The sequence below is a fragment of the Nyctereutes procyonoides genome, unplaced genomic scaffold (genome assembly GCF_905146905.1).
Source record: "Nyctereutes procyonoides isolate TBG_1078 unplaced genomic scaffold, NYPRO_anot_genome, whole genome shotgun sequence".
NCBI lineage: Eukaryota > Metazoa > Chordata > Mammalia > Carnivora > Canidae > Nyctereutes > Nyctereutes procyonoides.
The window spans coordinates 7,298,517-7,410,949 of record NW_026575049.1 but is presented as its reverse complement, the minus strand read 5'-3'; the positions used below and the strand labels follow the sequence as shown (position 1 = coordinate 7,410,949).

The window sequence follows — 112,433 nt, the reverse complement described above, 5'->3', positions numbered from 1 at the left end:
ACTGCCTTCCAGCTCGGGGCGTGATCCTGGAGACCCAGGATCGAGTCCCACGTCGAGCTCCCTGCATGGAGCCTGCTTCTCCCTCTGCCTGTGTCTCCGCCTCTCTCATGAATGAATAAATAAAATCTTTAAAAAAAAAAAAATAGGAAGAGCATAGGTACAATAAGGGATACACAAGATAAAATATGTAAAATGTGACATCAAAACCATTAAAAGGTGGGGGAATAGTAAAGATGTGTTCAACTTACCAACATAGACTGGTATAAATATATGTTCTCTGTAAGCCTTGTAGTAAACATCAAGCAAAAAAACACTAGTAGCTGTAGAAACCACCACAGAAAAGTCACCAAACCACAAAGCAAGAAGAAATAGCTATAAAACAGCCAGAAAATAACAATTGGCAGGAAAAATAAAATTTTTGAAATGGCAGTAAGCACATACCCATCCATAATTACTTAAAATGTAAATGAACTGAGGCTCTTGGGTGGCTCAGTCAGTTGAACATCCCGACTCATGATCTCAACTCAGGTCTTGATCTCAGGATCTCGAGTTCAACACCCATGTTGAACCCCTATACCCAGCATGGAGCCTGCTTAAAAAAAAGTAAAAGAACTAAATTCTCCAATCAAAAAACACATGACCAGGAATCCCTGGGTGGCTCAGTGGTTTAGCACCTGCCTTGGGCCCAGGGAGTGACCCCGGGGTCCCCGCAGGGAGCCTGCTTCTCCCTCTGCCTGTGTCTCTGCCTCTGTGTGTGTCTCATGAATAAATAAAATCTTAAAAAAAAAAAAAAAAAAAAAAAACTACTCAGCTGAGGGTGCCCGAGAGGGCCATGCTGTCCAGGGCCGAGGCTCGCCTGGTGTCCGAGGTGGGCGAGAACCATGTGTCACATACGGGAGGCTCCCGGCTGTTGCTTCCTGCTGCCACGGTCGCCTGCGGGCTCGGCACATGTCAGGCCGGCGGGCTCCGGTGGGGGTGGGGGGGTACAGTGCTGCGCAGCCCCGTCGTCCAGGCCCGTCCCAGATCAGGGGAGCGGCAAGCGGTCAGCGGGACACCCGGGACTCGCCACCACCCGTCAGGTGGCCTTGGGCCTCTGCGACTTCGTGGATGCTCCCCCGGCAGAGGAGGCGGGGGTCCCGAGCGTGCCTGGGGAGCACGGCTGGGGCCCGCGCGGAGCCCCGAGCCCGGCCAGGTGCAGAGGACACCTGTTCCCAGGCAGGAGCGTGCGGGCCGAGCCCCGCAGCCGGGACAGCTGCCAAGTGGCTGCAGGCCCGGAGCCGTCGGGCGGGGGGCGGGGGGGCCCACGGGGGCTCCCACCGGGGCAGTGCTCGCACCCACACCCGCTAGAAAGCAGGCTGAAGGCCCCGGGGGCGCCCACGCGGCCCGTGCTCTGCGTCCCGGCATCACTGGCCTCGGGCGAGGGGCCGGCCCCGGTCTCCCGGTCCCGGTCCCGCGGCTCGAACGCGGTGCCGGGCAGCGCCGGCGGCTGGGGACAGCCCAGGCTCCCGACCGCCCTGGAATCTCAGTGTTTTGCTCCGTCTTGCTTTAGCTGCGGCCTGTCCAAAGCGGGAGTTTAGAAAACAAAAAGGGTTTCTGTCCGGGGAAACCCCCTGAGCGGTGAGGTCGCTGCTCTCGCTCTCCTCGGGGACGCTTCTGGACGCATTCTAGTGGCCACACGACAGGTAAGCATCTGAGCCCGGTGGTGGGGCAGCCACGAACCCCGCGCTGGAACCAGACCTTGGGCGGTATTGGCCCGACGCGAGATGGGCTTTACGGTGGACAGAGTGCCTTCCCGTTCATCACTGTCCCCACATGAGCCCTGGGAGGTGAGCACACAGGGGACGCTCTCTCCGCTTTACAGGAAGGGAAAAATGGTTTGCTCCAAAGCAACTGCCGCTGTAAATTTCACCTCTGCCCTTGACAGAGAGGATGAACCCTAAACTTCGACACAATTAGCCCTAAAGCTCTTTCTCGTAATGGAGGAAAAACAGCAAGAGTGATGCTCATCTCACGTGCTGCCCAAGGCCGGACTTCAGAAACCGGTCCCCGCTGTGTCGAGCATGTTCACCTACGGCGTGGGACCTGCTAGGCAACGCCTACTCCTCCTCAAGATCTCAGCTCTAAATCGCTTGCGGAAGGCAGGCCTCTCCCACCCGTAAGTGCTCATAAGGCTCTGTACGTCCCCATGACCGCACTCACCAGTTTGTATCTCACATGGTTTCCGTGAAGCAAGGGGCCGTCAGGTTCTTTCCCACCATAATCCACCCAGTACCCAACATCTCCAGGGCGATCTATAGGTAGATGGCAAATGAAAGAAGTTAAAACACTCCGCGTGCTGCTCTAATTTCTTTTTCTGCAAAGAACAGAACAAAGCAGTAGAAAGTAAAAGTTCAAAAAAAATAACAGGTGGTTAAAGGATATAGATGTGGCAGAACCCAATGGGAAGTCAGATCGACTCCTTTTTCTCTTTGTGTTATGTAAGCTCTTACACCCAACAGTGGGCTTGGACTTCCAATCCCAAGGGCAAGACCCACGTGTCCTGCTGGGTGAGTGAGCCAGCCAGGTGCCCCAGACTGACTCACTTTTCAAATATAATTAATTCCAAGCAGTTGACTGGGAAAGGAAAAAAGGGGGAAGAGAGGGGAAGGAGGACTGAGGGAGGGAAGGAGCCATAATCAGAATTCTCATTTTGATAAGCCTAAACCGCCCTGTAATTCCAATCATACGAAAGGCAAAGAATGTAAGAATATCACTGATCAAAAAAGGGGGGGGGGATCCCTGGGTGGCTCAGCGGTTTAGCGCCTGCCCTCGGCTCAGGGCGTGACCCCTGGGGTCCCAGGAGCGAGTCCCACTTCGGGCTCCCTACATGGAGCCTGCTTCTCCCTCTGCCTGTGTCTCTGCCTCTCTGCACCTCTCATGAATAAATGAATAAAATCTTTTTTAAAAAAATTTTTTTTCAAAAAATTCCAGTTGATCAACAGCCTGTACCAGCCAAGGACCCAGGTAGCCACCAGGCCGTACTGCGCATACAGCTCCCCTCCAGGGCCAAGGGCCTGGGGTCACGGAGCCTGTGTGCAGCCAGCCCACTACCCTCAATTTAAAATTTGTTGAAACAGGTGCCATGTGATTTCACGTGTATGTGGAATCTAAAAAAAAAAAAAAAAAAAAAAACAAAGCAAAAAGAGACCCATAAACACAGAGAACTGGTGGCCGCAGGAGGCAGGGGAGGTGGCTTGTGCAAAACAGGCGAAGGGGAGACATGGGCTTCCAGGTAGGGGATGAACAGGTCTGGGGACAAACAGGTCTGGGGACAAAGAGCCCGCAGGGGGTGCAGTGTGTGGTATTCTAACTGCCTGCGGCCCAGGCCATGACCCCGGGTCCCGGGATTGAGTCCCACATCGGGCTCCCCGCAGGGAGCCTGCCTCTCCCTCTGCCTATGTCTCTGCCTCTCTCTCTGTGTCTCATAATGATCTTAAAAAAAATAAATAACCGTGTTCTGTGGGGACACACGGTAGCTGCACCCGGGGGGGACACTGCAGGTGTGACTTGTGGGCTCACTGTGCTGTGCACCTGAAACTAACCTAACCTTGTGTCAACTGCAGTAAGAAAGGGGGGTTTTATAAAAAGCATCCAGAGGGATGTCCGTGCCCACGGATGTGTCCCTCCAGCCTCTGGATCCCTCGGAAGGCCCGTGGTCAGTGTACGAACAGTTTGGGGCACTGGTGAGGGCGGCAGATCCTCAGAACCCCGTGCTGGGGACACAGATCCAGCACTGAGGGAGACGCAGAACAATCGACTAACAGCAGCGCCTCTGGGAGGTGTGGGGACGGTCCATGAAGGGCACGGGAAGCTCATTTTGCCCTGAAAGCCCTTCCTACAGGTCCCAGGCCACCCTTCCCAAGCGCCAGCTTCCTCCGAGTGCATGTCCCTCCGAGACCGACTGTGCCTCCGCTGCCTTAGGTACAAACGAACTAACCTGCACCAGTGAGCTGGGGGTGGTGGGCACAGGGCCCCCCAGGAGCAGAAACGGTGTTCCTGGCCGCACCACACCCCTCCAGGTCATCGTCCTTGGCGCTCACGCCCCTCCCGGCACAAACTCCATCTGCAGGAAGGCAACGGCAGGTGGACTCCTCTGAAGGCCCACACCTGGGCGGCCCGGTCACCAGGTGTTCTCCAGCGTCTTTCACGGAGGAGGCGTCAGATGCTACCCCGACTGCACCTGAAAATCACCAACTCTGACCATTTTCCTTGAGAGATGACACGTGCAAGACAAGACTTGAGGCATCTGCCCTTCTGAAAAGGATCTGAAGACCCACTGGGCTCAGTGCAAACCACTTGAGTTCTAAGATGTTGCCTTGTGATCAGCAGCAGCAGTAATTCAAGAATGCAAGTTTGTACCTCCAGGGTTCCTAAAATTTAAGTAAATCTTCTTGCACCTGAAAACCAGAAAGCCCTCGGGGTGCCCAGGTGGCTCGGTCAGTTAAGCTTCCAACTCTTGGTTTCAGCTCAGGTCATGGGGGGGGGCGGCGGGCGGGGCGGGACTGACCCCTGCATCAGGCTCTGTGCTCAGCGGGGAGTCCACTGCTTGACATTCTCTGTCTCTCTCTAAAGGCGCGGGTGTGAGAGAAGAAAATCAGAGAGCAGGAGAGCAAAGTGGAGCTGGGGCTCCACTTCAGAGAAGGAACTACACAGGATTTCATTAATCCCTCCTGCTAATAAAGGCTGCCAGAAACAAGGGGGGCCCCCAGACACCCGCTACCGAAGACCCAGATGCATTAAAAAACTAAGACTCACGTAGAAAGATGTAAAGGAACTACTCTGGTTGCAGTAACGCCCTTCCAAAAGCAAAGCCAAAAACCCCAACTTCCTTTGAAGTATACAAAGAGCCCCAGCGCTCTGCTGTTTGTGTATAAACATTTAAAAATTCCAATATTCACATTTCCAAGAGGGGAAGGAGAGAGGCGCTTCTGGGTCCAGCTGCTGCCAAGTCCTACGTGAGCCTCACATGAGTCACAAGTGTCCTTGGAGACTGCTATTTGAGATCAAAAGGGTCTGTCCTCCACCCTGCCACCCTCACCTTGCAGAACTCCAGGGCAAGGGCTGCCCCAAACCAAAATGAAACCAAAAGGCACCAACCAAAAAACGCAAGCAAAACCAAAACAACCCTACCGATGACGCTTCACCTGGAAGTGATTTAATGCAGCCCACTCCTGTCCCCGTCCCCAACCCCGCTCCTAATCTGTGCACAAGGCTGCTCTTCTGCACACCCAGTTAGGCATGTGGTCAGTCACACCAGACAAGTGTGCACTTTGAGGACCCTGAGTACTTGGTTTCCTGTGCTCCTCTGGAGAGGCTCGTCCTGCACCGGGGAGTGGAGCTCCCGCCTCCGCTGTGGGAACCCTGTGCCGTGGGAACCCTGCACCCCGCCAGCCAGGCTTCTAGTGCTTCGGGGTACGGAGTGCACCGGGGGGGGGGGAGGCCCACACTGGCCTGGCTCCCTGCCCCGTCGGCCCGTCCCACACAACAGAACCTGTGGAATGAAAACACACATGGATGGTTCAATACCGTGTGACCTGTAATCCCTTGGACAGGATGCTAAATGCACAACCACGAGGGAGGACGGTTGTCCTTTCATGTCCCCAAATCCCCACTGCACCAACCAAGAGGCTGGCTTCCAGATGAACTGCTTGTTTGGGCTTTTAATTGGCAGGTGAACTGGAAAACTGGATCAGACCGCCAGGATGGGGGAGCAGCGGGGCAGGACCAGGCAGGTAGCCGGGCACAAGTGGCCAGGCACAGGCTGTGGGACCTCACTTCCTCATCTGTGAAGTGGGGGTGCTGACCACACCTACCTCACGGGGGAGAAAATTAATGAATACGTGTTATTAAGATTCTTAGACTAATGCCCGGCACACCATCAACACTTGGTTTGAATTCGTGCCACAGTAAAGGGACCTTCCCCTTCCCTTCACACGCACGCACAGGATTGCCATTCACAAGGATTCTGCAAAACAAGGAAATTTAAACAAGTTACCAACTGGTGACAAATTCCGGCAAAAAGCCTAGAGCAAGAAGTTAACCAAACTCCTTTAAAAGATAAAAATTCCTAAAAACCAAACAAACAAAAAAACCCACCCTGTCCTTGGGTAGTAACCCAGGCCCAACTCCCAAACTAGGTTCCCTTGGCTAATTCACCAGAGACCTATACCAAGCCGTCCTTGCTAGCCTGATATTTCCACTTCTAAAACAGCTTTGGAGGACGCCCCGGTGGCTCAGCGGTGTAGCACCTGCCTTCGGCCCAAGGTGTGATCCTGGGGTCCCGGGATCGAGTCCCGCATCGGGCTCCCTGCGTGGAGCCTGCTTCTCCCTCTGCCTGTGTCTCTGCCTCTCTCTGTGTCTCTCAAGAATAAATAAAATCTTTTAAAAGATAAATTTAAAAATAAAATAAATAAAACAGCTTTGGGGGGCACACCTGGGTGGCACAGTCACTTAAGCATCTGCCTTCAGCTCTGGTGGTGATCCCAGGGTCCTGGGATCGAGCCCTGAATCGGGCTCCCCACTGGGGGTCGGGGTCTGCTTCTCCCTCCCCCTCTGCTCATGCTCTGGCTCGCTCTCAAATAAATAATAAATAAAAATCTTTATAAATACATCAATAAAGCAGCTACGGACCCGAAATGCTTTCCCCCTGCCCAGGGCCGCAGCCTTGCTCCTGCCCCCCACGCCCCGCCTCCGGGGCCGTGCAGCCGGACACACGCCGGCCTGGAGCTGGTGCCCAGGTCACCCCCCCATGTCAGCACCTTGCTGACCACCACATGCCGCCCCTGCCACCACCAGGGACACTCACGCGGACACACACAGGGTGAACCCAGGTGGCTGTGCATCAAGGACGGGAGGCCTGAAGGCGGGAATGGAGGGCGCAGGGCGAGGCCTTCTCAGGAACCCGCAGGTGCCCTCCCGCCACCGATTCTTGGTTCACCCCAACAGACAGAGACCTCACAAGGCAACTGTTCAGGCCGCGTCTGGGGGCAGAGCCGCCGCCAGGGATCCCCCTGAGGGGTAAGAAAACAGGAGAGGCAGCACCTGGAGGACGCGCGGGCCCCCAAGCCCAGGACACCCTCCTGCAGCTCGTCCCACTCCCGTGGCCTCCGTTTACCCGGCACGTTATTATCGTAAATAAAAACACACAAACATCAACGAACAACTTCGACTTTTAATAAATGGAAACAATTTGCCATTCCAGGAACAACTGTAGGGAAGAAAACTCTTCCCTATAAAAATAAACTCATCAAAATTATAAATATACTTTTTTTTTTTTTTTTTTTTTTTTACTTCTGCGATTTAGATTGCTCCCCTGCAATACTACCCCCCCTTCACTTAGACAACATTCCGGTACCATCACTTATTGAAGAGAAAACAGTATTACAGCAAAGCTTAGTTTAATTTAACATAACAATTTGTACAATGATTTTTTTTTTTTTAAATCTCTGGCCATCATGGCCTTTCTTCTTTTATGCATGAAAAATGCTGCTGCAGGAACCAGTGTTTGGCAGAGAACATCAGTATCGAACTATGCACTGACAGACTTTTCAATACGGCAAGTTCTCCAAACTGCAACTTGTAGTGCACACGGCAACAAGCGAGGTTCTGGATACTACGGAGGAGGATGCCTATTTTAGACAATCTATTTCAAGTAAAAAAAAAAAAAATTCACAGATAACCATCAGCTACTACTTTAGGTTCTAACAGTGTCTTAATCTGAGAAACAAATGCTTCACAAAATATAAGCTTACTGGGTGGGCAACCGAAAGACCAGCTGGCTGATAACAGTATACGCAAACCCAAGCCACAGTCTGAACAGTAAAACCAGTATAAAAATCATGAAGGCGTTCCCTGAACAATAACGGTAAAGTGTCGGATGACGATGTCACTAAAACCTCATCGATGCACTAAAAAGAAGTTCCATGCAAAATTAAACAAGATGTGCCATACATATTTTATAGCTAGTTCTACTTTATTTTTTTTTTCCAACTCTCCTTAAAATGCTTAGGAAGATATGATTGTCTCAGTAACTCATGTGGCGCCGCAGAACCATGGCTTACACCTGCCTCCACCGGGACGGGCGGTCTCTGAAAAGTCAGAAGCGCCACCAAGAGGGGAACAGAAATGCAATAAAAGGCACAGTTCACTTAAGAGGCAAAGAAATGAAGCACCTTGGAATTTCAAAAAGAATCCATTAGGTGTCACCAGAGTGTTGACAATTCCTTGGGAATTTATAAAACAAAATATATCTAGACTGAAAAGTAGATTATAAGGCCCCTTTAGAACCACAGCACATCTTTCCTGTTGTCTTCAGATTGCTGCAAAGAAAATGAGGTTATTTACTGTGCTTTAAAGGAAGGCTTCTATTGCACACGCCTTTCTTTGGTGGGTAGGAACATGCATTTTTGTTAAAGCATTTCCACAAAGAACCCCTCTTGTGTGCTCGGCTTTTGGGGGCGGGGGAGTCCGGCTTTTGGGGGCGGGGGAGTCCTCCGTCCCTGGCCGCCACCCTCCTTACAGACCAGGACTCCTGGCAGGAGGATCTAAAGGCCCTGAGTCTGTAACTACATCCTCAGGTAAGCAAAGGGCAGTCGCTGAGGAAGGGGAGGGGGAAAGAGGTGGGAGTGGAGCAGGAAGAGGGGAAAGTGCGAGGAAGAAGGGAAAACAGGGAAAGGAAGGGAGTGACTGTCACACATGGATGCTGTGAGCTCTCTACCTCCATCTCCCAGCTAGCAAGAAAACCGCCACCACCCCTGCCCCCGGACCCAGAATCCTCTTCAACTCAGAAAACAGCTGGGGGGGGGGGTGTGTGTCACAGGACAGAAGTTAGCAGGTGATCACTGCACACCCCCCCCCCCGTCCCTCAGGGGGCGGCCCGGCTGCAAGGCTCCCCCTCCATCTGGGCCCACGAGCTCCACCTGCCAGAAGGTTCGAGTCTCCGGTCAGCTGCAGACTTCCCGTTCCTCCTCTGGGTCCAGCTCCTACTTTCTTTGGCTCTGCTTCCACATTTCACTTACCAGCAAATCCAGCTATACTACAGCGAGCTTAACCTCAAAACCGTAAGCCTTCACGCCACCTACGCGCACCTGCCCTGCGCACCTGCCCTGCCGAGGCCGCCGCCTCCACACTTGCTCGGCACATTCTCGGTCGAGCTCCTAGTCTCCCTTCACAACCTCCTCAGGGTCCCTGGTCCTGGCCTCTCCACTCCCACGGATCGCATCCCCTGACATTTAAAAACAAGAAGAAAAACGTCACCCGGACAGGTAGCTTCAAGATGGGACAAGTATTCAGATAGATTCCTTGTGAAGCCTGGAAAAAAATCACCTGCCATGTCCTGAACCTGCTTAACGTCCTCATCACAGAATTAACTAAAACAGAGTAAGGAAATAAAACCCAAAAACAAAAACCCCAGAGTCCCTGCTTCCAAGCAGCCTGGGCAGCTCCGGGCCACACGAGCAGATTCACAGCTTGCCGGGGGGTCGGCACCGCAGAACCGCGGAGAAGCTGCCCGGCAGCTGCCCAGGCGACAGCCAAGACGACAGCCCCGATGACAGCCCCGCAGCGGCTGCTTCGGGCACAGGTCCCGCGTCCTAGTCCGGCTTCCACACCTCGCCCAGGGCTTCCTCCAGCTTGTGTCTGTAGGCCGCGTAGCGCCGCCGCACACTCTGCAGCTGCTCGGCTTCCTCCTTGTCCAGGATGCGCAAGAAATTCTGCAGCTCCGGGAGGCTGAAGGCTTCCCACTGCGGGGACACAAGGTGGGGACGGAGGGGGTGGCCTGAGCACGTGGGGGGGCGGCCACCCCTCCCGCTCCGGCCGTGCCCCAGGGAGGGCACCCAGGCCCAGCCCCCAGGAAGGGCACCCAGGATGGCCCCCGGGGAGAGCATGTAGGCCCAGCCCCAGCCCCCAGGAGGGCACCCACACAGCCCCGGCCCCCAGGAGGGCACCCACCCAGCCCCAGCCCCCAAGAGGGCACCCAGGCCAACTCAGGCCACCCACAGCTCTCCACACCAGCTCTCACTGGGGCCGAGGACAGGCCTCGGGGGCCCCAGGTACACTAGACACTTTGGCCGCTGACCTGGTCCCCCTCCACCTGAGCCCAGAAGCAACAGGAGCCACTCCCCACCACCCTCTCCCTGCAGCCCCCACAGTCACTGCTGCCTCCCCACCCCCCCCATCTCACCAGCTCCTAAGTGGCTCTCCAACTGGCCTGCTTTTCTCTGCTACCTCTGCTGCCCCCTCGATCACCGCCCTCTTCTCCAGGCCCCGGAAGAACCCGCCCCATGACCCCGACTCCACTCTTCCATTCCCCAATCTGTTCCTCCAACAGCCAGCCGGACTACTCTCTGGAACACGCAAATCTAGGCATGCCCAGCCACTGCTACAGTTGTTTGATGGCTTCCCCTGGTTGTTCTTGCTAAGTCTGCAAGACCCTAACCCCTCCGCTCCCCTCTCTCTCACGCTGTCCTACTCACATGTCCTTCAGTAGCTCTGCCCACGCTCTCCACGCTGCCTGGTGAACTCCTACTCAATCTTCACGTCTCAGCTTAGATGCCACTTCCTCAAAGAAGTCTTCCATGATTTCCTTCCCCCCTCCCTTCCCACCCAGGACGTGGTCTACTAGAAGCCTGCACTGAGCAATGACGGCCCTGATCACAAGAGATTTAAAAATTATGACAATTATTTGCTTAGTATCTCCCTCACCTACACTTTACCCACACTGCAGCTGTGGTGCCTCTCACTATCCGGGCTGAGCCTCTTGCCCGAGTCTCTCACTTGTTTCCCCAATAGCACCGGGTACCCAGAAGGCACAAAATAAACACTGTGGAGTTTAAAAATTTTCTTGATTGGGATCCCTGGGTGGCTCAGTGGTTTAGCGCCTGCCTTTGGCCCAGGGTGCAATCCTGGAGTCCCAGGACGGAGTCCCACGTCAGGCTCCCTGCATGGAGCCTGCTGCTCCCTCTGCCTGTGTCTCTGCCTCTCTCTCTCAATCATAAATAAATCAATAAAAATAAAAAATAAAAATTAAATAAAAATTTTCTTGATTGATAGTGAAGGTCAAGAAAAGTGCTTGCCATTACTAGGGAAGATTTTGGTTTTTTGTTTGTTTTCCAAACACCACATCCTCCCTGGGACCTCCGCTGAGAATCACTGCCTTAACCAGGAACAATTTTCCTCTCTCTCCTTTTTTAAGATTTATTTATTTATTTGAGAGAGAGATTGAGTGAGTATACGCACATGAACAGGGGGAGGGGCAGGGGGCAAGAATCCCAAGCCGACTACCGCTGAGCAGAGAGCACAGACCCCATCCCATGCTAGGCTCGATCTCACAACCCCAAAACCATGACCCAAGCTGAAACCAAGGGTTGGATGCTCAACTGACTGAGTCACCCAGGCGCCCCGGGAACAACTTCTGATGGGAACTCCCAAGGGCGTGGGGAGGGAAAAGACAGGAGACAGTCTAATACAAATGGGACAGATGCAATAGAAAGAATGAAACCACCAAGTAGGCACAATGGCAGAAGGCTTCCTGGAGAAGAATTCTGACCTGGTTATCAAAGAAACATGGAGTAGGAGGAGAGAACTTTCTACTTTCTATTAATTAAAGTAGCAGTCTTCCCAAAACTCCCCAAATCAGGTTGCAACTTACAGATCTAGGACCATAATTTACAAGGCATGTTCACATATATTTTTAATTTGTGACTCAAAACCACCTTTTAAAGTCTTTAGTACCACTTCACAGATTTCAAACCTGAGGACTGAAAAGATGAGAAATTCTACCCGAGGTCATGCTCCTCAACTAACAAGAGGAACAGTAAGAAGCAGAGGCCCGGTTTCCTAGCTTTTACCCTGGAAACTATTCTCACTGCATCACACAATGTTGCACACGGACAATTCATACCATTTCCTGTTCAGACAGAAGACAGACACCCAGGGCTTACAAGATTGACTCAAGTGTCGTCTTAAAGCTGGCATTTGATCTAGAGAAGGACTGTACGAAGTGCTTTTCTTCCTCCAACTGAACTGGCCTAAATTCAATCCTCCCTGGAGAGAAAATGGCAAATGATGCACATACAAACGTAATTTATAAATCCCTTTGGCAAAAAAATAAAAATTATGTTGGCAAGAGAAAAAAAAAGATTCTACAAAGTTTTATGTCCTTCGCGGTTAAAAAAAAAAAAAAAAGGCTGCATTTCCTTTTTGTGCCTAGGACATTGTACTTTTTGATTACATTTCCTTTCATTTCCCTTCAAACGAAGGAGCCTGGAGAGGTCTGTTAGCAGCAAACATATGGAGAGTATCAACTTTCGTGGTTTAGCTGGATTAGGCTAATTTGGAGGTAGAAGGAGTAAAAAGGGCTCTTCGGGTGGGAGGAAAGTTTCTTACTCACTCTCTTCCCACTTCTGAGAATTACAAACGAAGACAATAGATACTGTAAAAACGTACAGACCTAGATATCTGTATTTTGTAGATATATTGTAGGCTAACTTTGGGTTCATTTCTGGCAATTCAAAAACACACAGAAAATGGTCCTCTGCAGACCAGCTCTCCCCATCCCAAGAGATACAGACGGCCAGACGTGTGTGCACATTCTCTCTCCTCCTGTTCCCCCTCATCCCCACCCCCCACTGGGAATACAGCAGTAAAACAGAGCCAGCTGCTCTATGTGGTTTAAAGGAAGAACGAACAATCACTTACCTCTCCGATTTCATGTTCACGAAGAACGAAACTCAGTGTGTCTGTCCTGGGCCCAGCTACCAAACGCAGGTAGAGCGGATGTTCCCGGTCTGAGAGCTTGCAGGCATAGACTGCGTAAGGAAGCAAGCAGCCCGTTACACAGCATCGCGCCCTTCCCTGGACCCCACACCCCGCTCTCCATCCCCTCCTCCCGACCCAGGCCACAGCCCACAACACCCAGCCCCCAGGTCGCCGTCCTCCTCATCTTATCCCCTTGAACGGCCGGCAGTGGAATGAAATCTATGCTATTTCCGTTCCAGCTGCACAGTATATGCTGTGCCTTGATTAGAAAGGAAATGATTCTCAGGAGTGAATTCAAACAGATATTAGTTAGTCCCAAGATGGGCTCAGAACGCATTCTGCTGCTCCGTTTAGAAAGCAATACACTTTAACTCAAGCACCTGCAACCCCTTTAAGAAACAGTAATCAATAAATAGATAAATAAATAGATAGATAGATAGATAGATAAATAAATAAATAATAAATAAGACAGTAAAAATATACCGTCCAAAGAACACAAAATCAGAGCAACTCTCTCTGTAGATTAATTTAGAATTATTAGCAGCTGCAAACAAATCAAGCAGTCAGAACACAAGCTCTGATGGCTTTAGGCACAGCTGTGCGTGTCTCCTGTGAGAGAGAGACAGAGACAGACACACACACACACACACACACACACACACACACACACACACACGAGGGACCCAGCACTGCCTGCACTGCTGAAAGAAGCTGCCGCCCAGGAGGGTAGTATTTCCACAGGATGCTCCTGCTGTCCGTCTGAGCAGCTCAAGTCCAGGCGGGCAGGCAGTGCAGCCGGCAGGACGCGATGCCACCCGAGCTCGTGCACGTTAGTCCGGCGCTCCTGGAGGGAAGGGCCTCAGAGCTGCGGGCTTCCCTGCAGGTGTAAATCCCCTCGCTCGGAGCCTGGGCCTGCGGCTCTTTGCGCGCTGCAGGGCCCGGGCCGCGGCTGGGGCGAGGGCATGCTCGGCATCCAGCTGCGCTCGTCCCTGGGCAAACGGAGGACACCTCGAGCATGTCACCCCAGCAGCTCTTCCTCCCGCAACAGCCCAGGTAGCTGACCGCCACACACACGGACACACTCCAAGGAGCCCCTGGTGACCAGCGGACCAGGCCTCCACCGCGGGTGACAGCCACCGCTCAGCGCCTCTTCCAGTGTCAGTTCGCTTAACTGTCTCGGCCTGCCCGCTGAGCACGGGTATGAGGTCAGAGGCCGACGGCAGCCGAGCGTCCTGCATCCCCCGGACGTGCCCCCGGGGAGCCCAATGCCGCTGCCCAGCCAGAGACAACGCAGCTGCCTCTGGGCAGCAAGTCTAAGGCCTGCGGGGACGCGCTTGCGCCTCCCCATCCTGGAGGCCCCTGGGGCAAGGCCCCAAGCCATTCGTGTGCAGACGCGCATCAAGTGTGGAATGCGCTCATGCAACCTCCAAGCACGGAGGCATTCTTTTTTTTGTCCTGAAGGGCATTAAAGTTAAGGCTTAAAAAGACTCTAAGCTATGCCCCCCCACCCCGTGCACACGTCACAAAACCCGTCGCAAATGCCCATCATGTGTGGACGCCTCGGAGCTCCCCGGAGCCACAACTGCCCGGCTCAAGACTATGGAAGGCCGGGAAACACTGCCAGGGTACGCCCCGGTCACCATGGCTTCCCGAATCTGTCCCTGGGCTCTGGGATCCACACACCCAGCCCTGTTCCCTCTGCTGAGGAGGACAAAGACCTGAAAGCAGAGGCCACTTCATCCCAGGCCTGGCGGCGTACCTTGGTCTTCCCGATGACAACGCTTATAAAGTGCAAACTTGGCAGGGCTCTCGGTCACGAGAAACTTCTTGAGCAGGGCCTCGATCACTTCCCCGACGGTGTTCGTGCTGCTGATGTGAAGCGTGTTCATGCAGCCGTTGCTGCTGGGAGCGAGCTTTCCGGAAGTCTGGGGGGGGCTGCAGAGTTCCATCTGGACTTTAATGAAGCCAGTGTAAATCCCATTTGAATTCTGAAGCAGGAAGAAAAAGCGCATGTCGGTTGGGCCGCCCGTGGCCTTCTAGGGAAGGAGCCTAGCAGGACGGAAGACTAGGAGACCCCCTTCCTCTTGATCTGAGCTTCACTAAAGATTGCCCCTAAGGGCAGGATCTGGGAGGCAGGTCAACGCCACCGGCAGTGGGCAGTGCTTCCAGGGACGGACGGGGTCTGCAGGGCAGATGCGGGGACAGACGCCTCCTGGTGCTGCGGGGGCCACAGCAGAGACTGATGCCTCTGCGGCCACCGGTGGAAGGTGGGGGCGGCTGGAGGGGTTCCCATTCCCTGGAGCAGGGGCCTGGAGCAGGGGCCAGCAACTCCCAAGGGGCACTCGTGCGTGGGGGACACGTCGGGGCAAGCTGCTTAGAGCAAACATCTGCAGCTGGGGGCCAGCTATCACCCAGAAAAGGAAGGTCGCGGGGTGCCTGGCTGGCTCGGTCAGCTAAGCACCTGCCTTAGGCTCAGGTCCCGATCCCGGGGTCCTGGATGGAGCCCCTCATGTCTGGGGGCGGGGGTGTCCTTGCTCAGTGGGGAGCCTGCTTCTCTCTCTCCCCCTGCTCAGCTCTCTAGAAAAGGAAAAAGAAAAGAAGGGGAAAGGGAAAAGAGAAAGAAGAGAAGGTCGCTAGGGTACCTGGAAACAGCCAAGCAAAGCTGGAGGGGACAATATGAAAACAAGCTAGCTCATCCCCCCACCTTTTTTAAGATTTTATTTATTTATTCATGAGAGATACAGAGAGACAGAGACAGAGACACAGGCAGAGGGAGAAGCAGGCTCCCTTGGGGAGCCGGATGCGGGACTCGATCCCGGGCCCCCAGGATCACGCCCTGAGCTGAAGGCAGGCGCTAAACCACTGAGCCCCCCAGGCACCGCACGCGGTGTCATTCCTGGTGGCGATAATGGGGTGTCCTAAATCAATTTCACTGAAATGTCCCGGCACAGCATTTGTCCCCTACAGCGTGGGGCACAGGACGATGCATCTTGGGTGCCTCCAGCAACAAGTGTAAAACAAGTAGAAGCTAGTGTGACCTGTGAATATTCTAAGCCCTAGTCCTTTTTGTCTTGCCCTGGTATTTATACCTCCCTTCTGGATACTATTTTCTGTTTTACTGAGGGATGCTTTTTATACAGGAAAAGTGCACATTTTTAATATACGCGACTTGCTGAGTTTATTAGTATTTGTCCTAAATGATGGTAGACTTACGGTCTCTTAGTTGCCAAAAATAATAACAATGGCCTGGTCTTCACTTTTTCTAAAACTATTTCTAAATACACATCCAGTGTATTTAGGGGGGAAAAAAGTATTCTAATGTTTTATTTTTTTTTATTAAAACAAATCATCAGGTGTCATATAGAAATGGGACAAACTAAAACATTAAAAACCTCCTTTTAAGCCCATTTATTTTTCTTCCTTTCCACAAGATCAATTTACAACACTGATTCACTTGCTCGTTCTTGTGCAAAGTATCACACAACACTTAAAACTTCTAGGTTTGGGGATCCCTGGGTGGCTCAGTGGTTTAGCACCTGCCTTTGGCCCAGGGTGCGATCCTGGGGTCCTGGGATCAAGTCCCGCTTCAGGCTCCCTGCAGGGAGCCTGCTTCTCCCTCTCCCGGTGTCTCTGCCTGTCTCTTTCATGAATACATAAATAAAATCTAAAAAAACCCAGTCTACTAGGTTTGTAATGAGATGGGACCTTGCGTGTTTTAATCTCCACGGGGGAGGGAACAAGAACCCGTGGCAAGCAGAACAGGTCTCCTTCGATGCAAAATGCATTTGAAACCAGAGAAGCGTCACTGCTGGAGTAATGAAAACTAATCTTGGGATCGTGTGTCCGGCTCCCCGCTTTCGGGGGAGTCCCCTTGGGGAGGGATGCTTTCTCACGAGGCTTTATATGTCATGCTCCTCCCCAAAGCCTGTCTAAGCGAGTCGCCCGGTCCTCTGCTGAACAGTCAGTTCACAGTCAATGGCCTGAGAGGCAGGAGCCCATGGGTCCCGGAGACGCACCGAGGGCTGGCAGGTGCAGCCAGAGGCTGAGGCACAGAAGCCAGGCCAGTGGGAGGCCCGCGATACTCCGGCCTTGCTGCGGGCTCTCTGTCCAGGGCACTAAGGCCTGGGCCTTCTTCCCCCGCACCCTCACTCCCCACGGGCCTTGGAACAACAGTGGGTAGCAGCTGAGGGTTACCTCTGCCATCTTCCAGGACAACCAGCCCCGAGGAGTCTTAGCTCAACTGTATTCTAATCCACGGCCATGAAGTCCTCTTGCCGCCACTTGCAAATGTATTTGCCCAAGATAAAACTTATCTAAGCCTTACCAGAAGGCGTTACCTCCTGTATGGTCAACGGGCAACGGCTATACTCAACACCAAAAATCCTCTGGAGGGGTCACACAACTTTTACAATAAATCTTCCCAGTGTTAACTGATGTAGAGAGAAAGATACTTCGAGAAACAGCTTTAATCTGAGCGCTGCAGAAATACTCCCACGTTACTGTCCTGCGTGCCTTGACCATTAAACTTCTGCAGATGCTGTTCATAGATTTTTTAAGATTTTATTTATTCATGAGAGACAGAGACAAAGAGACAGAGAGAGAGAAAGAGAGAGGCACAGAGATACAGGCAGAGGGAGAAGCAGGCTCCACCCAAGGAGCCGGACGCGGGACTCGATCCCGAGACCCCAGGATCACGCCCTGGGCCAAAGGCGGCGCTAAACCACTTAGCCACCCGGGCTGCCCCGTTCAGGCCCCGTTCAGAAATTTTTAAAACATACAGAAGGGAACACCGACAACTGAGGTTTGTCTTTTGACATGTGTCAGCGTTAAGAATACTATGGGCGCTTACCAAGGTCATCTTCAACTTGTCTGTGACTGCTAGGTTGTATTTGTGAACTTTCTCTTGGATTTCCTCTTTGCTGAGGTAATTGTGCGTCTCCTTCTCTTTCTCCACATCCTAGAAGAAAAACAGGCCATGCTGCACATGAACAGGCACAGAAAGAGATGCAGATAAGCCGGGATTCTTTTCACATCCCACACAAGGGCTCGGAGCACTTGACCTTGAAATCCACAGACACTAACGCACACGCCCCCCCCCCTCAACTCTCAGGGTCACGCACCAAATACGGCTTTCATTCCTCAGGCCAAGTCTCCCCGAGGGCCGTAGAGCCAATAAAACTAATCTGTCAGCAGCTAAAAGCAACACTTCCCTCAACGTGGTCCTTTGGTCAGACCGTCTTTGCTGAATTTCCCTTCTGCACAAGCACCATTCGCTGCGAGCACCTGCAAGACTGGCTATTTTCATTTGAAACGACATTTAAGGACACCTACCAAAAGCTTCTCTAGCACATTCTACCAACTTTATGGTCATCACAGCTTCATCCCATTTACAAAGCAAAACAAAGCACAAGTCCCATTACAAAGCAAAAGGGGACCTACCGTCCCCCAGTATGGGACTTAATGACGTGACACGAAGCAAGGACCTGGTTAAGGACACCCACCAGAGGGTCACTTCCCTTCCAAACAAATCCTTGTATCCAGATTTCCCCTAACCGCCCACTCTCACCAGCCCCAACCTCTCTCTACACTGCGGGCGGGACGGTATTGGTTGAACCCTCTTACCACTGAAGGATTCCCCAGTGGTGTACGGTCTCAAGAGCTCAACTGGTGTGGGACGTTGTGCAATGGCTAATATGCAGTCACAGGGCCCAAGCTTGTGTGCTGCGACCCCCCCGGAGCCAGCTGGACAAGACACCCGGCGTGTACTGCATTTAAGTCTCCCACCAACCTAACCAAGACAACATCGTTCCAGTTTCCAAAGGAGATCAAGTCCTAAGTGAATTCACCTGCTAAGAGAAACTTAGCTGTTCTCTGGCAGTGATGGAATTTACCTGAAGCCTGGTCCCGAAGCCCACCAACCCTCGGTCACTCTCGTTCCTGAGGCTACATGGCTTGCTGAGGGCCAACCCCACTAGTTAACACACCAAATGCAATTTTAATCTGGGTCCTCTAGGCTGTTTCCACGAACACGAATAGGTCCCCACTGTTCCCCTGTGCGTGTCTGAAAACCTGCAGAAAGGCTATGTGATCATACTCAACCCTGAGTAGCACCCAAAGGACGAAGCGTCCTAACAACCTTCAAGGCAAGAAGAGGAAGAGTAACTAATATGGACTGATGTATCGCCCACAATAAAACCCCCGCATCGGTGTCTTTTTTTGGATCATCCTCGCAGGCGGAAGCTACCCACGCCAGTCTGTGCCCACCGTCCCCAGGAGCTGGTGCCACAGGCTCCACGGAGTGGCTACCAAGGAACCTGTAGGAACACGTTACAAAAGAACCTAAAATGACTCCAGGGGCGCCAGGGGGGCTCCGTGGGTTAGCTGTCCGCTCTGGATCTCAGCTCAGGTCATGATCTCACGTCATGGGACGGAGCTCTTCGTCCCTCTCGCTCTGCCCATGCCCCCTGCTTGCACGTGCACATGCTCACTCTCAAATACATACAATCTTTAAAAGGAAAAAAGAAAAAAAAAAAGGATCCCTGGGTGGCTCAGGGGTTGAGTGCCTGCCTTGGGCCCATGGCGTGATCCTGGGGTCCCAGGATCGAGTCCCACATTGGACTCCCTGCATGAAGCCTGCTTCTCCCTCTGCCTGTGTCTCTGCCTCTCTCTGTCTCATAAATAAATAAAATCTTTAAAAAATAAAAGAGAAAAAAGAACATAAAATGGCTCTTGACCATTCAGGTCGTGAGTTTCTTGAATTCACACCCTGAACTAGCTGAGGTGTGCGGACCATAGAGTATGTCGGTAACTCTCAAGTTCAGTGGCATCCAAGTCCAGGTGTCCCAGGGTCAGTGGTGACAATGCTGGGGAAATAGCACGAGACACCTGCACGTTCCCTAGCATGAGGAATGAGCCCCAAATCCCTTGGGGACCATTCTGTCTGCCAACATAAAACCCCAAAGCAATCCAATTTTTGGTGTCAAGAGTTATTAGGAAAGGAAAAAAAAGAGCTATAGATTGAATTTTTCAGAAGCTTCAATTTTTTTTTTAAGATTTTATTTATTTATTCCTGAGAGAGACAGGGAGAGAAGCAGAGACACAGAGGGAAAAGCGGGCTCCCTGCAGGGAGCCCAATGCGGGACTCAATCCGGGACCCCGGGGTCACGTCCTGGGCCGAAGGCAGGAACTCAACCACTGAACCACTTAGGTGTCCCTTCAATGACTATTTCTAAAGAAATTCAAAAATATTGCACCTTTCTGCTTGTCTGGCTCTTTCCAATCCACAATTAGCAGGCTACGAGCCATAGCTGAAAAAAATGAGGTTTTGTTCCGACATTTATTTTTCAGTCCAGACAGTCCAAAGACTCTTCAAAGCCAATACTAAAAAGTAGACCGTGAGGGATGCCTGGGTGGCTCAGCGGTTAAGCCTCTGCCTTCAGCTCAGAGCATGATCCCAGAGCCCTGGGATCAAGTCCCACATCAGGATCTCTGCATGGAGCCTGCTTCTCCCTCTGCCTATGTCTCTGTCTTTCTCTCTGTGTGTTTCTCATGAATAAATAAAATCTTAAAAAAAAAAAAAGTAGACAGTGAGATGGGGCACGAGGATGTTATGAAAAGTATGCTCAATACCAGCAAGGCCAGGGCTCCGATCCCGAGTCTGTCGCCAACTAATCCCATGCCCTCAGCTCAGTGACCTGAGTCCACTCCCTCATTTCCGTTCAAATAAAGGTACCAGAGTGAATCATCTCGAAAGTGCTTCCTGGCCTAACAGGAGAATTTTGCAGAGATCTGAGGCCGCTCTCACTCGTGTGTGACCTGTAGAGCAGGATGGTGCCATTTAAGGAATCAAGGCAACCAAAGGCCCATCATTAAAGATGTATAAAAAAATTTTTTTTAATGTACGAAAATAGGGACGCCTGGGTGGCTTGGCGGTTTAGCATCTGCCCTCCCTCCGCCCAGGGCATGATCCTGGGGTCCTGGATCGAGTCCCACATCGGGCTCCCTGCAGGGAGCCTGCTTCTCCCTCCTCCTGTGTCTCTGCTTCTCTCTGTGCCTCTCTCATAAATAAATAAATAAATAAAATCTTTTTTAAAAAGTATGAAAATAAGGGCACCTGGGTGGCTCAGTTAAACATCCGACTCCTGGTATCTGCTCAGGTCATGATCTCAGGGTCATGGGATCGAGCATGGAGCCTGCTTGTGATTCTCTCTCACCCTTCTCCCTTCACTCCACCTCCCCCCACAAAAAAAAGTTTTAAACAAATAAATAAAAATGAACAAAATAGCTAACTGCACAAATACTGGAGCATATGTCCAGTCTCGAGGCTTCCTGCCTAAATAAGAGATAATCCTAAAAATGAAAAGGAAGGGGGGAATCTCTGGGTGGCTCAGGGGTTTAGCACCTGCCTTCCGTGCAGGGCGTGATCCTGGAGACCCGGATCAAGTCCCACAGCAGGCTCCCTGCGTGGAGCCTGCTTCTCCTTCTGCCTGTGTCTCTGTCTCTCTGTGTCTCTCATGAATAAACAAACTCAAAAAAAAAAAAAAAAGAATGAAGAGGAGGGAGAAGAGTGGTTAAGAGTGAAGAGGCAGGGTCAAGACAATTCAGTAAATTGTTTCTTTGTTTTGTTTTTAAGACTTTTTTTTCTAAAGCAATTTCTACACCCAGTGTGGGCTCAAACTCACAACCCCAAGATCAAGGGCAGTGTGCTCTACTGGCCGAGGAGCCAGCCAGGTGTCCCTGGGGAGTTCTTAACTGCAGGTGCTGAGCTCAGCACCCAGGCCTCCCAGGAGCCTGAGGAAGACTGAAGGAGCGAGCTGGCTGGGAAAGAGAAACTCCCCCTGGATCACCCACGCACGCGAGAATGAGACAGGCTGGTGCCCCAACTCTCCTTCCCTCTCAGAGATCAAAAGGCCAGGAAAGAGGTGACCCAAGGACCTCCTAGAGCCTTTCAAGGCAGACCCCTCTCATTAAAGGGTCAGCTGGAAAGCAGATCCCAGAGAAGCAGTTGACACCTAAAAGGCTGCGACCCTGATTTTTTTTTTTTTTTATTACGGAGACAGAACTGACATAGGACACTGCACGTGTTGTAGGTGCCCTGCGAAAGGACCGGACGGGCGTACGCACTGCAGCGACTGCCACAAGTAACAAGCATCCTCGCCTCACGTGATTACAATTCTTTATCCCTGCCATGAGAATGTTCAAGATCCACTGTCTGCTGGGACACTGCACTGATGTCGCCCAGCACAGCCACAGAGCAAGGCCTGCTGCCCTGAGCAAATATTTGCTGAGCTTCTGCTGGGCGCCAGGCCCTCGCCCGAGCGTGGGGACGTCAGGCACGGCACGTCCACCTGCACGGTGCTTACCGTCCAGCACAGTGGAGTACGAGGGGAGGGAGGAAAGGTGGGGCGGAAGCTTCTGGAAGCAGGGGACAGGCACACGAGTCCCAAGCTCAGGCCCTGGAGTGGAGAACACTGGTTTCTTTCAGTGTCAGGACTGAAGGAAGTCTCCAGAGCTGGAGAACTTCCAAATCTTTACCCCTTTAAAAGAGACCGCACCCCCCCAACACCGGGAAGAAGCCTCCTGACCCTCCTCCTGCGGGCACAAAAGGCCTTGGGAAGCGGCATGCAGCAGCCCAGGAGGCCAGAGCTGGGCACAAGGGTGCAAAGGTGCAAAGAAGGAGGGGTCTTTAAAACCCCGCAAGGCGAGAGCAGAAGAGATAAAAGAGTACAGGCGCTGACCTTGACCTGGGAGGGCAGGAAACGCCCGGGGCAGCGTCCCTATTGTTGTCCCGGCCACGCCCAGGTGCTCTGGCAGCCACGGGTCCTTTTTTATTCATGAGAGACAGTTAGAGAGGCAGAGACACAGGCAGAGGGAGAAGCAGGCTCCCTGCAGGGAACCCAACGTGGGACTCGATCCCGGGTCTCCAGGATCACGCCCTGGGCCGAAGGCGGCGCCAAACCGCTGAGCCACTGGGGCTGCACGGGCTGCCCGGGTCCTCTCCTTTCCCAGCTGCTTTGCTTTCCTGGTCTCCCCACTATACCCTCTGGTACACCCATTCTCCCCCCCTACCCGGCGGCAGAGGGGGGCGCGGGGCATAAACCCCAGCCTCACTAGTGTTTGCCTCCAGCAAGCCCGGGGACTGCTCTGGGGTTTGCTGGCTCCTGGGGGTCACAGAGCTGGGCTCCCCCGTGGACTTCCCCAGGGCCGCGCCCTGCCTGCGTCCCTATCCCCGGGTTAGAGCCACACACCGCCCCAGAACCTACCGCTCCTACAGCTCTGGGCCGAGGGTCTGAGGGCTGTTAATGCCCTTCCTGCTAACTCTCTGTAACTCGAAATTTTAGCTCAACTTACAGGTTTGAGCTAAAGAGCTAACAACAACCAGAAGCTAAAGCACCCGGAGGACCCGCTGCACTGCCGCCACCTGGGACGAGCTAGGTCCTATCACCTCTCGGCCCCGTCCTCACTGTGTGACCGAAGGCAGGCCTCTCAACCCCTCTGTTCCACACACACACCCCCACCACCACCACGACGTGCAGGCCAGAGCTGCTACAGCACAGAGAACACCAGGACGCCCGGGGGCTCAGGGGTTTGGCACCTGCCTTTGGCCCAGGGTGCGATCCAGGAGCCCCGGGATCGAGTCCTGCATCGGCCCCCCTCTGCCTACATCTCTGCCTTCTCTTGATTTCTCATGAATAAATAAATAAAATCATTTAAAAAAAAGAAAAAATAAAGAAAAAGAAAATATAACTCAACTCATTATTCAACAATTCTACTGAGTGCCCCTGGCGCCCAGCTCTGGGCCAAGGGCCGCGGCCTCTCCCTCCTTTCTGGACTGACAGCCTGATGCAGCTGGTCTTACTCCTGCCCCACCCCCTTGTTTTCTTTAAAATAAAAAAATAAAAAAACCACTGACCCTTTAAAAACCACCACTAGCATAGTGTCTCTGGGTGGGGGACAACAGAGGCACAGCACCTGACAACGGACGGACAGACACCAGGTAAACCGTGTCACCACCTCTCTGTTGCTGGTCCTACAGCTCCGTGTGGGGTCGCTCGGACTCCTGGCCGGGCTGCGGCTCAGTCCGTGCCAGTGGAAAAGTGTGTATTTACCTGGCCAACAGGTGCTCACTCCAAGTGAGGCGAGATTCCAAATTCACAAATCCCTACTTTGAATGTCACCCTCCAGATGTGGAAACAGGGCAGTCACCTACTGTGGTCCCAAACGGACTGGGATACCCAGGGGCACCAGCCACGGAACAGGTGCCAGTCTTGGGTACAGAATAGAAATCAGGCACCCGGCATCCGACCCGTGCCTGGTCTCGGAGCAATGGGCCCCTGCTGCAAACGGGATGCACAGACAGCTAGAGTGGAATGGAGTCTTAATTAATGACTTTTTTTTTTAAATTCATGAGAGACACAGAGACAGAGACACAGGCAGAGGGAGAAGCAGGCTCCATGCAGGGAGCCCGACGTGGGACTCGATCCCGGGACTTCAGGATCACGCCCTGGGCTGAAGGCAGCGCTAAACTGTGGAGCACGAAACCCCATGCGGGGCTCAATCCATCCCCAGACTCCGCGACCGTGACCTGAGCTGAAGGCAGATGCTTACCCCACAGAGTCCCCCAGAACCCCTCTCCCATTTTTATTATTTTTAAATAATCTAAATGTAAATACCAATGTGTGCCTTGTGGGACTCGACTGGACAATGTGAATCTGGACTATAACGTGCACGGCTGCCAACGAAGAGCAAGACGGGGAAACCCTAAAATACAGCAATGTAAAATAATAGGTCAACGTAAAAAAGACAAGTGTTCTGGAGCAAACGGAATTCTATTCCTGAAATAAAGAATAGGAACACTTGTTTCTGGGGTGCTCGGTGCTGCTGTTCTTGACCTTAAAAGTACAGGGTGCTGCTTGCTGCCACGGTCTCAGGGCACCAGCGTGGACAGTTGGCCGGGTGCCACGTCCAGAGGCTCACGCTTATCTTGGGGCACGGCCATGGCACACGGATTCACTCTGGCCAGTCCAGTTGCTCCCCCTGCCAGTTGGGAAGATCTTTTATAAATATTGGCTATAGGGCTGGGGCTGAGGGCTCAGGAACCCATCCTGCCCGACTTCAGCTTGTAGCCTCTGTGCAGCCAGGAAGGATGTAGGCCGTTCACGCCTCCAACAGCAAGAAAGAGGAAGGGAACGATTCTCCCCCCACCTCGGCCTCCAGGTCGGGAGACCTGCATCACTGCTAGCTCAGGGCAGGGAAAGGCAGAGGGAAGAGGAGGGGGGTGGCTGAGGGGACACTGCTCCCCAGGCCAGAAGGGCGCCTTCCTCCTCCTCTGCCTCCGCCCTCAGAGGCCCCAAAGCATATAGGATGCTATAGGATCCGGGAAGACCAGCAGGTTAAAACCAACCGGTATCAGCACCCGACAGGAAACTAAGAAAACAGACCTGTGCCACTGTTAGAGGTGTGAGCTCATTAATTATGAGCAGATGGAACATTACATAACAACGGACATTTCTCTTATCAATTATTCACCTCGTGAGCGGACTCTGTATCTGTTCGGGGATATTAACGCACCCGACCCGCACCTGTTGAACTTGACCGCTTTAAACCACCTTTGTCTCAAGGCTACTTGTGAAACAAAGAGAACAGCAGAAGGGAGTCTAGATGGGTGTTTTACAGGACTTTTGTTTTTTTTTCTTTCAAAGGGACTTTGAAAATAGAAGCAGGCAGCAACCTTATAAGGATGGAACAGTGTAGTAGGCTTCTCTTGCACGCACGTGTGCCATCTACTGCCTTTCAAGTCTCCCAGCCGCCCCCCTCTCTCTCCCAGCCTTGCCCCTACCACTCGCCCAAGAGCACTGCGTGCTCGCACCACCCCGCACCTCCCCCTGGGACCCCCCTTCTCGAGGCCCACCCTACTAGGAAGCCGTCCTACCCACAGGAGTCCCCACTGCTCTATCCCAGGAGCCCCCAGGCGACCCCATCCATGCATCCCGGGCCCTCCACGGTGGGTGGGCTGCTTGCGGTGCTCCCTCCTGCCTCCAAGGAACCCGACAGCATCTTTGAATCTTGCACTCGGGGATCCTGTCCTGGGACAGGCTCGATGCCCCAAGGCGGCTGCCACACATTCCTTTTCAACCGGAGTCCACCGGGTCCGGAGCCCACATCTACAAGACTGCATTTGCAATCCATCCCCGCTTGTGTACATTCTTATCAATCTGCATGAGGTTTTTTGTTGGCTTCTCAAAACTAAACGGATCTGCAAGGGCACACAAAAGGCCTTTATGACACCAGACAGAAAGTCTTCTATGCTTCTGTTCCCCGTCTGTGCCACCGAAGGGGGAGCCCCTGGCCGCCCCCACACGCGAGGGGCAGGAGAGCAAGCACGGGCCCAGGGTGTTAATAAGATTAACTGCAGTTGTGAGCCACCCGAAGCGTCCCATCTGGGCCTCCCATGACCTCACTTCTTAAACCCCCCTGGTTACCAGTCCGCAATACCCTATATGGTTGTACTTTCAAAACCGGGTCGCGTGCCAATCGTCAAACAGCCACTCGTTTGTCTGGAGCCAGAAAACAAACTTGGAGGTGGACCAGTCTCCTCGGAGTGCCCCAGCTGGAGAGCCCAACCTCTAGGCGTGCCCGATCGCACTGACTCAGAAACCCCAGGCTCGGAGGGGATACACTTTCACAACTGGTTTTAGGGTTCTCAAATTCTGGGTGAGCTCGGTGACAGAGAGAGAGTATTAGCGGCCTCAGAGATAAGCACATCCAAACCCAGCCACTCAGCTGTGATCATTAGAAGAAGAATGCGGCCCCTGGGGAGTCAGCACCCCCCTGAGGTTTGGGGCAGAATGAGAGATGCAGTGGACTCTTGGGGGTTTCCAAAGAAAGGTGCATCCTCCTCGAAGGACGGCTTCCCTGATTATTAAGACACCATTGGACTATGGTCCCTGTCCTTTTCCGCACTGAGTTCTCTAATATTCTTTTTTTTTTAATTTATTTAAGAAATCTGCACACCTACTGTGGGGCTCGAACTCATGACCCCAAGACCAAGACCCACACATGCTCTTCTGACTGAGCCAGACCGGCACCCCAGTTTTCTCATGTTCTATATTATGTACACCACTGCCCTAATCAAGTACCTACAAAGTAAGCCCACTGGGTATTAGGAAAATTAACTGGAAAAGTAATATAAGGAATCACTGAGAAGCCAGGAAGGAAGTGAGAAAGGCAAAGGCACCACATTGGTAACCACGGTGTCAACCCTAAGTTCTAGATTAAAACAGCTCACTGGGGCAGCCCCAGTGGCGCAGCGATTTGGCGCCGCCTGCAGCCCGGGGCGTGATCTTGGAGACCCGGGATCGAGTCCCACGTCGGGCTCCCTGCATGGAGCCTGCTCCTCCTCTGCCTGTGTCTCTGTGTTGCTCATGAATAAATAAATTAATTAATTAATTTTTTAAAAATAAAATAAAATAAAACAGCTCACTGCTCAAGGCTCCGAGGATCATCCGGGCACTGCCTTTACCTAAGAGCAATTAAAACTGTAGCTCCGGAGAAGCCTGGGTGGTTCAGTGGTTGAGCGCCTGCCTTCGGCTCAGGGCCTGATCCCAAGGTCCTGGGATCGAGTCCCGCTCGGCCTCCTGCATGGAGCCTGCTTCTCCCTCTGCCTGTGTCTCTGCCTCTCTCTGTGTGTCTCTCATGAATAAATAAATAAAACCTTAAAAAAAAAAAAAACTAGCTCCAGAGCCACAGTCCTAGTTCAGCTTAGCCCAGGGACACTAGAGGTTCTTACAAAGGTCAGAGTTTGCCAGTCAGGTCTGTGACCTTCACATCCTTTGACTGGTTATGGAACCTTTGAACCTTGGCTACAAGGGGAGAGAGGTTCCAGAGAAAGGAAATGGGCAGGCTCATTTGGAGGGGAGCCAGACAGGAAGCGTGAGGGAATGAAGGCTGCAACAACCAGGGGGAGGCAGGTGGAGCCCATCTGGGAAGCTGCGCAGGCTCCGGGTTGCTCCAGCTCCACCAACAGCAGGAATCTGAAAATCCAGGGCAGAGGCTTCCCAGCAAATAGGAGCCATCACCTAATTTGGACGGAGAATGGAATGTCTCCAGTAAACCTGAAATGTGGGCGCCTGGGTGGCTCAGCTGGTTAAATGTCTGCCTTTGGCTCAGGTCATGATCCCAGGGTCCTGGGATCCAGCCCCAGGTCACTCTCCCTGGCCAACTGGGGAGCCTGCTTCCCCATCTCCCTCTGCCTGCCCCTCCCACTGCTTGTGCTCTCAAATAAATAAAGTCTTTTTTTTAATTATGTAATTAAAAAAATTATAAATGTCTATAGGTCAGCACTCCAAGAAAAATTATCAGCAGCAAGTTTCTCCAAAAGATACCTGGCGATCTTCCTTGCCAATTATAGTCTGGAGTCTAGGTTAACACCCCATAAAAAAGATGTGAAAGCAACTGGCACCACGAGAGAAAGGGAGAGAATTGTCAGTCCTTTCACACCAGATGTCCGGATGAAGAAAGATTTTAATTAGACAAACTTCAAAGTCCGAAGGGGGCCGCAAGGGTTAAAGCTGCTTTCTATCCCTCCAGTTCCCGTCCACTCCCTCTCCCAGCAGCCTCCCCACCACTCCAGGCTGCTCTTTTGAGTAAGTCTGTTCAGAGCTCTTAAAAGGCTCCACTGAAGTGTTTGAGGACTGGTTCTTCTACACCACAGGCAACTGGGGATGAAGGACAAAGAGAGATCCCCCCACTTTTACAAACGTTGCCCCCGGTGAGGAGTCACCTTTTGTCTTGCGACCAAGGAGTTAGAAGTACTCTGGAGTCACTAAAAGGTTAGATCAATTCAAATAACGAATCAGGCGAATTATCACCTTAAAAGCATTTGACATAAGCAATCGGTAGAGATACTTTTTTCTACAGAAATCCTCCCCTGCCCTCCTGCTTAGTCGCAGAGCGGGTGAGAAATACAAAAGTCACCAGAAGAGGGGCTGTGATCCTGGGATCCAGTCCCCGCAGGGAGCCTGCTTCTCCCTCTGCCTAGGTAGGTCTTTCTTTGCCTCTCTCCCTGGGTCTCTCGTGAATAAATAAAATCTTAAAAAAAAATTTTTTTTTTTTAAGTCACCAGCAGTGTGTCAGGGATACAAGGCTGGCCACAGTCAGAGGCTTGGGTGAATTAGGTGACACCCAAGATGATCAGAAGGAGAGAGAAGCCCCTGCCAGAAGGATGCCCAAGGGCCTGGTGCACGGCGCCCACCGCACCCGCCCACCCCCAGCCCAGACCTACTGCCTCCCCTCTGAGAGCTGCCCTTAGTGAATCTGATTGCCAAACTCCAGACTCTGTGCCACCCCCTTCACAACCAGACTCTGAAGTCTTCTAATAACCCTATAACTGGGTATGCCACTATTAGCCCTATTTTGCAGATAAGCAAACGGAGGCTTACGAGGACGTGCAGTTAGTGCAGAAACTAGCAAGTAAGGTTCATAGTGGGTCCGTCCGATTCAAAGCCCATGAAGCCAAGAAAGCAGGAGGAGGAAAGAACCAACCATGAACTTCAGATGATGAAAATAAGAGGAGAAACCCTCGGGTCTATGCACTGCTGGCTTCCAAAGGCTGTTCTGATAACACTGTGTCCAACCTAATATTTGGAAGAGTGAAAACCTAATACAACTAGCAGTTTATTAGAGAGTCATATGGGAGCACCTGGGTAGCTTGGTCAGGTCACCATCAGACTCTTGACCTCAGCTCAACTCTTTTTTTTTTTTTTTTTTTGCCAGCTCAACTCTTGATCTCAGGGTCATTAGTTCAAGCCCCTGTGTTGGAAAGAGGAAGAGAGAGAGAGAGACTTAGTAATCTGGCCAGGACCACAGAGAATTAAAAATCAGAAACTGAAAAAAGAAAAAAATCAAACTGTTTCCCCGCATTAAGGAAATAGCTAAATAATACTTCCAAATCTCAAGAGGGGCCATTAATGGGAATCCTACAGAAGACTTTTTAATGGGAGGAGAAAAAAAAATTGGAAGAAAAACCGTAAGACAAACTATGTGCCTAGCTGGACACCAAGCCCAAAGTGGAGTCATCTGTGCTAAGCCCAAGTGCCCAAACTAAGATCAAATACCGAACTTACAGTTGCAGCCTCCCCCCAAGGAGTGAAACCTTACAGCAGTCGATTTGGAATTACCGGGTCAGCACTAGTAAGGTCATCAGCCTGAGAGATCCCTGCTGTCCCCTAAAGGAAGGTGACCTTGCCACAAACTGCCCCTTTTGCTTTTTCTCTCTCATCAGTTCCATGTGGCCCTCCCTGCAAGTGCCACCGCCACTGCTGCCCCCCACCCCAAAATCTTTCCTCTTGTTACAGCTCTTCAGAGTTCCGATGGGCCAGATGGAATGCAGCCCAATTCCTGAATCACAGACCAGAGCCAGTGAGATCATGGAAGATCGACTCGGCTGAATTTTGTCTTTTAATGTGTCAATGTGCCCACGGACAAGAGAGAAACACGCCAAGATGTTAGAACCGTGCTTACGCCAGACTGCTGAGATTGGAGGTGGGTTTTCTTTCTACACAAAACTTCCCACAAAATTTTCAAGAGCTTCTCCGGAAGTCTGTACAACTGTTGATCGGGAAAATAAAAAGATTTCCACGTATTAAAAAATTAGATCCTTAAAAACCAGAGTAAAAACACCAAGCAATTCAGCACGTTTGTCAGCATAAATGGACACTCTGCTCCTCGGCGGAGGGGCCACCTCGAGATATTCGGGGGCCCCTGCGGGGCTCAGGGCGTGATCCCGGGGTCCAGGATCGAGGCCCCCATCAGCCCCTGCAGGGAGCCTGCTTCTCCCTCCACCTGTGTCCCGGCCTCACTGTGTGTCTCTCATGAACAAGTGAATAAATTACTTTAAAGAGAGAGAGAGAGAGAGAGAGAGAGAGAGAGAGAGAGAGAGAGAGAGAAACAAGTTCAAGAGGAGGCGCAGAGGCTGCAGCACCGCGAGGCTCCCCGCGGTCCATGTGCAGCCCGCTGCACCCACACCCCCCACCTGGGAGGCTGCCAGGGTCGGCACCCAGAGGTGCCAGGTGAGAACAGGCCCTCAGGGCCGGGGAGTGAGGGAGCCTCTCTAACCGGGTGAAAAACAAAAACCAAACTAAAGAAAACAAAAAACGGCTGTTGCCAAAGGCCGTCAAAGGGAAAAGCCAGGTCTTTAACATCACCCCATCAAGGCAACCAATTTCAATTTATAAAATTAAAAAGCTACCCTACCCTCCCCCCAAAAAAAAAACAAGCTACCCTCCCAAAAACTAGCCCGGAAACCCAGCTGCCAGCATGGGGGGGGTGGTGCGGCAGGAGGGGGCAGGGCGCCGCTGGTGCAACCCTGAGGATTTGCAACACTCTCAGGCCAGCACAGGAAGTCCCAGGCTGCGAGGAAGTGCCTTCCTGCCCCACCTTTCCTCAGGGCTGGAGATCGCCTCCCCCCCACACCGCCTACCCCCCATACCAGCCCAGGGTGGTGCAGGGGGGCTGCCTGCAAGGGGGAGATGCACACAGGCACAGAGAGCCCCAGGCAGCCTTGAAGTGGAAAGAAGAGAGGCCAATGGAGGCTTATTAGCATTAGGGTTTGGGGCAAAGCTCCAGCCACGCGTCTCTAACCTGAAGACCTGCAGGGGGAGGTCAGCACACTCGGGATGCACACCGCGGGGTCCCTGGGGGCCGGGAAGGCCGGGGCCAGGACCTCCCGAGAAACGCAGATGTGGGGCTTCATCTTGCACGGTGGACCCCAGGTCCCCAGCACACAGATGTCAAGGTTCCCTCTCTTGTCCTTTCTCCCAGCCACCACTCCACTCCCCCACCTTGCCTCCCAGGGAAGGTTTTCACAGTCCTCTAACACGTCTAACACACCTTTTAAAACCACCACTTCCAGAATGCTCTAGAAAAGAACACTTGGTGTTGAACAGCATCTGATCCCCAAGGGCCACGCTGTCCAGGCCCGACTACACGACCAATTCCAGGCCAGTCCTATGGTGCGTGTGACACGTGAGAGTCTTCCAATTTAGCACTTTCCTTCCTTAGGAACAACGGTTTCCCTTCCCAAAATATCAAAATTGAAATACTCCATTTCCAAGTCCCACTCTGCCGGGAACCCCCTCCCGATCACCGGGTCTCCTAAAGCAGGATTAAGAAGAAAGGACACAGCGACTGGTACATGCTGGGTGAGCTCTGCACTGCTCCTTAGGACACGGAGTTCTGGGCCAGGTCCAAACATGGGTTACATGTGTCGCCCTCCCCAGGGGGCCCTGACCTGGGAAGGCTGTTGACCCCTGATGAGGATACAGAGGCCAATGCAAAGGTCACCGGGGCAGCATGCTCCTCCAGGGCCCGGGAGGAAAATCAGTTGCCAACCAGCTTTGTGTGCGACTTAAGAAAGGAGGCCTCGTCCGTCCACCCGTGGGCCACCCGAGGGCCACCTGTGGGCGGAGCTGGAGGGGAAAGCGGGTGCGCGGGCCCCTGCCCCTCCCTCCGCCCTCACTCGGAGCCACCACTCTGCTCTGAACCCGGAGGGGGGCCACCTCAGCCCAGCCCGGGAGGTCACCCCGGGAAGGGACCTGCCCACAGGCACAGGCCACCAGCTCCCCGTCGGCCTCCTCTGCTGTCGGCAAAGAAAGTTAAAGCAAACTTTGGTCCCCATCTTCCTTCCCCACCACCGGATCCAGAACTCAGGGGGGGGCACCGGGATGACAGGGGATCCTCCCGGACTATCCCAGCAGGTATGAAATGGGACTATTTCTAAGACAGAAGAAATTCTGTTAGTATCAGAGAATGAAGGACCCTCTTCTTTTTTTTTTTTTTTTAAGATTTTATTTATTTATTCATCAGAGACACAGGCAGAGGGAGAAGCAGGCTCCATTCAGGGAGCACGACATGGGACTTGATCCCGGGTCTCCAGAATCTCGCCCTGGGCCGAAGGTGGCACTAAGCCACTGAGCCACCTGGGCTGCCCTTTTCTTTTTCTTTTCTTTTCTTTTCTTTCTTTCTTTCTCTCTCTCTTTTTTTTTTTTAGATTTTATTTATTTATTCATCAGAGACCCAAAGAGAGGCAGGGACACAGGCAAAGGGAAAAGCAGGCTCCACACAGGGATCCCGACGCAGGACTCGATCCGAGGACCCTGGCGTCACGCCCCGGGCCAAAGGCAGATGCTCAACCCCTGAGCCCCCCGGGTGCCCCTAGGACCCCCTTTCTGTGAAGGGATTTGAAGAGAAAGCACACACACTCCAAGCAACCGAAAAAACGGTTTCAGAAACTGACAAATACAAACCGTAACCTGGGTGCGCCTTTCACAAAATCACTGTGGTTTCCCACCTGAGGCAGATAAGCCACATTTTTCAAAACCTCATGGTATTTTCAAAACATAAACACACCTTAGAAGTGTCCAGTGCTGGGCAGACCGGGTAGCTCAGCGGTTTAGCGCCACCTTCGGCCCAGGGCGTGATCCTGGGGTCCCAGGATCAAGTCCCACGTGGGGCTCCCTGCATGGAGCCTGCTTCTCCCTCTGCCTGTGTCTCTGTCTCTGTCTCTCATGAATAAATAAATAAAATCTTAGGAAAAAAGTGTCCAGTGCCATCTAGGGCTGGCGGAGGAAGGGGAGCTCAGGGCGTGCTTTCAGCCCCCAGGCACAGGCCTCTGCCTCCAGCCCCGCACCCTGACCTCCCACCACCTGGGAGCCGCTCCCAACTCAACTAGTTTCTCTGTTTCTTTCTCTGTTTCTCTCTCTCTCTCTCTCTCTCTTCAGTTCCCACTTCCTGAATTTGCAGGTCTCTGTCAACACCACCACCAAATCATGTTTTTCCCTTTTTGCTCGGTAAATGCATCAATTCTGACAGTTGACAAATATTTGCTAAGCGCCTAATATTTAGCAAATAGCCGCGCGAGGCCTGGGGTGGAGCAGGGAGCAGAGCACAGGTTCTATGTGCTTCGGGGTCGGGGTGGGACATGGAAAGAGGTGTCATCGGGGAAGACGGGGGACAGAAAGGAGAGCGCAGGAGAGAAACAGCTTGGGAAGGCTTCCTGGGAGAGGTGAGATCTTAACTGGATCCAGCCTCAGATGTTTATAAATTCTTCTGTCAAAGATAAAAGTCATTCCTGGTTTGCTTCCCCATCAAACAAGTTACCCAGAGCCCATAAAACTAGAGAGAGATGCGGCCAGAGCTCCTAATGGAAGGATTTAGAAAACCAGACGACAGACCTCAAATCAGCTAATTTTAGACAAAGAGAAAATACTTTCTGTGCTGCTACAGGGTATTTTTAGAAGGCTGTTTCAGTTACCCACTCTGAACATCTCATCAGGAAAAAAAAAAAGAACAAAATTTCAAATTTACAAAGCAAGTTAACGGCTTCCTTTGTGCCTCATGGCTTTCACCCTAAACAGAAAATAAACAATTGGCATTCTGCAACTAATTCCATTCTATGCCTAAACACTCTAAGTACCTGCTAAGCACTTAGGGAACAAAGTTGACTATAACTGTTATTTCTTACTGCATTTCTTAAGGAAACACTGAACAGGGGATCCGTGGGTGGCTCAGGGCCTGATCCTGGGGTCCTGGGATCGAGTCCTGCACCAGGGCTCCGTGCATGGAGCCTGCTTCTCCCTCTGCCTCTCTCTCACAAATAAATAAATAAAAATCTAAAAAAAAAAAAAGGAAACACTGAACAATGAAAAGCACATATGAGCAACAGGCAATAAATTAGCGCAAGATGCTAAGTTTTCCCTCCCTTCCCAAACCACCCAAACACAATTTAAACAACACTTCATAAGCAGAGAGCAACGCTAAGCCTATCCACTAGGCTCTTAAAACCGGACTACTGGCCCAGTCGGAGAGCAAATCAAACTCCGAAGTTTAGGATAAGAAGTTCCAGAAAGTTCAGCTTTCACTGCGCACAGTGGCACCTGCTTATTTTCTGCAAAAAATACATCAGTCTTGGGGATTTGGACTGGACCACCCAAGGCCCTGCCACTCCTTTTTCAGATGTTACAATCTCAGCCTAATTTCCTGAAAATACCCATGAGGCACCAAGCAGACAGACTGCCCCTGAGTCTTGGATTCCTGCCAGCCAGGAAGCCTGCAAGGAAAACACAACAAGCTCACTCTGAAATGCTCGCTGCTAAGACCCTCAAATGGTTGTGCTATTCATATTAGTCCCGTTCATTCAACAGGTTAACGAGTGCCCAGCCCTGTGCCAGGGCACTGCCCAGAGATAGACCCTGCCCTTGAGGAGCTCAGGGAAGGGAGAGAAGCAGGTGGTTTCTTGGGAATGGCTTCCCGCTCAGCAAATACTGTGCACGCTGCCATGTGTCAGGTACTAGTGCAGACACGGTCCTGGCCCCAATGCACTGAAGTGCACCCCCTGCACGGGGGCGGGGAGCTCATCCATTTATTTTTGCAGAACCTTTTCAAAACTGCCGACATGATGACACTCCACATCCTTAAGCATGAATCTCTGAATAAGGCCATTCTCCTACATCATCAAAACCCCTTTATCATACCTGAGAAAACTGGGAAGAGCTTAATATCCATTCCGTATTAAAAGTTCCCCATCTGTCCCAGAAATACCTTTTATAGCTGTGTTTGATCCAATCAAGGTGCTCCTATTGATCTGTTAGGTATCTTTGGTCTTATTTTAAACCACGGTTCAATCCACTTCTGTTTTCACTAAAATGTCAGCGTTCAAAGATGAAATAGGCACAAACATAAAGAGAAAAAATACTGCTGCGTTCTAGAACTCAGAATTTTCATTCCCAGGTAACCAGGGTATCAGGTGTATCAAAAGTTCTACATTGCTAAGTGTAAGGACAGCCAATTGCCGATGCACCGCAAGCCCCCAGCAGCCCAGAGAACCCGAGCGAACGTCAGGCATCCCGAAGGACCATCCGCACCATGAGCATCTCCGGCCTGCCCAGAGCATCTGGCGACTCAACTGTCTGCTGCGCTGTTCCGGCCTACTCCCCCCCCTGCGCAGAGATTACAGGCTGGCCTCTCGACCCTGTGGGAACTAATAATAACCAGTGGTAAAGCCAGTGATTTCCCAGGTGGGCAGATCAACTGTGAAGAAAGCAAAATTAGACACTTTCTGGGAACCTTCAGCGAGACTCTGCAACCACACCAGACCTTCGGGATGCCATTCAATCGGCCTTCGAAGACCCCAATTCCATGGGTGTCCACGTGGCGGGCAGAGCAAGGCCCGGCTTCTGTCCTGCGAAACACTGAACTGCTTCCAGAAGAAAGTTCCCGCTGCCAACTATTATTAGCAACCTCCCATGACTTTTTAACTCACCTGCTCTTGACCAACAAAAAGTGATCACTTAATATTCCTCTTTCGTTACCTTCTAAATCTCTTCACCTGCTTGTCAGCAAAAAGGATCATCATAAAAATACCTGCCCTCAGAGGGTCCTTGTTGAGAGTAAGGGAGGTAACACACAGGAAGCCCTTTCCAGTGTCAGGGCCTACCGTCATCCTTACCACCGCTACTGGCACTTTTTTAAAAAAAAATATTATTTCTTTAAGCAATCTCTGCACCTAACGCGGGGCTTGAATTTACAACCCCAACATCAAGAGCTGTGTGCTCCACTCATGTCTCTCATGAATAAATAAAATCTTTAAAAAATAAATAGATAGATAAATCAATCAATCTAACTTAGTGACAGCGCACCTGGGGGCACAGTTGGTGTAAGCTTCGGGACTGTTGGTCTCAGCTCCGGTCCTGATCTCAGGGGTCTGAGCTCAGCAGGGAATCTGCTTGAGCTCTTTCTCCCTCTCCCTCTGCCCGTCCAGCTCACACATGTTCTACAATAAATTCTTTAAAAAGCAAAAAACAGGGATCCCTGGGTGGCGCAGCGGTTTGGCGCCTGCCTTTGGCCCAGGGCACGATCCTGGAGACCCGGGATCGAATCCCACGTCGGGCTCCCGGTGCATGGAGCCTGCTTCTCCCTCTGCCTGTGTCTCTGCCCCTCTCTCTCTCTCTCTGTGACTATCATAAATAAAAATTTAAAAAAAAAAGCAAAAAACAAAAACTGACTTAGTGACAATTATTAAACTGGGGAAACAATGTATAGAGAACTGAAAAAATTAGCAGTGGCCTTCAATAAAGTTTAATTTTTTTAAGGACTTTATTTATTTATTTCTGAGAGAGACAGAGAGAGAGAGAGAGAGGCAGAGACACAGGCAGAGAGAGAAGCAGGCTCCATGCAGGGAACCCGACGCAGGACTCGATCCCGGGACCCCAGGATCACGCCTGGGCTGAAGGTGGGGCTAAAACTGCTGAGCCACCCAGGCAGCCCAGTTTTTTTTAATACCAGTAATAGAACCCATATTCCTTGAACTAAAAAAAGCACCACTGAGGAATAATGAGAAACTGAAGGTGTAAATCGCACAGAGCAAGCTCACATCCCCGAATGGATTCCTATTAATTCCCAAAACTCGCATGTAGCGGTGTCGTAAGGTAGGGCTCAAGTCGAGGGAAAGCACTGCTTTTGCTGTTCCACCATTCAGCAGGCACCACACCTTCCCTAGGGCTTTTATCCTCTTCTCTTTATCCAAGCACATTTTGTTAGAAACCTGACGGCGCTCTGAAAACGTGTTTCTTCCTTCTGCCTGCGGATTCAATGAGAGCAACACAAGATGGTCTTCGTTACGTACATAAACCACGGTTCCCGCCTCAAAATCTATTCCTCCAGAGGCCCACAGGGTCAGTTCAAAAGGGAAGAAAGGGGAGAGGAGAGATTTAGGGAAAGAAGTGACCAGTGCGGGGAACTGGCGGGAGGAGGGTCCACAGTTATGTCTGGGCTCCAAATCTCACACTTAGGTCATTCCTGCTTCCAGCACTGGGCAACTCCTCCAAGAAAGCAGCCCCTGTGGTTTCTACTTAAAACTTTTGAGTTTTCCCACAGAAGATACAGAATTAGCTAGGCAGCTCTAACCTAGAATAGCTAAAACTTACTGAATGCTTGAACTTTCCAGGGTATACCCAAAGACCCCACAAACACGCACCTCTCAAACCCTTTGTTCCTGGAGCCTGCACTCCCAGCCAGCCAGCACCAGGCCCACGCCCTCCCAGAGACATCCAGGGACAGCACAGTTCCACTTCAACAAAGAGGCAAGTTTTGGCCTCCCACCGAAGCATAAAGACCCATTACACAGGGCAACACCAGGCAGCTACATTACGGGTTAAATTACTCAGTATTTCCTCCCCCCACCCCCACCCCAACACACACATACACACGCTCCATGCTGTTTTACTCTCTTCTCCTTACCACTACCACTACTTAATATATAATTTAGGCATTTATCTTATTATAGGCTTCCCCACAAGCATCCGAGCTTCTGGGGGACACAGGTATTTTTTGTCCCGGTTTTGGTGTCCAAGACCTAGAGCAAAGCCTGGCATACAGGTGGTGCTCAATACACATTTAAAAAAAAAGATTGAGGGGATCCCTGGGTGGCACAGCGGTTTGGCGCCTGCCTTTGGCCCAGGGCGCGATCCTGGAGACCCGGGATCGAATCCCACGTCAGGCTCCCGGTGCATGGAGCCTGCTTCTCCCTCTGCCTGTGTCTCTGCCTCTCTCTCTCTCTCTCTCTCTCTCTCTGTGACTATCATAAATAAATAAAAAATTTAAAAAAAAAAAGATTGATTCATGAGAGACAAAGAGAGAGGCAGAGACAGAAGCAGAGGGAGAAGCAGGCTGCCCAGGGGGAGCTCAAGGCAGGAGTCGATGTGAGATCCGACCTCGGCACCCCAGGATCATGCCCTGAGCTGAAGGCAGATGCTCAACCACTGAGCCGCCCAAGCGCCCCTCCATAAACATTTCTGAACGAAAGAAATGAACAGGTTTTGCTGGGCGTAACCTCAAAGGAGAGGACACTTTCTGAAAGCCTGCTATGCATCGAGCAAACGCTGTAATTTTACCTAAGAAACATTAGTGCCCTTACACACGAGAAGCCAAGGCCAACCTGTGGGTCACAGACACAGCTCCACTTGGCAGGAGCAGAATCCAGGGAAGAAACCAGGCTCTTCCCCTGTACAGAAAGCCCCAGACTCAGAGACAAGCGCTAAGAACAGACCTTCCCAAGTACAGGGCTGCTGCAGTAGGTTCTGCTGACTTCTTTAGTTGACATTTTAAGTAACCTCTACCCCCAGAGTGGGGCTCAAACTCACAACCCCCGGGGACCAAGAGTCACATGTTCCACCCAGGCGCCCACTGACTTTAATGTTTAACAAATGCAAAGTAAAGCTTCTTGTGCATCCGTGGAGACGGGGTAGATGGGGTGAGGCTCCGGGACTGCCTCCCAAATCCTCCGCGTTCAAGAGGCCAGAGAGCAGGCAAGGAAAGGACAGTGGTGTCCCTGACGGGTCCTCCGCAAATGCATCATCCAAAGCAGAAAGGACGGCTAGTCTGGACTAAAGCAGACCAGCAGGGATGACGCTTCCTCAAAACACAACCAACAGTTACCCTGAAACAGACTGCCTGAAAGGAAGAGAGTTTCCAGAAACTTCTCCAGCTTTTTTTTTTCTAACTTCCAAGTATTGTGCATGGAGTATGTGTTATCTTAGTCACTGCATCAATTTTAAAAAAAGAAATTTCCCTGCATTTCAAAGATAAAACAAATGACAGCACCATCACCTACTTAAAATTAAGATCTTATGTTGGCCTCCTCCTTAAAGGTCAAGAAATCAGATTAATGACCTAGTGGTAACCTTACTCGGGAAATACGAAGCTGCGCTTGTCCCTAATAGCACCTCTCCAGGTTTGGGCAGCAGTTGTCTTAGAAGACAAGCCAACATAAACCTCTCAGGATTCATACCCTTAAACACAATGAGCTAGTTCTTTAAAATAATTTCCTTTTAAATGCCTATTACAACAGCTCTTAAGGTCACTGGTGAAGGATAATGGAATTAGCAAAGAGAGGTATCGCTTTTAGTGGAATTATTTTCTAGTGTCCCTTGGGGTGGGGGACAGGATTGGTTTCCAGAAACATTGCTAATAAAAATTCAAAAAGCTAAAAAATTAAAAAATCTAAAAAATTAAAAAAAGAAACATTGCTAATAATTCTTAACCCTTAGCATTTGATTTATCTATACTTTCTTTCAAATTTTGCTATATTAAAAAAACAAGGGGTGCTGGGTGGCTCAGCCTGTTAGGCATCTGCCTTCGGCTCTGGTCACGATCTTGGGGTCCTGGGATCAAGCCCCATATTGGGCTCCTTGCTCAGCAGGGGGCCTGCTTCTTCCTCTCCCCTGGCCTGCAGCTCCACCAGCTGGTGCTCTGTCTCCGTCAAGTAAATAACTGAATAAATCTTTAAAAAACAAGCAAGATTTGCTGTATGTTGAAAAGGTACACCCCCCATCCCCCCCCCCACCCCGTGGAAAAGTGACAGGAAAACAGACTGATTTACTTTTATTGTAAAATTCGCAAACAGATCAAATCAGGATAAAGTACTCCACAAAAACCGACCCCTCCCAGATCCTAAAGTGAACTGCACGGGGGCTTAGGACAGCCTTGGCGTTCAGCCCAAGAGCTAGGGACCCGGTCTCTCTAGGCTTGGCCACTGTGCTTTGACTTCTTCATTACTCAGAATGCAACCACCAGTTGGGTTTTAATTTAGGAGGAACTAATCTTATCAGGAAATTGCTTTGTATTTTAAACTGTTCCAAAAATATCACACCCCTGCCTCGCTTCACCTCTTGGCCACCTCCCTCACCTCCTCCTCCCCGGGGAGAAGAATTTATTTAACAGATGAACTGCCTCTGAGAATGAGCTCTGTTTTGAAACTAGACTGTCCAAGCTCATGGTCGCTGACCCATCGGCTCCTCATGCCTCCCTCCCATAGTTTGTTCTTATCAATTTTCAAATAATTCTATTTTGCTCTCTGCTACAGACAGAATGTTTTGCATCCTCCCCAAAATGTGTACGCTGAAGTGCTAATCCCCAGGGAGATGGCATTAGGGGGTGAGGCCTTTGGGAGGTGATCAGGGCCTAAAGGGATAGAACCCTCAGAGAAGAGACTCCAAAGAGTTCCCTCGCCCCTGACCACCCGGTGAGGACACAGCAAGCACTGCTGTGAGCCAGAAGCAGTGCCCCCTCCCCAGACACCCCATCTGCCGGGCCCCTGGTCTCTGACTTCCAAGACTCTAGAACTGTGAGAAATAAGCTCCTGTGGTTACATGCCAACTTGCCCATGGTTACAGGCCCCTCAGTAAACATGTGCTGCCTCAGGTGGGCATTTCGCTGCCCTCCACTGACTGGCCCATCAGTTCCTCAAGGAGCTACCTGTAGGGTTTGCCTCCTGCTGCCTCGGGAACAGGAGCCACCAGATAGCTCACCTCGTCCTCATCCTGGGGGCTCCCACAAAAAAATTCATTGCTCCTCTGGCACCAGAGGATTTTTACCCCTGCTAAGAATTTTCAGGCTGCAAATTCTTATTCTTTTATAGACACTGTCTTTTTAAAGAGTGCATCTGAGCCAGGTTGTGATCCTGGAGACTGGGGATCGAGTCCCACATCAGGCTTCTTGCATGGAGCCTGCTTCTTCTCCCTCTGCCTGTGTCTCTGCCTCTCTCTCTCTCTATCTCTGTCTCTCTCATGAATAAATAAAATCTTTTAAAAAAATAAAAATAAAGAGTGCATCTGTGGGTATCAAATTTCAGCCATGTATTGATTTTACTACTTTAAATTAGATTTCCAGACATTTCACGGTCAGCCCCCAAATACTACCTAAATAAATAGTGCCACCCACACTTGCACCACAGATGAGCACTATGCAACATGACACTTTTTAAAAAGCAAATGCATCTCTCCCAAGCTCCCTCAGGATTATCAATGCCTTGGAGCACACTTTCATCTTTCTCCAGTGCAGAGCTCAATTTCGGGGACACGGGAGACGCTTCACAAATGACAGGTGGAAGGATCAGAAGCAAGATTACAGCAGGTGGAGGCCTCACTGAGCATCTGGCTTGTCCCTCACACACACTCAGGGCAGGAGCGGAGGCTGAGCCACTGGAACCGGTGCCCAGTCCGGTAGGGAACCTGGACACCATGTCCCACCCTCTTTGCTTCTAAATTGAATTTACTTTAAAAAAAAAAAAAAAAAGTTAAGCTCTTGGGACGCCTGAGTGGCTCAGTGGTTAAGCATCTGCCTTAAGCCCAGCTCCTGATCCTGGAGTCCCGGGATCGAGTCCCACGTCGGGCTCCTTGCAGGAAGCCTGCTTCTCCCTCTGCCTGGGTCTCTGCCTTTCTCTGTGTCTCTCATAAATAAATAAATAAGATCTTAAAAAAAAAAAAAGTAAGCTCTACACCCAGCGTGGAGCCCAACACTGGGCTTGAACTCAGGACCCTGAGATCAAAACCGGAGTAGAAATCAAGAGATGGAGGCACAACCAACTGAGCCACCCAGGCCCCCCTCAAGTGATCATACTCTTGAGTTCCTTTTATGTGTGGTCAAATACACATGACATAGAATTTAACATTTTACCCATTTTTAAATTCTTTCAAGATGTATGTATTTGAGAGAGAGGGAGAGAGGGGATCCCCGGGTAGCTCAGCGGTTTGGCGCCTGCCTTTGGCCCAGGGCGCGATCCTGGAGACCCGGGATCGAGTCCCACGTCGGGCTCCCTGCATGGAGACTGCTTCTCCCTCCTCCTGTGTCTCTGCCTCTCTCTCTGCATGTGTGTGTCTCTCATAAATAAATAAAACATAAAAATAATAAAAATAAAATTAAAAAAAAAGAGAGAGAGAGAGAGCAAGAGTGGGAGGGGCAGAGGAAAAGAAGCGAATCTCAAGCAGACACCACGCTGAGTATGGAGCCCGATGTGGGGCTCAATCTTATGACCCCGAGATCAAGGGTCGCATGCTCTGAACCTGCCAGGTGTCCCACAAGCTACCCGTTTTTAAGTTCAGTGGCCTTGAGCACGGTTCACGCAGTTGTAAACCCTACTTAACGTGATCACCAACACCCACCTCCAGAATGTTTTCATATCTCCCCCTCTTCCTCTCCCTCAGCCTGACAACCACCATCCTACTTTACCACAAGGAATCTGACTACTCGAGGCAGCGCAAGTCAGTGGAATCTCTGTCTTCTTCTAAGCTTAATGTCTAAGGTTCCTCCACATTGAGGCAAGTGTCAAAATTTTACTTTAGACAATTACTTTGTTGACAGCCTGCAATGGTCCATAAATTAAAAGGACCAGTATCAGGAAATCCCAGATTTTCCATGGGGCAGACAGGCCCGATTCTCTGATCACTTCTTGCCTGAATGAGCCTTCAGCCTGATTTTTCTTATCACTGGGCTTACAGATGCAGGCTTGTGTAAACAGCTTTCACTGTACAAATTCACCCCCATTCAGCATTTCCCCACCACCAGTAGATAAGAGTGTTTAATGTTCTTTATCTTTCATTTCAACTACTTTGGAAGGTCTGGGGAATACAAAAAGGAAAGCAGGAAAGCACAAGCAATTCTGCACTCTTCTTTGCACTAAAAATTCATTAATAAGATCTCTTTCTTAAACAGAGTTACTTAGATGAAAGTCCCATACCATAAAATTCACCCACGTGAAGCATATAAGTCAGTAGTTTTAGTATTCTCACAATATGTACAAACACCCCCAAGATCTAAGTTCACAATATTCTCAGACCCAGAAAGAAACCCTGTCCCCAGGGGCAGCCCGGGTGGCTCAGTGGTTTAGCACCGCCTTCAGGCCAGGGCCTGATCCTGGAGACCCGGGATTGAGTCCCACGTCGGGCTCCCTGCACGGAGCCTGCTTCTCCCTCTGCCTGTCTCTGCCTTTCTCTCTCTGTGTCTCTCATGAATAAACAAATAATTTTTTTAAAAAAGAAACCCTGTCCCCATTAGTACGTGGACCCCACTCCTTCCCATTATGCCACCCCAGAGTTTCTATCTAATAGTCTTACATTCCAGGAGCACTGGGCTGGCTATGTGAGTAGAGCATGTGACTCTTGATCTTGGGGTTGTGGGTTCGAGCCCCACACCGGGTGCTGAGATTACTTTAAAATCTTTGGGCATCCGGGTGGCTGAGACGGTTGGGCATCTGACTCATGGCTTCAACTCGGATCATAATCTCAGGGCCGTGGGATTGAGCCCTGCATCAGGCTCCATGCTCAGCAGAGTCTGCCTGGAGATTCACGCTCGCTCTCCCTCTCCCCCCACATGTGCATGCATTCTCTCTCTCTCTCTCTCTCTCTCTCTCTCCCTCTCGCCACATCCCAACATGTGCATGCATTTTCTCTCTCTCTCTCTCTCTCTAGCTCTAAATAAAACTAAAAATATATATTAGTCAGACTAGTGGACAGATTATTGTGCCAAGCTAGAAATTACTCCTCCCACTGCTACTAAATTGATTTTATTGGGTTTTAGAATGGAGAAAACAGAGGGAGAACTGGCAATCTGACACTAAACAATAACAACACCCCTTTCTGAAATAAATTTGCTCTTGACCTAGAGAAACTCCACTAACAACTGACCGCTACCAACCTGGTGATCCCTGAGGGTAAACCTGAGCTGGGAATCCATGGTCATCACCCTTAGACATCCTTCCATAGACATGCTGCTGATTGGTTCCTGATGATCCCGACACTTTAAAGAGAAATATGCTGAGAATTACATACTGAAACAATCAGCTTTCTAAGTAACGAAACCTGAAGTGATAAGTATGTGATTTCTGTGGTAAACCTGACATAAGGTGACCACATATTCATAAACTCTCCTAGAGTTAAGAGGAAGCAAAAGACAATCCTCCGTAAGTCAAAAGAAGTCCCCAAGTCTGGGGGCTGTGCAAGTGCTGGCTGGGAAAATCATCTCTTTCTTCTACAAAAGACTTAGTGCCCATAAAGCCCTGGTCCTAAAGTGTGTTAAAAACAAAAGCATGGGCCCCTGGGTGGCTCAGCGGTTGGGCATCTACCTTCGGCCCAGGGAGGGATCCTGAGGTCCCGGGATCGAGTCCCACGTCGGGCTAGCCGCAGGGACCCTGCTTCTTCCTCTGCCTGGGTCTCTGCCTCTCTCTGCGTCTCTCATGAATCAATAAATAAAATCTTTAAAAAAAAAAAAAAAGCCTGAGGCCTGGCATGAAGCGAGCACCGTACCACAGTGTACACTGAACAATACGGAAGGTTTAAAAACAATGCCTTGGAAGGAGTCACAGATCTGGGTCTACAAAGCAAAACATATGGGCATATTTCTGTAGGTAGTCTCTTCAAAAAGCTACACTACTCAAGAAACCTTCAGATGACCACGTTTATTTGTGATTAGCACCTCAGCTCTTTACCTTGTAGCTCTGATTCCACCCTCCTCCATCCCTCTGCACAAAGGAAATTGCTGATACCCCGAAGAGCATGGTTATCACCAACTGGTCTGCTACTGTACATTTTAAGCCACTGCCTTAGCACTTCCAGTAATTCAAAAAGACTGTCTGGGGGCGCCTGGCTGGCACAGGGGGTGACACATGTGACTCAGGGTCCCAGGGTTGTGAGTTTGAGCCCCACATTGGGTGTGTAGAGGTTACTTAAAACTAAAACCTTTAGGGGGAATCCCTGGGTGGCTCAGCGGTTTAGCGCCTGCCTTTGGCCCTGGGTGTGATCCTGGGGTCCCAGGATCGAGTCCCAGGTCGGACTCCCGGCATGGAGCCTGCTTCTCCCTCTGCCTGTGTCTCTGCCCCTCTCTCTCTGTCTATCATGAATAAATAAATAAAATCTTAAAAAAAAAAACTAAAACCTTTAAAATATTTTAAAAAACACGTTGGGGCACATGGGTTTGTTCAGTGGTTGAGCGTCTGCCTTTTAGCTCAGGGTCATGGTTCCAGGGTTCTGGGATCGAGTCCTACACTGGGTTCCCCGCAGAGAGCCTACTTCTCCCTCTGCCTGTGTCTCTGCCTCTCTCTCTCTCATGAATGAGTAAAAACAAATCTTTAAAAAAAAAAAATTCCTGTCTTCTCACTCTCCTGCCCGTAGGATGTGAGTGTGTCCTAGAGGTCACAAGACCCACTCTTTCCTCACTGACTCCAACCCGCAGCAGGGGGAGAGCAAGTACGTTAGAATCAACGGAGGCATTTTTAAAAATCCAAGAGGCTCCTGGGCCCCAGAGCCACCAATCAGAGCTCCTGGGCAGACCCACCCAGTACACTTCCTTTTTTTTTATTTTTTTATTTTTTTTTATTTATTTATGATAGGCACACAGTGAGAGAGAGAGGGGGGGGGGGGCAGAGACACAGGCAGAGGGAGAGGCAGGCTCCATGCACCGGGAGCCCGACGTGGGATTCGATCCCGGGTCTCCAGGATCGTGCCCTGGGCCAAAGGCAGGCGCCAAACCACTGCGCCACCCAGGGATCCCCCACCCAGTACACTTCCAAGAGCTTTTAGGAGCAATTCAGACGCCCACCCTTGGTGAACTGTACTTCTCCAGAGCTCTAGCCAGGAGCCCTGGTCCACTCTCACAGCCACAGCCAGTGGCTGGCCACAACCCTTCTGACCTTCAGCTCTACTGCAATGTCCTTACCACTGCCCCATGCATCTTTCCAAAAAAGGAAATATCTCAAAGGCTTCGTGGCCACACACTCAAGAAAGTACCTCCAGGACCTAGTCCAGGACTGGGGGCCAGGTTTACGCCTGCCATACATCTCACTATCAAACACAAGAATCCGTTGGGAGCACAGACCCCACCCCCTAGCCCAACCTCTAGTGCCCCCATGTCTGAGGTCCAGCTGCCTTTCAAAGTACAGGCCTCATTCCTCCTTCTACACAGAGCCTGACGCCAGGACAGCACAGCACACCATCAGGCCCTTTCCTCCGCACTTCCTTGGCTGTATCATGGTCAGCCAAGTGCATTTCTTTTTTTGGGTACCTCATACAGCACTCTTGAAAACCAGACCTATTTCCCACTTACTCTGTTTTATACTCCTAGAAGGGCCCTCCCCCCCCCAAAAAAAAGAACCCTGTGAATAAAATATAGGCCTCATTTACTTTTGATGAATAATAGATCACATGACATAGCACTGGGCAAAAGACGGCAGTTGCAGAAAGAATAAATACCGAATATTTCATTTATATAAAAAGTTTGGGATGAAGCAAAGTAAACTCATAATAGCAGAAGTCAGAATAGTGGTTCTAGCCAAGGGGTGAAAAGATTACTGATTAGGAATAGACATGAAAGTGTTTGCTTCAGCAGCACATATACTTTTAAAAAAATAAATAAATAAAAAGGAATGGACACCAAAGAACCTTCTGGAGTGTCAGAAATGTACTGCATTTTGAGCTGGGGGTAGTTGGTAGGGGAAGGTGGAGAGAAAGAGACCCTCATGAAGGTGATGAGGCCCTCAGCTCCTGTGATGGAGATTTGCACATTTTACTTTATATTAGTTATACCTCAAATTTCAAAATTCAAATACATAAATGAAGATTCTGTGTCTGAAGATAAAAGAAGCTCCATTCTTAACCTCAGGAACGGGTTTTTTTGGTTTTTTTTTTTGTAAGAGAAGGCAGGCTAGAAGGCTAGTAATAGAGTTTACTTCATAAAACCTATACCTAAAAGCACCGAAAAACTTTAAAAATGAAAAATTTTTTAAATTTTTTAAAAATAAATTTAAAAAAATAAAAAATAAAAATGAAAAAAATTTCAAGTTTGTTGTTTTTTTTTGTTTTGTTTTGTTTTTTACTTATTCATGAGAGACACCGGGAGAGAGGCAGAGACACAGGCAGAGGGAGAAGCAGGCCCCATGCAGGAAGCCCGATGCAGGACTCGATCTCAGGACCCCGAGATCACACCCTGAGCCAAAGGCAGATGCTCAACCGCTGAGCCACGGGGTGTCGTTCAAAATGAAAATATTTGTACAGAAAGGATAACTTCATCTGTAACGTCCTGTCCTGTAAAGAACAGTGGGTAACAATGCCAATTCTCACAGGGTTGCTGTGATGCTAATCAACGGAGATAACATAATAAAGCACTGAATACAGTGCCTACTGGTTAGTACAGTATCTACAATCACTTTATCAGCTTGCAGGAATCATCTGTCCATGTCCTTCAATCTCTTTCAGCCCAGCCCTCAAAAGTTCTCAGCCTAGCAGGCATCTGATAGGGAGAGAATAAACTCAGAAGCTCTCTGAAAGCATGCAAGCCATAAACAATCCCAACCTGATTCCAGGATACCCAAGCAAGCTGTCTAGGCCACACTTATCATATCTGGGTCTATAAAATCCTCTGGGCACGCCCAGGTATACCAGAGGTCATTGGGATAAAGCTGGCATATAAACCTGAGGCAGGCTTACCTACAACTTAGAAGAAAACCCATTTATATTTAAGCTGACATTAAGACTACGTTTGCTAAGATAACACACAGCAGTGCTGAGAAGTCATAAGCTCCCAGCTGCGGGCACTGCGAGTGTGGTTCACTGGCCCTCACTGCTCCAGACCCACTCTTGTACTCTTACTCTCCCCACCTTCATTTCTAGAACAGTTTTAATAGCATGAGCACCAGGAATTTAGAATATTCCTGGCTCTCTACCTTAGAAAGCTCTTATCAAGGTATTCATGGTTTTGTAGGCAATTTTAACTGATGATGGTTTAGGCTATTTCCTTGAATTATCAACACCACTCTCTATGGCTTACTGACCCTGCAAAGCAAAATATTTATATTCAGTAATGTCGACATGCAAAAAATCCAAAGAACAGGAAACTACAGTTAAGAAAAACAAAATACCACAATAAGATTAACAAACTATATGCAATTTTAAGGACACCCTTAGGAAGTTGCCTTTGTATGAAAGCATATTTTGGACACAACTGTTTCCACGCCACAATGAATCTTAACTTCATTTAAATGGTTAGTCAATCAAGGGGAACAAATGAAACTCTGATAAAGTGAAAAAATTAAATAGTCCTTGTTTAGGACTAAACTGCCAGGAGCCTCTGGGTAATTTTTACCCACAGGCACCAAAATAAAATCATATGCAAATTTTTTCTATTAACAAAAGAAAAACAAGACAATTACAGGAGGAAAAAAAAAAAACAGAAGACAAATGAGATTATCCTATCATCCGGAGAGGTAAAACTTTTGGGTTTTTTTTTTTTTTCCCTAGTCTTGTATTTAAATTATACATGCTGTTTTAAAAATCTTTTCCGGTTAGGGATCCCTGGGTGGCGCAGTGGTTTGGCGCCTGCCTTTGGCCCAGGGCGCGATCCTGGAGACCCGGGATCGAATCCCACGTCGGGCTCCCGGTGTATGGAGCCTGCTTCTCCCTCTGCCTGTGTCTCTGCCTCTCTCTCTCTCTCTCTCTGTGACTATCATAAATAAATAAAAATTAAAAAAAAATGGCACAAGCCATGTTAAAAAAAAAAAAAAATCTTTTCCGGTTAAAAAGTTTTGTAGTATCTGTGTACTGAATACTTTAACAATCCCTAATGTCTGTTGGTGAAAGGGTACAGAGTTTCTGTTCTGTAGAATGACGGAGTCTTGAGAATGTCCAGGCAGGAGAACTACAGTTAATATTCTACTGCACACAGGAAACATGCTACCACGGTTGCTCTCATCCCACAAAAAAAAGGTCAATGTGAGGAGATGACATGTTAATTAGCCTGACTGTAATAATCCGTACACTGTGGATACCTAGTCATGTTGTAGATCTTAAATATATAAAATTTTTATTTATTGATTTTTAAGGATTTGAGAGAGAGAGAGCAAGAGAGTGAGTACAAGCAGGGGGAAGCAGGCTCCCCCCTGAGCAGGGAGGCTGATGTGGGGCTCCATCCCAGGACCTGGGATCATGGCCTGAGCTGAAGGCAGATGCTTAGCTGACCGAGCCACCCAAGTGCCCCATAAAATTTTTATTAAAATAAAAAAACATTTAATAGATAATGTGTGAATGTTACTTTGGACTAGGCCCTGTCTATGTTTTTTACATTCATTAACTTTGGTCACATACAAAATGACCTAAAGAAAGCTGTGATTACAATTATCAGAGCCATTAAGAAACTTGCCCACATGGGGATCCCAGGTGGCTCAGCGGTTTAGCACCTGCCTTCAGCCCAGGGCCTGATCCTGGAGACCCGGGATCAAGTCCCACTCGGGCTCCCTCCAGGGAACCTGCTTCTCCCTCTGCCTGTGTCTCTGACCCTCTCTCTCTGTGTGTCTCTCTCATGAATAAATAAATAAAATATTTTAAAAGAGTTGTTTAATCTTTAAAAAAAAATGCTTGATGAGCCTTTTTATAACAAATCTTTTCATACACCCTTGGGTTTTGGTGGGTTTTGTTGTTTTTTTTTCTTTTAATTGAAGGATAAATTTTGAGAAGTAGAATTGCTAGGTCAGAGGAGAAAGCAAACCATTTAAGAAACCAGGTAAGGGGTGCCTGCCTGCCCCACTGGGTAGAGCATGGGACTCGATCTCAGTGCTGTCAGGTCAAGCCCCATGCTGGGCACAGAACCTACTTCAAGTAAAAATTTAAAAAATAAATATATAAGCAGGTGATTTATCAACCTGACCTTATTTTACCAGCTTACAGGAAGCCTAATACAGTAGAGAAAAGATCATTTGCAACAAATAACTGCAATTTGATGGCTCCAAGTATTGGACTAAAAGTCACTATGTACTTCAAGGAGTCAAAGGAGGCTATAGAGGACGAAGGAAATGCTGTTCACGACACATTACCTGCCCGTTAAATCCCCTTGTGTGGGGCAGCCGGGCCGCCTTCAGCCCAGGGTGTGATCCTGGAGACCTGGGATCGAGTCACACTTTGGGCTCCCTGCATGGAGACTGCTTCTCCCTCTCCCTGCCCCTCTCTCTCTCTCTCTCTCTCTCTCTCTCTCTCTCTCACACACACACACACACACACACACACACACACGAATAAATAAAAATTTTATTTTAAAAAAAATCCTTTGCGTCACTTCTCAAGCCAGTCTTTTTTTTTTTTTTTTTTTTTTTTTTTTATGACAGTCAGAGAGAGAGAGAGAGAGAGGCAGAGACACAGGTGGAGGGAGAAGCAGGCTCCATGCGCCGGGAGCCTGACGTGGGATTCGATCCCGGGTCTCCAGGATCACGCCCTGGGCCAAAGGCAGGCGCCAAACCACTGTGCCACCCAGGGATCCCCTCAAGCCCAGTCTTGACAACTGTGCGCTCGTAGGACCCCACATCCACAGGATTTCCCATCTGTTCTCTATTTTGACCATCACCTGCTTTAAAGTTTGTAGTATAAACTAGCAGGAGAGTGGAGAATCTGTAAGAGGCCCACGAAGCCTCAGATGATCAGTCAGTGACCGACATTAAATCCTCATGAACGCAAAGCTCACCCGTCATCTCCTCATACAATGGCAAGGAGACCCTTCATTCTGTATTCCTGCACAAAGCCTCTGTCAACAATGACAAGATTCACTGCAGGACTTGTAGCCAAGGTCTTGTCTTGTCATGACAGGATTCATGAGAAGTAGCTCTCTGATTCCTGCCAGAAGGAAATAAAGGTTTGGAGAAACCACTAAACCATAACAGCAAATGGTTTTTGGATGCGACTGAAAAGAGAGCTGCATAGAAGTTCTTTAAAAAGTTGTGGGGGATTGGGGGGGGGGGAGGAAACGCCTGGGTGGCTCAGGGATTTAGTGCCTGTCTTTGGCTCAGGGCGTGATCCTGGGGTCTGGGATCGAGTCTCACATCAGGATCCCTGCATGGAGCCTGCTTCTCCCCCTGCCTAGGTCTCTGCCTCTCTCTCTCTCTCTCTCTCTCTCTCTCTCTCTCTCTCTCTCATGAATGAATAAATAAATAAAATTTAATAAATAAATAGTTGTGGGGGAAGGGGTGCCTGGAAGCTTAGTTGGTTAAGTGTCCAACTCCTGATTTCAGCTCAGGTCATGACCTCAGGGTTATGAGACTGAGCCCGTGTCGGGCTCCACTTTGGGCATGGAGCCCACTTGGGATTCTCTCTCCCTCTGCCTCTACCCTTCCCTGCACCTCTATTTAAAAAAAAAAAAAAAAAGGTCGTGGGGGAAATATCAAAGAACTGATTAGAATCAGCCTAAAGCCAGTCCAACAGGTCTCCTGGAAACCACAAACTAAACCTAGGCAGCCTGAGGAAGACTATGATAAGAAAAGAGAACCCTCTTTCACCCAAAGGGAGCACACTAGGTTACTTCAAAAAGATCCCATCAGGATTCATTCCATTCTGCTTGATCAGAGGAGGAGGACAGAAGGAGAGATTTGCAGTACAGCTTGGACACTGAAGTCACTAACACTGTGGCACATGTTTGAAAGTGGCTCAGAGAGTACCAGCCAAGGTACTTAAGCCCTTAGGTTCTCAGGTCAAGAAAAATCATTCTGTAACAAGGTAAAGTGATTTGATGATCATTTTATAACATACAGACACTGCATCATTAGGTCTATACCTGAAACAAATACATGTCAATTATACCTCAATAAAAATGTTTTAGTATTTATTACAGAGAGAAAGAGAGAGAGAGAGAGAGATGAAGAGTATGTGTGAACACACAGAGGGAGAGGGAGAAGCAGGCTCTCCACTGAGCAGGGAGTGGGACGCAGAGCTCGATCCCAGGACCCCGGGATCATGGACTGAGCTGAAGGTAGATGCTTACCCAACTGAGCCACCAGGCACCCCAATAAAAACTGTTTAATTTAAAAGACCATCTCAGGGATGCCTGGGTGGCTCAGGGGTTGAGCGTCTGCCTTTGGCTTGGGACATGATTCCGGGGTCCTGGGATCGAGCCCCCTCTTGGGCCCCCTGCTCGGTGGAGAGCCTGCTTCTCCCTCTCCCTCTGCCTCCCTCCACACTTGTTCCCTATGTCAAATAAATAAAGCCTTTAAAAAAAAAGAAAGAGGGCAGCCCGGGTGGCTCAGCGGGTTTGGCGCCGCCTGCAGCCCAGGGTGTGATCCTGGAGACCCAGGATCGAGTCCCACATCAGGCTCCCTGCAGGGGGCCTGCTTCTCTCTCTGCCTGTGTCTCTGTCTCTCTCTCTCTGTGTCTCTCATGAATGGATATATAAAAATCTTAAAAAAAAAAAAAAAAAAGGGCAGGGGATCCCTGGTGGCTCAGGGGTTTTGCACCTGCCTTTGGCCCGGGGCATGATCCTGGAGTCCCAGGATCAAGTCTCGCATTGGGCTCCTGGCATGGAGCCTGCTTCTCCCTCTGCCTGTGTCTCTGCCTCTCTCTCTCTATGTCTATCATGAATAAATAAAAATAAATCTTTTAAAAAAAAAGAACTTCAAATAAATTATAGACAATTTAAACACCATAGAAAATATTATCTAATCCAAAGTCTCTCTTGCCCCACCAAGCCACACGCCATGTCACTTCAGGTGAGCACAGATAACCAAAGAAATACAGCTTAGGAATTTCTTTATAGTCTTTCATTGTAATCCTAGGTGAATATATGCAATCACACAGTATCCATTTTTTTTTAAGATTTTATTTATTTATTCATGAGAAACACACAGAGGCAGAGGGAGAAGCAGGCTCCACGCAGGGAGCCCGACAAGGGACTCAATCCCGGGTGTCCAGGATCACACCCTGGGCTGCAGGCAGGCTCTAAACTGCTGGGCCACCAGGGCTGCCCACACAGTATCCAATTAAATGGAACTTTATGCAAATCACCAACATTAGATATCATTAGCACATAATAAATATTACCTATTCTGTATTCCAAAATTTCCCCAAACCACGTATTTCCATAGGTCCACGACAGTTTTAAGAAAATATTAACATACAAATTAAAAATAAATAAGTCCTCGAGCTTCCTGATGCAAAGATGGAACCAAAGAACCTACCCAACAAACTCATGAAGACACACACTCCCTTCCCCGTGACTAAAGCAAGTCCACTCCTGGAATTATAACCTACAGAAAGTCTTGCGCCCACGTCAAAGGAGACACGTAACGTATTGCAAGGTCATTTGTAATAGAGAAAAATGGGAGGAAATAATAATTAAATGTCCATCAACAGAAAAATGGACACACTATCGTGTTCAGCAAGTAAAAAGAATGAACTGGAGTGGCAAGAATCTCAAAAACAAAGTTGAACAATGGAAGTGAGCCCGCAGAAGAAAACATGCAATATGACACCACAGTCACAAGTTTAAAAAAAAAAAAAACATGCAAGGGAACACTAACGCCGATGATTAATATTTACATAGACACCAGTAATCAAAGTATTAAAGACACGGACAGCAATGGTAAGAAAAGAACTGGAGAGAGAAAGGGGAGAGAACATGGGGCCAGGAAGACCCATCTGCAAGGTGTTCTCTAACGCTGGGTGCACGGGGCGCCTGGGTGGCTCTGTTGGGTTGTGTCCCACTCTTGGTTTCCCCTCAAGTCACAAGCTCAATGTGAGGAGACTGAGCCTCCAGACGAGCTGGGCACTCAGTGCAGAATCTGCTTGGGCTTTTCTCTCTCCTCTCCCCCCCCCCCCGCCCCACCCCCTATACATGTGCAGGTGCACACCCGCCCACTCATTCTCGAATAAAATCTAAAAAATAAATAAAGCTGGATGACAGCTATAAAGGTATTCATACTGCTTTTACATCATTACTGTGTCACCAATTCACTGCATATGCCTCAGGCTGAGTACTCAGCCTGGAGGCCACCTGGGGGTTTCTCTCCCTGGCCCTCTGCCCCTTCCTCCAGCGCCTGGGTGGCTCAGTTAAACATCTGCCTTGGGCTCAGGTCATGATCCCCGGGGCCTGGATCCCATCCCAGGGTCCTGGGATCAAACCCAGCATCTGGCTCCCTGCTCAGCAGGGAACCTGCTTCTCTCCCTCTCCTCCTCCCACTCCTACTCTATCTCTGTCACTATCTCGGTCTCTCTCATATGAATAAATCCAATCTTAAAAAAAATAAAATCTATGAAAAAATAAATGCCTGTTGATACTATAAAAGCAGGATTCTCTCTTCTACATCATTAAATCAAAAAGTAGTACAGACAGTTCAGAGGATTCTAGAGGCTGGGGGTAAGTATAACCTCAATCACCCACATGTCTATACAAATTCTAGAGCACCCACCACAGCTGGAACTTCCAAAGGATCCTAAGACTTACTTCCCCAAAAAGGGGGAGGGAGCGAGGGAGTGGGGTGGTGCCTGGCTGGCTCAGTTGGAAGAGATAGTGACTCTTGACTTCCAGGTCATGACTTTGCACCTCAAGATGGGTATAGAGATTAAATAAAAATATAACTTAAAAAATTAATAACTTAAAAAAATAATAAAGACTTAACTTGTTTATTTTTTTAAGATTTTATTTATTTATTTGAGAAACAGTTAGAGGCAGAGACACAGGCAGAGGGAGAAGCAGGCTCCATGTCAGAAGCCCGACGTGGGACTCGATCCCAGCACTCCAGGATCATGCTGGAGGCGGCACGAACCGCTGAAGGTGGCGCTAAACCGCTGCGCCACCCGGGCTGCCCTTAACTTCTGTTTAGTTGTTAACATTTCCACAGATCAGCAATATTACTTGCTTCTACATTTTAGGAAGACAAACAGAAAAATGTCGATTTTATGGCAGATCCAAAATAAGGGTCTGCAAACCAGTATTTAGCTAAATACAAACTATAATCAGTCTATTTCCTGAAAACCACTTTAGTCTGTTATTGTTTTGTTATTTTTTTAATCTATCTCTGGGGGTACACCTGGGTGGCTCAGTCAGCTAAGTATCTGCCTTCAGTTCAGGTCACGATCCCAGGACCTGGGATTGAGTCCCACCTTGAGGTCTCTCTCCCCAGCAGGGAGCCTACTTCTCCCTCTCCGTCTGTCTGCCACTCCACCTGCTTGTGCTCTGTCAGCAAAACCTTAATATATATATAATAAATATATGGTTTATACATATAAAATATATATTTATAAATATATTATATACATATAAATAAAATCCATCTCTGGACATTGCATTAGAATATCTAATTATTAGGTATCCACTGCTGCCAAACCTGGGCAATAAAACATGGTGATACCACAACTCAAGACAGTGTATTTCATCAGATTTTTTTTTAAAGATTTCATTTATTTATTCATGAGAGACAGAGAGAGGCAGACACAGGCAGAGGGAGAAGCAGGCTCCCTGCAGGAAACCTGATGCAGAACTCAATCCCGGGACCCCGGGATCACGACCATGACTGGAAGACAGATGCTCAACCACTGAGCCACTCAGGCGTCCCTTCAAAGATATTTTTGAAATACTACCAGCTAGTCCCCAGTTTTCTCAAATCTCTCATTAAAAAAAAAAAAACAGATTAACAAAGGGATTTCAACCTAATAGAAAAAAAATATATATATATAGATTAAAACATTTCTATAGGGATCCGTGGGTGGCCCAGCAGTTTAGCGCCGCCTTCAGTCCAGGGCCTGATCCTGGGGTCCCGGGATAGAGTCCCACGTCGGGCTCCCGGCTCCACCTGCCTGTGTCTCTGCCTCTCTTTCTCTCTGGGTCTCTCATAAATGAATGAATGAAATCTTTTTTAAAAAAATTTTTTTCCTATCAAAACCTTCTTGAATTTATTTCCTGACATCTTTTGGTTCATTAATTTTGAGCTATTTGGGGAACACATCCACATTGTGGTCAAAGATTTTATTCTAAGAAAGTGAATAATACACTGAAATGGCCTGAGAAGTTGACGTTTTACGGTCCATATCCACATCAAGATTTATCTTCCTCTTGTTCCTTCAAATAAATCTCAACCACTTCCAATCCAAGGACAATGATCTCATGCTTCCAAATCCGTCTCTTAGGGGATCCCTGCGTGGCTTAGCGGTTTGGTGCCTGCCTTCAGCCCAGGGCCTAATCCTGGAGACCTGGGATCGAGTCCCACATCAGGCTCCCTGCCTGGAGCCTGCTTCTCCCTCTGCCTGTGTCTCTGCAGCTCTGTGTCTCTCAAATAAATAAAATCTTTTAAAACAAAAAAAAACAAATCCGTCTCTTGCAGAGACCTCCACCCTGAGCTTCAGGCCGGGACTCTAGCTGCCAGCGGGACGCTACACAAGTGCTCTGAGAACGTGCCTGGATCGGAGCCGCCCGCCACCTGCCCGGCCTGGACTGGCCTCTGGCCCCCGGTCCCATGAGGGCAGTCCCAGCCTCGCCGCCCCACACAGGCCTTCCCCCTCCCCTCCCCTCCCTCCCCACCTGCTCCACCAGGTGCCAACCCACCTGCCACTGTCGGGACCCTCAGAGCCCTCCCACTGCAACTGGCCCATCAAGCCCTACTGACCTTCCCCGGGTTACCGCGACAGCCCCCAGACAGTGGCCCTGCCCGGTGGCCCTGCCTGTAGCTATCAGCTGGATCGTGGGTCGCACCTCACTACTTCTCCCTAAATGCTTCCTCCCTATCCAGAAAAGAAAGTCCAGAGTCCTCGGCCAGGCAAGCAAGGTCTCTAGAGCCCGCCTCCCTCCTGCCTTGCACTACACCCTCAGGAGCCCTTCCCCCCTGCTCCACCCAGGGCGCCACCCGGCCCTGGGGAGCTGTGCGCCCCGCCCCGCCTCTGCCTCTGCGCCCCCGCCTTCTATGCACACACCTGCCTCGACTCAAGCTCCTAGTCACCACCACCTGTATCGGGTACAGGTTTTCCAGCCTGACCCCCCCCCCAGAGGAGCCACCTCCTTTCCAAGCAGTCCCCCTGTCCTGGGTCCACGCATCACAGCATCATCCCTTCCGCAGCTGCCGAGGCTGCCGTCTGCTTCAAGGACGCGCACCTCCCGTGTCCTCCAGTCCCCAGCCACTTTCCTTCTACTCAAGGGTCTCATCTAAAAAGGATGCCAGGGAGCCACCGCCTCCCTCATCGGAGGCTCGGCAGCGGGGCGGCCCCTGCACTCCACCTGAGAGGCGCCCCCAGGGCCCCCTGGCTCCCCTTCAGTGCCTGGCTTCTGTGCACGCTGCACTCGTCCTACTGACCAAGGCCCAGCTCTGGACAGGGCCCTCCCTGGGCTCCCCGATGGCACTGCCCCGCCTTCCCACCCCTCCAGCCCCCCACGGGGTTATCTCTGGGGCACACCCTGCGGGCCTACCAGGGCACTGCGGGGGTGGCCCCTCGCCTGGTCCTCCTCCCCCTCCCCTGGCTCCAGCACAGGCCGCAGCCTCCCCAGATCGGGCCCTCCTCCTCTCCTCCTCTCCTCACAACAAACTGCGATGCCCCACGGGCAGCTCAGAGCACTACACCCGGTCCCCTCTCTCACTCATTCATTAGCCGCTGGAGTCAGCACACTGAACGCATCTCGCTCCCAGATCGGAGTTTTCCTCTATTCCCTTTCTTCTCTATTCCCTTTCTTCCCTTCACTATCACCTCCTGAGTCACCCAAGCCAAGAAATCCACGACTCGGGGGATCCCTGGGTGGCTCAGGGGTTTAGCACCTGCCTTCGGCCCAGGGTGTGATCCTCAGGTCCTGGGATCGAGTCCCACGTCGGGCTACCTGCAAGGAGCCTGCTTCTCCCTCTGCCTGTGTCTCTGCCTCTCTCTGTGTGTGTCTCTCACAAATGAATAAATAAAATCTTAAAAAAAAGAAAAGAAACCCACGACTCACCCGTGTCCTTTCTCACCACCCCGACACCCACACATCCAGAGCTACCAAAGCCGCCCCCAGTTCACCAGTATCTGCAGCCTGGGCCTCTTCACTTTATCCCACCTCAGTAACTGGGCAGCTTCTGAGCCTGGCCAGGACTCGTTCCCACGAGCCCTGATGGCCACAAAGCACAGGTCAGTATTTTGAAGCAGCTTTTTAACTCCACGTGTGGAGTGACATACATTATACAGCTGGGGGGAATCTATTACTTTATAGTTCAGCCCACATGTTCCCTTTTGATCACTAAAATCGTTAAGGAAAAAAAAAAATCAGTGCCTAAATGAATGTAAGGCCTATATATAAATTCAGAGATACTTCAAATAATGTTTAAAAACGTAACATCAACAAGTCTTGGTATCCTACTATGCCACAAAATGCTAATATAACATTTTAGTTCACATAAGCCATTCTAATACAATACTCCTTTTCATACAGCCAGCATTTCAAATTAAAATGAACACAATATGTGAGCAGCTACTAAACCTGCCATGTGGGCAGCCTGGCTGGCTCAGTGGGAGCAGCCTGGGTGGCTCAGTGGTTTAAGCACCTGCCTTCCGCCCAGGGGGAGGTCCTGGAGTCCCAGGATCCAGTCAAGCATCAGGCTCCCTGCATGGAGCCTGCTCCTCCCTCTGCCTGTGTCTCTGCCTCTCTCTCTCTCTCTCAGTGTATGTCTATCATGAATAAATAAATAAAATCTTTAAAAATAAATAAATAAATAAATCTGCCATGTGTATTATCACATCACACATTTTCCAAATCTAAAACGCACCACAGAATTTCAGGGACATGAGGACGTGCTTAATGAAAAGAACAGGAGTCACTAGAAAAATACTTTTTTAAAAAACAAAACTTCCAGGATCCCTGGGTGGCGCAGCGGTTTGGCGCCTGCCTTTGGCCCGGGGCGCGATCCTGGAGACCCGGGATCGAATCCCACATCAGGCTCCCGGTGCATGGAGCCTGCTTCTCCCTCTGCCTGTGTCTCTGCCTCTCTCTCTCTCTCTCTCTGTGTGTGACTATCATAAATAAATAATAATAATAAAAAAAAAAACTTCCTAAAATTGCACATTGAAGCCTGTTCTTTCTAACTAATAGCAGAAAACCTCACTCTTCACATTAAAAGGAACCATTCCACCCAGTCCATACCTTTAGAGTTACAGTGAGAGTTCCTAAATTATCCAAAATCCCTCAAGTATTTAAAAGTCCAATTTTAGGGGTCCCTGGGTGGCTCAGTGGTTTAGTGCCTGCCTTCGGCCCAGCACATGATCCTGGAGACCCGGGATCGAATCCCACGTCAGGCTCCTGGTGCATGGAGCCTGCTTCTCCCTCTGCCTGTGTCTCTGCCTCTCTCTCTGTATGACTATCATAAATTAAAAAAAAAAAAATGAAATTAGAAACAGATGAAAGTTCTAAATGAATTGCTCAGATTAAAAATAACTCTTCTTAGTAAAGACAATAATGAATCCAGTTAACCATCCCACTCACAAATCATTCCATACGGCCTCTCTAAAGCAAAGACCCCTAACCCTCAGGAGTTTTCATTCTTGTCAGGAAGGGGATACTTCAAGATTACCTGTAGCAATCAGAGGACAAGACACTGTAGGAAAGAAATGAGCCTTGAACTGGCCATCCATGGATCGGTGGATGGAGAGGCTGAGCAAGGCACTCTATACAGGGTGCGAGCAAGGGGACAGAAGCCTCTGGAAGCCTCACATTTGGATGTATTGTATTAGACAATAGACTCTGATGGTTTTGTTTTGTTTTTTAAAGATTTTATTTATTTATTTATGTGTGTGTGTGTGTGTGTGTGTGAGAGAGAGAGAGAGAGAGAGAGAGAGAGAGAGAGAGAGAGAGAGAGATGCAGAGACACAGGCAGAGGGAGAAGCAGGCTCCATGCAGGAGACCTGATGTGGGACTCGATCCCAGGTCTCCAGGACCAGGCCCTGGGCTGAAGGCGATGCTAAACTGCTGAGCCACCCCCGGGCTGCCCAACTCTGATGTTTTATAATAGAATTTAACTTGCTAAAAGAAATCTGGAACATTTACCTAGCAACAGTTAATGCAGACCAACTGGAATAAAAGAGACACTGGAAACAAAAGACAAAATTTAATCTTCCAAAGGAAATGAATATACTTCCTCACCCCCAAGTAGGAATGCACACCTGCCCACAAGCACTCATTCTTCAGGAAACTGCCCCCACTGCCCTAGCATTCTCCCTCAGAACAGGACTCTCATAGATTCATCCTGCCCTATTTTGAGGAATGTGGCATTGCTGGTGGGCTTTCTTAAATAGTTCTTGACACTGTTTAAAGCTCCTGCAATCTAGAAGTTCAGAACATTTAAGTGTTCCCTTTGGCTTACATGAAACCCATTCTTGGCTGGCACTATACAGGGACGGATTTGATAAACCAGCCAGGACTCCCTTGATTTCTTTCCCAAGACATTTTCCCTCTTTAGGAAAAGAAATAATTCTGGGGATCCCTGGGTGGCTCAGCGGTTTAGCACCTGCCTTGGTTCCGCCAGGGGTGTGATCCTGGAGTCCCAGGATCGAGTCCCACATCGGGCTCCCTGCATGGAGCCTGCTTCTCCCTCTGCCTGTGTCTCTGCCTCTCTCTCTCTGTGCCTCTCATGAATGAATAAATAAAATCTTAAAAAAGATTTTATCTTGGGGCGCCTGGGTGGCTCAGTCGGTTAAGCATCTGTTTTGGGCTCAGGTCATGATCCCAGGGTCCTGGGATTGAGCCCCAAGTAGGGCAGACCCCCTACAAAGTGGGGAGTCAGCTGCTCCCTCTCCCTCTAACCGTCCAGGCTGCTCATATTCTTGTTCACTCGCTCTCAAATAAAAATACTCCTTAAAAAAAAAAATTCTACATATTCCACTCATTTCTCAAACACCCATGACTAACCAATTCACTTAAGTTCAACCCCACCCAACCAGATATGACCTAATGCAGCCGTTTCCAAACTCATTCATTTGGCATCTCAATACATTTCATGGAATCCCTTTCAAGACTTTTATCCCTTTTAAAACTTACTTTCCCTCCAATCAGGAATTCAGCTCTAGAATCTATTAACCATTAACTTCCAGAGTTACTTCCTTTGGAACAAAGTACAGGCCTAGGACCCAGGTATCCCCATCCCCAGCCCAGTGTATTTTCCATTTCACCTAAATGGCTCACTTTCACATGACACAGAATTTATTACCATTGGTTTATGATTATATCCCCTGAAATAAACATGTTCCATTGCCTTCACCCAACTTCTTTTTCTTGATTAGGATTCTGATACACATCTGATCAAATGAAAACTAGGTGGTCAATTAACAACGACGACAGGGCACCTGGCTGGCTCAGGGGAGCATGTGACTCTTGGATCTCTGGGTCGTGAGTCAGAGCCCCACATCAGACATGGAACCTACTTTAAAACAAACAACCAGGAGTGCCTGGCTGGCTCAGTTGGCCGAGCATGTGACTCTGGAGCATGGGGAGTTGTGAATTCGAGTCTCACAGTGGGTGCAGAAATTACTTAAAAAAACTTAAAAAAAAAATCAAATGGGGCCCCTCCCTGGGTGGCTCAGGTCATGATCCTGCAGCCCCAAGATCAAAGAGAATGAGCCCACACCAGACTCCCTGCTTAGTCTGCTTCTCCCTCTCCCTCTGCCCTGCTCATTCTAATGAAATCTTTTAAAAAACTAATTTTTTTTACAGAACAACAGACCCCACTCTATGCCCTGTGACAAGTACCACTCTACAATGAACGTATAGTGGTGAACAAGAGAGACACGTCTGTGCTTGTGAAGCTCACAGGATAACAGGAAGGCTTAAGGACCACATTTACTTGAAGCCCCCAACGCATTTGTTCCATACTGAGCTAGAATATCATCCTTCTCCAAAGCATCAGAGTGTTTCATAAACACCATTCATAAGGTAACTTAAACTTGCTGCTTAGATGTAATATGTTCAGGTCCCCAAATACAAATCACTACCTCGCAGCTAAAAATAAACCTATGTGAATGAGCCAGGGGAATACATTCATTTTTCAGTAACTATCAAGTGTCATCTCCAATACGACCGTAGGTTGAGAATTTATAAGACACAATATACATTAAGAAAATAATTTTATAGTACTCTCTAAACACACTGGTGATGTAGTCATATTTGCAATTATAATCTAGGAATATTTCCACACACATTATTTTACTTAACTCCTCTAGAATAACTGTTTTAAAGATTAACAAGCCGATACTCAAGAAGGAACCTGCCCAAAGCTCCCAGATCTGGCAAATGACAAATTCGAATCCAAGATGATTTCCCAATCCACACTATCTTAGTAAAAGCTCCTACCAAATTGTTTTTAATTAATGATGCAGGGGAAGACTATTAGAAGCCATAGTTAACCTTTCTTTTTTTAATCTCTTTTTTTTTTTAAAGAAAGGTTTTGTTTTTTTTTTAATTTTTTCTTTATTTATTTATGATAGTCACAGAGAGAGAGAGAGAGAGAGAGGCAGAGACACAGGCAGAGGGAGAAGCAGGCTCCATGCACCGGGAGCCCAATGTGGGATTCGATCCCGGGTCTCCAGGATCGCGCCCTGGGCCAAAGGCAGGCGCCAAACCGCTGTGCCACCCAGGGATCCCATAGTTAACCTTTCTTGAGCATGCACTCACATGTGGGATTAAAGTCCTAAGTATTTTATACGAGTGAGGATATTTACATAAAAGTGTATCAGTAAAATTTACAGTTCAGCTAATTTACAATTCAAGCGATTAAAAATACAGCAGCATTCAGAATATAAAGCCAGTTTTAGACAATCAATTTACTGTAAGAAACACAACCAAAAGGAAGGGGAGACTGGGGACAGAGAGGGAACAGCAAACCCCAAGAGGCTCATGTGGTCCGAAGGAAGAGGTTTCCCACCAGATTCCAACACTCATGCCAGTTTTACAGAGCATACATGATCTCTGAAGAGTTGGCCAAACAGATCACATGACAATGCCTGTGCTCACACTGTGCAGAAGCGGGCTTGTTTCCAAATTGTGGCCTTGGCAGCAGTGCTGACACAGGGTTGGGGTGGGGGGTACCGGGGCGCTGGTACCCTAGCCTCTGCAGTGGACAGCCCTCCCTCGCAGTGAGTGACACAGTTCACATGCATTACCTCATTTGATCTGATCTCATGAAAACCAGAAACAAAACAGTGACTAAGTCCCTAAACAATGAGCACAGGGCGATTTACACTTTCTGGAGGAAAAAGGAAAAGCCCCCAGGAAGAAGCAAAATTGTCACCAGGCCAAGCCAGCAGCCAGTCCTGCAGCCAGAGGCAGATAAGAGGGGAGAACAGGGCAGCCCCGGTGGAGCAGCGGTTTAGCGCCGCCTGCAGCCCTAAAGATCCTGGAGACCCGGGATCGAGTCCCACATCAGGCTTGTTGCATGGAGCCTGCTTCTCCCTCTGCCTGTGTCTCTGCCTCTCTCTCTGTGTGTGTGTCTCTATGAATAAATAAATAAAATCTTAAAAAAAAAAAGAGGGGAGAACAGAGGAAGTTCAAAGAAAAAGAAAAAACACAACAATTTGGATACCTGGGTGGCTCAGTGGTTGAGCATCTGCCTTCTGCTCAGGTCATGATCCCGGGGTTCCTGGGATCCAGCCCACATTAGGCTCCAAGTTCAGCGGGGAGCCTACTTCTCCCTCTGACCCTCCCTCTCGCTCTCTCAAATAAGATCTTTTTTTAAAAAAATTAAAAAATAAGAGACGCCTGGGTGGCTCAGTTGGTTGAGCGTCTGCCTTTGACTCAGGGAGTGGTCCTGGAGTCCTAGGATGAGTCCCCCATCAGGCTCCCCTTAAGGAGCCTGCTAATTCCTCTGCCTGTGTCTCTCCCTCTCTCTCTGTCTCTAATGAATAAATAAAATATTTTTTAAAAAATAAAGATTTAAGGGCAGCCCCGGTGGCGCAGCAGCTTAGTGCTGCCTGTAGCCCGGGGTCTGATCCTGGAGAACAAGGATCGAGTCCCACGTCGGGCTCCCTGCATGGAACCTGCTTCTCTTTCTGCCTCTATGAATAAATAAAATCTTTAAAAATAAAAATTTAAAAACAACAAACACTTCACTAGTTTCTTAACCTGTACATAAACTCTTAAAAGGGCAGGACTTGGCACAGGCCGGATCATCCTCTTCCTGCTGGGCTGGCCTGCTTTAAGGGGAAAAAGAAGTTGGTTAAGATGTTGATAGGTGGCCTCAGGCTTGGTCAGGAGACAACCACCCCTTTACTAGAAAACAAAGGAACTACAGAGAGAATCAAAGCGGCTTTTAAAAAGGGGGGCGGGGGATGCAGCCTCCAGGAATGAAGCTTCTTCCTGAAGAGGACACTTTGGTCAATAAAACCAGAGACACACCTAACTTCGCGCTACCGGTCATTCTTTGGCTTCACATCTCCCATCCATGGTCATTCAGTTCTCCACTCAGCTCAAAACTCAAATGAAGTCTGTGACCACATAGGGAAGAACCTTTTAAAAATAAATAGCTAATTTTTTCAAAAAATTTTGCTAATATTTATCACAGATTATGTGCCAGGCATTGCTGGACTTGCCCAAGACACCAGCCTGCCCGGATTTAAACCCAGGCTGCCTTACACAGCTGCTTGTCATCAATCAAGAACACACCCCCTTGTAGCCCGTAACAAAATCCAGTTCCCCTTTTTGTTTTCAATAGGCCTTGCCTCAAAAGACCAAGATCCACTGTTAATTAAAATGCTACAGAACTACCTCCAGGGAAAATGAATTTTAAGTTGATTTGCTGATACTGGTGCTATGTTTGCCTTTTTGAAAGGTACTACTTTGCCCTACATGACCTACCTCCACTCCTCTGCACCAAATAGGAATAATTATGCTTTGGGTACAGTTCCTAGAACACATTTCCCCTGCCAGACAGAGACCAACAGGACAGCCAAGGATCAAACCCCATCGGAGCGCAGCAGCAGCAGCCCCACCACCGCACTCCCTCCAGAGGCCTGCACCACGGGGCCAATGCTGGTCATTAGAGAAAGCAATTTTCAAACATCAGAAAGATCTGAAAGGACAGTAACTTCCCTCCAAAGGAAAACTGGCAAGAAAAAGCTATCCACAAGCCTGTTTAAACAAACAGAAACAGACCTCAAATGGACAAAAATAATATCATGGTTGCTTTAAACCACCTACATAATATGTACATTTTTCCATAGCTGGGAAGTCACTGACTAGTCAAGGATCCCTGAATTCACCTCTGCGATGCCATTAAAACCTGAAATCTGCTGAAGGTCTAAACCAATAAAACTGTAATTGGTTTGTTTAATTTCTCCTCTCCAAGTTCTGAGATTAGAATCCAAATAGGGGATCCCCGGGTAGCTCAGTGGTTGAGCATCTGCCTGTGGCCCAGGGCATGACCCCGGGGTCCGGGGATCAAGTTCCACATCGGGCCCCTGCATGGAGCCTGCTTCTCCCTCTGCCTGTGTCTCTGCCTCTCTGTGTGTCTCTCATGAATAAATAAATAAAATCTTAAAAAAGAAAAATTAGAATTCAAATAAACCAACTGCATTTTAATTCCCTTCCTTGGAAAGCTCCATCAACTGTAAAATACCGTGGAATGCTAAACTTCATTTTTAGTATTGGTATTTGTTTCCTCCTATGAAATGCATACAGCTATTCTGTTTTCTATTTTCATACAACTTTTTGGGTTTTGGTTTGCTGCTTGAGAACTGTGATCAGATACACATAAATTTCTAGGACCTCACTGGCAAAATATCAAAAAATATTCCTTGAAACAAAAATGTATAAGAAATTTGAGTGTATCTGTTTGAGTTGCCTACAAATATGAGGACTGGGGCCCCTGGGTGGCTCTCAGTGGGTTAAGCATCTACCTTTGGCTCAGGTCATGATCTCAGTGTCCTGGGATGGAGCCCCCTCCCTATGGGCTCCCTGCTCAGTGAGGAGCCTGCTTTTCCCTCTGCGCCCCCCCGCCCCGCCCCACTGCTTGTGGTGTCTTAAATAAATAAATCTTAAAAAAAAAAAAAAGAATATGAGGATTAAGGACGGCTCATAATCTAAAGTCAGAAATAATGCTTTACATCTCTTTAAAAGATTCATTTAATTAAAATATTCTGAACAAGGGGCACCTGGGTGGTTCAGTCCATTAAGTGGTTACTGGCTGCCTTAGGCTCAGGTCATGATCCAGAGTCCTGGAGTGGAGCCCCAGTCCTCAGCAGGAAGTCTGCTCCTCTCCCCTTCCCTCCCTCTCAAAAAAAAAAATAAATAAAAATTTTAAAAAATAAAATATTAACAAGAAAAAAAATTAAATGAGGGCAAACCAGGAGTTAATCAGATTATAAAAGATTAAACAAAAAATTTTCGACACAGGCAAGGCTTAAAGTAGACGGCAATGCCAGATTCCATCTAATTGCAAGGTTTCAACAAAAGACAGTAAGCTTGTAAGTAAACAGTATAAAAATCCTCTTTGTAGGTGGAGTTTTTAGTTTGTCCTACAACCCTTTTTTCAATACCTAGTCTGTTTATAAAACAGGTTCCTCTGAATTCTATAGGGTAGCTGGAAAACTGGCACTAAATTTACTGAAATTCAAAGATAAGCAGGCATGTTCCGGCACTTTTTTTTTTTTTTTAACATGGTTAGTAACAAAACACATCATCCAGCTCCCACCCTCTGTATTCCATGGTGTATTCTTAGGACACTGATGCTTTCTTAGTAATGCCTTTCCTGTGTCATAATTACAGGAGTAAGGCAAGTTTTCTTTGCTCCAAGTTTCAGTGATGTCAGCCTGAGACACACTCTAAAGTATTTCAAAATGCCAGAATATGTAATGTCCCTTTGGAACAAACAGGGCAAGTCAAAAATAACCTGAAGTTTAGCTGACCGCAAAAAAAAAAGGAGAACCAGCTACCCAGCTAAATATGCACAGGGCTCAGGAACTGTGCTCTCTGGAGACTTCCTGCCCACCTCGAGTGGTCAAAGGCCATGAACAATGCTCAGAGCGAGAGGAAGAGCCACTCAGAAGTACAGAAAGACATTAAATTTACTGTTAAAGGGATACAAATTAAATAAAAATAAGGTGCCTTTACAAAGTTTTTCCTCTTTTTTTTTTTTTTTTTTAAGTATACTGCAGGCCCACTGTGAGGCTTGAACTCGTGAACCAAGAGTGGCATGCTCTCTGGACTGAGCCGGCCAGGAGCCCCAGTGTTCCCTCTATTTTAATGACTATACCCAGTGGAGCTAAGGGCACAACAAAACTAGTTATGCCACCTTCAGTCCAGGGCGTGATCCTGGAGACCCAGGATTGTGTCCCACGTCGGGCTCCCTGCCTGGAGCCTGCTTCTCCCTCTGCCTCTGTCATGAATAAATAAATAAAATCTTAAAAAAAAAAAAATTTTTTTTTAAATGGCCATGCCATCACTGCCAAGCAAAATTCCATTTTGTATATCTATCCTGAAAAGCTAAAATTTCACGAAAGGATGGAAAAGTTTTCTCGTTCATAATGTTCACCAAATTGTTATGTATAGGAGCAAAACAAACAAAGAAAACCAAACAAAAAACCAGCAACATTTCAGTTTTCCAATATTTGGAAAATAATGCCCGTTCGATAAAATACAAGGCAGGCATGAAAAGGATAGCTGTGCTAGCTGAAATCATTCAGCAAGAGCTCATAATTTTTTTTAAAGATTTTACTTATTTATTCATGAAAGACACAGAGAGAAAGAGAGGCAGAGACACAGGCAGAGGGAGAAGCAGGCTCCACACAGGGAGCCCAACGTGGGACTCGATCCCAGGACCCCAGGATCATGCCCTTAGCTGAAGGGTGACACTCAACCGCTGAACCACCCAGGCGTCCCAAGAGCTCATAATTCTAAGTTTAAATAGCAAGATTCAAATTTGTTGGGGCCGAATTTCTTAAAAAACTAAAAATATAATTACCATATGATTCAGCAATGCCACCTGTGGGTTTATACCTGGAAGAGCTGAAAGCAGGGTCTCTAAGAGTTACCTGCATACCCATGTTCATCACAGCTTTATTCACAACAGCCAGGAGGTGGACGCACCCAAATATCTGCTGACTGATGAATGGATGAGCAAAATGTGGCATATACACACATACAGTGGAATATTCCACTCAAGGAAGTATCTATCACATGCCACAGCATGAACCTTAAGGATCTTGCACTAAGAGAAGTAGCCGGTCACAAAAGGATCAAAATACTGTATGATTTCCCTTATATGAGAGATCTAGAATAGTCATAAGCATAGAAACAGAAAACAAAATGCTGATTTCCAAGAGTATTTGCAGGGGAGGGGATCCCAGTTTACTGGAGACAGAGTTTCAGTTTCCAAGATGAAAAAGTTCTGGCAATTGGAGACATAACAATGTAAAGGTACTTAACACTACTGAACGCTTAAAATTGTCAACAAAAACTGTTTAATGGCAAATTTTAGGTTAGGTGTATTTTAACACAATTTTTCAAATGGGATTTAAAAACTCGGTATGATTATATGTACATAAAAAGATAAGAGAGGGGCACCTGGCTGGCTCCATCCACACAGCATGCGACTCCTTATCTCGGGGTCGTGAGTGTAAGCCCCACACTGGGTGTAGAAATTACTCTAAAAAATAGACAAATAGGGCAGCCCTGGTGGCTCAGTGGTTTAGCGCCTGCCTTCAGCCCAGGATGTGATCCTGGGGACCCGGGATTGAGTCCCACGTCGGGCTCCCTGCATGGAGCCTGCTTCTCCCTCCACTTGTGTCTCTGCCTCTGTGTCTCTCATAAGTAAATAAATAGAATCTTAAAAAAAAAAAAAAAGACAAATGAAAAAACTCGGAAACAATTCTACAAAATAGTATTTGGAATAGGACAGTAAGATATTGGACCATTTTCCCCAAAATTATATGATGCAATTTCTAGAGTACTCTTATTATCAAAAAAACAAGCATACTGCTCTAGGGACCCATAAAATCTTAACACATTTCCAGTAAAAATGACATGCTTATGAAAAATTATTTTTAGGGCAGCCCTGATGGCGCAGCGGTTTAGTGCCGCCTGCAGCCCGGGGTGTGATCCTGGAGACCCAAGATCGAGTCCCGCCTCGGGCTCCCTGCATGGAGCCTGCTTCTCCCTCTGCCTGTGTCTCTGCCTCTCTCTCGCTCTCTCTGAATGAATAAATAAATATATCTTTTAAAAAAAAAAGGAAAAGAAAAAATATTTTTAAAAAAGAATTTTATTTATTCATGAGAGAGAGAGAGGCAAAGACACAGGCAAAAGGAGAAGCAGGCTCCATGCAGGGAGCCCGACGTGGGACTCGATCCCCAGACCCCGGGATCATGTTCTGGGCCAAAGGCAGACGCTCAACCGCTGAGCCACCAAGTGTCCCAGACATTTTTTCTTTTTTTGACATATACAAAACAAAGATGGGAGCCAAATTTTGGACTAAGATCCTGTTCTTTACATGGATGAGAAATGACCTATACAGACTACTAGAGAGAGAAAGAGAGAGAATGAGCAATGGGAGGGGCAGAGGCAGAAGCAAACTCCCTGCTGAGCAGGGACTCAATCCCAGCACCCTGGAATCATGACCTGAGCTGAAGGCAGACACTTACCTGACTGAGCCATCCAGGTGCCCCTAAATCTTTTTTTAAAGATTTAATTTTTAGTAACCTCTACACCTAACATGGGGCTCAAACTTACAACCCCAAGGATCAAGAGTCACATGCTCCACTGACATAGCCCACCAGGTGCCCCGAGACTTACAAAGTAAACAGCAGGTTTCTGTTTTGTTCACCAAAACCCCAGCACCAGCCTAGCATATTAAGAGCATACCATATACATGGAAATGAATTTAGAAGAACCACCTTCACGATTTTAACACACACTTTGCCTAACCCACATTAATTTCATGAAAAACACCTTGCTGACTGCTTTCTCAACCTCTCAAACCCAGATCTTCTCAATCTATCCTTCTGGTCTCCAATTCCCAAATTCATCTTTCCTCCTCTAATTATCTCACTGTTCAGCATCTGGGAAAAGAACTGAGTGCTGCAATATATAATTAGTAAATTATTCTTAGCTGACTGAATCATGTAGCAGCAGTTAGCAATTACAGTCCATAAAATGTGGATCACTCTTGCTGTTTTAATATTCTATGAAGTAATGACCCCCGTCCTCTGTAAACTCAAGGCAGAGTTGCAGTCTGAAATACCATTAGGGCAGTTTTATCCTATCAGCTCATGTATCAGAAAAAAGAGAACTTCCCCACACACAGGTTTCACAACCTCAAAATGCTGGTATGCATGACCCAAGATAGGGTGAAAAACTATTCCCAACAGTAAAGGGCAAGTTCCCCTTCACGCAGAGAAATCTTCCCAGAGTGCAAACCCATCTGCAACCACTGGAGGATGGAGATCGAAACCCCTGGCAAAAAAAAAAAAAAAAAAGAAACCCCTGGCAAGAATTAGCTGCTTTTTTTTTAATTTTTTTTTATTTATTTATGATAGTTACAGAGAGAGAGAGAGAGAGAGAGAGGCAGAGACACAGGTGGAGGGAGAAGCAGGCTCCATGCGCCGGGAGCCTGACGTGGGATTCGATCCCGGGTCTCCAGGATCGCGCCCTGGGCCAAAGGCAGGCGCTAAACCGCTGCGCCACCCAGGGATCCCAGCTGCTCTACTTTAGCAAACAGCACTGTCCAGCAGAAAACAGAATGTGGGCCACAGAGATAAAGTTTAAATTTTCCAGTAGCTATGTTAAAAAACAAACAGGTAAAAATTAATTTTATTTAACTCGGAATATCCCAAATATTATTTCAACACGTAAGCAATATTAAACAATCACTATGATTTTTCTTTTAAGATTTTATCTATTTGCAGAGAGAGAGAGAGAGAACACAAGCAGGGGTAGTAGCAGACAGGTGGAGAGAGAGAAGCAGGATCCACCCCGCTTCCCCGCCCCCAACCCCGCAGCAGAGCGGGGAGCCTGATGCGGGACTCGATTCCAGGACCCTGGGATCATGACCCGAGCTGAATGCAGAAGCTTGACCGACTGAGCCACCCAGGGCCCTCACTGTGATATATTTATATTCTCTTTTTCTTTCTCTTGGAAATCCAGTGTAGTTCATACTTCAGCACCTCTCAATTCAGGGCAGCCACATTTTAAGTGCTCAACAGCTGCAGGAGGCCAGTAACTACTGGACAGTCCAGTTTTGGAATGATGGTCACTTCTAGGGCTGCGCGAGCGGCGCAGTTAAGCATCCTACTCTTGGTTTCAACTCAGGTCATGATTTCATGGGTCCTGAGATCCAGCCGCATTCTCAGCAGGGAGTCTGAAGATCCTCTCCCCCTACCCCTCACCCACTTGCACGTGGGCTCTCACACACCGCTCTCTAAAATAAATTTAAAAATCTAGAATGGTGGGCTCGGGATCCCTGGGTGGCGCAGTGGTTTGGCGCCTGCCTTTGGCCCAGGGCGCGATCCTGGAGACCCGGGATCGAGTCCCATGTCGGGCTCCCGGTGCATGGAGCCTGCTTCTCCCTCTGCCTGTGTCTCTGCCTCTCTCTCTCTCTCTCTCATGTGACTATCATAAATAAATAAAAGTTTTAAAAAAAATTAGAATGGTGGGCTCTTCTATTCGTAATATTTTTACACGCATATCACATGTCAATCATCTTTTATGAGCTCAGGCATCTTTCCTACTGCATATCTGGCCCTCTCCATTAAAAAAAAAAAAAAATTACCAAGTAACCAAAAACCATTTGACTAGCCACTGATAGCCAAACCAGAAGTATTAAGAAAAACCTGGAAAACCTCATTTGAAAAAGTTTGGTAAACCCTGGTTAGTGGTATTCATATTAACTCTGTTTAATGCATTTCATATCCTCATGGATGACGAGGTTTCTGTTGGAACACAATCATCTATAGTTTCTGGACAGTTGTCAACAGGAAAATGTGACTTGTTTTACAGGGATACACTTCTCAGTAAACCTTTCCATCTAAACAGATGTACAGCTTTACCACATTTTACACAATAGAGGTGTTCCCTGAAAAACTGTCAACAGCTACAAGATTCCTTTGCACTAAAGGAGCAGCTCTGTGAAAAAAATGAGAGATATTCTATTTGCTAGCTTTAAAAAATATTACTAAATTGGGGGCACCTGGCTGGCTCAGTCGGTGGAGCATGTGACTCTTGATCTCTCTGCTACCTCCTTCCCCCACCCCCGACTTATGTGCTTGCTCTTTCAAATAAAAATCTTTTAAAAATAAATAAAATCTTAAAAAATAAATTGCACTTTCCCTCCATAGCAAAAATGTTTGTAAAATAAATTCAATAAATTATTGAATAAATGAATGATGGGCTTTCTTAAAATAAGGGGGAAAATATATGAAGTGAATTTTGCCTAAATTAATAACATTTATTAACAATAGCATCTGTTTTTTAAAAGGACTACTAATGTGTAAGATACTGTGAAAGCTATGGTCTAGTTGGGAGAGAGGGAAAATTTGTGTACATTTGTGTATAAAGGAAAACTCATGGTACCGAGTACTGGGACTTCCAACCAAAATCAGCAGGCTTTCATTCCTTCGGGCACCTACTAAGCATCGAGCATTTCTTTTATGTCCTCGGTGAATATGGCAGTCTCTGTCCCCATTGAACCAAACATATTATAATTTTTACTATGAAAAGAGAGAGCAGGAGCTCCTGGGTGGCTCAGTGGTTGAGCATCTGCCTTGGGCCCAGAGCATGATCCCGGGGTTTTGGGATCAAGTCCCAACCCACAGGGAGCCTGCTTCTCCCTCTGCCTGTGTCTCTGCCAATCTCTCAATGTCCCTCATAAATAAATAAAATCTTTAAAAACAAAAACCAGGGACTTTATCACCAAAAGACAGCTACCTATGTGGGCGGCTGGGGGTAGGCAAGAGCTGGTGCGCAGGGCTGAGTCGGGGACCACACCACAGTACAAAGCACTTAGTCTGCCTCGGTTTTTTTCTCCCAGAAAATGAATGTTTACAAGTATGACATGCACTGTCTGCCAAAGGAAGCCTAAAAAGAATAAGCACATTATTGGATATTTTTAGCTTTTCTTTTCATAAATGTTTTGTGTCACTGCTTTCTAAATAATTCCAAATCTTGCAAGTTGGCCAGAAGAAGAAATGGGGTAGAGCATGTATTGTTCATAGAAGAAGGGACTAATTTTCTCTTGAAATTGAGTTCAAGGAATGTCTTTGTGAGTCCTGCGTAAACAAACACAAAATTCCAGTGGATTAATATGTACCGTGTAAGAACAGAATTTATCAGACATGGAGATGAAATGGGCAGATGACCGGGCACCAGGCAAAAGGACTGGTGGGAATGTTTGTATTTGACAATACAGGGATTAAAAATCAGTGCAAGAGTTAGTACAGCCAAAAATCTTTGAGGTTGTAAACCATTATTCTTCTACACAAACACACACCTGTGACTTATCACCAAAGCCTCTAATGGACACACGGAATGAAACAGTGCAACTCATTACTGTTGATTCTAGCAGTAGAACCAAACAGCAAGTTAGAAAAATATTTAAATTATAAGGAGAGTAATCACAGGGCGAACTGGAGACCTGCTATGTGAAGTCTCACAGGCCTGCCTTATTAAACAATTCTTCAGTATAACTTTTTTAGAAGTGTGAGTGGCTCGGAGACAATTTTAAGACTTCTTGACTATTCTGCTAAAGCAAAAAGTGTCTCATTTCCTTGTTCCCATTAACTCATGGTACCATTACTTAACTACCCAAGACTCAGGAAGAAAAGTGTTTACCATAGCTTTGGGGTAAGATTATGCCCCAATAGACGACATTAAATAATTTTGGCCCATTTCTATTCTTGGAAGTCTGAATGTGTAGAAAAGGAGAATTATGAGTTACACAGAACCACCCACATTCTTGGTCCTGCATAAAACAGCAGCAGTGAATTCACAAGCGTGAATTATGGACACTGTAATGAATATATATGCAGATTGGGGGGGTCAGCATTTTAAGGAACTCCTGAATTAGAAATGTCCATATTTGCAAAGAGAAAATCAAATTTTAAAATTTGGGGGTGGGGGGCTGCCTGGGTGGCTCAGTTGGTTAAGCATCCGACTCCTTGATTTGGGCTCAGGGCTGGGAGATAGAGCCCCTGGGGGCTTCCCCTCTGGGCAAGGAGCCTGCTTAAGATTCTATCCCTCAGCCCCCCTCTGTTTGCACACACGTCTGCACACATGGGCGCGCGCACACACACACACGCGTTTTCTCTCAAAAAAAAAAAAAAAAGAAAAAAAACACCTGGCTGAGAATTAAAAAGGAAAAGTGTGTGGGCCCTTTGGTGAATCACTTAACAAGGCCTCACCTTTCAGTAAGTTAATTTTCCAGGGGGTTCTTGGAAGAATCACAAGACAGGGTACATCTGAAAACCTGTAATGCGCCAATTATTATCAAGCCAGGAAAGCATGCATTCATACAACTAATAATCACTGAGCAGTCACTGTGTGTCCGGTACCAGTGGAGGCCCAAGGTACAGCAATAGACAGGACTTCCAAACTGCCACAAAAAGACCACCTCTCATTCCTGTTTATATCCTCCAGACAGGTTTTCAGGCCTTTTCCATTTTTTTTTTTTAAGAGGGTACCAAAATAAGGGAGATAACAATAACATTTTCTTTATATTCATATGATTTTTGTTTTTGTTGGAGACAGAAATTGGGCTAAGTTCCTTTGCCTGGCAAGAGAAGATAAGAGATTCCTCATCCCCCACCCCTTTTTTCTCCATCCTACATTTACCACAAACATCTTGCTTTCTCTGGATACTTTCAGAAGTCCTAGAAACTGAATTTTCCTGGCTTTTTCACCAGGTGGTAAGCACCCCCCAAAAAATTACTATGATCAATAATAGACCTTATGACATCTCCACCTCTCTAGAAAAAGGGGAGGGGATCCCTTGGGTGGCTCAGCAGTTTAGCACCTGCCTTTGGCTGGGGGCGTGATCCTGGAGTCCCAGGATCAAGGCCCCTGTCAGGCTCCCCACATGGAGACTGCTTCTGCCCCTCTCTCTCTCTCTCATGAATGCATAAATAAAATCTTTAAGAAAAAAAAGAAAGGATAAATTTCACCTTATGCTGTCAGAAATGCTTATCTTATTATAATCACCAGCATAATAAAATGAATAAGGCAGGGCACCTGGCTGGCTCAAGATCTCAGGGTCACAAGTTCAAGCCCCACTGGGGGTAGAGATTACTTAAAATAATGATAAAAAGAAAATAAATAAAACAGGCATAACTATTAGCTTAGGTAAGAGAAGTGTTCTATACTTAGAATGTCTGCTTTTAAATTTGCAAGTTTTATACTTCTTTAACTCACAAATCTTATCAAGAATTTAATGCGCTCATTCAGTCACTTTAACCAAAGTGCCCACAAAAATTCAGTTTCAAATACTTCTGCCACCTGGCAATTAAGTCCTGTAACTCAGTACTTTGCGTTATTATGTTAGGAGGGGTAATACACAGGCCATAAAGCTTTGGAATATACGGAACAAGCCCTTTAAGCCAAGAACTAGGTCTTGCTGTCCTGATTTTCACCACAATCCTTGAGTAAATATTACTGTTAGACCTATTCTAAAAGCTAAACAGGTAACATTATTTAATAAAGATGCTAGATTAGTGAGCAGAAACACTGTATATCTAAATGCAAAAAAAGAGATGTCTTTACTTTTCAAAGCACTACAACATTCTCAATTTTTTTTTTTTTTTTTTTTTTTTTATGGAACACCCCATACCTGGAGAATCTGAGAACTAGCAAGTTTTCTGGAGGAGAGCCACCTCTGGAACCCACTTCAAACTAGCACAACCACCTCGGTCAAGTTCTAGTCAAAAGGTGACAGCAGTGTAACCCGCAGGAGAAAATACAAAGGAGAGGAGAGCAAGACAGGGGAGGAGGCCAAGAAAGAAAAAGCCAAGCGAAAGACCCACAAGGAAAAGTAATTCTTCCCTAACCAACAGACACAAAACAGTATTTCTGCCTTCTAAGCCTCAGAGCAAACTCACGCTGTTAAAAGCGCCCTACTGAAAAATCAAGAATCAGCTATGAACCGAATGTTTGCAGATCCTCCTTGTAAAATTCAAACGATGAAACCCTAAAAGCAAAAGGAACTGGAAGCGGCACCTTTGGGCAGAATAAAAGGCCACGAGGGTGGCCTCCCACGATGGGATCAGTGTCTTTTTTTTTTTTTTTTAATTTTCAGGCATTCTTTTTAAGATTTTGTTTCTTATTTATTCAAGAGAGACCCAGAGAAAGAGAGAGAGAGGCAGAGACACAGGCAGAGGGAGAAGCAGGCTCCCTGCAGGGAGCCCGACGTGGGACTCGATCTCTGGACTCCAGGATCAGGCCCTGGGCCAAAGGCAGGGGCTCGACCTCTGAGCCACCCAGGCGTCCCTATCGGTGTCCTTCTAAGAGGAAGAGGCTGGCCCTCTCGCCACGGGCCAGCCCTTGCTTCACCGCCAGCAGCAGCCGCCTCCAAGCAGGAAGCCCAGGCAGGAAGGGGCCCTCGCCCAGACCCCAGCAGCCGGCCGGGCCCCCGGATCCATCTGCAGCCCCCAGGGCTAGTGCTGCAGCCCCCGGCTACGGCCCCGCAGCCCTAACTTAGCGGCCGCTGAGGGCGGCCCAGCGCCCCAGCCGCCCCGGACGGCGCCCCCGCCTCCGGCTTTGGGACTGAGGAGGGTGAAAAGACTAGCATTTCCGAATCCTAAAAAAATAAACTTGACCTCAGAAAGCGGTTGGGGGGTGCGGGGCGGGGAATCCCTGGGTGGCTCAGCGGTTGGGCCCAGGGCAGGATCCTGGGGTCCCGGCACCGAGTCCCACACCGGGCTCCCTGCATGGAGCCTGCTTCTCCTGTGTCTCCCTTACTGTGTCTCTTATGAATAAATAAATAAAAAGAAATCTTAAAAAAAAAAAAAAAAAACTTTCTCAAGTCTCCCAATTTGGGGACGCCCGGGGGGCTCAGCGGCTGAGCAGCTGCCCCCGGCCCAGGGCGTGACCCTGGAGACCCGGCACCGAGTCCCACACCGGGCTCCCTGCAGGGGGCCTGCTTCTCTCTTTATGTGTCTCTCATGAATAAATAAACAAAATATTTTTTAAAAAAGCAAGAAAGCGGCTAAGGTTCAAAGGAGTGGCGAGGAAGCCCCGGCGCTACTCCGCCCCGCGGCCCCAGGCCCCCGCCCCGGTCCCGGGAGCACGTCCGCGGGCAGGGCTGGGGCGCGCGTGGGGGCGCCCGGGGGAGGCTCCGGGCCCGGCGGGGCCGCCGCCGCCAGCCTCCCGCCCCGGCCCCTCCGAGCCGCGCTGCCTCCAAAAAAGGAAGACGCCGGCCTCGCGCCGCGCTCCCGCCGCCGGTGGCCCCCGGCCCGGACCCGGACCCCGACCCCGACCCCGGCCCCGGCCCCGGCCCCGGCCCCCCACGTGCGCGGCCTCCCGGCGCGACCCCGGGCCCCGGGCGGCCCGCCCCCCGCCCCGCCCTGCCCGCGGCAGCCCCGGCGGCCCTCGGGAGCGGGGTCCCCGCCGCGCGGGCCACTCACTTGCTGGCCGGCGCGGGGCTTGCCCTGGGGCGCCCTGCGGAAGAAGGAGGTCCTGGCGGTGAAGAAGAAGTCCTCGGCGTCCTCCTCCAGGCTGCTGTAGCCGCTGCTCATGCTGCTGCCGCCGCCGCGCGCCGGCCGCCGCCCCGGGGCGCAGGCGGCCAAGGCAGGGGGTGCCGCGCCCGCCCGCCCGCCCGCCGCCACCCCCGGGCCGCCGTCCCGCTGCAGCTGCGGCCGCCGCTCACTCCGCCGCCCGCCCCGGGCCGCCGCCGCCGCCGCCGCAGCCGCCTCCGCCCCGGCCCGGGTCCCCGCCCTGGCCACCCGCCCCGGGCCCGCCCCGCCCCGCCCCGCCCCGCCCCGGGGCCCCGCGGGCCCCGCGGGCCGCGCCCGGGAGCCCCGCCCCCGCCGGTGCGCCCCTCCCCTCCGCGGGGGGCCCCGCCCCCCGGGTGCCCTCTTCTCCCCCCGGGGTGCCCCTCCCCTCCCCGGGTGCCCCCTTCTACCCCCCGGGGTGCCTCTCCCTCCCGGGCGCCCCCTTCTCCCTCCAGGTGCCCCCTTCTGCCCCCGGGGTGCCCCTTCTCCCCCCGGGTGCCCCTCCCCCCGGGTGCCCCCTTCTACCCCCCGGGGTGCCTCTCCCTCCCGGGCGCCCCCTTCTCCCTCCCGGGCGCCCCCTTCTGCCCCCGGGGTTCCCCTCCCCCCGGTGCCCCCTTCTCCCCCTGGGGTGCCCCTCCCCTCCCCGGGTGACCCTTCTCCCCCCGGGGTGCCCCTCCCTCCCCCGGGTGCCCCTCCCCTCCCCGGGGTGCCCGTCCCCTCCCACCACGCGGCCGCAGGTGTGGGGGCGCAGCGGGCGGCTCCCCGCCGCGTGGGTGCGAAGCCGGAACGCCCACTCGGGACGCCCGCGTGTGGCCGGGCCGCGCCCCGGGTCGCCCCCAACCTCCCGCGCAGTCCGCGGTGACCCCCGGGGTCTGGGGAGCCTTGGGGAGCCCCGCCCCGCCCGGGCCGCAGCCTCGGCGAGGTGACACCCGGTAGACTTTATTCAAAAGAAAACTTCCTTTCTGGGCGCTGGGCGGACGGGCGGCTCCTGCGGCCTCCCCCGCCGCGGCTCCCGGTCCGATAAGGGACGCCCCAGGTCGCCGGGACCTCGGCGGCCCCCGGTGGAGGCGGCGGGGGGGGGGGTCCGTCCTACGGTTCCGGTATCTATTAAGTACATGTGCGTTTTCAGTGTCCCTCCCACAATCCTACAAGGCAGGGTTTCTGCGTTGGGGTGATGGGTTCAGGGCACTCTATTCCCCGAAAAAAGGCATATTTTCTGAAATCCTACCAGTAGGTTAATCCTTTTATTTTTTTAATCCTCTTTTAGAATGCAAAATTTTCTTCCTAGCCACCTGTGGGGACCATCTTCACCTTGGGGTTATTGAACTGATTTAAATCCTACAAGTTTCCGTGTATGAGTGAGTCGCAGGTAAGCGAAAGGTGAGGAGCGGTCTGTGAAGGTTAACCATAAAGATGCTGGCGGGGGAGAGTGGGCCGTTATTTTAGGAAGCGGTGGCATATTTCACTTTGGGGTGGGTGTGTTTTTGAGTGATATGTTGTTTAGATATAGGGTTTATGTAGGATAGAGGATGTGGGATAGGGAGTAAAATGTGTAGTTTTGTTAGGGGGGGAAAGGTTGACTGTTAATGGGTGAGTAGAAGTTGGGGGGACATGGCGGAATAAATTATTATATTTTGTTGGGAGGGTAGTGGTGAGAATGGGGGGAGTAAGGGGGGGATGGTTGACAAAGGGGCGGTGGTTGAGTAAATGGGAGTGTAAAGGGGGAAGGGGATGGAGAGAGGAGAGGGGAGGGGCAGGGGATATAAGTGGGGGAGGGGATAAAAGGGATGGTGAGAGGGAGAGAGAGATGGTTGGTTGTTTGGGTTTGTTTTTTTGTTTAGGGGTTTTTTTTGTTTAGTTTTTGTTTTTATGTTGGTAGTTGGGAGGAAGATGGGGTATAAATTGATGAGGTGGGGGGGTTTGGTTTGGTGGGGTATTTAAGGGGGGGGTGGGGAGAGATGGGGAGGGGATGGGGGGGGAAGGGGGGAGATGGGGAGGGGTGAAAGGGGGTAAACACATTGGGGGGGGTGAAAGAGGGGGGAGAAGGATGGTAAGAGGAATGAGAGAGGGGGAAGTAAGGTTGTTTGTTTGTTTTGAGGTTTTTTTTTTTTTTTGTTTTTTTGATAGAGGGGATGGGGGGGGTAGGTAATATTGTGGGTGGGGGGGAGGGGTTGAGGGGATTGAAAAAGGGGAATGGAAAGATAGGGAAGTGATGGAAGGGGAAGGGGGGTTATGGTAGTTGAGAAAGTGATTAAGTAAAATGGGTTATTTGAAGGATTTAAGGAAATAAGGAAGATTTAATAAATGATTATTTGATGTGATAGTAAAAAAAAAAAAAAAAATGGTGGGGATAGAGGCTTGCGAGAGGCAGGCCTCGGAGTTACGGCCCATTTTGAAGATGCTGCAACCTTAATGCCTTCTTCCCAGCCCAGCCACACAGCTACTGAATAATTAGAGACCAGGAATTCTAACTCCACATCTTATTACCCAGTCTAAACTGATTCCTGGTGTCATGCACATAACCCAATGTTTTAATTACTTTATGATAGATTTTTGGTTTTTGTTACTACATTCACATAATCTTTATTAAATACCTCCAATTAAATAAATAAATAAATAAATAAATACCTCCAATTTAAGACTAACGTGTAGGTTAAAGATTTTAAGTCACTTATTTTATGGTGGATGGGGACAGGGAAATAACCCAACATTGGCTAATTAAAGTTTCTGCATATTCAGCAGAAAAATATTAAAAGGAAAAATACATTAAAGTGTTTTAAGATTGGGGCACGTGGGTGGCTCAGTGGGTTAAGCAGCTGCCTTCAGCTCAGGTCATGAGCCCAAGGTCCTGGGACAGGCCAGCATCAGACTCCCTGCTCAGAGAGGAGCATGTTTCTTCCTCTCCCTCTGCAACTCCCCCTGCTTGTGCTCTCTCTCTCAAATAAATAAATAAAATCTTTTTAAAAATGACGTGTTTTCTGATCCACAATACCATAAAAAGGATTTTTTTTCATGGTGTCATTTTTAAGTCCCAAAGGACTAGATTTTTATATCTGTCAGCACACCATCAGTATCAGTTATAACAAAGAGGCATAACTGAATAATGAAGTAGAAGCCCTACTTTCAGGCAACAAAAAGTAAAAAACGAAGGAAGGAAGAAAGAATTGGCCTGATTCCCAAAAGCATAATAATCATATTTCTAAATATTTCTGATGGTATTCTTGATTAAAGAATTTATTAAAATTTGGTTCATAGAATTAGAATTTGTAAGAATTCAAAATGTCACATTAAACAACTAGACATTTTTACCATTTAGAATTCAAGGAAGGGGATGGAATAAATAAAATGTATACAACCAAGTTCAGTTTTGAAAGAACTTTCTGTCAAACACAACAGGACTTCTAAGGGGACTCTATTATCATAAATGTTCCAGTAATATTATGAGAGCCTGATGATTTAAATTTATAGACTAGTAAACTTTTATTTCCATGTTAAATGGGGGAATATATTTTAAACAGAATAAGTATAGGCAAAAAATACACAAATGCTTTGCAATTTTAATCATCCTGTACATCAAATCATTTTCCTTCAATCAACGTAAAAGGAGAGGCTTTAGTAACGGTTTAACCCTTCTTGTTCACGCAATAAATCCCTCCAGGAGAGGAAGAGCATGTGACTCTTGATCTCAGGGATTGTGAGTTTAAGCCCCACACTTAGGTTAGAACTTAACAACAACAACAAAAAAAAAACAAGAAACAGGTGAAAAATAATCCTATAAATGTGATTAAATAAGTTCAAATCATTATTCAGATTCTTTAAGCACTATATATCCACAAATAGTGGAAACTCAAATACATATAATCAATGTAGAAAAAAAAGTTTTTGGCACTGCTCACCCTTTAACTAAAATATATTTAAAAGTAAAACTCTTCTTTTGTTAACTTGTCCTAATAAAACACAAGATCATAAAGGAAAAGATTTCTAGATTTGTGTAAACTGCTTGGCAGGGAGTCTGCTTCTCCCTTTCCCCCTGCTCCCCCCACCACAATCATGCTAGCTCACTCTCTCTCCCACTGCGTGGGCCTCGATTTTGTTTATTTGAGAGAGAGAAAGAGAGAAAGAGAGCACGAGTGACCCTGGGATCATGATCTGACCCCAAAGCAGATGCCCAACCGACTGAGCCATCCAGGTACTCCCTAAATAAATGAAATCTTTAAATAATAAACATAATAAAATTTTCACTCAGTCAACAAATATTTAATGAGCACATACTATCTACTAAACACTGACCTCAACACAAAGGCTACATCACTGGATAAAACAGACAAAAATTTTTGTCCTAGTAGGGCATATGCTTTAGCATGGGTTAGAAGGAGACAGGCAAAACAAAAGAAAACAATTACATAGTATGTTCGAAGGTAATAAGTAGTCTTGCATAAATCAAGGACAAAAGATAAAGAATGTTTTATAGAGACTTGTTGTCTAAGCTCTCCCTGAGAAAGTCACCTTTCAGCAAAGCCATATGGGAGTTAAGGGAACTGGCCATGCAGATATCCTTGGGGAAAGTATTTCATGCAGAGAGAACAGCAAGTGCAAAGGCACTGAGAAGGAGTGTGCTGGCATATTTGAATAAGAGCAAAGAAGCCAGTGTGTCTGGGTGGGTGATTGGAGGATAAAGTCATAGGAATTTCGGTACAAAAGGCAACAGGGGGCAGCCCTGGTGGCTCAGTGGTTTAGCGCAGCCTTCAGCCCAGGGCCTGATCCTGGAGACCCAGATCGAGTCCCACATCAGGCTCCCTGCATGGAGCCTGCTTCTCCCTCTGCCTGTGTCTCTGCCTCCCTCTCTCTCTCTGTCTCTCATAAATAAATAAATAATTAAATAAATAAATAAATAAAATCTTAAAAAAAAAAGGCAACAGGGACAGAAAGCTTACTGTTTCTATAATGCCATGAGAACAGGGGTTTTGCTTTTGTTTCTACTTTAAGGAGATTCTGAGCAAACAAACAGCATGATTTGACTTACTTTTTAATTATTTTATATTATTTTATTTTTTAAAAAAACATTTTTTAAAATATTTAAAATATTTTAAAATATTTTATTTATTCATGAGAGTGGTGCTAAACCACTGAGCCACCTGGGCTGCCCCAGAAAACCATTTATTTGTTTGACAGAGAGAGAATAAGGGCAGGGGTAGTAAAGGGAGAGGGAGAGGGAGACTCTCCATTGAGCAGGGAACCACATGCGAGGCTCCACCCCAGGACCCTGGGATCACAACCCAAGTCTGAGGTAGACGCTTAACCTACTGAGCCACCCTTAACCGACTGAGCCACCAGGTGCCCCTTGACTTACTTTTCTAAAGGACTCCTTTGGTTGCTGGGTTGAAAATAGACTACTAAGACTTAATGAAAACTCGGGACACCCGGTGGTTCAATCCATTAAGTGTCTGCCTTCAGCTCAGGTCATGATCCCAAGGTCCTGGGATCAAGCCCCATGTCTGGCTTCCTGTTCAGTGAGGAAGGAGTCTGCTTCTCCCTCTGCCCCTCCCCCTGCTCATGCTCTCTCTCTCTCTCTCTCTCTCTCTCATGAATAAATAAAATCTTAAAAAAAAAAAAGTATGAGAACTCAAGCAAACGAAAACAACAAAGTACATTTTCCACCCATGAAATTGGTATGGTTTGGGGGTTTTTTGGTATTTTTCTTTCTATTTTATTTTTTTTTAATTTTTATTTATTTATTTATGATAGTCACAGAGAGAGAGAGAGAGAGAGAGAGGCAGAGACACAGGCAGAGGGAGAAGCAGGCTCCATGCACCGGGAGCCTGACGTGGGATTCGATCCCGGGTCTCCAGGATGGCGCCCTGGGCCAAAGGCAGGCGCCAAACCGCTGCGCCACCCAGGGATCCCTCTTTTTCTATTTTAAGTAAGATCTATGCCCCATGTGGTGCTTGAATTCATGACTCAGGACCCTGAGATCAAGAGTCACTTGTTCTGCCCACTGAGCCAGCCAGGTGCCCCTGAAATTGGCAGGTTTTTTTAAAAGGATTTTATTTATCCTTAAAAGGAGAAGAGAGAATGAGCGAGCACAAGGGACAAAGGGAGAGGGAGAAGCAGACTCCCCATTGAGCAGGAGCCCAATGCAGAGCTCAGTCCCAGGACCCAAAATTAATGACCCAACCTGAAGTCAGAGACACTTAACCAAACTGAGCCACCCAGGTGCCCCAGCAAGTGATTTTTAAAGCAGATCATGAAAAAATAAAAAATAAAAAAAATAAAGCAGATCATGAAACAACATGTGTAATGATTACATTTGTATAACTGTAATTGTAGATAATATTCTTAAGATGTGCTGGGAAGAAGAACTAATTTTTCAGGGAGATTTATCACAAAGTTCTTAGTGACAGATAACTGTCACTTTGATACTTATATCATCTGGAAAAGTGTGACCATGGAGGCCTTGGAGGTCAGGCCAATCTGAAGGTGAATGATAACACTGTAAACGTAGGTCTTGTTTGACCTTTAACAATTTAATTAGCTTATCTGTGCCTCAGGTTCATCATGAGTTAATGAGAATAACAATTTCCATTTCATGCTGTTAGTTTAAGGATTTAAAAAAAAATTTCTTTCTTTTTTTTTTTTTAATTCGTGAGAGACACACACAGAGAGGCAGAGACACAGGCAAAGAGACAAGCGGGCTCCCTGCAGGGAGCCCCACGTGGGATTCGATCCCGGGACCCCAGGTAGGGCTCCCTGCTTAGTGGGGAGTCCACATCTCTTTCTGCCTCTGCCCCTCCCCTTGCTCATGCTGGCTATAAATAAATAAATAAATAAATAAATAAATAAATAAATAAATAAATAAATAAATAAATATCAGGCCTAAATAAATAAATAAATAAATATCAGCCCCTATGTTGAAATGCAGGCTAACACAGTGTGACCCACAGCAAATTGTCTAACCTGCTTGAGCCTCAGTTCCACCTTTAGAGAGTGAGGGGTAACCACACATTTGATGTCTGTGTCCAAGAAGATTTCATCTCAGGCTTCTGCATCCCCTCATTACTCTGATAAGAACTGGCCAAGAGAAAGCACCTACCTGGTGAAAAAGTCCTTCATCCTTCTGATACTTAATCATGTTTCCTTCTATCTCAGACCCTCAAAGCCCTTGATCTTATCATTAAATGATAATCGCCTGTTTCCATTCAAAGATAAAAGACAAAGATGGGAAGACCACACCTCAAATTTAGGAGAGAACGGGGAAGAAGAATGGGGAGCAACTGCTAACTGGAGCTGTGGCATTTTATTTTGTTAAAAAGAAAAAGGAAAAAAAGAAAAGGAAAAGGATGGGGGAGCCTGGGTGGCTCAGTCAGTTAAGTGTCTGCCATTAGCTCTGGTCATGATCTCAGGGTCCTGGGATGGAGCCCTGCTCAGTGAAGAGCCTGCTTCTCCCTCTGCTCCTCCCTCTACTTGTGTGCTCTTTAAATAAAATCTTAAAAAAAAAAAAACAAAAAACCACAAAGGATGAGGGACGCCTGGGTGGCTCAGAGGCTGAGTACCTGCCTTGGGCCCAGGACATGATCCTGGATCCTGGGATCTAACATCAGGCTCCCTGCATGGGGCCTGCTTCTCCCTCTGCCTGTGTCTCTGCCTCTCTCTCTGTGTCTCTCATGAATAAATAAATAAAGTCTAAAAAAGAAAATTGCAATTTTTATGTGTCCTTTGGTTTCCTTTTATTGTTACAAAATGAAGAAACATCTGAAGCATATAGAAAATACCAACAACACTGCAAAAAAAAAAAATGTTTCCAGTGCCCATATAAAATACACATTAACATTTTGCTGTATTTCTTTTCATCCTTTATTTTTTTTAAGATTTCATTTACTCATTCATGAGAGACCCAGAGAGAGAGGCAGAGACACAGGCAGAGGGAGAAGCAGGCTCCATGCAGGGAGCCCGACGTGGGACTTGATCCCGGGGCTCCAGGATCATGCGCTGGGCCAAAGGCAGATGCTCAATCACTGAGCCACCTAGATACCCAAAATACCAGTTTTCTAAACAATTACATTTTTGAGAATAATTATATTTTGGGGTGCTTGGGTGGCTCAGTCAGTTAAGCAACTAATTCCTTAAAAAAAAAAAAAAAAAAAAAAAAGGCGACTAATTCCTGATTTTGGCTCAGGTCATGATCTCAGCCCAGGTCATGATCCCAGGGTCCTGGGATTGGTCCAGGACCAGGCTCTGCGCTCAGGAGAGAGTCGGCTTGGGATTCTCTCTTTCCTTCTCCCTCTACCCACCTCTCTCTCTCTCTCTAAAATAAAGGAACAAAATCTTTAAAAATAATAATAATTACATTTTACCACTTCATGGAACTTCACACATAGATCAGAGAGAAAGTAGGGGCCTCAGTCCTAAAACATCTGAAAACAAGATTCTCGGGATCCCTGGGTGGTGCAGCAGTTTGGCGCCTGCCTTTGGCCCAGGGCACGATCCTGGAGACCCGGGATCGAATCCCACGTCGGGCTCCTGGTGCATGGAGCCTGCTTCTCCCTCTGCCTGTGTCTCTGCCTCTCTTTCTCTGTGTGACTATCATAAATAAATAAATAAAAATTAAAAAAAAAAAAGACTCTCTTATGTTTTGTGAAAAGAAACAATTTTTTTAAGTGATCTCTCTGCCCAACATGTGGTTTGAACTCACCACCACTAGATCAACAGTAGCATGTTCAACTGACTAAGCCAAATAGGCACCATGAAAATTATCTTATTTCAAAATCACAATAACTACTAGAATAGTTTTAATAAGGCCTAGATGGGTAAAAATCTAATATGGTCCTCGTTATAGGCAGGGTTTGCAGTGGTGTTAAAAGAAGGGGTGCCTGGTGGCCCAGTCACTGGAGCATGCGACCTGATCTTGGGGTTTAATGTTCAGGCTCCAGGCTGGATGTAGAGGTTACTAAGAAATAAAATCTTAGGGGTGCCGGGTGGCTCAGTTGGTTAAGCATCTGACTTCAGCTCCGGTCATGATCTCAGGGTCCTGAGATTGAGCCCCACATCCAGTTCCTGCCTGGCGGGGAGTCTGCTTTTCCCTCTCCCTCTGACTTTCTCCTACTCATGCTCTCTCATAAGTGCACTTGCTCTCTCTCAAATAAATAAATAAAAATCTTTAAAAAAAGGTCTTTAAAAATTGAGAAACCAAATATACTAGCAATAAAACTTCTCTAAGTTATGGCTTCATAATTTTAAGAAAATCCAGAAAGAACCACACAAAAGCACTCGGGTCTCAGATGTTCATTGGCAATTTGCACTTACTATCAACTCCACGTAGGTCGGTTAGGGGTACGTCACAGCCAAGCTAACAGGACGGATGCACACATGTTGAATGTACACTGTGGAGAACTCTAGCTTTCCTCAAATGAGCAAAAACAATAGAATAACAACCCCCCCCCCCCAAAGAAAACACTAACATTGAATCATTTTGGCAAACATACAGGACTTTCAAAGAGCATTTGAAACTGAAACTTAATTTAGTGGGCTGTTCCTCAAATAATTGGGAATTTTACTGAGTAAACACACTTTATTGGCGTCCGTTAAAGTTCTAGTTTCTTCGTGTCCAATGAAAGAAATCCTATAGGCCAAAAAGTGAAGCAAATGGTGTTGTGGTTTTTCATTTCGAAGACATTATTCTGAAAGAGGATCTCTCCATAAAGAAAAAATTAATACATCTATTGAACATTTACTGAGCCCTTGCTGTGTGTTAGATTCCGAGTGCTTGGTATTAAAGTATTGAAGTATTAACTGACCTCATGACAGCTTTCATTTTCCCTTGATGAAAGAGAGACCCCTTACAGCGACCACATTACCAAGCTGCCTTAGCTCCTAAATTCGCCCACCCAACCCTTGGCCCACACTGCCTGTGAAGCTCAACCAGTCTAGAAGGGGAGTAGCGTCAGACCATCCCAGAGAAAAAAACAGCTTTCTGTCATTCAAAAATACTTAGCAGTGAATTAATTTTAATAGTGTCTTTGTGTGAGAGATATTTGCTACTTGAAGTTTTGAAATGAAACATGATTGGTTTTATTCAATTGACCAGGACACGGAATTTCCAATATTTATTTTGATCAGTCCTTCCTACTACTTTAAGTCCCCACTCTAGGGATGGCTCAGAGGTTGAGCATTTGCCTTCAGCTCAGGGTGTGACCCCGGGGTCCCGGGATCAAGTCCCGCATCGGGCTCCCTGCATGGAGCCTGCTTCTCCTTCTGCCTCCCTCTCTGTGTCTCTCATGAATAAATAAATAAAATCTTAAAAAAAAAATGACACTCTGGAATCAGGCAATCAATACATTGATGAAAAATGCATCAAAATGCAAACCAGAGATGAGAAAGTGTGAAGAGATTTGGGGAGTCGTGAAAAAGACGGGCTGACAGGAAGAGACTATGAAGTTCCGAGATGAGAGGTAAGGCCTCCGGCAAAAACTTAGTAGGCACAGCCTGTTCGGGCTGAAGCAAACACTGGTCAGAGAAAATCTGACCAGAGAGGTGAGGGCCAAGGTGTTGAAAGAGAAGCTGAGGAGTTAAGACTTTATCTGCAAGGAACTGGGGAACTACCAGTGAGGTGACCTGGAGAAGAGAAAGCTGGGGCAGGGGGGCCGGGGTGGGGGGAGCGGTGTTGTAACCCACCCCTGGAGCAGTAGACAAACAAGCTTGCCCATTTCTTGTGAAACTTCCTGTGGTTTTCTGAGGGACTCGCACAGCACAGAGGTTGAGGGCTGGTGGCATGTTGGGAAACGACTCCAAATCCTTGAACTTTGCTGTCACTGCTGTTGTTGAAAACAATGAAGCGAAATTCAATTTCCGCTAAACTCCTAACATTCAAGGAATATGGGCCTTGACGAGAAAGCAAGACCTTTTTTCCTCCACCCTCTTAAGGTCCAGGGTCTGGAGCCCTACACACTGAATTGACAAAAAGGTTAACAGGAGGAGAGGGTCTATTGTTGCACAGGCCTGTGGAAGCTTCACAGAAAAGGAGGAGAGCCCCAAAAAGGCAGATTGACCAGGAGCTAGTATAGCCTCAGATCAGGGTGGAGATGGGAGATTTGGACCTTGGGGGAGTGGGTTTTAGGAAAGTTCCTAGGAAATGTATGGTAAATGAGGGCTCAACAGTGAGGTTTGTTAAGCAGATTCAAGTTGTCCCAGGTGATAAAGGCTATCTAGGCAGTGATTCTCTTTCTAGAAAGGGAGAGGAAGACACCTTTACAAATGAAAATCGCCTTTATAAATGTAAATAACCTTTACAAAAGGGGAATTTATACTCTGATTTTAGAGTTGCCTACCCCACCCCACCCCACCCCCAGTTGGCTGGTGCTCAGGTGCCTTCAACCCCAAAAATCCTTAGGTCAAAGTGGCATATTTTGGAGTGGCATATCCCGATCCTCTTCACTACCCTGCTGGAAGTACCAAAACTACCAAAATTCTTTTAGAGGCTGCCATAATCCTTTTTGCTTCCTCAACCTACTACTTGCCCCATAATCCCTCAAATAGAAAAAAGCAATCCTATTCACCTTTGCTAAGAAACGTATAACTTTTGGGGGGCACCTGGGTGGCTCAGTGGGTTAAGCATCTGCCTTTCAGCCCAGGTCCTAGGATGGAGCCCTGCGATCCCTGCTCAGCGGGGAGTCTGCTTCTCCCTCTCTCTCTCTCTCTCTCTATCTTTCTCTCTCAAACAAACCTTTCTAAAAAGAGAGAGAAAGAAACTGAACTTTTAAGTAGAAGTTCCCTTACAGAAAAAAATGCATTTTATTAGTTATATGTGCCCTCACCTCCCCAGGTGGAATATACATTTAGGCTCTGTAATGTTTGTTTAAACCCCAGAAGGTAATTATGAAATATTTGTTGAAAGAAACTGTTTACATTAAGTCATGGTTATAACAGCTAAGAAAGAGTACAAAATCATGGCAAAACAGAATATAATAGGCAGAGTCAAAAAGCAAATAACAGGAAGTGTTCTAAATCTTGATTGCGGTCACGGTGGTGGGTTCTACAGTCACATACATTTGTCAAAACTCCTTGAACTAAAAAAACTAAAAAAAAAAATAAATAAAAAATATAAAAAATAAAAAAAACTCCTTGAACTATGCTCTAAAAAGGGTGAGTTCTACTGTGTATAAATTATGCTCTAATTTTTTAAATGAGCGGAGAGGTAATTAACAAACCAAGAAAATGTCTTTGCAAATGTTGTCACAAGCAGCAAATATCTATAATCCATGAAGTCTCTAACTCTAAAACATCAAGAAGAGCAATAACTAAAATGAAAAATCGGCAAAACAGGGGCAACTGGGTGGCTCAGTGGTTGAGCATCTGCCTTTGGTTCAGGTTGTGATCCCGGGGTCCCGGGATCGAGTCCCACACCGGGCTTCCTGCATGGAGCCTGCTTCTCCCTCTGCCTGTGTCTCTGCCTCTCTTTCTCTGGTCTCTCACGAATAAATAAATAAAATCTTAAAAAAAAAAAAAAAACTACTGGAAGATACCACTTCTTTCTTTTTTATTTATTTTTAAATTTTTTTAGTTTATTTATTTATTTTATTTATTTATGATAGTCACACACAGAGAGAGAGAGAGAGGCAGAGACATAGGCAGAGGGAGAAGCAGGCTCCATGCACCGGGAGCCCGACATGGGATTCGATCCCGGGTCTCCAGGATCGTGCCCTGGGCCAAAGGCAGGCGCCAAACCGCTGCGCCACCCAGGGATCCCTTATTTTTTATTTTTTTTAAGGATTACAGTCTTTCTTTTTTTCTTTTTTTTTTTCAGATTTTATTTATTTATTCATAGAGACACACATAGAGAGAGAGAGAGAGAGAGAGAGAGAGAGAGAGAGAGAGAGAGGTAGAGACACAGGCAGAGGGAGAAGCAGGCTCCACACAGGGATCCTGACATGGGACTCGATCCGGGGTCTCCAGGATCCCACCCTGGGCTGCAGGCAGCACCAAACCGCTGCGCCACCAGGGCTGCCCTCTTTCTTTTTTATTATTATTTTTTAAAGATTTATTTATTTGATAGAGTGCACACACTGGGGAGAGTTGGGGGAGGGAAGGAGGAGGAGGGAGAGGGACCAGCAGACTCCACACTGAACACAGAGCTCTACTTTTGTTTGGTCTTGATCTCAGGACCCTAAGATCCTGACCTGAGCAGAAACCAAGAGTTGACAGCTTAACTGACTGAGCCACCCAGGAGCCCCAAAATACCACTTCTTTCAATCCAACTGGCAAATAAAGTCAAACAACTTTGTGAGGTTGCAGGGAATTAAGCATTTCCACAAATGGTTGAATGCAAAATGGTACACCACCACAGTGAGGATAATCTAGCAAATCTTACCAAAATTGTATATGTACTTCCTCTTGTGGAAGTACACACACAGACAAAAATATAAAATGTCTCATGGCCTGGGATGCCTGGGTGGCTCATGGGTTGAGTGCCTCTCTTTGGCCAAGGGTATGATCCTGGGGTCCTAGGATCGAGTCCCACCTAGGGCTTCCTGCAGGGAGCCTGCTTCTCCCTCTGCCTGTGTCTCTGCTTCTCTCTCTGTGTCTCTCATGAATAAATAAATAAAATGTTTAAGAAAAAAGTCTCATGGCCAAGGTTATAACTGAATCATTATTTATAATAATAATTTTTTTTTAAATGGAAACTCACATATCCATCAGTTGGGCAATTGGTAAAATGGAATGTTGTATGGCCATAAAAAGAAATGAAAACAATATCAGCACACTGACACAGAATGATCTCCACGATTAATCTTTCAAATATAATAGTGCAGAACAGTGTTTGTATTAGGATACCTGTTTGGAGAATACTTTCTGAAAGAAGTAACACAAGGATAAACCAAGGAATAATAATTAGTTATTTCTGGGAGGTTGGAGGGAACCAGTTAAGGGCACAGGAATTAGAAGCACAACTTACGTGAACCTGTCTTGGTCTATAGTTTTGGAATTGTGTGAATATTTACACAATTAAAATCTAAGTTTGGGATGTGTGAGTGGCTCAGCAGTTGAGTGTCTGCCTTTGGCTCAGGGCATGATCCTGGAGTCCCCCTGTCGAGTCCCACATCGGGCTCCCTGCAGGGAGAGAGAAGCAGGCTCCAAGTAGAGAGCCCAATGTGGGGTTTGATCCCAGGTGTCCAGGATCACGCTTGGGGCCAAAGGCATTGCTAAACCGCTTAGCAACCTGGGCTGTCCTAAATAAATAAAATCTTAAAAAAAAAAAGAAAAAGAAAGAAAAAGAAAAAGAAAAACTAAGTTTAATCAAAAGGGGGAAAAAGCAACTCACAAATTGAAAACACATTAAAGTAAATTAAACTAACAATATACATTTTAAAGCTTTTATTTATTTATTTGAGAGAGAGGGAAAGTGAGCATGAGCAGAGGAGAAGGGGGGGGGGGAGAAGCAGACTCCCCATGAGAAGGGAACTCTCACCTGCTGGATCCCAGGACCTTGGGATCATGGCCTGGGCTAAAGGTAGATGATTAAAGGACTGAGCCACCCCGGCGCCCCTGAAACTGACTTAATATTTAGTATCACACACACAAGGAAAATAATTGCTCTGAATGTCTTTAAAATAGTATATTACTATATATTCCTGAGTGTGATAAATTCCAAGTGTTGTAATCTTAAACTCTAATAGTGTTACATTGGTATTATTATTTTTAAATGATTATAGGTATATTTTTATAATAAAGTAAGTGATATTGATGACATTGGTTTTTTAAAAAAGATTTTATTTACTTATTTGGGAGAGAGAGAGAAGGAGCAGGGGAAGGGGCAAAGGAAACAGGAGAAGCAGACTCCCCACTGAGCAGGGAGGTCTTGGCCTGCTGGATCCCAGGAGCCTGGGATCATGACCTGAGCCGAAGGCAGACGATTAACTGACTGAGCCACTCAGGCGCCCCAATGGCATTATTTTTTATTTTATTTTATTTTATTTTATTTATTTTATTTATTTATTTTATTTTATTTTATTTTATTTTTTGGCATTATTTTTTAAAAATATTTTATTTATTTATTCATGAGAGACACACACACACACACACAGAGAGAGAGAGAGAGAGAGAGAGAGAGGCAGAGACACAGGCAGAGGGAGAAGCAGGCTCCATGCAGGGAGCCCGATGCAGGACTTGATCCCAGGACTCTAGGATCACAGCCTGAGCCAAAGGGCAGACGTTCAACCACTGAGCCACCAATGAGTCCCAAAATCTTTAAAAATTAAAAAGAAAAATAGAAAAGGAATATATTTTGAAAAATAGAAAAGGAATATATGTATGCATAAAATGACCTGATGTCTGGAAATTGCTTGAGCAGAAGGAAGAAAAAGAGAATGGGTAAAGTAAGGATGGCAAAATCTTGACTGTTGACTGCTAGTGATGTGTATTTGGGGATTCATTATACGATTTGTTCTCAGGTTAGGTTTCAAAATAAAATTTTTTTAAAGATTTTATTTCTTGGGCAGCCCGGGTGGCTCAGTGGTTTGGCACTGCCTTTGGTCCAGGGCCTGATCCTTGAGACCTGGGAAGGAGTCCCACATCGGGCTCCCTGCAGGGAGCCTGCTTCTCCCTCTGCCTGTGTCTCTGCCTCTCTCTCTGGGTTTCTCATGAATAAAGAAATAAAATCTTTAAAAAAGAGAGAGAGAGAGAGAGAGAGAGAGAGAGAGAGGCAGAGACACAGGCAGAGGGGGAAGCAGGCTCCTCACAAGGAGCCTGATGCAGGACTCGATATCCTGAGCCGAAGGCAGATGCTCTACTGCTGAGCCACCCAGGCAGGCGTCCCAAAATAAAAGTTTTAAAAGAAGCATAAGATCTCTATTTTTAGTAATTCCACTGGAATAGAATCATCAACCCCTTACGCTATTTAAAAACAAATTCAGTTGGGATCTGAGCTCCTATGAAGAAGCCTCCCAGCATCCTTTCATCTTCAAAGCTATTTAAAAATCTCAAAGATAAAGCTTCCCTGTGTTATTGAGTGGTTTTCAGTTAATAGCTGCATTTCTAAATAACAAGAGTATAATAATAATAGCTTGATGCATCTCAGGCCACGCTTTTTTTAAATGCTTAGGGCACTTTCTCACATAGTTATCTCAGCATCACTTGGAGGCTCTGTAATTACTGACACTTCACAGATGGGAAACTGAGTCTGGGAGAAGTTAAGCAATGTGTCTATGATCGCAGTTGAACTGATACGGGGGCTCAGGTTTCCTATCAGCCAGTTCAAATATTTTCTACAGATTACAGAGGAAATCAATATCAAGAGACGAGAGTGGAATTCATAGCATTTTAGCTCTAACTATAGCACTGTGGTTAAATAGTACACATATTAGTTCAACGTTATTTGTTTTTTGTTTTCCTTTTAAGATTTTATTTCTAAGGGACACCTGGATGGCTCGGTGGTTGAGCATCTGCCTTTGGCTCAGGTCATGATCCCGGGGTCCTAGGATCCTTCTCTCTCTGTCTGTGTCTCTGCCTCTCTCTGTGTGTCTCTCGTGAATAAATAAATAACATCTTTTTTAAAAAAAGATTTTATTATTAAGTAATGTCTACACCCAACATGGGACTCAAGCTTTACAACCCCAAAATCAAGAGTTACATGCTCTACTGCCGGAGCCAGCCAGGTGCTCCCATATTTGATCAACCTAAAACTCTCAATTTTTCATGTAATGAATCACCTAGAACTACTTAAAAACCTTACTATGCAGGGGATCCCCGGGTGGCTCAGTGGCTAAGTGTCGTCTGCCTTTGGCCCAGGGCGTGATCCTGGAGACCATGGATCAAGTCCCACGTTGGGCTCCCTGCATGGAGCCTGCTTCTCCCTCTGCCTACGTCTCTGCCTCTCTCTGTGTGTCTCTCATGAATAAATAAATGGAATCTTAAAAAAAAAAAAAAAAGAACTTGCATAACCATTAAAAAAAAACTTACTATGTGTTTAGGCACTGTGTGTGTGTGTGTGTGTGTGGTGTGTGTGTGTGTGTGTGTCCACTTTCATTACTAGGAAATCAAGGATGTCCCTTCTACTTTATTTGAAAATCAAGTTCATGGGCAGCCCAGGTGGCTCAGCGGTTTAGTGCCGCCTTCAGCCCAGGGCTCCATCCTGGAGACCCCAGATCGAGTCCCACGTCGGGCTCCCTGCCTGTGTCTCTGCCTCTGTGTGTGTGTGTGTGTGTGTGTGTGTGTGTCTCATGAATAAATAAATAAAATCTTAAAAAAAAAAAAGAAAATCAAGTTTATGGGCTATGTCTACAAAATAATCATAACAGTACATAGTGGTTATTGAGAATGTTTTGCTATCTTGGCCTCATTCCTTCCTATAGAGAAGAATTAAGCTAATAAGCTCATGTTCATCAAGTCGTCACAGAATGCACAGTTACAAGGTGAGCCTTGAACATTTTTTCTTTATGAGGGGAAAAAAAAAGTTAATTTGAAACAGTATCCTTAAATGTTTTAAAAGTATGCTCATGTTTGTTGAAGCAATACTGGCATGTGGGAAGGGCCTAACTATGGGACTGCTATCTTTAGTCTTTAATTATGGAGTGTCATCTTTAACTATTTGATTACTCTGACACTTCTATGCAAAAAAAGAGAATTAACTTTCAACCAAAATTCCCACATTGCCCTCATTGTTTGATTCATGTAACACATTTGGTATTATTTGAATACTTTATTACATTTCAGAAGGCATTATAATGGTTTCTTATTTTTCCTTCAGCTTTTCTTATAATTTGGGTCAAAGCAGCTTTTTGCAAATTGAAAACTAAAAAGAAGACATGTAAAAAATATAGGAAATAAAAGATGTGCACTTTGATCCCATTAAATATATGCAACCATGCAGCCCGGGTGGCCCAGCAGCTTAGCATCCCCTTCAGCCTAGGGTGTGATTCTGGAGACCTGGGATGGAGTCCCACATTGAAAGTTACATTAAAATAGATTTTGGAGGGCACCTGGGTGGCTCAGTCCGTTGAGTATTCAACTCTTGGTTTCAGCTCAGGTCATGATCTCAGGGTCCTGGTATCAAGCCCTGTGGTGGGCTGCATGTTCAGTGAGGAGTCTGCTTTGTTCCCTCTCTCTCTCTCTCTCTTTCTGGTTCGTGGATATATGCATGTGCAGGCTCCTTCTCTGTCTCTAACATAAATAAATAAATCTTTTTTTTTTAAAAATAGGGGGACACCTGGGGGGCTCAGCAGTTGAGCATCTGCTCATCCCAGCATGTGATCCCAGGGTCCCGGGATCGAGTCCCATGTCAGGAGCCTGCGTGGAGCCTGCTTCTCCCTCTGCCTGTGTCTCTGCATCTCTCTCTGCATGTCTCTCATGAATAAATAAATAAAATCTTTAAGATAAAATAAAATAAATATTTTTTTTCAGAGAGAGAGAGAGCATGTGAACAATAAGTGGGGAGGAGTTGAGGGGGCATAGGAAGAGGGAGAGAGAGAATCCTAAGGACACTCCATGTGCAACACAGAACCCAAGGCAGGGCTCAATCTCACAGTCCTGAGATCATGACCTGAGCCAAAATCAAGCTCTTTTTTTTTTTTTTTAAGATTTTATTTATTTATTCATGAGACAGAGAGAGAGAGAGAGAGAGAGAGAGAGAGAGAGAGACAGGCAGAGGGAGAAGCAGGCTCCATGCAGGGAGCCTGACGTGGGACTTGATCCCAGGACTCCAGGATCAGGCCCTGGGCTGAAGGCGGCGCTAAACTGCTGAGGCACCCGGGCTGCCCAAGATTTGGACTCTTAACAAACTAAGCCCCCCGCCCAGGTGCCCCTTAATATTTATTTAAGTCATCTCCATGCCCAACATATGGCTTAAAGTCATGATCCCAAGATCAAGAGTCACATGCTCCACTGACTGAGCCATCCAGGTGCCCTTATGCCAGATTTTAATCTACAATAATCAGACATTTATTTTTATTTTTTTAAAGATTTTATTTATTTATTCCTAGAGACACACGGGGGGGGGGGCGTGTAGAGACACAGGCAGAGGGAGAAGCAGGCTCCATGCACCGGGAGCCCGACATGGGACTCGATCCAGGGTCCCCAGGATCAAACCCCAGGCTGTAGGCGGCGCTAAACTGCTGTGCCACTGGGGCTGCCCAATAATCAGAAATTTAAAAGAGTTATTTATTTGAGAGAGAGAGAGAGAAAGCACAGCGGGGAGAAGGGCAGAGAGAGAGAATCTCAAGCAGAGTCCCTGCTGAATTCAGAGTCTTCCTCAGAGCTCAATCCCAGGACTCATGAGACCATGACCTGAGCCAAAGTCAGGAGTCAGATGTTCAACCCACGGAGCCACCCAGGCAAGGGGGAGGGAGAAGCAGGCTCCCCGCTGAGCAGGGAGCCTGCCCTACTGGGGGCTCCATCCCAGGACCCCGGGATCATGACCTGAGCCAAAGGCAGGCACTAACCAACTGAGCCGCCCAGACGCCCCAACAATTCACTTTTCCATCCTTCCATCCATCACAGCAAAAAAAAAGCCCGAACGCAAAGAAATACTCCCCTGTGACATTTTCCTTTTATTCCCTCTGTATATTCTCAGTAACCATGTGAGTGAAACTTGGAATAACTTGCTCTTTCCTGATGTACTCCTTTAACAAATGGATTTTGATAAATATAGAAGTCTAAAGATGCAGCCAGCGGGTGGTGTTCATTTAGTTAACACCATGGAACAACCAAGTACTATAATCTCTACTGGGTTGAGATACCATTGTCTATGTTGAAGTATTTTTAACTGGAACAAAAATAGAACTGTTACAGTTTCCATATTCTTCCAACAGTTACATGTTGTAAGTGGTTGGAATGATAAAAACCGACCAGGACCTCACATCTTAGTATAGAAGCCACAACTGTGGAAACTGAGCTGCCCGCCTGGCAAATACCAACAGAATACCACTCTCTGCACTAGAACCATCTGTCCCTAACCCTGCAAGTGAAAGGGAGGGGGGACTGTGACACCACCAGGCTTCAGACACCTTAATCCACTAACAAAACCCAGGCCTTTTATTTTATTTTTAAGATTTTATTTATTTATTCAATAGAGACACACAGAGAGAGGCAGAGACACAGGCAGAGGGAGAAGCAGGCTCCCGCAGAGAGTCCAATGTGGGACTCAATCCCTGGACCCAGGATCACGCCCTGGGCCGAAGGCGGACGCTCAACCACTAAGCCACCCTGGCGTCTCCTAAAACCCAGGGCTTTTAAATTAAATTATGTATTTTAGGGGTGCCTGGTGGCTCAGTCCATAGAGCATGAGACTCTTAATATCAGGTTCTCCATTCAAGTCCCACATTAGGCACAGAGACTACCTAAAAAAAATCATGCATTTACATTGCACTTGTCTACTACCCGGCAGGGCAGCATGTCTTTTTTTTTTTTTTTTTTAAATAATTATTTATTTATTTATTTATGATAGTCATACAGAGAGACAGAGAGGCAGAGACACAGGCAGAGGGAGAAGCAGGCTCCATGCAGGGAGCCCGACGTGGGATTCGATCCCGGGTCTCCAGGATCGCGCCCTGGGCCGAAGGCAGGCGCCAAACCGCTGCGCCACCCAGGGATCCCAGGGCAGCATGTCTTATAGATAAAACAGCCGTATTAGATTGTTCTCAAACTATTAGCTATTTCCCTTGGGGAAAAATTAAAAATAAAAGTCATACACACCCACACCCACACCCACAACTGCTACCACTCCATAAAAAGGAAGGGGAGGGGACATCGAAGACAGACTTAAAAGAGTATGTGACTTTAGAGATAAAGCATTTGGCTTTGGGTGAATTATTTTACTTTACTTTTTTTAAAAAAAAAGATATTTATTTATTTATTCATGAGAGAGACACAGAGAGAGGCAGAGACACAGGCAGAGGGAAAAGTAGGCTCTGTGCAAGGAGCTCAATGCGGGACTTGATCCCAGGACCCCAGGATCACGCCCTGAGCTGAAAGCAGATGCTCAACCACTGAGCCACCCAGGCATCCCTACTTTACTTTTTAAAAAAGATTTTATTTATTTATTTGAGAGAGAGAGACAGTAAGTGAGAGACAGGGGGTGAGGGCAGAGGGAGAGGGAGACTTAAGACTCCCCGATAAGCATTGGGGCCTCATGTGGGGCTCTATCCCGGGATTTCGGGATCATGACCTGAGCAGAAGGACGTTTAACTGACTGAGCCACTCAGGTGCCCCTATTTTACTTTTATTGAATCTTGGTTTTCTCATCTGAAAAATGAGGATGATAATAATAATACTATGTGTTATATATGTATCACTGATTATCTCTGGAGAATGAGTTCATGGAGTATTTTCACTAATTTTTTTAAAGGTTTTATTTATCTATTCATGAGAGACACACACACACACACACAGAGAGAGAGAGAGAGAGAGAGAGAGAGGCAGAGACACAGGCAGAGGAAGAAGCAGGCTCCACGTAGGGAGGCCGACATGGGACTCGATCCTGGGACCCTAGGATCACGCCCCCAGCCAAAGGCATATGCCCAACCACTGAGCCACCAGGGATCCCCACTTTCTAATTTTTTAAAAGGTTTTATTTATTTATTAAAAGATTCATGTAGGGACACCTGGGTGGCTCAATGGTTAAACATCTGTCTTTGGCTCAGGTTGTGATCCCGGGGTCTCAGGATTGAGTCCCACATCGGACTCCCTGCATGGAGCCTGCTTCTCCCTCTGCTTCTCTCTCCCTCTGTGTCTCTCATGAATAAATAAATAAAAATCTATTGAAAAGATTTATGTATTTATTTTTGGAGGGATAGAGGGAGAGAGAGGGCACATACACGAGTGAGAGTGGGGAGAGGGGTAGAGGGAGACTCCCAAGCAGACTCCCTGCTGAGCGTGGAGCCCTGGCACCTGAGCAGAAATCAAGGGTTAGATGCTTACCCACCTGAGCCACCCAGATGCCCCTTAAAGATTTCATTTTTAAGTAATCTCTAACCCAATGTGGGACTCAAACTCACAGCTCTGAGATTAAGAGTCACATGCTCCACCGACTGAGCCACTCAGGCACTCCTCTAATTTTTTTTTTTTTAGATTTTATTTATTTATTTATTTATTTTAAATTTTTTTATTTATGATAGTCACACAGAGAGAGAGAGAGAGGCAGAGACACACACGGGCAGAGGGAAAAGCAAGCTCCATGCACCAGGAGCCAGATGTGGGATTCGATCCTGGGTCTCCAGGATCGTGCCCTGGGCAAAGGCAGGCACCAAACCACTGCACCACCCAGGGATCCCGATTTTATTTATTTATTCATGAGAACACACACACACACACACACACACACACACACAGATAGAGAGAAAGAGAGAGAGAGAGGCAGAGACACGGGTAGAGGGAGAGGCAGGACCCACGCAGGGAGTCCGATGCAGGACTTGATCCCAGGACCCCAGGATCACACCTTGCGCAGAGGCCGACTGAGCCACCCAGGCTTCCCTATTTGGATGCTTCTGGTGGCTGGCAACAAGACCTCTGAGGGGTGAAGAGCAGGTGACAGAGAAGTCAAAAGGGGGATGTGGGAACAGGGAGAGGTAGGAGCTCTGCAGGACAAACTACCTCATAATTTTGCCTGACACAGGCTCCATGAATAAAGGCCCTCCCTTTTCCCCTCTGGTCGGAAAGGGCAGGCAAGCACCCCGAGTAACTGTGCGACATTGGGTAGGTGCAAAGTACCTGCATTTTTTTATTTTATATTTTTCTATTATTTTCTATTATTTTATATATATATATATATATATTATTTATGATAGTCACACAGAGAGAGAGAGAGAGAGGCAGAGACACAGGCAGAGGGAGAAGTAGGCTCCATGCACCAGGAGCCCGACGTGGGACTTGATTCCGGGTCTCCAGGATTGTGCCCTGGGCCAAAGGCAGGTGCCAAACCACTGCGCCACCCAGGGATCCCTTATTTTATTCATATTTATTTTAATTTTTTTAGCACCTGCATTTTAGCTGAGAAAAGAGGAGACAGAAAGTGGAGATTTCCGTGTTTGGACCGGCCCTGCAGGAGCGAAGCTAGCTGCGGCCTCTCAGTCATAATCAGAGGAAGGAAAGGCCTGGGCCATCTGAAGGCTGCGACTGTGGCCGAGCCAGTGGCTGGGGTCGTGGCCCAGGACGCAGTGACAGCTCAAGGTCAGCGGGTGTCCGCTTGGGCTCTGGCTGCCCAGGCTGCACTGGGCCAAGGTTGGGCCTGGGCAGAGGCGGCCGTGGAAATTCATCCAGAACCGAGCGCCCTGGGGACACCCGGGTGGCTCAGCAGTTGGGCACCTGCCTTGGGCCGAGGGAGTGACCCCGGAGTCCCGGGATCGAGTCCCGAGTCGGGCTCCCTGCATGGAGCCTGCTGCTCCCTCTGCCTGTGTCTCTGCCTCTCTCTCTGGGTCTCTCATGAATGAATCAATAAAATCTCTAAAAAAAGAAAAGAAACTGAGCGCCCGCAAGGCCACTGGATTTTCCATGCAAAACAACCCCTTGCTGGGAGCTGGGACTGGAAGCAGGAAGAGGACAGGATGGAGGAAGGGAGTCAGGGCAAGTCCCCAGCAGGAGCCCGGGCCTCTAGGCCAGGTCAGTGGGCAAGGGGACGGCCGGCCAGAGGGAGGTGCATGGAGAGGCTCCCTGGGTGCCTGCAGAAACCGTGTGCACCCCTGAAACACAGCTCTGACTCCCCCTACCTGCCACGGGACACCTGAGCTTTGCATCCCATTCACAGGGAGTCCAAAAAAAAAAAAAAAAGGAATCATCCTTTCTAATTTCAGAAAATGCTCAAACACATCAGCTGCATCGACTGTGCCAGAGCGCAGAGACCGCTGTGATCCAACCTGGGGACAAAGCCTCACTACCCACCGGGTGCCCCATGTCCTTCCCCAAGCAGCTCCATTGCCTGGCAGGGAGAGGAGGGTGCAGCTGGGGTGAAGGAGAGATCTCCGTGGGGCGCAGTCTGCGGAGTGGTGGCTCAAGCCAGCAAAAGGTAGAAGAAGGCTCATTTCGAAAAAGGGTCCTCGGAGGCCCAGGGCTTCTGCAAAGCTTCCTGCAAAGCTCCTTCTACACTTTCAGACCCCCCCCCCACGTGAGAGTTGAAAAAAATAAATGGAGGGGCACCTGGATGGCTCAGGTCCCGAGGGGCTGCCTGTGGCTCAGGTTGTGACCCTGGGGTCCCGAGCCTGCTTCTCCCTCTGCCTGTGTCTCTGCCTCTCTCTCTCTGTCTCTCATGAATAAATACATAAAATCTTAAAAAGAAAAAGGGAGAGAGAGAGAGAGAGAGAGAGAGAGAGAGACAAATACATGGGGTATAGATCAGAAGAACCAGAACACAAAAAAGACCTAGTTTTATATCCTATTCCCCTTTTAGCGGATCTTTCGCCTAGAATCCCTTCTAGATTCTGGAAAGAGACAAATATTTTAATAATTGACAACACAGGGGCGCCTGGGCGGCTCAGTGGGCTAAGCAGCCAGCTCTTGGTTCTGGCTTAGGTGGTGAGACGGAGCCAGGAGTGGCGCCCCTCCACTCGGGGGGGTGGGGGGGGAGTCTGCTCGGGGATTCTCTCTCCCTCTGCCCCTCTGCCTCTTGGTGCACTCTCTCCCTCTTGCTCTCTCAAAGATAGTAATGTTAAAAAAAACTGACCACACAAAGTTATAACAGTAAGAAAAGGCTGTTGATTAATGACATTTGGTGCCTCCCAATTTGCTTATTTCTTAGAATGATGCTAATAGGGGTACCTGGCCGGCTCAGTTGGAAGAGCATGTGTGGGTTGTGAGTTCAGGCCCCACACCCCACACTGGGTTTAGAGTTTACTTAAAATAAAATGATGCAAATAGTCCTCACCTCCCTAGGATGTTGTTGGGATTAAATAAATTCATTACATATTAATTAATACATATTAATGATAAATAATACATAATTTGTACAGAATGAATGTACATAAAGCATAGTGCCTTTCACATTGTAAACCACTGGTAAATATTAAATTTTTTTTAAGATTTTATTTATTTATTCATGAGAGACACAGAGAGAGAGGCAGAGACACAGGCAGAGGGAGAAGCAGGCCCCACGCAGGGAACCCAACGTGGGAATCGATCCGCGGTCTCCAGGATCAGGCCCTGGGCCGAAGGCAGCGCTAAACCGCTGAGCCACCCAGGGATCCCCTAGATGTTTTTATCATTATAAGATGATAAGCTCCCTGAAGGCAGAAACCATAATTTAGGCATCTTTATATACCTTGAAGTCCAAAACCCGTGCCCTGTATCTGGAGGCTGCACGGTCAAGTCGGCTGTAGGAATTCCCTTCTAACAACATGCCAGCAGCCCTCCCGCTTCTTTCTCCTTCATAAACACCAATTTCTCGAAGACTATAATCTGAAATGCCACAGTGAGCTTCATGGGCATGAAATGGACCCCGCTGACTTAAATGGCAGCAGCAGGTGGAACCGTTCTCAGCTTCAGACGTGGGAAAAGCTTCAAGGACGTGCGTGAGGTCTAGCATCAATCAGGGCAGGGCTGGGTCCAGAAGCCACACTTCCCAGCAGCACGGCCTCCATGAGGTGAGCTGGTGCCTTTTATAGGACCTCCTCAGAGTAGAGCTTAAACTAGGGAACTTTCTGGAGGAAATGGGATTCTTGCAAGAGAAGGAAGGCTTTCCTTTCTCTTTCTTTAGGTTGTCATTCCTAGAAGGCCATGTGACAGCTTTAGGGATCATTTTGAGAAAAGAATATAATGATCACTACCCACTCTTTGTTCTTACAAAATATCTTTCCATCCTTGGCCAGAGGCACCCGTGTTTGACATATCTGCCATCATAGGGTACGTGCCTCTCTGCATCCTGTGTCCTTTTACCTTGCACAACAGCATTGATCTTTTTCCATATTTCCACATTTCATCAAAAAGATAATTTTTTAAAAGATTTTATGTATGCATGTATGTATTTGAGAGAGAGATAGTGAGAGAGAGCTTGGGTGGGGAGGGGAGGGAGAAGCAGGCTCCTTGTGAGGAGGGAGCCCAGTGTAGGGCTCGAACCCAGGACCCCAGGATCATGACCTGAGCCGAAGGCAGATGCTTAAGGACTGAGCCACCCAGATGCTCCAAAAAGATAATTTTTAAAAAATATTTATGTGTTTATTTTAGAGAGAAAGAGTGCGAGAGGGGGAGGAGCAGAGGGAGAGGGAGAGAGAGACTCTCAAAGCCATCTCCCCACTGAGCACCAAACCTGATGTGGGGCTCCATCCCAGTACCCTGAGATCACAACCTCAGCGGAAATCAAGAGTCAGGTGCCCAACCGACTGAGACACCCAGGCACCCCAAAAAGATCATTTTATTTAAATAAAAAAATTTTTTTTCAGGGCACCTGGGTGGCTCAGTCAGTTAAGTGGCTACACAAGGCTCAGGTCATGATCTCAGGGTCCAGGGATCCAGCCCCACATGCAGTTTCCTGCTCAGTAGGGTTCTGCTTCTCCCTCTGCCTCTCCTCCCCTGCTGGTGCTTTCTCCCTCTCAAATAAATAAAATATTCAAAAATTTTTTTCTTTCACATAGGCTCCATGCCCAATGGAGGGTTTGAATTCACGACCCCCAAGATCAAGAGCTACATGCCTTACTGGTTTAGTCAGCCAAATGCCACTATTTTTTTGTCACTTAAATTAGTTCTCAGAGGCTAAGTGTACCTGCACGGCAGCATGTGTCAAATCAACTCCTCTCTGAGCAGAAGCAAGTTTACGGACATTTAAGATACTAGACTAACTTGCAGATAAAGAAAAGCCATTTAAAAAAAAAAAAAAAAAAAAAAAAAAAAGAAAAGCCATTTAGCTCATCACCTATTTTCATTTCCCTGTTTCTCACAATCAAAGCAATTAAAATTAAAAAAAATAAAATAAAAAATAAACAAAAAACAAAAAACAAAGCAATTAAAATAAATATTTTCACTAACTGAACACATTGCTTCCCAGGAAAGACTGAATTTCCCCCTTAAAGAAATGAAAGGTGATGGAGCAGATAGAAAGGGGGTGATGAATGTATCTTTAGTCCCATTTTTCATCAGTATCTGGTGGCCTTTGTGGTTTTTCTCCCTAAAGCCATGGCATGCTCCTTTATTATGTATCAGCCTTGTGGCTTTGGTGGGATTTTCCTTTAGTTCCAAAAGTCAGTCCTGATTTAGTGTCAAAGGATTGTTTTCAAACAAAGCAGAATGTGCCCCCTCAACCTCCCCAAATTGGGAAATGGTGTGTGGGGGGTGAGGTGTCTAGAGGCATTTGGTGTTTGGGGAGCCAGGCATGCTGTGGAAGTCTTGCACCATAAAGAACTATCTTCTCAAAATGCCAACCACACACCTCTGTTGAAAAATACTTGTGTACAATCAGTCAAGATGTCTCATCACCCTTGCCACAGTGATTGGTTGACATGTCCAGTCTTTTTTTTTTTTTTTTAATTTATTTGTTTAGGAGAGACTCGCAGAGAGAGAGGCATAGACACAAGCAGAGGGAGAAGCAGGCTCCATGCAGGGAGGCTGATGCGGGACTCGATCCCAGGACATGAGCCGAAGGCAGATGCTCAACCACTGAGCCCCCCAAGTGCCCCTGACGTGTCCAGTCTTTAGCCAATGAGACCTTGGCCTTCCCCGGGCACTCAGCCCAGCAACTCACAACTGTTGAAGATGTATGATTAAAGTATAATTTACATGCGTAAAAGTGTGTAACTCTTAGGAGTACAGCTCAATGAATCATCACAAAATAAATACACCCACGTAAACACCATTTGGATTAAAAACTACAACACCGGCAGCATCAAGCTTCTCAGGCTCTTCCTAATCATGATCCCCTTCCTCTTCCTCAAAGGGAACTACTTTATGGACTTTTGACAAAACAGATTCATTTGACCTGATTTTCAACTTAATATAAATGGAATTATATAATATATATGTTTTTGTGTAATATTCTGTTGTATGACTACCACAATTTATTTGACTACTGATAGACCTTTGGATTAGTGCAAATTTTGGCTATTAAAAATAGTTATCATGACTTTTTGTGAACATATGCGTGACTCATTCAGGATATACGTAGGAATGGAGATAATGGGTTATAGTTCATACATACGTCCACCTTTAGCAGATAATACCAAATAGTTTTTCAAAATAGTTGTGGTAATTTATACTCCCACCAGCAGCTTATGGAGTTTTGGTTGTTCCATAGTCTTGTCTTCACTTGATATTTTCAGCCTTTGTAATTTCAAATATTCTTGGGAATGTGTACTACATCTCTCTATTTTTTTTTCTTTTTTTTTTTTTTAGAGGTTATTTTTTGTTTTTTTTTTTTTTACATTCTATTTATTTATGATAGTCACAGAGAGAGAGAGAGAGAGAGAGAGAGGCAGAGACACAGGCAGAGGGAGAAGCAGGCTCCATGCACCGGGAGCCCGACGTGGGATTCGATCCCGGGTCTTCAGGATCGCGCCCTGGGTCAAAGGCAGGCGCCAAACCGCTGCGCCACCCAGGGATCCCCTACATCTCTCTATTGATTTTATGTATTTTAAGTAAAATCTTTGCCCGACATGGGGCTTGAACTCATGACCCCCAAGTCAAGAGTCAGATTTTTTTTTAATACTTTATTTATTCATGAGAGACACACAGAGAGAGGCGGAGACACAGGCAGAGGGAGAAGCAGGCTCTATGCAGGGAGCCCGACGTGGGACCTGATCCCGGGTCTCCAGGATCACACCCTGAGTCAGGGGCAGACGCTCAGCCACTGGGCCACCCAGGTGTCCCCCACTCTTGGTTTTGATTCAGGTCATGATCTCTGGGTCGTGACCTCCTGATGGTGAGATCAGTCCTTACATTAGGTGTCATGCTCAGCGTGGAGTCTGCTTCAGATTCTCTCTCCTGCTTATTCTCTCTCTCAAATAAATAAATAAAATCTTTTAAAAAAAGTCAGATACTTAACCAACTAAGGCACCCAGTCACCCCTTTTAAAATTTCAATTTTAGCTAGTCTTGGGCAGCCCGGGTGGCTCAGCGGTTTAGTGCCGCCTTCAGCCCAGGGTGTGATCCTGGAGACCCGGGATTGAGTCCCACGTGGGGCTCCCTGCATGGAGCCTGCTTCTCCCTCTGCCTGTGTTGTGTCTCTCTCTGTCTCTCATGAATAAATAAATAAAATTAAGAACAAAAAAAGTCTCTATACCCAACATGAAGCTCGAACTTATAACCCCAAGATCAAGAGTCACGATTCATTGGCTAAGCCACCCAGGCACCTTAGTTTATGATTATTGACATTGATTTGACATTATTAAATAATAATTATATTGGTTTAACTTTTTTGAGAAAATTTAATCTTTCCATATTGTTTTTTCAATATTGGCTTAGATATTCATGGCCCTTTGCACTTCCAAACATATATCAGAATCAACTATGCAAATTTTCAGAAAAGGCCTTTTGGGACTTTAATTGGGATTGCACTAGGGAGATCAATTTGGGGATAACTGATATATTTACAATATAGAGTCTTCCAATCCACGAACATGTTACAACCCTCCTTTTTTGTTTGTTTGAACATATAGCTTCTCTAGTTTCTCTCAATAGTTTTCTGTACAGAGATGTTAAAAATCTTTTTTTGTTTTTTCCTAGGTATTTGATTCCTTTTTATAACATTACAAATGTTACCTTTGTTTCCTTTTTTTTTTTTTTTTTTTTTTTAATGAGCTCTGGAGCCAATGGCTAGCTTGGGTTGATCCTTCTCATAGAAAGGGGTAGAAGAACAAAAGAGGAAACTACAGCAGGCAATCCTACTTTGCTGGCAGCACAACTGCTAATATCCCAAATATTATGGCCAAATATGACTCAGCCCAGAGTCAACAGTAACTTTGCCCAGGATGAGAGGACCCTGTAAGTTACGTGGCAAAGGGTGTGGTACAGGAGGAGTGAGACAGGGAGGCTATTAATGCAACCTATCACGTGTCTTTATCAGAATAAGAGGAATCCCAGGGGAACCAGGGCGGTGCTCAGTCAGGCGGGCATCCTACTCTTGGTCTCAGCTTGGGTCTTAATCTCAGAGTCCTGAGTTCCCTCTGCATTGGGCTCCATGCTGGGCATGGAGCCTACTTAAAAAAAAAAAAAAAAAAAAAAAAACCTTCCATTTCTAGGTTGTTAAGGTTTATTTATTTATTTTAATATTTTATTTTTTTATGAGACAGAGAGAGAGAGAGAGAGAGAGAGAGAGAGAGAGGCAGAGACACAGGCAGAGGGAGCAGCAGGCTCCATGCAGGGAGCCCAACACAGGACTCAATTCCGGGACCCCAGGATCATACCCTGGGCCAAAGGCAGGCACTAAACCACTGAGCCACCGGGGCTGCCCCCCAGTTTTTTTATTATATATATATATACATATATATATATATTTTAAAGATTATTTATTTATTTATTCATAGAGACAGAGACAGAGAGAGGCAGAGACACAAGCAGAGGGAGAAGCAGGCTCCATGCAGAGAGCCCGACGTGGGACTTGATCCAGGGTCTTCAGGATCACGCCCTAGGCTGCAGGCGGCACTAAACCGCTGCGCCACCGGGGCTGCCCCCCAGTTTTTTTTTTTAATCATGAATGAATATCACATTTTATCAAATACTTTATGCATCTGTTGAAGTGATCCAATTTTTCTTCTTTGTGCTATTTATAAGGAAAATTACATTCGTTGACTGAAGATAGACCATTTGAACAAAAACCTTACATTTTAAAGTCTGCATGGGGGGGATCCCTGGGTGGCTCAGCGGTTTGGCGCCTGCCTTTGGCCCAGGGTGCGATCCTGGAGTCCTGGGATCGAGTCCCGTGTCTGGCTCCCGGCATGGAGCCTGCTTCTCCCCCTGCCTGTGTCTCTACCTCTCTCTCTATGTCTGTCATAAATAAATAAATCTTTGAAAAAAATCCTATAAAAAAATAATAAAGTCTGCATGGGAGCAGCCTGGATGGCTCAGCGGTTTAGCGCCTGCCTTCAGCCCTGGACGTGATCCTGGAGACCTGGGATCGAGTCCCACGTCGGGCTCCCTGCCTGGAGCCTGCTTCTCCCTCTGTCTCTGTGTCTCTCATGAATAAATAAATAAAATCTTAAAAAAAAAAAAAGTCTGCATGGGAACCACACAAAGAAAGGGTCATAAATCTCTGGAAGTGACTGGTGTGAGGCTGTTCACGCCAGACCAGAGCAGGCTGCCAAGACCTTGGCTTCTTTCCCCCCTCGTGGCAGCCAAAAAGCACAGGTGCCTTAAGAAAGCGCTGAATCATCAGGAAGCTTATTAATGCGGAAGCCTCCAGAAAGGGCTCATCTCCTGGGCTTCTGCTCCCCCACCAGGTAACAGGGAGGCTTCCTAGTTGCTTCTGGGGGTGTGGGGGGTGTGCTCCTCTCCTGTTGCCCAGTGGCCCCGCAGTCCTCTGAATCCCTTGTGCTGCAAACCTGACAACCCCATAACCTCTCTTCTCCGTCTGGAAGTCCCCGCATCTGCAGCCTGTCACCATAGAGCACAGAGCACGACAAACTCAGACACAACCGCCACTCCTAGGCCATTTCCCGGGTGCCTCCTGCACCGGCCAGATAACATCTGGAAGGCTGTTTCCCACCGGCCTGCTTCTCTAGGCCTACAGAACTTTGCTCTGATGGATCATTCCTGTCACTGGAATTCAAAATTCTCTTGACAGGTAGGTAAGACTTTGTCTCCCGAGAGAGTCCTAGGGCTTCTGCTTTTCCTCCACAGCACACCCGCTGGTGTAGGCCTTTCTGGAGTCAGAGCGTCCCCTGAGGTGTAAACATTTACATGTTTCAGGAAAATGCCTTCAGATGAAGTCACTGCCAATTCCTTGAAACCATCCCGACTGGCTTCCAAGGAGCCAGGAAGCAGACAGAGTTAGAAGGACCTAACCTGAGCAAGGTTTCTAGACACTTCTTTTTTTTTTTTTTTTCCTTTTTTAAAATATTTTATTTATTTATTTATGAGAGACAGAGAGAGAGAGAGAGAGAGAGAGAGAGAGGCAGAGACACAGGCAGAGGGAGAAGCAGGCTCCATGCAGGGAGCCTGATGCGGGACTTGATCCTGGGTCTCCAGGATCCCACCCTGGGCTCAAGGCAGGCAGTGCTAAACTGCTGAGCCACCGGGGCTGCCCTCTAGACACTTCTTAATGTGGAATGTGGCCAGATGGGGGTGAGACCCCCCTCAAGCTCCTCCTTTGGCAGAAGACGCCATGTCCCTGGGTGGCCGTGCAGCACCCTGAGAGGGCAGGCTCCCAACTGTTCCAGTACTCACAGAGGCCTGGGAGATATGCCACGACTCACATTAATACAAAAACAGCTTAGATTCTTGGGAGGGTCGTTCATATAGATGAGGCGGTGTGGGCTGTGGGGGCTGCAACGCAGGCAGCTAAATGGCTCTTTGGACAATTTTTCCCTTTGTTCTGGCTGCTGGCTAGAAGTATGTTTCAGTTTTCTAGTCAGCAAGTTAAGGCAGATGCACACATGGTGGTTGACTAAAAAAAAAAAAAAAAAAAAAAAAGAGGCCAATATGAAGAGATGTTAAAATTCAAAGCACACTTCAGAGCCGACCTTCTCTCCAACTGCATGGTCACAGGAGAATTCATAAATCAGAAATGAGGTCAAGTGATGGCGTTGCATTTAGCTTTGTTTGTCCCTTGATATTACTATGATGCCCAGATGAGAAATATCAAGGAGAAAAGGCCAAGCTGAAACATCTGTTCCCCTTACCCACCAGCCACAAAACAGCAGTTGTAGGAAGACACCAAAATAAGCACTGCAAGAGGAGGAAGGCGTATAATCAGTGCCCGGCCACTTTTTAATTAAGCCAGTCATTTACAAAGATACATCCTCTGTGTGGAGTTCAAGTTTCAAAGAAAATATCACATCCAGAAATCTAGTCTCCAAAGTCTGTGCAACTTGCAGGGCCAAGTCTGAGAGAGCCAAGATCAAATCTGAGCCAGCCACGGCCAAAGTCAGAGTGAGCCACAGACACCCACAAGCTGAGGATGAGAAGGAAGTCAGATGCCTTGTAGTCAGGTCCTCCTGTGTGTTTAGTGGGCAGACTATCCCGAAAGACAGGAACACTGACGTTGGGATGCTTGTGTTCTTGGGTCAGTCCATAGAATTCTATTTGGCGCAGTGTAACTCAAGTCACCTCTGCCCCCAGACCCCTTGAGAGTCCCAAGCCTATGCCTCTGGGCCCCTAGAAGGACACGGATGATCTGGAGGAAGGAGGTACTGGTGATAACTCATGGCAACTTTGGGGGGGGGGGGAACTTCAGCCAGCCCCTCAGGTGTGCAAGTTGTGCACTGCACAAAGCACCTGGTTGGGGTCCAGGTGGAGGCTGAAATCCAGCCTGTCCTCCACCAGGCAAGCTGGGGATCTGGGATGAGGCTGTGGATGCCAGAGAAGGAGCCTTTTTCTAACTTGTGCCAAAAGGCTATGCCCCGGTGGAACTCTGGAGGCTTCACTAGCAACAGTGAAGGATGGCTTTTGTAGAAGGGCGTACCAAGAGTGGGGAGTAGGGCGCCGGGCTGGCTCAGTCGTGGAGCACGCAACTCTTGCTCTCGGGGCTGTGAGTTCAAGCCCCACGTTGGGTGTAGGGCTTACTTTAAAAAATAAAAATCTTAAAAAAAAAAAGTGGGGAGTAATTTTGGTAGAAGAAGTTGTCAGTGGGGAGAAGCAAGAGGGAAGCTGCCACCCACACCCACATTGCTGTTTCTGGGTCACTGAACACTGGAGTGGGTATGAACATGTCCGAACCAAAACCTCCTCTGGAAGCGAGACTTAATCCCCAACAACTGTCCTCACGCTCCCCTTTGGGACCCCCTAACTGACTAGCTACTTCCTGCCAGTTACCTCCAAAAATGCTCATCACACCTTAAGGCTCACGGTAGGGGGTGAATGAAAATGAGAGACCTTTTGGAATTTTCTGTACAGTGAGATCCCCAAACAGATGAGAAGTGTCCATCTATAGCTCCTCACTGGTGGAGTTCAGAGACTGTTCTGGAAACAGAAGGGGAAGAAAGGATGGCCGCCCTGTGCTATGTTGGGGGCGGGGTGATGGTGAGGAAAAGTAGCTGTGCAAAATGTCTCTGGGTGCACCCAGTTGGTTCAGCCGGTGGAGCACTGGACCCTTGATCTCAGGTCATGGGTTCAAGCCCATGCTAGGTACAGAGCTTCTGTTTAACAAGAAAAGAAAAGAGAGGAAAAGAAAGGAAGAGACAAGAAGAAAAGAGAGAAAAGAGAAGAAAGCAAAGAAAACAAAGAAAAAGGGGCACCTGGATGGCTCAATTGGTGGAGCATCTGACTCTTGATGTTGGCTCAGGTCATGATCTCCGGGTCCTCAGATCAAGCGAGCCCTGAATCTGCTTGTCCCTCTCCTTCTGCTCTT

General features: G+C 47.7%; 1 protein-coding gene across 1 annotated transcript; it reads right to left on the bottom strand.

Moving 5' to 3' along the window:
- Nucleotides 1–7,190: 7,190 nt before the first annotated feature.
- RASSF3 (Ras association domain family member 3) lies at nt 7,191–78,137 on the bottom strand. Its single transcript, XM_055328933.1, has 5 exons — nt 77,952–78,137; nt 17,645–17,752; nt 14,555–14,783; nt 12,736–12,845; nt 7,191–9,779 (listed from the first exon to the last, which is right to left on the bottom strand). The coding sequence occupies exons 1-5, from the start codon at nt 78,060–78,062 to the stop codon at nt 9,630–9,632; spliced, it is 708 nt and encodes a 235-aa protein (XP_055184908.1). The 5' UTR covers nt 78,063–78,137; the 3' UTR covers nt 7,191–9,629.
- Between the last annotated feature and the right edge of the window lie 34,296 nt (nt 78,138–112,433).

Excerpts from the sequence above, each read along its gene's own strand:
- RASSF3 (XM_055328933.1), bottom strand. The coding sequence starts at position 78,062 with ATGAGCAGCGGCTACAGCAGCCTGGAGGAGGACGCCGAGGACTTCTTC. Across the intron at positions 17,753-77,951 it reads AGCCCCGCGCCGGCCAGCAA|GATGTGGAGAAAGAGAAGGA; the intron begins GTGAGTGGCCCG and ends TTTTTCTTCTAG. Across the intron at positions 12,846-14,554 it reads TTGTCATCGGGAAGACCAAG|TCTATGCCTGCAAGCTCTCA; the intron begins GTACGCCGCCAG and ends TTCCTTACGCAG.